This window comes from Aythya marila (assembly GCF_965140915.1).
Source record: "Aythya marila genome assembly, chromosome: 13".
In the NCBI taxonomy this organism is placed as follows: domain Eukaryota; kingdom Metazoa; phylum Chordata; class Aves; order Anseriformes; family Anatidae; genus Aythya; species Aythya marila.
The window spans coordinates 7,177,265-7,306,947 of record NC_139054.1 but is presented as its reverse complement, the minus strand read 5'-3'; the positions used below and the strand labels follow the sequence as shown (position 1 = coordinate 7,306,947).

Here is a 129,683-nt window from a genome sequence, read left to right as displayed (position 1 = left end):
CTGCCTGTCTCCATGCAGAAACACTTGGGAAGGGAGGGGTTTCAGGGAAATAAGAGCCTTCTCTGTTGCTCCTCCTTGCCTGGGAACAATGCTTTCTGTGGTTTGTAAACTGGGGAGTGCTTGAACCTAAAGTCAGGTTTATGCCCCTCTGCACACGCATTTCCCCCATCCTTCATGTACACAGCTGAAGCATGCACAGAAATTCACTTTAATCCGACTGAAAACCCAAGGGTCTTCTGGCCTGGTTCCACTTTTTATGTGTATGAAGGCAGCCACAAACAGCGGCACATCCAGTGGTTCATCCGGAGCTTCGGCAGTGCCAGGACTGCCCTTGCCTCTGACTTTGTTTACGTCAATAAGAGCAGGATTGTTGCACATCTCTGTCGGCACAACCAAAGGAAAAATTAGTGCATCTCATCGCCCTGGCTCAACTTGAGAGGTTCTGGAATTGTGTTCTGAATCTTTTTTAGCAATCTTGAAAGCAGGGACAGAAATCTGTAATTAAATCAATACATATGTAAACGAGCATCTGCCACAGAACCAGTTTAACTTCTTTGTGTTAAACGTATTTCTGTTGACGCATTATTTGTGACATATTCCTTGTATATAAGGCTGTTATTAAACTGGAATTTTGCTTGATTTAAGCAATTAAGTGAGTCAAGCCGTACAGCTTCCCTCGTCTATGCGTTTGAAGGATTTTTTAAGCTGTTGTGTTGGCTCTTGATGTGTGTTTTTGAGACTGCTCTTGGTTGACAGCTACTTTCATGATTATTTAGAAGTAGGTTTGGGTAAATTTTGCAGCTGATAATCTGTCAGTTCTAAGGTTTTCACAGTGGTTGGATATAAATCTAAGAGCCCTTCTCTCAAGGCTGCGTTTAGGTTTGGTTTGTTGCTGTAGGTCTCTACAAGCCCTTCCTCTGAAACCTCAGCCAAAGTAACAGTTTCATTAACTCCACTCTGTCTGCGGGGGCTCTAAACACAAGTAGCTCTATTTCAGTCATCTGGCATACAGTAAAAGTCCTGAGAGCAGAAAGCCATTATGGCATGAAAGAAGATGTTGTTACTCCCCATGTAGGAAGTGAGTCTGGTTGTGCATTTCCTGAGTGCTCAATGTTGCCATTTATTTCTTGGATAAATGTGATTCATTATTCTTTGTTTCTTTAAAGGGCCTGATTCAGGGCTTGGACCTGCAGTCAAAACAGCAAGGGTCACCTCTGTCTGCTTGTGTATATTATATTGCTGTTTGATATTGCCAGTGCTAACAGCAGTGCTTTGCATGCCTGAGGACATGCAGTGTGCTGCCACACACGCTGTTAGGTTTGCCACTTGTTTGTGGGTGGATTCACTGTGCTGCCAGTGACTGTGATGGATATCTGGTGCCTGGGTGAAAAATGCAAAGTTCTGATGCTGGCGTGGTAATTCCAGGAGGCTCCTTCAGGACAAGGCTCATCTGCACAGAATGAAAAGATGCTTGCTGATCCCAAAGACTTTAACATTTTTCATGGTCTGCTGCATTGAACATTACATTTGCTGAACAGACAGCAAAAGAACAAAAAAACAAAACGCAAGAATAAGGAATGGCTTGAGGTAAGGAATGCAAATCCTGTCCTCCTGCCTGATAATAAAACAAGAAGATATTTGGAAAAGCAAACTGCAAAGCCCAGTGGAAGAGAGGTTATGCAAAGCTTGTGCATGCTGCTGGTGCCTGCATGTGCCATAGTCCTCAAAAGGAGGCAACAGCAGACTGCATACCGCAAGCCAGGTCCTGGCTCCCACAGCGACCGCTGCTTCCCCAGGAGCCGCACTGCATCCCAGAGCTGCCAGCAAGTGGTGCAGCGTGGGAAGCCGACTTCCCACCAGGTTTAGCCTGATAAGTGCTACATTGCTGTATTGCATCAGCAGGACTAGTGAATTCGTGCTGTTAAGGAAATGAAAACTGGAGAGTGGCTCAGCAAGGATCAGACAGCAGGGTGCAACAAGGGGAAGGAAGTGTTTCTGCTGCAGTGTGTAAGCAAACTGTGGTGCTCCCAGCCCTGGGATGCTGGAGAGGCAGAGGTACACACAAGGCTCTCCTAAAGGCAGTGCTCTTGATGCAAACCCTAGCTTAGGTAATTGCAGACGGATTTTGGTGGGACTTTAATTTTCTTGACTATCAGCTACTGTTGGTGTTGGGCACCAAACCTTTGGTCTCAGTGTAAGGTGTCTTGTGTTCATGGTGTCCCCTGAGCTCCAGCAGGGCTGGCCTGGCTCAGTTGTTCAGGCTGCATCACAACCCAGCTCTCAACCTGTTCACAGATGCTGGCCGCAATTCATCCTCACTTCCCTGGTCTGTGGACTTCAGTGAGAGCCCAGCTGCCCCAGCCTACTACATAGGTCTCGGCCTGCCTTTTGTGAAAGCATTGCAGGTTTTCGGGATGTGGCCACACTCCTTTGGTACGTCTCCTCTGCCAGGTGTGCACAGCACACTCTACCACTCACATCTCTGAAGGAAAACATTCGCCCCTCCTGAGCCTGCACTGATGTCTCTGGAGCTTGACAAGGGGAGCTTGGCTTTTATTTCTCTTTGGATCGCATCCCCCAAGTGTCAGGGTGAAAAAGAGCCCTGTGGGACTGTGCTGTTGATCTTCATGGTTAATGGGCTGCCCTGCACAGCATGTCCTGGCAGGAGCTGCATTGTGTAAACAGCTGCTCAGCATCCACCACTGCTTTTGTGTCTGGCTTGAGGTTAATTGGCTACATGTGCTAATTCAACAAATGAGCTGATGTTCTGGGTGCTTTGATTTTACTGTGGGATTCTCATTACCTAAGTGGAAGTGGAGGTTTCACGGCAGGGAAAGCTGTGCTTGTCTTGCTGCTGGTGGAAGGGTTGTCCTGCCTCTGCCCCAAGGTCCTGGGTTGCATCTGATGGGCACGAGACCCCAGGAGACAGCAAGAGGTGCCCTGGCAAGCTTTGGCATGCTGTGATGGCAGCTCATGTCCTGCCCACATACCCCACTGGATTTCTGCCTGGAAGGAAACCCCAGTGTCCCCCCTGACAGCCATCAGCTGAGGTTTTGCTGGCAGTGGGGATTCAGGAAGCCTTGACAGGCTGTGAAGAGGCCTGAGGGTGAGGAAGGTCAGCTGGGTGGAGATGCTTCACATCTTCTCTCTTTGAGCTGAGCTACGTGAGGGAGAGTATTATAAGCCTTCCTGGGACTGTACCAGAATCAATCCAAGCACTTGCAGGATTATTTGAAGACTGGGACTCGTTCTTAGAGACCTGAATCACATGCTTCTGTCCTCAAGGACAAGCTCAGTGTTTTTTCTAGCGAGAGCAGGCCAAGAGGTCATTTCTACCACTAAACTCTTCGGAGGCCGTTTCCAGCATCAGCCAGTACTCGGAAAATGAGCCTGGTAAATATTAAAAGAAGATTGTGTAATTGCCTGGTTTTGTGGTTCGTTATAGCTTTGCATGGGTGGGCATTGTGGTGTGAACCTACTTTCAGTTCCATTGATGTTCTTGCCGTGCAAAATAAAAGAAAAAAACCTAAGCGGTCCCTTTCTGAAGGTCCTGACGGGCACTTCAGAGACCATGTGCTCAGATGTTATTTCATGCACAGAAAGAGGGAATGGGGGGAAATTTGCCCTCCTGCACCAAATGTAGGCTTCTGCTTGGAAGCTGCTGTGGCACGTGGCACTGCCAGAGACCTTGCTGGTCTTGGGGGATGGCTGGTGGGGAGGAGACGTGTGTGTGTGCAACAACACTGGGGCTCAGTATCGTGCTGCAATACCAAGCTGCTACAATATTGCTGCTGACTGCAGAGGGTTTGCCTAGTTTGTTGATAATTAGGGGGAATTCTGCACTCAGAAAACCCAAAAGCTCACTCATGCTCCTCAGCAGCTGTATCTCTTGGGATGCTGAGTGCAGCAATGGAAGCCAATTCCCCTCTGAAATCCTATTGTTCTTCGGGCAAGAGCTAGCACAGTGACTCTTTTCTAAACCCACTGTGTAGGTTTGCTTTTTTCCACCTCTGGATCTTCCCCAGCAGCAGCGATGCCCCACCTCTGGTGAAATACATCCCAGTTGACTTCTCCAGGGTATCGCGAGCATCCTGACACAGACTGCAGCAGCACAACCCAACAGGAGCCACATCCCAATGGCCCATGGCAGGCATGAAGGAGTCTGAGGGAAGGAGCTGGGATGTTTGTGGGGTTTGCTTTAATTTCTCTCAAACCACTCAGCCCCGTTTCCAGCACAGCTGCCCCAGGTTACAGTCACAGGGCTGACCACACTCAGCACTTATGTGGGTAGGTTTTCTCATGGCTCAGCAAAATGGTGTCAGTTTCTTGAGAGCAGCATGTTCCTCTTCCCCTCCCTGAACACAATCCTTTTCTCTCTCCTTATGGTTCTTGCCATTTGGGTGTTTTCCTTCAACGTGTTCTATGGGTTTTCCTTTCATGGTGTTTTGCAGCAAGAGAGGAATTTCTCAGGGTTTTTAGAAATCTGCTGGGGCAGTAGGAATATGATACTGGGATGTTAGCAGGAAAGCTGAGTCCCATGATTCTGCAGTTTGCTGTAAGGATCTGCCCCTGCACATGCACCCAGAGCTCTGTGTCCAATTTAAGGATGAGTGGGGTAAGTTTGCAGTAGCCTTTTCCAGATGCAGCTTTGCTCCTCCAGTGTGATGTGACCCTGGGGAGGCTGCATATGGCTAGCTCTCATTTCCTTTCATGTGGGTTTTTAGCCCCATCCTGCTGTCCCAAGGGACTCCAGGCACTGTCTCATTTCACCCTGCTCTTGCCAGGATGCGACCATGACCGGGGTTGGGTGCTGGGCTCCCAGCACAGCAGCGCCCTGCAGCAGCTGCCTGGGTGCGAGCCTGGCCCCTGTGGTGAACACGAGGCAAGCTGACGTCTCCCAGCCCACTGCAAGCAGCCTGCAAGCTCCGAGAAGTGTTTCACATCTGCTGGTAAGACTGACTTGTACCCAGAAACTGCAGTGAATTTGGTCCCAGTGTCAGAGGGCCCTGGGGTGAGGCTGCAGCATTTTCTGCTGTTGCGTTCCTGGAAGGACGGGAGATGCCCGGCTCCCCACCAGAGCTGTGATTCACAGGGGCTGCAGCCACTTCTTGGAAATGCCTCTTCTCTGACTTGGGGAGCTCTGGGGGAGCTCTGGCCTGCCTAAACCCTCTCTTCTCCCTCCCTTTGGCACCTTGGGGAAGGCTGATGTTGCAACAGTGACATTCACAGCGATCAGCAGCAGTACACACACAAAGCACTGGTCATGCCTGGGGACAGCTGCAGCAGATCTGCCAACCTGGACTCCCAGCCCATGGAGGGGATGCTCCAGGGCCATGGTGTGGGCTGAGTGGTGGAGAAAGAACAGGGTGTTAAAATGGTCTAAAGCCTGCCTGGGATAGGCTTCCATCAGCTACAGACTGCCTGCACTGAGCCCCTTCTGGTCACAAAACTCAGGTGATGGAGGAGATCTTGATGGCTCTGAAAATAGCTACTTCCCTTAGGAGGGAAGTTGCTGGGGACATCACAGAATCCTTGCAAAGCCACCTCCACACAGCATCCTGACCCCCAGCTCACCCAGCTGCCCTCTCTCAAGCCCAGCCAGAGACATGGGTGTGCAGCAGGGACCCACTGGCTGCCCTGGCTCAGGCTCCAACCTGCTGTCTGCAGAGCCAGTGCCAGCTCCCATCCATTGCACGGGCATTTCGGTGGGCAGAGCCAGCATCTCCAAGCTTTTCCTGGAGCCTTGTGCCTTCTAGCTGAAGGCAGACACCCGAGGAGAAGTGGAGCTGCCTGAGAGGGGTGGGCTTGGCTGGGGGTGGGAGCAGGATCTCGGCACTGCAGCTGCCTGTGCCATCAGAAGTGCAGGGGCTGGCTGAAAAGGGCAGAAAGGAGCAGTGGAGGTGGGCTACCTGCTGCCATGCCTTTGCATGGTGTTGTGTGAGGCCACGTCTGTTGACCTCATTACTCATTTTCAAGTGTGAAGCACCCTTTGCAGAAAGGATGCATAGCCCAGATAGCTCAGCAGGGTGCTCAGCTTTGCTTCTCTCACCCAAGGCCCTAAGAGAGAGCATAAGGGACCTCAGAGCCTGCAGTGGCACAGAGCTCAGGACCCAGACCCTCCAGTGCATCCAGCTGAGAGCCCATGGCCATGCCACAGCTCCTCTGTGCATTCCTCTTTAGAAAGAGAAACATCCTACACACCCTCACATCAATGCATCATCCTGCTGCCACACGGCCGTGGAAATGTCCTCGTCTGCCCCAGAGGGCTACGGGGAGAGGCTGTGCGTGGCCCCTGAGATGCAGGTCTGACATTTGTCACCATGCTGCTGACATTTTCCTCTGCAGAAGCACCCTGAGGTGACGTCCTCGTCCTCGTGGCTGGTGCCTCCCACTGATACTTTCTGCAGCAGTGGCTCCTTTGCCTTGCCGTGCTGGAAGGAGAGAGCTGACCCCGCAACTAGGGCTCAGCCCGAGAGGTGCCCTCCCATGCTGGCAGGGTGACGGGTGCATGACACCAGGCCTGAGGCCGTCAGGGCTGTTTTTCTTCTATTTCCACCTCTGCCTGTGTCATTTCCTTTTAATTTCATTAGAGAGGCAATGGTGCTCTGATCCGGCCAGACACTTCGGTTTAGCCTCAGCGTGGCTGCAGCAGGGATGGGCAGGGGAGGGAGGGGAGCCGAGGAGTCAGTAGATGGCAGAGTTGTTTTAGCATCCACTCTCTGCTGCATCTCTCGCAAGCTCACAGGGATTTTGTGTTGGATTTGTTAGCCAGATTGCGTCCCAAGGCTCGGGCCATTGCAGCGTGGCCAAGGAGCGAGCTGTGGCCAGGCCTGCTGCAAACCAGCCAAGGCTGTGGTGCTGCAGCATGGCCAGGACAGGGCATGGGCAGAGGGCTCCTGGCAGGCACAGCAGCATCCACGAGCCCAGCTCAAAGCTTCGCTGCTGCCAGCACTGAGACCGAAGCGCTGTGGGTTACCATTGTGGCGTCTGTTGCACATGACTGAAGGCAATGCTACCCTGCCTTTGTGTTGCTCTGTGAGAGATTCAGGATTGGTTTTGCTGGCTCAGGACATGTGTGCATCATGTTGCTTGGGCTCTCAGACTGAGCATCTATTAGGGAGCGTGGCAGTGTGTGGGTTTATATGCAGGTGCTGCCTTCTCCAAGGTATGGTCAGTCCCAGCCAGGGGCTAAGGCTTTTCTCCTTGTCTGCCACTCTCAAGGCTCGTCCACTCGGCAGCTCACCCTTGCCATCCTGCCTCCTGTCATTTTCAGCAGCATGACTCCCGTTCTCACCTAGGGGCTGTGCAGGATCCCAGTGACCCAAGAAGATGCATGCTGGGTGTCTCCCAAGCAGACACCACTTCTCCCACTGTCCAGCACTTCTAGGGGGACCCCTTCAAGTAGACTTGGTCACCATCTTCTCCACAGTGTCTAAATCCTATGTTAATGCAAGAGGAAACATTAATAAGCTTTAACAACCAGCCTTTTCAGCCCCTGCTGTCACCACTCAGAGTGTGGCCAATCTCACATGGAGTGATGAGACAGGAGCACAACACAACGTGCCTTTGCTTTCCAGCTTGCCTGGTGACACAAACCATGCAGCATAGGCAGACAGAAGCCCGAATGGCTCCAGCAGCAACTTGCTACCTCTGCCACCTTCCTGCACAAGTACTGCTTTGGAGGGTTGGGGTAGCGCTGGAGGAATGCTCAGAGTGGGAGAGCAAGGCAGAAATTTAAATTAAAGGCTGCCAAATCAGCTTTGGATGATTCCCCATTGTCTGATAATTTCACATCCTGAAATCTGGCCACGGGCTGTGACCCCATCCTTAGGTAGAGACCCTGACCTAGGGGCGTTTCTCACCCAGGTGGCAGGGACCCCTGTGGGGAAGTGGGAGCTGAAGGGTGGGTGGCCCTGTCCTGGTGGGCACTGCTGACCCCCACAGCAGCCGCATTCCTCCTCTCCTCCCTGAGACTTTTGTTTTGCTCACCAGTCCCACACAGATGAAGATGCCGTGGCTGTTTTGGTCCTGTCCTGGGCTGGGGAGCCGGGGGCGACGCACAGATAAAGCTGGGCCCCCCCCCACCCACCCAACGGCACCCTGCCGTGGGAGGCGGCCGCTGGGTGCAAAACCTCCCGTGTGCTTTGCTCATCCCCAGCGCGTTTCGCTTCGGCTTTGATGGCTCCGGGTCTCTGCACCCTGTGCTGGGCAGAGCTGCTCCCCGGGATGTGCGGGGTGCTCCTGCCTTCTTCCGTGGTGACTCACGCTTGTTTGGCAGGGCCAGGGCTGCAGCCTGCCCTGTGCCAAGCTCTATTTTTAGGAAGCCAGGAGAGGTAGGTGCAGCCGTCACTGCAAGAAGTTTCTAGTGCCATTTGTGGTTTCACGGCTGCAGTGAGGCTCTGCATCAGCAGTTTGGAGATGCGCGCTCTCAGTGGCTCAGTACGGCAGGGCTGGCATCACTGCCCAGATGTGGCGAGAGCCACGTGCCCCTCTGTGCTCTCCATCCTCCAGGGGGGCTGGCTCCTCTGCCTTACCTGGCTCTGCACCCCCCTGATCCCATTGGGAAAGACCAGCTTGGAGTGCATCCAAGGGGCTGGGGGAGAGGACAGACAGTGGGAAGGGCACAGGAGATGACAGCCCTTGGAGCAGGGCTGCTCAGAGGGAGAGCAGCACCTGGTGCTGTCCCCTGCAGCCTTTCCCTGTTGCTCTTTGCTGCTCTGCAAGGTGGCAGAGATGGGGCAGATGTCCCCTCACCTGTCTGGGCATTGGCCCCTGGCTCCTTAGCCCGGGCGCTCCCCAGCAGCCAGGCTGTGTCACAGCCCAGGATGGCTTGTGTTCACACCTGCTGGAGCCTCACAAGGTTGCTGACCTCCACATGGGACTCCATGGGTGAAGGACACCACGAACAACCAGGCTGCAGCCTGCCATTACCGCAGTAGTGGCTACAGCCAACATCTGCTGTTCTCTTCCGCAGGGAGATGTGACCATCACGAGTATTGACCTCTCCTCCTATCCTTGAGCCTGCCTCTTGCTGCTCTTCACTCTGGAGCATTCTCTAATTCATACAGTTAAAGAAATGAACGGAAACTGCAATGTAACCTTTCTTTCTCCGGATGCTGGTGATGTTTTCTGTGACGTTCTGGCTCCGTCTGTCCCGTCTCTCTGGTGACAGGCGTAATCCTGAAGACTTGGGAGATATGGCAGAAGGAAAATCTAAAGAAATGGCAAAACAAATCATGGACAAGCTCAAATTTCCCTTCTAACCATAGCCCCGCACTGAAGGGACAAATTCAGGTTTCTCTTACAGGTTCCCTTTTGCATCCCTCCCACGACATTGCAAGCAAACTCCTTTTGTGACTCAGAATAAAATCCTCTTTCTGAATCTATTGTTCTTAGTACTTCACAGCACCTGGCTTTTGTTAATTGTAAAGAGTATGTGGGGTGAGCAGCACAATTTATAGAGCTAGTTATACGAAACCACAGCAGGCACCCAAAAAAAATCACTCTCTTTTCGTTAGCTTTCACCTTACTGCATTCAGAACTGCTCCCAGCCTTTGACAGATCACTGTGGCAGGCAACCGGATATTTTCTCGGTAAACAAAGCCGAGTGCCGAGTGCAGTGGAGACAATTTGCTGATCAGCGGAAATACCGCAACTAGGTCAATAGGAATGCAAGCGATGGATCACATTTTCCCATCGTCTCACACAGGCGTTATCTGGCTGGAGGAACCGTGCCCATTTGGGTGCGCAAGCAGATGGTTATGGTTATGTTCGGAGAGTTTGGGGTGAAAGAAAACCCTTTTGGTTGCTCAGTGCCGGGCTTGACCTGCCCTGGGGAAGTCTCATGTAGGCAGGCTCTTCCCTCAGGCACTGGGTCCTCCTCTGTTGCCTATCAGCCCTTTGGACCATGACCCTCTCTTACCTCTCTGCAACACTCCCCCAAGCTCCTACAGCAGCCAAGTGGCCAAGGATGTGCAGCCACGACACAACCTGACCCTGGCAAGAGATGACATGAGCTTTGAGGATTCGGAGCCTCGTGCCCCATCCCTACCATCTGTGTGAAACAGTGACAGAGCACCTACCAGGCTTCCTGGCTTTGCCCAGCAGAGGTAAGGGCATGGCTCGATGGGGCTTTGCCTTGCCCAGAGCTCAGCCAACACCTCCTCATCGATTTGGGCTCCTGCCCACAGCAGAAGCCACCACAGGACCTGGTGATGGGGGCTGGAGGAGATGGCCAGGACTGGGTTGCCAACACAAAGCAATGTTTTCCTGAAGAAGAGCTGCCAGCCTGCCCTCCCAGCGAGGCGTGCTGACGAATCTCTGCCAGGATCCCCCCTGTCATAATTTCCACCCTGTCTTTTTTGTCAGGGTGCTGGTGACTACTGAGTACGGGTTTCCTGGTTTTCAGAGCAAGCTGGCCAGCCCTCTGTCGATGTTTCATGTTGGGGATGCTGAAGGGGAGCCGTTCCTCATCCTCACCGAACTTCTGCCTCCCCAGCCAGGTGTGTGCAACGCGGCCAGAGCTGTGCTGGGTTTTTCCGTCATTACCTGCAGCTTCTTCTCATTTCAGTGAAATGGTGATGGGTGACTATCCAGAAACGTCTTTGAAAAAGTTTCGTCTGATGGGGACGGCCAGGGCTCAGGAATAGTTGTGCAAAACCTCACTTGCTCTCTGCATCACTCACTGCTGTGGTTTCACACGTTATCGGCTGCCTCTGAGTCCTGACACTCAGGATTCGGGGAAAGTATTAAGTAATGACTTCTCATGTCGTTTTGTTTCTCATATGAAGACTTCCTCCAAACATAACTCTTCAGTTCAGAGGAAACTCTGAAGAGCCTTGGAAAATGTCGGTGATTGCCATCTGGTCAATGGATGGGACAAGGACTTTGGGGAACAGGCACTGGTGCTTGCCATGGCCCCAAACCCTATACAGCAGCACAGCTGTGGCCCTCAGTGCCATGGGGTGTCCTTGGAGATGTCCACCACAAAACATCTTCTTGCTGGTGAAGGTGGCAAACTCTCCATGGCAGACAGTGCCTGGGAGCTTGGTGTTAGCTCAGACCCCTGCCAGGGGGGCAGGGCTGGCATTTCTAAAATTAACACCAAATTTAAGATAGAAAAGAAGGAAAGGACTGGTTGGCAGTGTCCTCAGGCTGTGTGTGTGTGTGGGGGGGTGTGCTACAGACCCATCCCAAAGCTCCTCTTGGTGCAGGGAGGTGGCAGCCCCAGCAAGTCAAGGGAATGAATGGCCCCAGAGCACCATCAGGGCATCAGCCTCAGGCTGCCCTTTGCCTGGTCACTGAATTGCTGCCAGCAAAGACCCTGGCGCTGTCACACATTTGTGATTTGGGTGCTATATTTAGGCACATGGTAACCTGCCAAGGTCACAAGCTGACTGAGTTGCAGAGATGTTTGTGCTTTGTTACCAGAGCTTGCATTTGCAGCTAAGAGCACCCTAACCACACAGGACAGGATGCGAGAGATTGGGTAGATAGAAAAAGCGAATGCTGGACCTCATCCTGCCATGCTGAGCAACCCCACGGTGCTGAGTGCCATCCTCTGCTGTGGCTGCCAGGCAAGCAGCACCCTGCTCAGTGCCCTTCTGCTGCTGGCAGGATCCGGCCCTTTATTTGCTGCATGCACATCTGATAAGACCGTTGCCTTCAGGCTGTTACTTTCAAAACAACTTTGCATGATGGTTTGATCGCTGCCTTTAAACCAGCGCCCCAGCCCCCGTGCAGGCAGCCTGGCAGCCCAGCTTCATCCTCTTTGCTCAAGCATGGAGCAAAGGAGGCCTGTCCCTTCTTGAAAGCAGGACCCCTCTGCATTTACCATGAAGTTTTGTATGGGTCTTGCATGGCTGCGTAGTGTCAGATGCCTGAAGAGCTGCAAACATGGGCAGGGGATACTCAGGGGCAGGACCACACCTCTGCTGCTGGGCCAAGGGACGTGGGGAGGACACCTGAAGTTGCATGGAGATGGTGCTGGGATGTCAGTGGCTGTCAGGAGTGGCAGTATCGTCAGTAGCCATTTTTATGCCCCGAAAATAAATATAATATGTGTAAATGGGAGTATGATCTGAGGATCCTTGTGCCCATGGATTCAGGACAAGAACCTCACTGTGGTGTTGGGAAAATGGCTCAAAACCTTTCTCTCCAAACTGCTGGCCAAGTACTGAGACCCAAAGTCCTGCTGGCTGTCTATCAAAGAGCACAACACCCACATTGAGGTCCTAGTGCCTGAAGAGATGTCCCTTTCCCCAGGAGCATCCATCTTAGTTGGGCAGACTTCACCTACAGGGAGCATGAGGGAAGGCCAGGAGCCAGCACAACCCACCTGCCTCAGCCACACAATTGTCCTTCTCATGAAGAAAACAGAGAGCAGAAAGCCCTTCCTCTCCTTTTGAGAAACAGCTGGCTTCCCAAGTGCTTCCTAACCCCTGGCAGCTTGCACCACCATTCAGCAGTGCTGCCCATGGATTCGCAGTCTTCATTGCTCTGAGACTGACTAGTCATGAAGCTTTCATCCACAACAGGAAAAAAACACCGGGGCAGAGTCAGGAGCGTTTCGAAGGCAAAAATGAATATACGGAATAAGAATCGATATCTGCTTCTGGTAGGATGGTAGGAAAAAGCATGGAAGTGAACCAGAGAAGAAAGTCTAAGTAACCTTTTTTTTGTTGTGGGAGATGGTAGTGAACAAACGTACCCACTACGAAGGTTTTTTTCCAGGAAGTGTAGGTTGCTGCAAACTGTATCCCTTGAGCAGCGGGTGCTCACACAACAGTTCTCATGCTACTTGCAAGCAGATCATTTGAAGGCGCCCCAGCGACGTGCCCGGAGGATGAATGAAGTCTACGGCTCTGCTGCACCCCGATCCATGAGCAGCACCTCTCCCAGCACCATGAAAATGTTCATGTGCTTCCTCGCTGTATTTATGGTAGTACAAACGATCGGGACTGTACTCTTCTGTTTGTATCTTCACATGAAGATGGATAAGGTAAGTGTAAAATAAGGGTGTCTCTGACGGATTGCTAACACAATTTGCCTTCGGTGTGGACAGCCCTGATCGCTCTCAGGATGAATATGGTGCAAGATGATGATGGCCACTGGACTGATGCAGGAGTGGTGTTTATACACCCATGTGCTTATTTCTGCTTTAATTTGCAACTAAGTGAAGATGTACACAGAGGAAGAGACCTGTTCCCTTCATTAACAAAGAGAGAACGGGTCAGTAAAGAGGAGCTGCTAAGAGCAAACCTGGCAGACAGTGGCCGGTCTGGGAGAGGAGAGGGGGCATAAACACGAAGGACTGTTTCAGGCTTTTCGGGTTACCTGGTGGTCTTTCTGATGCCATGGCACCGGGCAGCACTGGGGCGCTCATGAAGAGGAGGAGGGAGTCCAGAAATTAATTTTTATTCTGCGTTTGCATGTATTAATTTTAACAGTATCGCACTTTAGATACTGTCTTTCTGCTTTGGGAAGGAAACAGTGGATCTTAATATTTTGTCTTTATTTTTATGAAAGGGACACAATATCCATAATCCTGTCCCACACGTGGGACAATACATTCCAAAAATTTAAAAAACTGAAAAGCTGTTTTTGAGATTGCTATAACTGCAGCTGCACTGCATGATGCTTAAAATCACCGATCTAAAACATTTCATTCCCAAAGCAGAAAACACATAGACTACGAGTTACAGAAAACCCATCTCCTCAGCAGATGCAAAGATACGATATATATTAGTGGGTTTTAAATGTGTTGTCTTGATCCGAACTGAGATACAAGTGGGTAACTGCTGATCTTCAAGGGCGGACAGCAAATCTGAACGGGGTGGCTTGGAACAGAGGGTGGAAGGGAGACTTTGCTGCATTGAGGGCTGCAGCCTGGGGGCTGGGGGTCCCTGCTGGAGCCAAGTGTGGCAACTCCAGGCTGTGACATCTGCCCCACTGCAGCAGAGCAGATGGGGGGCAGTCATAAGGGGCAGGAGAATTACAGCTCTCTGTAGTGCTCGTGGCAGGTTTTAAACCTGACCCAATATTGCCAGAAGTCAGCCTGGACTTCTCTTTGTTGCCTAGCCAAATATTAGTTTTTCTGAAAACAGGTGTCATTTCAAAAATCAATCTTTTTATATATGTATATATATAATTATATAAATATAATTATATTATATAATATAATTATAACTATATTATATTATAATTGCATATATAATATATAATTATATATGGCATATATATTATATATATAATTACATATACAATTATATATATATCATTCTTTTTCAGCTTTCTGAAATTTTTAATCCTTTTTTTTTTAAAAAATAAATCTCAAACTCCTAGCAGAATTCAGCCACATTTCACAAGCTGTGTTGACCTTTTGGCGGCTTGTTTAACCTATAAGCTACCCAAAACCAAGGAGCTGCCGCTGGTGGGCTAGGCAGGCTTCCCAGCAGCCTGCCCAACCTGCTCACTGGCATTTCTGTGCCACTATCATAAGTGCAGTCCGATGCAGATTTGCCAGCCACCTTTTGTAAAAAGTAGAGTGGAAAATATAAATTAATTATTGACGCAGGTCCAGGAGGCTCAGAGCAGCTCTCCTCTCCACAAGCCAGCGGGTCGGTGCAGCTCCAGGTGGATGTGTGCGCACATGCCGTGCTGGCAGCTCGTGGGAGTCTACCCCTCTCCTCCCAAAGCTGAGCAACTGCCACTGAGCTTCCCAGGCTGCAATTTCTTGTGGGAAGGGATAGATACCGCCTGGCTGCGCTCCTGCTTTTCCCAGTAACAGCCCATTGACCCTCTCTTCTTTCCCCCACTGGCAGATGGAAGAGGCGTTGAGCTTAAATGAAGACTACATCTTCCTGAGGAAAGTACAGAAATGCCAAACAGCAGAAGGTCAGAAGTCGACATTATTGGACTGTGAAAAAATTTTAAAAAGCTTCAAGGACCTCCAGTGCAAGGTAGATTGATGTTGAGTGGATACAAACCATGCTGAAGGTGCAGGGGGTATCCCTGACACACACACATTACCCAAAGGTTTTTTGAAAACCAGGGGGGTCCTTAACATTGGGGCTGTAGAGTATGTGGCCTTTTTTATTATTTTCTTTTTAACACAATATTTTTAGACTGTATTGACATTACTGAAAAATCTCATCCCTTTTTTCTCAAAGTGGGCTTGAGCAGAGCGCGCCCAACTGTGGCATGCCCAAGGTGGGGTGGGATGGAGCTACCACCTCTATGCTCCATCGTGGCCTGAAAAATATTGATTTTCTGCTGTCTGGCACCTTGTTGCATCCTGCACCTGGTGGGCATGAGGATACTTGTGGCCACTTGATGGTGGGAGCACCTTTATGTTCTCTTTGCCTTGACATTGATGATGGTCCAGAGCTTGGGCCAGGCAGCACAGTTCCTGCAAGGAGGAGGAAGACGTTGTGCAAATGCCTCCCCATGGCTCAGGGACACCACCTCCTGCCAGTCCAGAGACTTCTCTCATTTGGGTGCAGAAGAGCCACCTTGCACAACATTTTAATTGCACAGCGTTTTAGGCACATAAAACCTAAGAACAAAAGCCTTGCAACCCCTCCCCCCCTCCACTGCAAAAAGCAGGGCAGACCATGGCCACACACAATCCTGGGGGGCTTGGTAGGTCAGGAGCCTTTTGCCGAGATCTGGCAGGGCTGTTGGTGCCAAACAGCACCAACCTAAAAAGAAAGCATCTTTTACACAGAGACTTTACCAATGTTTGATATGTACATCTTAAAATATTATATTTTAGAAATGTAAGGATATGTGTTTCAAATGTATATTTTTGCTGTTATTTCAGGATGGGGCAGCCAGCAAGGAGGGGCCAAAGTTTGAAATGCAAAGAGGTGAGTGTCCTGGTGCTGCTGGAGGGCTGGGAGATGAGCGGCTGCAGGGGACAGGGTCAGGTCCTTTGGTGCCCGTGGTGGGGTCAGCTGGGAGTAGCAGGGCGTCCCCATGGGGTAGGACTGCACGACGCTAAGCTGACAGAGACTGGGTGCCAGGCACGGCTATCTCACCAGTCAGCTGCACTGCACAAAGTCAATGAAAATGAACCCAAAATTAAAACTGCGGCCTTTTCTCCTTGCAGGCCATGAGCACCCCCACTTGAAGAGCAGGAATGAGACATCTGTGGCAGGTAAGGAGCGGACATGTCCAAGTCCTGTCATTGCCTCACTCAGGGGCTGCTTTGGAGACCGTGTCTCTGAGCTGGATTTGGCCCCTGGGGGAACCCCAAGGCTGGGAGGTGCTGTGGTCCTGGTGGAAAGCCATGCTGCGGGGGGAGAGAGGGTGCTCGGCCTTCAATAACATTGACCTTTCCCAATTTCAGCTGAGAAGAGGCAGCCGATTGCAGCCCACATGGCAGGACTGAAGAGCAACAAGGCGGTGCCAGGTAAGGCAGACCCCTCGGTGCCACCCAGCAGGGCTGGGCATGGTGGTGGGTATCCAGCAGGGATGGGGACCCTGCACCTCCAGCACAGAAACATGCCCCATGGCACAGCAAGCCTCCCACCTGCAGGAGCAAGGCTTTCCGAGGTGAATAAGAGTTTGCAAGGTCAGCCTCTCAATCTGGGAAGGATTTCTCAACCTGAGCATGTTTGATTTAATTCTGGAGTAACTGCCAGTAATCAGCAACTGCTCTTTCCATCTCTGACGCAGCAATTCACCCAGAGCTCAGTCTACCTGTGGAAAGCTCTGTGTTAGATAAGATCAAAGAAGCGAGATGCTTGCTGCATTTTAAAACTCCCCGCTCGAGCACTTGCGATTACAAAGCAGGCTGACGCTGCGCCGCACTCAGCAGGCTGCCCAGAGCTGGTTCTGCAGCTCGGTGGTGGGGAGCAGGGGTGTCCCCATGGGATGCACAGGCACAGGCCACAGGCTGCGTGGGGTTCCCCTTGGAGCAGGGTTTGGAGCTGGTTTGCTCACCCTCACTGCTCGCATGATGGTCTCTGTAGGAAGGAGGTGCAGAACCCTTCCCAGAGCCATAGCCCGGCTCAACACCCATGGCTGTGGTTTCCTGGTTTCTGTCCCTCAGCTCTCTGTGCTGGCTCCAGTCAGAATTAATGTCCATGAGCTGCTCCAAGGACACCAGTAGTGCCCCAAAAGTTATGGCAGCAGCAGGTCTGTGAGGTGGACAGAGCTCTGGGAGGTGGGAGCAGCATGTACCATGCAAACCCTTGGAGCTCTGCACCCTGCCAGGGATCCAGTGCACCAAAACTGAGGGATGGTCATTTTTGTCCTTCCCTGGAGAAGTCTTATCTTCTCCAGGAGCTAGTGGAGGCCAAGTGGAGAAAGGACTTTGGAAGAAATGCAGTTTTTCCAGCTTGGAAAAACTGTGTGGCTTGGGATGGGTGCCTCTGAATATAGGAACTGAAGGGTGTTCTGGAAGTGCTCAGAGCGTTTGGAGGCTGGGCCACCAAAAGCCATGGAGATACCAGGGAACTTGGCCTGTAGTGGCAACTGTCTGCAGTCCTCCATCCCAAGTATTTCCATTTGGCTAGACAAAGAAAGCAAAGTGCTCTTCCACTCATATCATCAACACAAGGCTTGTGGAAGGCCAGCAACCAGAAACAGGGGTTAAGCATGCCCCAGCCTCAGAGACAGGGACCCATGTCCCATGGGCTGAAGAAGGTGTCCTGAGATGGACAGCACCTCCCTGCCTGCCCCATAGGAGATGGAGGCTGTGATGCCCAATGTCCCTGGGGCTATCCCCTAAAAATCAGCCTCCCATGCTGGATCTGTCCCAGCTCAACAGCCATGCTTTCTCCTCACAGTGCTAGAGTGGAAGACGACGAGCTACGCCCCAATGAACAGCTTGATATCCTACCACGAAGGGAAGCTGAAGGTGGAGAAGGCAGGGCTCTACTACATCTATGCACAAGTCAGCTTCTGCACCAAGGCAGCGGCTTCGGCACCGTTTACCCTCTATATTTATTTGTACCTCCCCATGGAAGAGGACCGGCTCTTGCTGAAGGGACTCAACACGCACAGCACCTCCACAGCTGTCTGTGACTTCCAGTCCATCCGGGAGGGAGGCGTCTTTGAGCTCCGGGAGGGCGACATGATCTTTGTCAACGTGACAGACTCAACGATAGTGAACTACGGCCATGGCAGCACCTACTTTGGCATCTTCAAGCTGTAGGAGGGGGCCACCCCAAGCCGCCCCCCCCTCCCCAGGAGGCCCAGCCCAACTTTGTTGAGCCAAGTGGCTCTCCCTGTTTCCCGTATTTATGTTCCTCTGCCTCTTTATTGCCCTTGTTTGTTAATTTGTATATTTTGTTATTTATTAATGAGGGCCAAGGGGCCCTATGAACAGAAATGGAACAAAGTTTGAAGCTGTCGTTGTCTGCACTTTGCTGTTTTCTTTCATTCCTGACCATTTGGGAGGTGCTGGGGCTGTGCACCACTGTGCCCCGCTGGTGGCTCAGTTGTACCACATAAGCTTTATTTAGCAGGCTCTACCAGCAGCCTTTCTTTCCTAACACCATAGGATGGCTCAGGGTACTCCCTCCACGCTAGGTTCATGCTTATCTCCTGTACCAATCTGCTTACAAAACATCAATGGAAAAAACATTAAAAGGCTTAGAAACGTCTCCTCTAAAGGAATCAATCAGCCATGCACTGTCCTTACGTGGTGACTGCTGGTGATGCATCGTTGCCACCCTAACTGCCTGTGTTATCTTGAGAACTCCCTTTTTTTTTCCACCCATAGCTATCTACAGAGCTCAACAAGCCTTCTTGCTCAGAGCGGCATTGTCTCGGCCAGGTTTGCCCTGGGCAAAATTCGCCCCACACCAGAGGGGTTATTGGTGGCCAAGGGGTGGCTGCTGATTTCAGTCCAGAGCTCCGGTAAGGCTCTGGTGGTGCTCTTGGTGAGCTGAATGTGCTTGTGAGGCTGTCCTCCTCCCAGGCTGAGGGCCCTCTGCCTGTGGGTTATTTCAGACTCTGTGGAAGGGGCATTGGCCACCATGGTCAGATTTGGACCAGCTTTCTCCCCTGAGACATGTCTTCCCCTGGGAGGAGGACCAGGAAAGCACAGGGGTGGCAGGAACAGCTTCTTCCCAAGTCCTCCAAGAAGCATGTGTAGAGCATCTCCTGGCTGTCCTCATGAGGACGGATGTGTCCACGGTGGCACATTGTCTGGTGCTCCAGGAGAGCAGGACAATGCAGACGGGCAGGACATGCCCTCAGGCAGGGGCACCCAGGTGACACAGCTCACCAGGGCATCCCCTCACCCTCTTCCTCCAGCTTGGCACACAGGGAGGGTGAGCTGAGCCACAGAAGGACACAAGGCTGCTGGTACAGTGATTTTAGGTATCCAAGTCATGCTTATCTGAGCACAAAGACTGGCAGTACTCTTACAAGTCAGCAGGTCTGCAAGTGGAAGAGATTTCCGATTTGAGCACTCGTTAGGGTTTGCTTGGCTTGAGGCTGCGGACCTGCTCCTACTGTGGTGCTCAACTGCAGGCAGTGGCAGGACGGATGGGGCAGTCGTTGCACCACGTTACCAGTGGTGAGTGCCTGCCACTGTCCCCTCCCAAAGGCAGGAGAGGATTGCTCGGAGGCTGCCCGCCTGGTATCACTGTAATTTAATTTGCAGTTGGGTAGCTGTTCTTCAAAGCTGCATAACTTTGCCAGAGAACGGACTGTTCTTGTCCAGTGCTATGTATAAAAGTGTTTATTTAACTAGAGCTAAAACTGCCTGGTATTTGTGGACAGAAAAGGGAGACTAACACAAAGTGCATGGGAAACTGCGTAGCGTGATGAGGTGAATGTGGCCATGGTTGTTTTGCAGTTTATTTCAACATTTCGGGTCCCCCTGTCTGAGCACATCCAAAGCACCGTGCAGGCTGCATAGCTCGGTACCCCACAACATGTGCTAGTGTAGGGTTTTGCACACCATCATGCTACAGCTAACACCAGTTATGAATTAAGACATCTGTGGCTGGGCACTTTGCTTCGGATGTCACTGCCCCTTCTCACCTGGGGCTGAGGCTTGCTTGGGGCATGCTGAAGCTTCCTGGGGCCCTGCTCGGGGTTTGGGGACCATGAGAGCAGCAGGACAGTGCAGGGGCACGGTGGGGACAGCCAGTCCCAAACACATCCTGGGGCAGCCTCTGCACCCTTCTTGGGGCATGGTGGGGATTTGGGGCTGGGCAGCACTAGATGCATTTTGGCCAGGCTGGGCTGGAGCAGGGGGCAGGAGGGCAGTGATGAGGCATGAGGTACAGCTGTAGGGGCTCATTTAGGGGGATTTACAGCACCTGGCTAGAAGAGAAGATTCCCACACTCACCTAAGCCCTGCAGGGCTGTCTGCTTTGGATGCTGCATCAGGTCAGATACTTCACCTATTGTATATGGGGTGGCAGGGACTACTGGTCAGCTCCTACAGTGGCACAGGTTCAACTGCATCCCTGCTGCTGCCAAAACCCAGGCAGCCCCTGCAGGATGGGCTGGTGGGGGCAGTGGGGGGTGGCAGGGACAGCGTGGGGTTGGGGATGTGCGTGTGCGTGGCCACTGTGGGGATAGGGTCTTGAATACTTCATGAGGGAGCAAAAAGCTATCGAAGCTGTGTGCTCTGAGAAAGGAGAAAAAGTAGGATGGGTGCGAGTGGGTGGGGAGGGAAGTGCTTGCTCTCAGGCGCAGGAAACCTTCAGGAGCAGAAACGCTGTTGGGCTGAAAAACCACTAAATGAAATTGTGCAACAACAGCTGCTGCCTCCACTGCAAGTGGGGCTCCTTGCCTCGTGCCACTGTCTTTCCTGGGGCTTTTGTTTCTTGCCTCTGTTTCTTCGCTTGCCAAAAATAGCCTGTGGGATGCAGATGAGAGGTAATGCGTGGGAGGGGAGGAGATGTGTGTGCTGCCATCCAGCTGTGCATTTCAGACCGTGGCCTTCTCCTGAGCGGCTTTGTTCTCCTCCCCGGTGCCGTGGCGGACAGTTTTCCTCTCCCCGTGGAAAGTTTGAAGGTCGTCAATACATTGATTTTTCCCTCACTGTGGGGCCTCTCAGTCACTTCTTGGGCTGTGGAATTTATAGTTTGTGAGCTGATTTTTCTTTGTTCTGAGTGAAGTGAAAAGGGGTTGAGGGGGAGGTGAATACACTGGGCACATTGACAGGACCGGCACAGAGGGACATCGATGAGCCGTGGCACAACAGCATGGTCATCTGCTGGGGATGGTGCTCGCGTGGCTTTGTAAGTGTTGATCCCACTGGGAAATGTATTGGGTTTTAGGTTTGTGTAAGAAATGAGGCTTTTGGTTTTGTTAGTTTTCCTCAAACAAAAGTCATGATACCAGTTTCCAAGTAGGGTCCCCCCAGCTTGTGCCACCAAGCCTAGGGCTGCATGGCGGTGATGTGGCTGCTGATCTGACGAGCCTGCCCTAGCATCCCTTCCTGAATCATTCGGGCTGGAGAAGACCTCTATTGTCAAGTCCAACTACTAGCCTAGCAAATGATCTTTTCCTGTCCCTAGAAAGACCAGCCCTGCTCGCCTGCTTCCCCTTGTGTTGCGGTTGCTGACCCCACACTGGGTGGCGAGATGCAGTAGGATGCAGCAGGCGGTGTTCTGAGCACCACGCAGCCCCGTGGGCGATGGGAGCCTTCACTTCCCACATCCTTTTGGCTCAGGCTCAGGGGCTTTGTGGCAGTGCCATGTGCCAGGGAGGCTACTGTGAATTGGCACCTCCGGGGTTTCCCCGGCCACACCAGCGGTTTGGGCTGCACAGATGAAACTGGTTTTTGGTGTTTTCTTTCCTGGTCTGATTTCACACTGATGGTGGTTTGATGCCAAACCCTGCTGCTTGGAGGATGCTGGTGCTGCCTCCATTATATTGCTTGTGCAAAGGGGACATTTGGGACCTGGCATAACAGAAGGGGACAAGGCCTGGATTTGGCTTCATGTTGGCACAAGAGGGGAAATGTTCCTTCCAAAAGGTTCAGGGTTACCTGGGTCTGAATGTGGTCCTGTTCTGGCTCCACAGTAACTCCCTGAAGCACCAATTAGGCTCAAATGTGCTCCCTTGCAGACCTCAGTGTTTTCCACCCACGGTCAGTGTGCCTTGCTTGTTTTTCTGCTTTCCTGATCTGACTGATGTGCTTGGAGAGGAAGAGCAGGGCTGGGCACTCCTGCATGCTGAGAACAGCCATCCTCAGCCATTCTCCTGTGCCGCTGGTCTGCTGGCTCTGAGCAGCAGCCGCGGTCAAGCCCCAGACTCACTTCAGGCACAGGTTGAGAATGTGGCATCCTCACCAAAGAGTTAAAAATACCAGCATGCAGGAGGTCTTGTCCAAGTGGTAGACCAAAGGAAATCCTGTCACCACACCTAATCCCCAGAAGAAAAAAAAAAAGTCTCAGGCAGGAAATGACTTATCTACAGCAACCAACTGGTGCAATGGAGAAGAGCAATTTCTCCATAAAGCATCCCTGTTAGCAGAGTCCATGTGGGACTTGAGGGATGGAAATGCATCACCCTGCCCCAGGACCACCTCCCTCCCTGCTGTGGGACCATGCAATGGTGGGAGTGACAGTCCAACTGCCAGCGTGACCATTCACACAAGCACCCCCCGGTGCCCCGGGGGTGAGTGGGTGATGAAGCTGTGGCGTTTTGATATCTTTTCTCAAATCAGGAATGCCCAGAGCAAGTGTTGGCTTTGCTTTCATTCTAATGTTTGCTGAGCGCTCAGTGAGGTTTTCGTATGTACCCTCTTGCTTCCCCGGATGCAGCCCCAGAGAGAGGTGAGACAGACGCAAAGGAAGCAGCACTGAGGGCTAAGAAGCAATTTTTATCCTTCTTTATTTGTTGAAAATGTCAATTAAAAAACTGTTCAAAATAAAAACATGTTAGAAAAGTTGAACTTGCATAAGTAGTTACAGTAAATAAACCTACATGACAAAGATAAACTGGAAGGCAGCTGACACAACATCCATCTAAAGACGGACTCACTGGAACCTATTTACAAAGCACTGTAAACAAAGTAAATATGGAAACATTGCTGTCCATCTGGCATGGCTTCTTTTCCTTTTTATTTTCTTTTCTTTTTTTTGGCTTCTAGCTCTTGACAAGTGCCTGATCCAAAATGTCCCAGTGTGCCCTGCATCACATTACATCTTAGAAACATGCATATGTACACAGCATGGGTTTTAACTGAACTGTGGGCAGCAGGGAAACATTTCTACCTTCCCGTGGGAGCACAAATGGCCCTTGGTTGACTTCCTCGCACTGACTGCACATTGCTAGCCTTGTTTCCAGCCCACCCTCGAGCAGGCAGCTGGCCTGGATGATGCTGGGGCATCTGGGCACGGCATCCCAGAACAGCACTTCAGCCATGCTAACTTGTGCAGCAAAGGTCTTTATCCTAGAAAATGATTATCCAGCACAGCAGAACTCAATTGTTGACCCAATCTTTCAACTGTGTACCCAGGCAAGGATGCAGAGAGCTGCTGTCCAACTAGGATGCCCTGGAGATGGCAAATGTAGCCAGGGAAAAAATTAAAAAGCCTGTTTTGTCCTAGAAACAGCTTAAAGAGGGCTTCTTTTTACATTCCTTGTGATGATTCAGAGTCTAGTTCTCCCCAAACACCATTTGCTATGTTCTGGCTGAATTTTAATTGCAATGAGGGAGTTGTTATTATTGCCTCTATTATATCCTTCATGAACAATGTAACGGTATGACTAAGGAGCTGCAGTGTATCTGCACGCCCTGGGACCATGCTGCCCTGTGATATACATAAGACTTATTATTAACTTTAACAGAAGGTTACTTGTATAATGCTGCTAAGGAAGGAAAACATCAGTTATAAACTAGGATGTAACACCAAATAAGATGAAGATAGCCGATACATATGCATGTTGTCTGTGTGCTGTGTTCGAGGAGCTGTGCATGGATCGGGAAGGTACTGCATGTCCTTGCCCCAGGAGCATTACAGCTCTTGTCAAAGCCTAAATATAAATACCTTTCCTATACCAAAAGTTCCTTTTTCCTACAGCAAAGCCCCTTTGGGGCAATGGGGGAGAAGTGACTGTTGGCTGCACGTTCCTAGCCTTTGGGAAGGAGAGCCTAACGTGGGCAGAAGGGAGCAGGGGACAAGCATATTCGGGTGTTGTTTTTGCTGTCAAGCAGTGTTTGCATTTCATACAGAGAAAAGCATGTCCTGCAAGGGGAAGCACAGCAAAACTATAAATTCATACAATACCTGGACACTCAAAGTGAAAAGAAGGCAGGGTGTAGGAGTTTCAGGTCATGCTTAACAAAAGGGGCTGGGGACAGAACAGCAGTTACCCGTTGTGCTAATCACGAGCTGTTAGGAGGCAGTACTGTGCAACATACCTTCCCGTGCGCTCTGACAGGTGCTCCACATCTGACTTCCCCAAGGAGTTAAAATGTCTTCATGTTAATTGCACATTTTAATCAGTATCAAGGCCACACGGGAACCACAGTATTGCTGGGCTCTAGTTCGCTACAGTCAACTAATGGGGAAAAAAGAAGGTGGATGGGAAAAGCTTCCCCAGTTGTGATTATCTGAAAAAAAGGAGCAAGGTGCTTTTTGGTTTCTGCTCAATGCCAACTCAGTAATGTTTTCATTCAATAAATAGGTACCGGTGCTTTTGAAAAGAATGAAAGCATTAAAAAGTGCTTAAGCTTCCTCTAGGAAACTGCTGCCATACCCTTTGTGAGCGGCAATCGCTAGCAGAGATTGTGTTTGCTCCCAGTAGTAGGTACGATGAGGTATTAGTTGCTGCAGATGAATTGTGAATCACGGACCGCTTGCTGACTGTTTTAGTTGTGATCGATTGTTTCTGTTTGCTTTATTTCCTTATTGGATGGAAGAAAAACTATTTTTTTTCTCTCTGACATTTTTTTGGTAACAAAATCCCCCAAACCAACAAAATAAGGAGCAAGAAGAGGCAAAGGATCCAGTTCTGCTTCCCAAAAAACACCTGAGGTCACACACCACTGCCAGCAGCTTCTCCCCAAATTCAGGCAATCAGAGACGACTTGCGCCCCGTGTCCTCCCTGGCACACTCATCTGTCTGCTTCAGCAGCCTTCTGACCAGCTTCTCCAAGTCCTTCCTGGATTTGAGCTCTTCCTCCAAACACTGTTTCATCCTTTTGTTCTCCTACAAGGTGAAAAATAAAGGAACAAAGATGCAGTTAATGCTCATGCACTTGATGCAATGAAGTACTTCTGTGCACCTGGCTGTATATGGCTCAGAGGCAAGATACCAGGGACATTTGGCAGGTCAATGCTCATTTGAGAGGATGAACACTCATTACATGTGGTCTGAGCTGTTCAAGCAGACCCTCACCACCTTACGGACACGCAAAGAAGTTCCAGGACTAAGCAGGCAGAAGCATCCTCCTGGAAACCTAATTCCAAGCCTGGATGGAGGACCCTGTCACGGCACCATCCAGCTGCATGCGCAGAGCAGCTTCAGGATGGGACCAGCAATCGGTGAGACTTTTCCTGGGCATGGACCAGTCGACTCACAGCACAAACAAAACCACTCCAATTACCTGCTTCAGTTCCTTGACTTCATCTTTCAGTGCATAAACTGTGTCAACTAGGCTCCTGCAAAAAAAAAAAATATGCAAAAACTCAAAAACCAAACTAAAACAGAACGAGCTGAAGTGCAGTAAAACAGCAACAACGTGGGAGCTTTTGTGACTGAAGCACTTATGGGGAAGGTGCTCCCGGCTCCCTTTTCTCCACTGCCAATTGCAGGCATTGGGCTGCCACTGGCACTGTTACCTATGAAGTCACTCTGGAAACAGAGCCCAGGAGCATTTATGGACTACCAGCCAAAAATTCAGGGCTCTTTTCTCAACACTGAAGGAAAAAAAAAAAAAAAAAAGCAAACCAAGCAACCTTGTTCTGCTCTCTTTAAGTTAACAACAAAGGTCTGTGGCTTTGGCTTCCTTGTTTATGCTACTGCAAAAAAAAAAAAAAGGGTTTTAAAATTGAAGTGCCTGCATATCTTTTGTTAAATGGCCCTGATTCCTTGAGGCTGTGCTGGAGAGGAAAAAAAAAAAAAAAGGAATGCACTGCCTGGGTTAGAAAAGGAGGGGACCAACATAATAACCCAGATGCTGAAGCGTTAAGCGCTATGGAGCAGACTGGGAGCACTCACAGGCAGCATCACACAGCCTCACGAGGGGTAGCAGCAGCCTGCTATGTCTGTAGCTTAAAAAAAAAACAACAAAAAAACACTTGTTTGGTTCTGTCCTCCCTGACCCAGTTCAGTACATCCGGAGAAGCTCTGGGACGCAATAAATGCTCTCAAGACCCAGGCACAGGCTCCCAGGAGGCTGCAGCCATGTCAGAGCAGCTGGGAATGTGACTCTGTTCTCAAAAAGGGACAAAATAGCAACTGGAATAGCCCGGCATTTCTGGCACAGCCAGGATAAGGCTCCTGACCACTTCTGTGGGCGGAGGACGGAGAGGGCACTGGTTTTTAACCATCCTTCCAAAAAGTGCCAGGGGAATCTGCAGCCTTGCTTACTTTTCCTCCGTGACAGTCTGGCCATTGCTTCTTGTTTCCTCGATGATGATTTTCTCTTCCTCAGGAAGAAGGACTTGGGGGATGGAGTCTTTACGGGAGCCTGTGTGCAAGAATTACTCATCAGGAAGAAAAAGGGAGACTTTCCCTGGCGCCCACGCCGTGCCGGAGGCAGCACAGCAAATGCAGCCGTCACTCGCCCTGGGAGCGGGAGGCTCGGCAGGGTTAAATGCGGGCTGGGGTGTGCGGCTGAGCCAGAGCCAGGCCACGAAGGGAAAGTTTCCAAGAGCGCTCAGGGCACCTAAAGCTACATCATTATTTATAAATTAAATCACTCAGTTCAGGTCAAGAGCTCTCAGAAGAAATATGGTCTCCCTTCTATAAATATGCCATTATTTGATAGTTCAGTGATTTAATTTGACATCTTACCAGCAATGATAAATAGTTATATTTCCAGAGTTTAAGATGTTAGATAGGTTCTTATGAAGTAGCTTGTTCTTAACATGCAGCTGATTGAGAGATAATATTCATGCTTCCTTTCTAAAGCTATATGCAACCTGAGATTACTATCAGATTTTCAGTGCTGACAGCCACAGGCACTGACTAGGTTCGTTTAATTCCTAACAAGTGCTGCAAGTGCTGGTGAAGTAGCTGTGTCTCATCTACCCTCCTACCTCCTCATTCTCTGTGTTTAGAAGAAAAACAATGGCAACTAAACCACTAGGTAGATGAAGCTCCCTTATCTTGAAGATTGAACACCACACAGTTTCCTAGCATGAGTCTCATTGCTGTCTGATGCAACCATCTGTTTTTTTCCCAGACAGGTTATCAGCGTTACAGGCAGAATGAACATTAAATAATCTGTTTGTGCCCACCTGAACTGAGAGCTTGCTGGAAGCCTGCCCCGGTACAGTATGCCTCGATCACCTTCAAGATCTGAGCATCTTCTTCCAATGCAGCAGTACCTGTAAAACATTGCAGACAACAGCTGCCACAAAAAGCCAAGTGCTCTGGATTCTTCTCTCCCAGCCTTCCTGTTCAGGGACTTCAGAGCAAGACAGCATTGTTTCCTTGACTGACAGTCTTGGGGACTTTCCCTAATCCCTTTTTGAATTCCCTCACATTTTCTGGCCTTTGCAACATCCTGTGACATCAAGCACTATGACTAAATGGTATGAAAAAGCCCTTCTAGGGCTCACCTTAGCAAAATTTGGGGGATGATGCCTGACTTTGGGTGCCAGCAACACAGGGAGATGGGCAGGCAGAACAGCCTTCCTGGGAGGGCTTCCCAGAGGAGGACAGTGCCCTGGGGATGGCTGGTACAGCCACAACACAATAGGACTCTGAAAGGTGAAGTCTTCATTCCTAACCCTAGTTCAGTGCTAACTTCAAATAACCTCAGGGTCATACTGCAGCAGCGTACCACTGGCCTTTCACCCCTCCCTCTCCCGAGGAATACCCCAGACTGGCTTCAGGTAGCAGTCAGGACATCTTTCTTTGCAGGTGAACATCTCTGCAAGAACAGGGGATCTGTAAGTGCCTGGGAAAGGCTGCACGTGCAGGAGCCTCCCATGCTCAGCAGCACGTAGGCTTGCTCACGTGCCACATTCAGCGCCATAAGAAAGGTTGCTCTCAAAGCCCCGTGGAGATTACTGAGCACAAAGAAACCACAGAAAAGAAGAGAAAAATTCAACACTTACTTTTCCTAATAACAAACTCTTCATCTGATGCTTTTCTCTCAGTTTTCCTTTTTGGAAGAAACTTCTTCATGGTTTTTGGACTTTTGCTGGAGTCCTATAGAGAAACAGACTCTTGTACTTGACCAGAACCAAAGGCAGCTCAAACGATGGAGCAGCTCAGGTTGAATGTGGCTATCTGTGTTATGCACAACACATTAGAGAACTACAAAGCAGACAATGGCAAAGCTGGAGGACATTATGCTTTTTGCCTTTCCCATGCACTAGTCCTTTAGCCACTGCTCCCTCTAACAGCGGTGGGAATTGCACCTGCAGGTCCAGGGCAGGACACACTCCTTTAGCAAATATCCCTCAGCTAATATCCTTTGGCCAAAGAATTCCAACATATTCACAGCACTTTGGGTCTGTTTATCAACTCCGTGGTCTTTGTTAGAAAACCTTAAATACTGTTTATTTCCTTGACTCAATTTGATTTCTAATTAAAAAGAAGTGGGCAAATGACATCATTTCTCAATGTATACAATTTGTTTGAGAGTATACATACCCCCCAACATACACGGAAAACAAACAAATACACACAAAGTTAGTGTTTGCTTTGACTCCACAAGTAAGAAACACAAGCTTTTAGCTTTTATCTCCTTCACTGAGTTACAAGTCATGCTGATTTGGAGAGAATTAGTATATTAATAGGTTACATGCAATACAAACTTTAAGGAATGACAAGTGGCAGGAGAGGCATGCGAGGAAGTTTAGTACCACAATCCTAAATCCTTCATGAATGATCTCTCAAAATACATTTACCAGTCACCACTGACTCTCATGTTAACTTACTGATACAGCCAGGCAAAATTAGAGTCATGCAAGCACAAGAAGCATGAACAGCAATAAGCAGTCTTTGCCACGATAAGCCAAAGAGATGTATCTACCCTTACCTTTAAGATATAAGACATCCTCTACAATGAATATGCAAAGAAAGAGAAGATGAGTGTGAGAGACTGATGATTTTACTGACCAAGTCCATTAAATCAACATTTCTAAACCACATTTAAATGTTAGTGTTGTGATTAATTTGGCACACCCTCTGTACTGGTTTTGCTATCAACATGCAAAGAACGGTGTTATGCAAAACTGAAAAAGTTACATGTGAAACGCATGGTAAGTGGGCATTAATGCACTCTGAACACGTCAAAATAGAGAACATGCCTCCTGTGTTAGTAGTAGACTTCTGTACCTATTGGTTGCTTAAGAGAAAAGTGCTTAAAATAGGCTAGCACCTACATAGCTGGTGCCAGTGCTGCAGCCACCCAGCACGCCTGGCTCCGTCGAGCCCCGGGGAGGAAGGGATGTGCTGCTCTGCCCAATCTGGTGACAATCCTCCAGGACCTTGTCTTCTCAAAGGGGACCCTCCTGGAGGGCACCTGCCATGCTCACTGGAAACCTGATAGTATCAGGCATCAGTGCAGTAGGATTTCCCTCCACACCTTGCAAAGGGTCCCATCCGAGGGATGCCCGGCACAGGGAGCCTCACTGCTCTCCTGCCAGTCTAGCCAACAAAAGCTAGAAATCCCGATGTTAAAAACCCCTTCACCTAATGCAAAGCAGGCCGCTTAAAAATAGAAAAGGAAAAAAAAAAAGTGGAAATCATCTGTAAATCTTTTTCGCTTTGCTAACCTGAATCCGGACACACTGCTTTACCCACAGCACCTGCTCTGTCATTTCAAATGATTACTGGAAACAGAACAGGAAAAATGACCCAATTTCAATGGAAATAACAACAGTGCTGTGCGGTATGTGAGCAGGTTCTGGGGTTTCCTGAACACAACTAGGTATGAGGAAATGCACAAGACTATGCCATCCCATCCTACGTTACTAGTAGCCAATTAAAGTAACACTGGATGTCTGAAAATCTCTAATCTTTTAAACCAAACTCCCCTACTCCCTTCCCTGCAAATAACATTTGATATTTGTATTCATTCATTATCTCTTCGTTATAGAAAGGTGATGTGCTGAGCTGTTAGCATAGTTCACTTTGTGCCCTACTTTAATTTTGGGCCAACAACTGAACTTATTTCGTGTTTGTCGTCACAAGCTTGTGTCCGTGGGCTGCATGCCCACGCCCAATGCAAGGACACGGATTTTCTCTATCTGGGGACTTAGAACCCTCTGCAGTGCCTTTACCTGAAGGCTCATTAGAGTTGGGAGAGATGCCTGTGTCCACGTTTTTGGTCCTTCCACGCCCTGCATGCTGCCATCCAGCTTGCAGCCCCATCCTGCCCCTGGAGCTCCCTGCCAGCACAGCCTCTCTTGAAAAACCTCTCGGCTCCTTTCTATGCAGATGGTTTAACTTCTGCTGTGTGCAGCCGAGAATAACTGAGAATTTGCAGAGAGCTGTGGTATTAATGATATCACTCAATTTGTGGTTTTGCCCTGCATTATAAATAAATACCATCCTTGCACTTTCACACAGAAAAATTTCTCCTCTAATTAAAGCCTTTCCTTATATTTTAATGCACCATGCAAGCACAAGACTGTTTAGTCTACATCAGGGATTTGGAACATGCAAAGATTAAGGGTGGTTTCCAGCCTGCTTGTTTGGTTTTGGAACAATTTAATTCCCAAAGTGAAACACACTGCTTAATGAATTTTAAGAAGTAAACCTAACAAAACACTGTGAAGCTACCCAGAATCTGCCTGGAGCAGAGGACCCACAGCCCCGCCGGCTGCTGGGCATTCCAGTCCTTGGATGCTGAGGGACTGAGCCAGACACGAGCTCCATCCCTGTCCCTGTCCCTGCTGGGAGCCTGGGCAGTGACGCTCCCAGGCTGCTGTACCAAGAAAGGCTGGTGACTCAGAACCGGAGTGCTCATTCAGTAAAAGGAACGTTACAGAGTTACTGGTGAGTAATCCCAAAAGTTTACCGCAAGGTAGGGAAGGACAGCACTGCAGTTGCAACAGGGGGTGAGAATGGGAGCTGGGGTTTATTTTGGGTTTCCCCACACCACCTCCTGCCTCCCAGGCTGGGGGTTGCTGCGGGGGAAGCGACGCCCCAGCTGCTGCATCCCCGCAAGTTACGGGTATGCAAAGCACTGGGGTTGAGCACCCTACAAAAACATAGGTGGGAATCATACAGAATACCAACAGGCCTTTCCCTCCTCCTCTTGGTGCAGCATGGCTGGGGGCTCGATCCTGAGCGCTGCTGTGACACAGCTCTGGCCAAACCCAGAGGAGGAGACTGGTGACATCCGGCAGGCGGGGTAAGGACGCTGCAAGCTACAGCAACAAAATCCCCTGCACCTGTCCCAAGAGCGCTGGCTACAGCAAACACCAGGGACAGGGCTGACTCTGCAAACACGTGCTCATGCTTTGCTTGCAGCTCAAAGCCAGCTGCAGCGACAAGCATCCATCACTGGTTTGCACGGCTGGGCATAGCTTTACACAGTATTTTTTCTCAGCATCCCTATTAACTGAAGGAGCAGCAAACCTGTGCCTTCGCGATGGGTAAGAAACCTGGGCACAAGCGCTAGGGATTGCCATGAAATCAGGGTCCTCTGCACGCACGCAGGATTACCTCCTTGTAACTCAGTGCCGCTGATGGTCTGAGTGGAGGAGCAGGACGGAGGCAGCTCAAGCTCCAAGGCTTGAGGATTTTGGGGGGTTCCAGAGGGCCACGGATCTGTCCGGTTGAGCTAAATGTCTGAGAAAATAGATGAGAAGCAGTGAAGATTGTTAGCCACCAAACAAAGTAGTCAAGCAGAGGGGGATGGACAAAGGTTCACCATGAATGCCTTTTAGATACCTGAGTTGCAACAAAATTAGGGCAGGATATATGAACAATGGTACAAGCACCGCATGGTTATAAACAAAACTGCAGGATGTGAAAAGTTTTATAGCTGTATTACCTCAATATCACAGCACGCTGCTGAAAAAGAGAGATCAGCCAGGGCTGAGGAACAACAGGCAGCAAACAGGCTGGGAGGCAGCACGCTTACCGAATGAGCGCTCCAGGACTGCGTTTTGGATACGGTGTTGCATGTCCCTTTGGTCAGCCTCTGCAAGTGGTCGAGCCATTCGTGCAAGTCCTGGCTGGTGCTGCAGGACACGGTGATCCGCTCTGTCATGTTCCCTGCAGCAGAGGGTCAAACAACCATCTTTAGCAAGTGGTAGAGATGCAGGAAGAAATGCAGGAGGAGCTCAGCTCAGCAGGGCAGCAAGTGGCTCCTCTGTTTGCAAAGTTCAGTGGCCAGAGACCACAAAGATGTGGCTGCCTGTCCTGCTCTGGGCTGCCAGTGCTAGGGAGCCTTGGAGCAGCACAGAGAAGCCAAGGGAACCAGCACTGGGAGGAGATAGCCTCAACCAGGAGGGACATGCCCAGAACTCAGACAACGCATGGTAAAAGAGCAAAAAGTACAGCATAGTGGTTGTGAGGAGGAGGAGGACTGGTATCACTGGTGACAGCTGCTGTTCGGACTGGTAGGACGGCCCCAGGCAGGGGCCACACTCACCTCCAATTTCAAACATGTGCTCGTTCCCTTCGGCATCTTCCAGCTTTGTCAGCATCATTCCTGTTAAAGGCAGCTTTCCCTAGGAGAATTGAGGAGGAGTCAATGTCTGCATCTACTTCCCATGTTGTTCTGCTCCTTTCTGCTGACTCTTTGGGAACTGCCATTAAAAACTGATTAGCGAAGGCCTCAGACTGTAGGAAGAGTATCCTTTAATGTATGGATCTAGATTTCCCTGCACAATTAGGTCAACCCCCTGAGAAGAGGCTCCCATGACAACTGAGTCATCCCCAGCTCATCTGCCACCCTTTCTATTCATGAGGTGCAAACCCTTTTTACAAAGAAGTCAGGACTATCAACTTCCCCTCTTTTTTCTGAAAGCCTTCCCTTTCCCTCTGTTTTGCATGGCGCGCTGCCCGTTCACCTTACTCCCACTGGTGGGTAAAATCTAAAGACCCAGCCAAATCCTTCCCAAATCTTCACCGTCTGTCTCACCACCTTCTCATATGACACATCAGCAGCGGAGTGTCCTTTTCCTGGAGGGCATAGATTGTTTCAGGCAACTGGAGAGAAGCCAAGCTCGAAAGAGCCTGATGGCAGCCGTTCAGAATAGTAAGACACCTGAAGCGCATCATTTGGGGTGCCTCACACACAGGAGATTTGGGTTTGTTTATAGTGGGCTTTGTAATAGTGAGATATTGTACGGAGACAACACAACACTGACAACCAGCTGGCTGTCTGGGGCAAAACCCCACAGCTGGCTCACGACACTTGACACACACACTGAATTCTTGAGAAGAGCATGAAGGATAGGGATTGGTGTGTTTGATTTTTATATTTTTTCTAATTTCAAAGTATTCACACTTAACAAATGCTGCCTGATCAGTTGGCAGGACAAAGCTACTTGCAGTAAGTGTCCTGGCATGCATGGCAAAACCGAGCCTTGGTTCCCAGCCCATTTACATAAAACAGAGATTTACGGAAGGAGGGGATTTGAATTTGATCAGAGATATCTGATTTCCTTTTTCACACCTAATGCCTTGCAACTTCAAATATAGCATGCCTACCTGATAGATGAACCCACTCATCCGTGGGCTTGCAGACAGCATGAGCAAAACATTGGAAAACAACAAGAAATACCGCTCTTCTTTCTCCTGCGGGGGTAAGAATTTAGGTTAGTCCAGTTGGCAGTGTACCATGAGTACTTTCCTGCAGCAAAAGGTACCCACTGCAGCTGGAACCACAGCCTTAGAGAGACCAAACTCAAACCAATTATTTTGGCTTTTATTTCTTTACAGCATCTTATTTCTGTACCAGCTTTTCCAAGGGAGCCTACATGCATTTTTGTCTGCACCCTGCTAGTCCTAAAGATGTTACTAATTTGTCCCCAGCAGTTCACATCCCAAACAAAACTCGGGGACTAGACTCTGCAGGGTTTTGTTTTACAGGTCTTCCCTTCCCAGGGAAAAGTTATTATAGCAAGCAAGGAATTCATCGATAGTGGGCACTTTCACAGACAGCAAACACCAAACATGCGGCATACATGGGTCTAACAATATTGGCAAGCATCTGCACAGGTGTGATACTTCGGGACCAGCGATGGGTTTGGCAGGGATCCCTCCAGTTCCCTGCTAAACACAGCTCTGGAGTGGAACATCATTACAGCCATCATGCTGCGCACAGGACGTGGCAAAACGATGATGCTAATGCACACTTGAAAGTCACTCTCATTTCTCAGAGTAAGTCACAGGGGGAAAGGAGGGGAATTAGTGTACTGTATGACACTAAGACTCTTCTTTTGCTGGAAAAGTGTGTCACTGAAGGGCTGAAGCTAAGCAACCAGGTCTTGATACCTGACTCTAACAGACGTGCACAGTTCCAGTTGTGCAGTGTTTGTCCAGGTAAAATGATGTACCGGCATTATTTGTGAGCACTTTGCTGGCCTGGGGTCAGAGTACTTGTCACCTTGCACAGCTGATCCCCCAAGCAGAGGGCATTTGGTCACAATGTCTTTACCTGGAAGCTGCACTCACCTCGCTCCCCCCACTCTGCACCATAACCTGGGACATGTAGATGATGTTTCCCATCGTTTTTATGTCCTCTCCTTCCCAGCGCTGAATGGATTCAGAAAGGATCTGCAGCTCAAGTTGTTTCCTCTTCCTCAGTTCCTGACACTGAGACTGGAAATCACCACGGTATGTTTTGTTAGCAAAAGTGCAGATGAAAATGCAGACCATCCTAAGGAAGATGGTTTCACCAGCCACGCCTGCATGTGCTAACAGATTGCATCACATGCAAAATTTGACTGCAGTGCTCCAGGTTTCACTACTTTACCCCAAAAGAGACCCAGAATGATATGACAAACTTAGCAAAGGTTGACAGTATTGGCCAGAGTTACACATACAAAACGCTTGCCATCTTGTGAAAGCATCACTACTTTTCAACCAGAAAAGCCTGCTTTGGCTCTATTACACAAACCTTGTCAAAAATCACACCACAGCAATTTATGATGTAATGAATATGTTAAAATGTCAAAGAAATTGCAAACTGTACCGAGCAAACCTTTCTTTCCAAACCAGTTCTACCTCTGAGACTACAGGGTCACATTTTCCAAACCAAGATAGCCACAGAGCTAAATGTTGCTCATTTTGCTGGTGCTCAGAAAGATTCGTCCTACTTTGCTGAAACAGCAAAAAAACTTATCCTTGCAGCACTGCAAAGCCCCCACAACTCAGATAGGCAGATATTTTCTTATCAAAATCTGCAAACCCAGACGTGAGAACTTGGCACAGTATTTCAGCAATGCAGTACAGCAACACAAAAGGGAGCTTCTGAAGCTGCCACGATTTGAAAGACTGCAGCGATACTTGCAGTTGTGGACTCTTAGAGCTCCATGGAGCAGCCGGTCTTGCAGCTGCTTTCAGCAAGCAAAGGACAATGCTGACTGAGCAAAGGCAGCCCTGCAAATCCAAGCAAAACTTGTTTTAACTGACCTTTCTGCCAATGGGAAAAATTGCTGCAAGGCCAAATCTGGGCTCAGTTTTCACCCACTGCTTGGTTTTTCCAAACCCTGGTTTCTGATGGAGATTTTCCTCCTTTCAGACTCAGGAAGGAGTTGAGTTTCATGCAAATTCTTTGACTATCCAGATCTTCAGGCACGCCCAAAGGAAAGGCTGCCCTGGGTCTAGTATGAAAAGACACAATTTTGTGGGGGCTTCCTCCGGTTTTGCAACTACTGGGTGCTTCAGCAGCTCCCTGATTGTCTGAATTTGAAGTTCTCAGGATGCAAATTCATACTAAATGCACAGCAGTCCACCACGATCTGTACAGAGGCAGCAAATGGCAGAGTTCTACAATTACTGCTCTGCCTTTGCCCAGGAGCCTCTGGTCCCAGGCACCACGTGTGCGTTGCGAGGAGCATCTCTGCCCATCTAACCTCAAACCTATGCCAAACCCCTTTCGTTCTACCATAATTACACTGCATTGCTCAGTGCACTTTTCAAGTAAAAAAACTTACGAGCATTCCTACAGATGAATGACATCTTCTAATTTAACTGAATTATTCCCCTACTACCTACTAGAATTAATGGAACGGGAGCTGAGTTTCTAAGTAAATGTAACATGATCGCCCTTTCCTGTTTTCTATGAACTTTCTCCTCCGCATCTTTTATCTGCACTGCTAAGCACTGAAAGCCTGCATCTGCCATGCTAAGGAAGGAAGTTGGACCACATCTGGAGCGGTTATAGTGAAAGGTATTTAATGGCTACAAAGGGAAATGACAGCTTTTATTATAATCGAAAAAAAGCTTTGCTAGGTAAAACCTTTGTGCATGTGGATGGTTTTCACCCCTCTTTTTGATCTCATTGCACTAGGATTTTGAGGGGCAGAGGTAACACAGCGCACAGAAACAGAGCTGGTATCTTCCTCTGACTCATCAGTTTGCTGCTATTTGTCCATTCCCCACTGATGGCCATAGAACCAGGAGCCACAAATATCTGCACCATGGCCAGGGCCTCCTGATGCCCATGGTGCACATCTCAACAAAGCCCTGAGCTGTCCACACAGGGGACCCTTTGGCTGGCACCAGCATTTGAGTCAGATGCCAGTACTAACCTTTCACAGCTCACCTGCAAGAGCAAGGGGCAGTATAGTTGTATAGTTTCAAGGGGGAAATTACCAGGGTAAAAAGGCAAAAGGAGATGAAAGGGACCCAGCCACCACCACTACCCATACATGGCTTTCTGCAGCAGTGCGCAGAGCCAGCGTCTAACTGCTGAAACATGCAACCAGAGGGGCACTCTAGGCTTGAAACCTGAAATTAAGCGTCTTTATCACCCATCTTTTCCATTCCAAAAGACCTTTCTTTTCTTTTAAATGAGGAGACAAATGTCAGGCTTGACTCACTCTTCATGAAATGCAGCTCTGAAATGGAGTGCTCTATTTTAAGAATTGCCACCTACCACAAGAGATTTGAAGGATGTGATGGCTTTCAAGATGTCTTCATGATCTGCATGCGCCTCCTAGTGAAGGGAGAGAAAAAACCCTGCATCACTAACAGCAACAGCCCTGCAAAGTGCCCAACATGACTGATGGCTCCAGTGCTCCCAGGGCTTGCAAAGCCCCAAGGGGTAGGCATCAGGGACTGCAGGGGGCAGCCCAAATCCCCCAGGTACCAGTGCTGGCTTCCTCACCATCCTGCTCAACTTGGCATCTTTTAAAGCAGCTATGCAATTCAATGATATCAACCTATTTAATGAGTGTAAAGAGGACAGAGCAAGACTAGAGATGATTTTACAAAGCTTAAGGAAAATAAATTCAAACAGGCTGACCCTACAGGCAGGTAGGGTGGATTTCTAGTTTCACATTCACAACTGGAACTTCTATTAGGGTGCAAATATTCCAGTCATTGCACCATAAAGGATGCAGTTTCCATGAGCATCAGTGGGATCTCCAACTCTTGGTTTAAGGGAGGGCAAATCCCAGGCAAGGGAGGGGAAAGCAGGATGCTGCCTCTTATCTCTGGCTGCAGCTGCACACTGGTACGTTCCCTGGGCATTCAGGGCCCTACATCACAAGCTCTTCACCATCCAGACCTCATGCCAAGCAAATCATAAGGTATCTAGGCTGTGATGCAGCTACTCCCATGGCTGTTCAGAGGCCTGCCCCATCTCCAGCTGCGCAGCAGTGCAGGGAATGTTGTGCTATATACATCCACACTGCGTATACCCACACTGTATACATATATACACTTCCCAGGGCATCACAGCTTAAACCTCAACCCTCCTTACTCATGTAATAAAACCTCTACTCCCACACCCGGCTTAGAAGCTCAAAGAAACAGGTGATGTGCATGTCTCTGCATCCACTGCTGACCCTGACATGGCATTCTGCAAAGAGCACACTGGTCTCTGTATGGTCACAGTGGCTGCATCCAAGCTCAACTCTGCCCCTGCAGCTCAGCCAGGCCAGGCGAGAGGACGGGAGGCCAGGTTTGCCTAAGGTACAGGGTCTTATGACCTTTCCTATAAGAAAAACCTCTTGCTCAAACACAGAGGTTTTAGTCCTTTGGTTGGGACGTGGATTTGAATGATCACGGCTAAGTCTGCTGAGTAATTAACTGGTAGTAATTAATATCAGAAGAGGGAAAAGCAAAAACATTTAAAACCAGACTGTTACTTCTGCTTTCCTCACCTCACCACGCGAGTAGCAGAACCAAAGCAGTGAGGGACAGAGACGACAACGATCCCTGGGGGGACAAACGTCCGAGAGCAGATCTGCTGCCCGCTGAGGAAGTCTCTACCCGCTGGCTGCTCTCCCTGCTCCCAGGCACTCGCTCCTCCGCCCCCGTGTCTGCACTGGCTGCCAGATCCACGCCTGTGTGCACAGCTCTGCTTCCAGCCCCGAGCACAAGCCCTGGGCGAGGAATGGGGACATGCCTGTGTGCAGCAGGATTGAGCAGCCAGGGATAGAAATCCCATAAAACGGTTATAAAAATTCTGATTTATTAGGTGCTGGGCAAATAAATGCCAGCTGTAGCCTGACGCTGAATTCCACTTTGGGATTGGCCCATATTTGGCTCAGGCAAAGAGCAGGCGATGTCTTCCCACAGCCTCCCCCACCTCCCCCGCTTTGGGGCAGCTAATGTCCCGTGCAGATATAACAGCCCCTTCCAGCTCCTTGGAGTGGGGATTAAGGGCATTTAGCAGTGTGATGCTTCAACACTGGGGGAAGGAGCAGAGATGCCTCCTGCAGTCTGGGGACAGCTCTTGCAGCACCCAGGGGCGCAGCCTGCCTGGTGTCCCACCTACCTCCATGTGCCGCTCCAGCTCCTGCAGCAGTGTCACGTATTTATCCAGCCTCAGGAAGGGTTTGCTGAGGCTCGTGGTTAAGATGAGAATGCCTGGGTTGGCCGCACCCTGGCTCTCCATGAACTTCTCCAGCTCATCACTATAAATAGATACAACAACAAGAAGCTGGGCTCACCACCGCCGAGGGCTGTGTTTTGCTGCCTCCCATTGCTCTCCTGAGGGCCGGGGCTCTCTTCTGAGCTGCACTTGACTTACAGGCATTCCAGCCTCCCCTCCCTGTAACCATTTGCAAACACAGCAGCACAAGAGCCCGCTCCCCGGGGATGCTGCGTGGTGGTGGGTGTTTGTGCACGCAGTGTCTGGGGCACATCAGTGATGGCACAGCAGAGTGGCCCAGGGCAAGGTGTCTGGTTGATGGTGTGGGCTGGCTGACAATGCTCATGCCATGCCAGGGGACGTGCAGTGATGTGGTGGGAGCTGTGCCACCGGGACCCCTCTGGGACGCTGGTGTTAGCACACACAACTCCCGTGTCAGCACATTTGTCCAAGCTGATTCTTTAAGTAAAGGGGTCAGGCTAGTGAACCAAATAAATGAATCATTTACAGGAACCTGGATCTTTGTAAAGTTGAATAAAGCTGGATTTCAGCAGGTAAGTAAATATATTGCAAGCTTCCGTTACAGAAAGGGAAGAATTAAACAGTACAGCTGGGATCCTGGCTTTAACATCACTGTAGGGAGACAGCTAAGTTGCATTAGGGATGACACAGTGGCAGCCTTTCAGCTTAGTGTGCTCTTTAGCATGACCTTACACAAATTCAGGTGTCTGCTCAAGTGGGACACGTTGTGAAGGAAGGCGTTATTACTGTGATCTATCAAAGAGTCTGCAGAGCAACCAGACAGCTGAACAGCAGCTCAGTTATTAAACTGGGTAACTGGGTGATTTTAACAAACATCCTCCTTTTACAAGAATGTGCCCCACACCATCATGCCACGAGGGAACATCCCCCCCATCTGCAAGTGTGTGGGCACTGCAGCAGTGAGTCTGAAACAGCATCTGGGGCCTTAGCCTGTAACGAGCACAGGAGCTGCTGCTGCAAAGGGTTATTGCCTCTGCTTTACCCAAGGCAAGAGAGCTCTGCATACACAGACACGACCTGTGAGACCAGCTCAGGTCAGTGCATGGCAGAGCTGCATGAGCTGAACAAAGCAGCAGGTGATAACTGCACGCTGCAGCAGAGGCAATGCTGAAGAGCCCAAAGCCCCAGCAATTTTCCCAGCAGCAGGATCCTTGCTGTCAACATGAGGGGCAAAAGCCATGCTGGCTCACATACTAATGTCAGAAGTAACTTTTAAAGGAGGAATTTTGGTCTGGGTCTCCTCCTCCATTACTCACCTGTGCTGCGTGAGGACATTGACTGCGGACGGGTGGTTAGCACAGTAGGTCAGGTAGAGGGACCGGAACTGGGGCATCAGGTTCATAAAGCAGCCTCCCACACGTTGCTGGTTCTCGGAGAGCCTACAAGCACCAACACACCAGCACACTGTTATTAAGGCTCTTCATCTGCACCCTACAGCTACGACACACTCACCCATCTGCCCAGGAGCCACCCACTGCACGGGGACGCTCCCAGGTTACTGCAAGACTGCAGCACCCATCCAAACACCCATGCCTGTCACTCGAGAAGGAGGAAGGAGGTCCTCAGGTGAGACTGGGTTTCTGTGCTGCAGACAGCTCGGTACCAGCCCGGGACACAGGGTGACCCAGCCTGCCCTGTCTCACCAGCTGAGATGTGGATGGGATGCTGCAGCCCGCTGTGGCTGGTCCCGAAGGGAAAGGATTACCTCTGATAATTTGCTTTTTGCTCACAGACAATCCCATCTTCATGCCTACCACATCTCCCATCTTTGGGCTAGTGACACTCTGAAGTCAGCTGCTTCAGCAGACACCTGAATAGTAGAAATGTCAACGTTTCTTCTACCTCCTGCCAAAGCACTACCTGCTGCCTTTCTTCAATCCTGTTATTTTCTTCTATATTTAACAAGCCTAAGACAGCAGCCAGGAGGAACATTAATGAATGGGTCTTTCTATTATTTTTAGCTGCAGTTCAATAGCTTAACACCCTTAGTGCTGTGGCATGAACTTACTTTGCAACATCTTCCAAGGCTTGATTCAGTGTTTGCTGAAACGCACTGATTTCTTCCACATTTCCCAGCAATGATGCGATGTCCACGGCGCTGAGCCTAGAAGAGTCAAATCACCAATTAGCATCAAAAGGATGTTGGGCAGTGCCTCTGAGCACAGCTCTCAGGAGCACCCCATGGTATCTGCAAGCAGCCCTTCCAAAAAGGCCTAAGAATTTCTGTTTCCCCAGATGCACCATGGGGCGTGGGGAAACACAAAACCCATGATCTGTGAGCTACAGAACACAGCCTCCTGGAGAAGATGTCTGCTGTCAAGGATTACCTTAATTGGATTTTAATCACTTAATCACGCTAATCTTCTCAGATGTTTAGCTGTCTAATAGACACAGACAGATGGGATTTCTTCCAGGGGCAGGGAGGGAGGTGTGTGCACAGACACAGAGACAACTTTGTCTTCGTGGGCTCATGCTGTGGGTTTCCTACATGAGGAGGGTCCTGCAGTGTAGCCCCTAAGGTGGGGGTTGCTTTGTTCCCTTTGGATTTTTCCAGGTTGGATTTTTCCTAACCAAAAGTACCATGTCTGCTTCTGTCATCCTGCTTCTGTCACTCCCTTACACTCCTCGTTTCAGCCATTTGCCACCTACAAGGGAGGCAGGCTGGGAGCACGGGAAATTTTCACAGCTGGAAATATCCCAATGTGAAGATCTGGGGAAGGAAGGCAAGATGCGGAGGGACTTTAAACAGATCACTGCATAGATGGGGAGATCACTTCTTGCTCAGCAGCAGTTTGGGTTTAGCGAGAAGCAACCTAACCACAGGAATATGTGCTGTTGCTCACTACACAAAGAGATGACTAGGAGGTGCCACCCGGGGCTGAGAAGTCACAGCAAGACAAATTACGAGGGAAGAAGCCATGCAAGGCACACCGCCAGGAAACATGCATGCCAGGACAGCCACACAGGAGCTTGCAGATGGAGGTAGCAGCCAGCCTTTGGTCGGACAGAAATGCCCGTCTCTAGCAGCTGAACGCCTGCGTGATTGCTGAGGAATGGGAAAGAGCAGAAACCTGTACAAACGTGTGGGTTTTTTCTGGTTCACAGAGAAGTTGTGAGGCTTTACGAGGCAGTAACAGTCCCTAAACATTCAAAAGCAGGAAAGTAATGAACTACGGTCAATTTTACGGGGTTCTGTCCATCTCAGATGCCCTTATATCTTACTTATCATAAGACTGGAGGGGTCTTAAGTAAGTTCCCAGAAGTGACTGTAGTTCCTTCGCATAATCTCGTTCTGTTTCCAGAATATTTTGCAACACCTAGGGTGAGAGACAGAGCACTGAGTAGATCTTAGTACTAGGGACTAGTCAAAGGAACATGACATCAGCTTCCAAGTGTGGCAAACCACAGAAGTGTATTTTACGTCCATGAATGCATTTAAAATTGTTAATGCAGAACCCAGAATGCTCAGGAAAACCCTGGTGGTTCAATTTATGGATTTTACACTGCAAACCGGGGGAGGCCTGGACAGCGGGTGTTAAGGGCTGTTTCTTCTTCTCTGGCAAAGCATGAATATAATGTAAGTTCAGATCTGAGTTTAGTATTTGATTCCTGAGAGGCTCATGCCTAACCCTGCATGCAGAACTGGCTGCCAAGGTATGCAAACAAACGATTCGTGCATGCATCCTGGGACCACCGTTTGCACAAAGGCAGGCAACGATTTAAACACAGCAGTGGCCGGAATAAGGATGGCTCTTGAGATAGCTCAAGCCAGGGCACAGCTCACTGGCCACTGCAAGGAAGTGCTGAATTTGGCTTGGCCCTGCGATTCCACCTCAGCAGCCAATTTGCCTCCAGCACAGGGTACGTCAAACCCACGGCCCTCGCTCCCAGTTTCAAAATGCAGAAAAAAACAAACAAACAAACAAAAAAAAATCACTCCAGTTTCTCAATGCAGAAGAGCTTTTGAGACAGTGGAGGTGGTTCCCAGCTGTCTGGAGATATTGTTTCTGCTTTGCTTTGTTTGAAATATATTTAGACATGCTGATGAGCATGTTTCACCTCCAGCACCGAGAGGCAGGGACGTCCACACGCATGCATTTTATCTGGCTTATACTGCGGGCCTTACTCAAGCCTGGAGGAAGGTACCTGCCCCCTCTGCCAGACATCAGCACTCTGGCAGTGAGATGGCAGAACAGGCAATCTTTCTCTAACCTTTCCGCAGCCACACGTCACAGCCTGGCATACCGACCTGCTCCAAAACCAGGCCAACAAGCCAGGCTGGGAGCTGTGACCACTGCCCCTTCTCGGGGGCTGCAGCTTCTGGCGGAGGCAGAGGGCAGACAGCTCAGGTGTAACACCTCCAGCCAAACCCAAAACAAGAGATCGTGGGTCACAGCCCTAATCTGGCTCGCCTTGCACCATGATATTATCTCCCTATCTTTATCAATGGGAGATAGTAACAGACAGGAAAGGACTGGGACTGAGATATCGTGCCTTATTCTCCAACACTGATCTCAAACTATCACCTCTGCTATGCTATCTTAGTTGCCTACTTTCAGCCTCTCCTCGTGACATTTTACAGTGACTTCCACTTGCGGTTTATTGTCTTGATAGCCCTGAATCAAGGAAATGGCAACAACTGCATTTTAAATACAGAGTCTCGTCACCAATTGTTACAAATGGTTTCAATGCTTTCTAAGGTAAGGAGACAGTTCAGAAGATTAATAATGTGCTACTTATTAAAATGTATGATCAGCACTTTAAAACTTACCACAGGGTAATAATTCTTTGTCAGCTGAGTGCTTTCAAGTCCTTTTAATGCTTTGGGAGAGAGTGGTTTATCTGTACAAAAAAACACATCAATAAATTATAGTGCACAGCTCTCATTCTAGCAGGAAGAGTCACTGCTGCATCATGTCCAGCAACCATAACATCACCCCTGTAAACACACGACTTCAGTTGCAGGGTTGGTTTTTCTGCTTCAGAAAATTCAGGAGCTAATCGACAATGTACAGTCACCGGCTGCAGCCAAGCAAGCTGCAGCCGTGGCAGTGCACAGCACCTGGCAGCAACTCACGGGTTTGCTCCCAAATCCCTGGCAGCAGCCCCGTGTCTTTCACTGTTTGGAGCTACAGTGCACCTTCACCTGGCCCACAAAATTTGGGTTTTAAAAACGGTTGTCTACCAAAAATGCTGGATATAGTGTTTAGTTCCAGGCAATTTGCAAACCGACGCCAACACCAATCAGTAAATTAACCCTGACCCATCCCTGCAGTCAGCTGTGATGCAAAATCCATGTGTGAACGAAGGCAGATTTGAAGACAAAAAGCTCACACAAACCTGGCAGTCAATTCTTGTCATCCTTTTCTTATGCATTTGCTGAATCGCTGCGGACGCCACACGTGCACAGAGGCACGAACACACCCCCACACCAGTCCTTCCCTCACAAAGCGCATCCCCAGCCAGCAGACCCACCACCAAGCAGGGTGTGCTCACAGCAGAGGAAGCAGGACCTCTGCTGCATTGCTGCCAGGACATGCAGCTGGGAAACTCCCACATCTGCTGGGAGATGTTCCCATTGCAGGCTGGGTTCGGTCTCAGGACCCAGGTGAGAGACCCACGGTTGCAGCTGCGGAGCCAGCCAGTCCTCAGCCCCTCGGAGGGCTGCGCTGTGCAGGGCGGCCAGGCCGGCCTTTCTCCCTGTATGCACTCAGGGAAGGCAATTACTTTCATGCTGACAGCAGGGGAGAAGCTGAAATTGATAAATTTAGCTGCTGGGAAGTGCAGCTTGACGTATTGTCTAATTATTGCCCTTGTAAAGCTTCCTGTCACTTCCAGCCAGGAGCTCTGTGTCGCGTTTAAAGGCTCGGAGAAGCCTCTTTTTTTTCGACCCAAAGGGCACGCTTAGGACACGGTGGAACTACAGACGCTGCTGAAAAACGAGTGACTCTATTTAGAGTGACAAGTCTCGCGCTTCGGAGGCGAGGAGAGCAGCTCCCGCTGGCTTGCAGCAAGGGCTGTCCCCCGAGCAGCAGTCATGGTGGGTTAGCTGATGCTCCCTGCATCCGTCACTGAAATACAGCCATGTGCCCTCCAGCAAGAGGAGACTGCTCCTCGGCTTTGTGCCTGCACCACGGGAACAAGCCCTGCTCCCACGTGAAGTGGGAAGACCAGGGGGGAAAGCTTTGCACATAAAAAAATCTGATGGGCTCCTGCATCGGGATCAATGGGGGATTCATCCTTGGCTTCAATGAGGTGCTGCTACTTCATGCAGCTCCCATCTGACTTATCCCTTGGGACTGAATTTTGCTCTCCTTTTATAAAACGGTGCTCTTCTCCACTCACTGACTTAATTAGTGATTCCTGGGTTGTGCCAGACAAGGCTTCGATCTCTGCTGCAACGTCCTGCTCCAGCTCAGACATCATTTTCCCCGAGGGAAATAGTGGGAGATGAGATATCCTAACAAAGATCATTTCATTTAGAATTAAATAAAAACTGGCCTAATTCTGAACACTTACTCATTACTTTTGTTCTTCCTTCCTCTTCTTTTTTGATTGCTAGTGTGGGAGTAACGATGTCTAATGGGGGTTGCACGTTTTGCAGCCCACTCTTTATGTCTCACGGTGTTTGATGCCAGGGCTGATTCTGACCCACAACACTGAGCACACAACAGGTCTGCATCTATTGTAAGTCTTCATGGCACGTTAAGAAAAAACAAGTTTACTGTCACGCATCCTCAGAAGCACGATAGGGTGAACTGCTTGAATGGCTATGTAAGACTAAGGGCAGTTCGCCAGGGGCATGCTTCATGTCATCGTCACCCCACATCTGGTTAAAATCACATCGCAGAAGATGTTAAGGACACTTGAGACAATGCTCAATAAAGGCAAATGTCATCAGATGGATTGTTCCCTCACTCTTTTCTCAACACTGCCTGCAGCTTCACAGCAGAAAATGCATCTGGGGGAAAATGTACTATGTGAAATCAGCCATTGCTATGCACAAAAACAGGGGTCTTTCCCTAAGGCCATAGAGTTTTTGTTGCTTTCCTCACTCAGACTGGGAGCATCCATTCCACCACTGCCAGAAATGGCAGGATCAAAGGCAGATGCATTGCCTGACCTAGGACTCTAACAAAAAGCTAATTCTGTGTTTCGACACTGGAGCGACCTGACAGCTCCCCAGAACAGCGGGAGGCAAGCAGACCCACGGAGCAATCTCCAGCCTCGTCTGCAGCGATGTGCCGCTGTGCTGCTGGGGCTCGGCAAAGCACACTGGGGAAGAGGGCAAAGCAGCTCTCAAACAAGTCATGCGAAAGACTGGGCTTTCCCCTCCTGGCGCCATTCATACTTCCATTAGCACTGCTGCTTTAAGCACACTAACGGTCCTTAATAAATAGCAGCAATTTCCCAAAGGCATAAGGATCTACACTGCATTATACCACTGTCATTCAATCAGCCCTTGAAAGCAATTTGCTTACCGGTGGATTTGATTTCTCTGACGTAGTTGCTTGGGAACCAGCCTGTTTTTCCATTCAAGGTCCCTTCCCACCAGCCCCCTTCTTCAACCCGGGTGACATAAATAATGTCTCCTTTGTTAACGGAGAGTTCGTCCTCATTGGTCTGCTTAAAATTGAACCTGGCCTTTACCACCAGCTGATGACTGCCATTCTCGGTCATCTCCTAAGGAAAGAAACATGGAAAAACACTAGTGGATAGTCCAAAAAAGCAGAAGCCAGTAGGACAAGCCATTGTTCTTTGTTGTTACAGCTGTTTTTTTCAGTATTGCACTTCAAAACAGCACTAACATCTTGCTCTTGTGTAAGCAGTCCCGCCAGAGGATCACGAGGTCCCTCCCAAGAATTAATTCAGTCTCACGGTGCATTGGGAAGCAGATAAGCATCGCCCTCTTCATTTCCCAGAGAGCAGCACCACAGTCTGAGAAGCCACCAGACTCTCTCCAGCCAAGGCAGCAAAGCTGCGATGGAGATCAGGGCAGAACAAGCCACGCTGGCATGCAGAACCCAGGGGTAGTGATCACATCCCTCTGCCCCCACAGCCATTAAACCCTTAATAAAATTTTAAATAAAGGATACCACAGGCTTGGACTGCCTCCTTAACACCCTTGCTGACTGTGAAGCTGTGCTGTTGGAGTCAGCGTGGGCACCTCCAGCCGCAGAGCTAAGAGACGACAGATGCGAACATGGCCCTTTTGACGGCTGATCTGGTAAAGCAAAAACAACATCTGAGTTTAACCCAGCACTCCCCAATCCCTCTGCATCACACCAAGCAAAGAACAATGCCCACAAGGGAAACAAGAACATGGGACAACAGCTGGAGAAGCATCTATCAGAGCACAATACCGAAGCGACTCCCAGTCAACAGTCAGGATGGTTTAGCTGGGCTGGGTTAACTCTTCCATGAGGGAAGAAGCTGAATTACATCCCAAGACACTCCTACATTACGCCAGCCCTGTGGCCACATATCCAATTGCACTATTTGTTTGAAATCGCCCTTAAAACAGCTGAAAAATAGACTAATGCTTAGCCCGGTGCTGCCCAGCTGGGAATGTCTCTGGGATCCAAGTAAGCACCACTGAAGGTGTTTCAAAGGTTAGCTCGCAAGTGAGCGCTCTTAGGTCACCTCTGCAGCTGCAGCGTGGGCTTCTCCGCAGAGTGGGGAAGAATGCTAACAGCTGTTCAGCACATCCTTCTCTAGATAAATCCTTCTGGGTTCAGTACACAGCTGAGAGAGCCTGTGCACAATTTTGATTACTGTTCATGGACTGGTGCCACAAGCCACATGAGAGAGGGATTCGGGTTCCTCTGAGGAAGGACAGGAGCTTCACCCCCAGGAGACCGACAGTGCACAGAAACCATCCCAGCAGCTCTCGGAGCTGCTTCCTTTACTCGTTGCTTTGCATACTGTTCTCTGGGCCTGATCCTGACACCACATGCCCGATGATGGAAATAATGCTGCTCTGACACAGATCTATGTTTCACAATGAGCAATTTGCTTTTATATTGACACCGAGAAACCTGCCAGAGGGTAAAAAGTTTTGTGGTTGCAACTGCCCCGTGCTGAGAGAGAATCACCTTGAAGGGAAGCACCAGCCTCTGCAGGACCTCGCAGCACCCAGCCCTAATCCTGCTTAGATGCTGCACAGCTGTGGAAAGAGGAGTTTCAAGGCACTGCAGTTTCCAGTAGTCCTCTGCTACTGTGCCTCATGCCACACTGTGGGAAAACGATCAGATCACCCCCTCTCTATGTGCCAGCATGCAAAAATGAAGCAACAGCAGATATTATCAGTTCAGGAAATTGTGTGGAGTACTTTGAGATTTCCCTTCTAGCTTCTTTTTAGATCTAAGAAAATGTCTGTATTCCAGAGAAGTTATTCTGCAGCTGTACTGTGGAGCTTGCATGCCCACAAATCACAAAAGCCCTAAGAAGAGCAGACTGCTGTCTGCAGGTGTCACTTTGCTGGGCGTGCAGGTCCTCTGGATAACATTTGGAGGTATTCATTGAAAGTACTGCAACAGGAGGAGGTGATCAAGCGACCAAGTGTGTGCAGGACTCAGAAAACACAAAGTTAAGACTGCTGTTTCCCTGTTGTCCTCCCATCTGAATGTCAATATGGAAAAATCATTCCAAAGGGGAAGCTTGGTGGGAGTTACTGGAACTCAGCTGGGCTTTTATTCTCCCAAGAGGATTTTTGTTTCAATACAAAAACACCTCGTCCTTAGATCAGACCTGAAGCAACACAAACTGCAAGCTCTTTGGAGAGGGGACTGCCTTCTGCTTTGTCTTTCTCTACAATGCCTTGCACAATGGGACCAGGTCCCTGACTACGACTTCCAGGCGCTGCTGCCTTACAGGTCAACAGCCATACCTTAAACATGCACCAGGCTGTCCAATCCCTGCTCCAATGATGGAAAACGTTCATGCTAAATCAAGTGTGCCATCAGTGAGTCAGTTTTCTCTCTCGCCCTGCTCATTACACAATTGCCTGATGACCACACAGTGAATTCCCAGCTCCCCAGACTGCAGCAGCAATAGCAAAACCTCTTGGTATGGAAAAGGCGCTTTGCAAACACAGTTTTTTTTTTCTCTGAAGCACCCTGATATTTGAGCAGGAGTGGTTTCAGCTGCTCCCAGCAACACACAGACCAGGAGGGGTGGCCAGCTGCCAGTTTGAGATGTTCTTCCCTTGATTCCTTCTAAAAAGGGAGGGCGTAGACCGCGAGTCTAGACTTCTCTGCTTATTCAAGCAATCAGCCACAGTCCCACGGAAATGACTTGGTTGCTGCAGATTTTATGCTTCTCTCTGCCCCTCCCTATCTTCCAAAGCTTTTATAAATATCTGCAGCAACCTAGAAACAAATGTAAAACTGACTTTGACAGTTTGGCAGAGAAGTGTATCATTTATATTGCATCATGACAGCGTCCTATTTTATGCCTGGTCCAGCATGGAACACTGCTGCCATATGTTGCTTAAACTATGGTTAAAATAGCTGGGTTTTCTGCTCACATTCCTACACTATTTTGGGCAGAAGAGCCTAGCCTGATCCATCACAGCTGGTTTTCCTCCCCTGCCCTCTCCTTCAGATAAAAGCATCAAGCTCTGTGTTGCTGTTATCTGATGGACAGCTGTCGAATACTGAGTTTAACACTTCACCATGCCCCTGGTTATTTGCATAGCAAGACCCATGAAGACGTGAGGATTTGGACTTCAAGTGGATGCTCAGAAACACGTTCTCGCACCGCTTCCCTAGCTGTCATCTCCTTCTCGCCGTCTCCTACATGGGTGTCGGGTGCTCTGCAGGGAAGGGCTGTATGTGCAGCTCTGCCGGAGCCCTTGTGACAGCAGAAGCTGCAGGAGCCGGCAGCAGGCTGGTCCTGCCACCCCTTTCAGCCCTGGCGGACGGACAAACCGGGCCATCCGCAGTGGCGGCTTGTAGGATGCAGGCTCCTGTTTCTCAGGAACTTGGCCAAGCCACCAAAAAGCAAACGTTTTAGACATGTATTTATTTTACCCTGTACTTTTCCCAAGGGTGCTCTCTGCCTGAGCAGCTAATTATATCACAGGCATTGCGCTTTTTAACATTTAAACAGAGAAAGCATATGCTCAAACAGATGTTTGCCATGAAACCAAGAGGATCCCAGCTCCCCCAGAGCCCCTTGGGGAACACGTGATAGAAACTATTCCACTGCAAAGCTGTGTCCTGAGCTTCCCCCTGTGATTGCAAAAAACAACTTGGGGCTGTTAATCCGGGGACTGCTGCAACGACAGCACGGCAGCCTTGCTGTCCCATCGTCACCCAGGCATGCTCCCTGTGCTCCAGCAACATGCCAGGAGAGGCAGGAAAGCCTCTGACTCTGTGCTCTCAGAATAATGAAGCTAATGTCTATCACAATTACAGCGTTTGCAAAGGCTACTCCTTGTCTAGGTGATCTGCATTTCATATCCGCATCATATTGAACCGCGGGAATTTTCCAAATGGGGTCACTGGGTGCTGCCATTTAATGGGCCAGTGAGAGGCTGCAAGATGTGCTGAGGCTGCCTTCCCATCACGGGCAGCTGGGGAGCAGGCTGGCGGCAGGGCTGAGGGCTGGCTGCAGAGGGCCAGTCTGGCAACCTGTGGCTCTTTGGAGCAGCACTGCACACACATGCTCAGCTTACTTCTCTGTGTGTGTGTGTGTATGTATATGTATCATATACCCCTTGATGTTTACATAATATATACATTAGAGTTTATGTAATAGTTTATATAAGCACAGTATATACTACATATAAATATAAAAAGGATTTTATAAAACCTTGCATCAGAACAGAATAGGGAAATAGAAAGAAGAGTCCCAGCAATGAGGTTGTTTAACTGAGCACCCAAGCAGCTCTGTAGCACTCTACTAGCAGACAAGAATCCCAAAGCAAAAATTAAATGGAAAAAGTGAAACAACTCAAAACCAAAACAAACTAAATTTAGACAAAACACAGCAAATCAACAGAAAAACCTTCCCATGAAAGGAAAATGGCATTTTGGGTTTTGAATTTTTCTAATTTTAATCATCTAAAATGCAATTCCCACAGGGAAATTGAACTCGCATGCTGGTGTTGGATTTTGGAGGGTGTGCAGGACTCTCTGTGCAAATCCATTTTGTATGATGGGGTGATAAGTATTCTCCACCCAGATACACCTCTCCAGCTCAGTGCAGATGTGTTCCTCAGCCCCTCAGTAAGGAGACCCTGGTCCTTGTATCCCTCCCCTGAACACCACACTGGAACCCTTTCCTCTGTCAGTACGAAAGCAGGGAACCGTCTGTGAAGATACAGAAAACCTTTTTGTACCTCCCATCAAACCTCTGCTTTCAAAGCCCGAGTGACTGAATACATTGGCATATAGCAGCCCGTAGAGAACAGCCAAATACTGGGGATGGTAAAAAGAGAAGATGATTTGCTTTGCTTCAGCAGCCTGCTCCTGCACTGAGTGCGACAGGAAAAGTCATCAGCTGCAATTGTCAGCGTTTGGTTCCCAATTATGGGATCCTACTCTACAGAGCCCTGAGGAGGAACATCAATACAATTGACTGAGCATCTGGCAACGTTGTTTGTTTTGACATTCAGTAAAGATATTACACAGATGGATCTGCTTTTCTGCTCGGCTCTAAAACATACTACTTGAAATCTGACATTTGCATTTTGAGAGGTACATGCTAATTTACGTCGAGGCTCCTTTACAATGACCTACTTTGAGGTCCCTTAATGCTGTCAAAAATGAACAGAGGTTCCTTAGAGCAAAGAGATAATCTTGTTCTGCAAAGCGCATATAGCAACTCTGAAGCACCACATTTAAACCTGGAGTTGGTAGAAACATGAAGTATTGATCCTAGCGTTCAGTAGCAGGCACACAAGGCTGACAGCACAATTTGACAAGCCTCCAGAAATTATCATAAACAATGAATTCCCAAAAAACCCACCCCAGCATGCATATGAAATAGCATTTGAAAATACAACAGAAAAAAACAAAACTTTTTCTTACCTTCGGTAGCTTTATTTACAGCTGTTAATGTACTCAGGACCTTGGAGAACTGTTCTCCGGTGTACAAATCATGTGGATCAAATAGCTGCAAAAAAAGAACTTTGTCAGTTTAGCACAAAACATCTGACTCTCGCGTCTGAGCAGCCCATGTTGCTGCACGGCACCAGAGATGATGAAGTAGCCCAAATGTCTCTGCAGGGCTAGGGGCTTTACTTGGGGCTGATAGTCCAATTTCCTTCGGGGCTAGGGCATTGCTGGGGTGCTGGTGGCATGGGGGGCGGGAAGGGCAGGGGCACCCATCGGCATACGGAGTGCAGTGCTGCAGACACAGAGGGAAGCAATTGGTGCCGCCTGCAGAGAAGGGACTCCTTTGAAAATTGCTGAGAAGGTTACTGCTTGCCTTGAGGGAAGGAAAGATTTTGTTGCTATTTTTGTTATCTAAAGCTAAAGAGATTGAGGCTGTACATACACACACACACACACTTTCCACAGCAGAAGAAACAAACACAGAATTTTCTGCTGTTGCAATATGGCACGTATAATACATTTACAATTTTTCACAGGAAGCAAGAAAAGGTTATTTTATGTGCAAAAATCCCACTCTAAAGAATTTTGTGCTGCTGAGTCTCAATGGCAAGGCAGAAATACAAGGATAGCAACGGCTTATTTTCTGTGCCTGGTAAACCTGATCTTGTAAACCCAGCCCTCTACAAATCACCCCCACCACGAAGAGGGGCAACCTGAGTTTCCAAAGCACTGCAATCCCCACTAATATGGGAGAAAAGCCCTGGAGTTCAGACAGACTGTACAAACCCTTTCATTAATGAAGGGGAAATAAGCGATACAAAAAGCCCCTGGTCGTGGTACCACCAAGACACCACCTGCTAATCCATGAATACGTTGTCTTGCAGACAGAGGCTACAGATCTGCAAATCCAACAAGTACAAAAGGTGATTTTAAAGCTGTCCTGTCAGACACCATCTACGCACAAATACTTCCAATGTACTGAGGAGTTTAACTTGCTAAATAAGTACAAGAGCATTAATTATCTTTAGGGTAGTACTGCCCTCTAAAATGGCCCTCTCTTGCTTGCCACATACAGCTCCTTGGGTACGCTTGGCATATTTCAACGAGGAATGGGACTGGCCTTTTCTGCAGCCCTAGATGCTCGCGGCGTCTCTTTCCCCTACACATCCGTGCAGCAAAAGTCCAACACGGGCAGTACAAGGCCACTCTTTGTCGATTATATTTTTAAAACCTGACTCGGACACTCGATACCGAGAGAGAGGCTTTTCCCGAGAGAAAGCAATTTAATCCGTGCTCAGAGGGGAAACACACTGCTGCGGCTCACACCCGAATGTTACAAGCATTAAAATCAGCAGCTCTGGGACATCCCCACCTACCTCGGGCTGATCTGGAGCTCATCTATTGCCCGCTCTCACTCGGTTTTGCTCCTGCAGACCACGCGGACCCTGTCCCCCGTGCCAAATGGAGCGAGAACTATTTTCCTGCCTCGCAGTGGCAACCGATGCTATCTGAGCATCGCCTCCAGCCCCGAGCAGCAACGTTAGAGCCTCCGTGGAAAGGGAGACGGTAACGGAGAGCCCCAGCGCACGCTGACCCCGTTGGCAGCCACTAGCGGATGCAACGTTACAGCAACGCGTCCTCACCCGCCTGCCAAGCAGCAGCGGAAAGTAAACAGCGAGGCTGCAGTGTTTGCATGCATCCCTCTGGTGTGTCATTTTCTCAGTCAGGCCTTTTTTTCTTCCACTTCAGTAAGTCCAGAAAAACAAGTCCTGCCTTGAATGAATGCTGGCTTTTTCTTAAAGGACCAAGGTGGAGAAATACTTCCCCAGCCCTTTAATGCACGGAATAATGCTGCAAGCTCAGAGTCATCAGACCGACAAAAGTCCAGAGGAAAATGGTGGTGATGGATACGCAAATGAATCCTAGCATGAAAGCAAGCAAACTTTTAGGACTTTTCTGGATGGAGAATTTGTCTGGAACAGCTATTGTGAAACAATGGGAAAAACTCTTCCAGTTGAGCCAGCATAATTTAAATTCACTCTTCTACTTGTACCAGAATAAACTGATCTTATAGAAAAGTCCTCGTTTATGAGCTAAAAGTTGCTTTTTCCAGTGCAATCCATCCATAATGCCATTCCTAATTACAAGACAAGCTGCAAGGCTGGACGAAAAACAGAGAGGGAGGGAGAGACCTTCTGCTATTAGCTCATGGAAGAGCTGGGGGACGGTAGCAAAATCCCATTTAAATCTCCAGCTGCCTTTAGGGAATCTGGGTTAAAACGCTTCTCCTACTTCCAGCATCTCGGGCAGCGAATCGCTCCGGCTGCTCCGCAAGCTCCACACCGCGGACAGACAGACAGACAGACAGACAGACGGACAGACAGACGGACAGACAGACGGACAGACCGCACTGCTGCTGCCAGCCCTCGCTGGCGAGGAGGGGACAGCCACCGGAGGAACCCTTCCCGAGGACACCTCCCCGACCCTCCAAAAAAAAAAAGAAAAAAAAAAAAAGAAAAAAAAAAAATCCCTACATAAACCCAACCCGGCAAGACACCCGGCACCCGAAACCCCGGGAGGTGCAGCAAAAAAGTTGGGGCTGCGTTTCGAGCCCGAGCTGAGGAGCCGCGGGGAGACACCGAGGGGACACCGAGGGGACACGGAGGGGACTCACGGCGGGCGGGGGGCGGGCGGGCAGCCCCGGGGCATGGCGGCGGCGGCGGCGGGCGGTGCTGCGGGCCGGGGCCGGCCGCTGCGGCTCTGACCCGGAGCCGGATCGCGGCGAGGAGAAGGGGAAGGAAGGGGAAGGGGAAAGGGAAGGGGAAGGCGGCGCCGCCGCCCCGCTCCGCCCCGCCGCGGCTCCCTGCGGGAGGCAGCGGGAGGGAGAAGGTGGTGGTGGTGGTGGGGAAGGGGAAAGGAGGAAAGGGGGGGAAGGGGAGGCGAGGGAAAAGAAAGGAGGAAAATAAAAAATAATAAAAAGAAAAAAAAAAAGAAAAAAAAATAGAGAAAAAAGCGACAGGAAAAACGAAGGGGAAAGGAAACGAAGGGGAAAGGATAGAAGGGAAAACGCAAGCCGTGGAAATGGTATTTGGGTATTTGCAGCGCTCTTGCAACACGGAGACACACTGCAGCAGGGCTGTGCTCGAGCCGCAGCTCGGCGGAGGCAGTGACATCCTCCCAAACGCCGTGTCCTCGCACAGCCTGCGCTGCCTGTGCCCATCTGCTCGGGAACGCGCTCCTGCGGGGAGCCTGAAATTCCCCCGGCACCTCCGCACAGCAGCGGGCTGCAGCAGGGAAAGGAGATGAAGGCACTGGCAGCCCCTGCGGAGCCCAGCCAGGCCCCTACCCCATGGGGGATGCAGGGGTTTCACACACACCCCCTACACCTCTGGGCTGGAGGTCTCCAGGTGCTGGGTCGCTGTCCCAGCCATATCCATTCCCCAGTGCTTGCACTGGTCGGTGCTGGGCAGGTGCTCTCGTTTTTGACATCGCCCAGCTAGGAAAGCAGGAGCAAAGACAAAGCAGAGCAGGTTTAGGAAGCACACAGATGGGGAGCCAAGAGGTGATGATTTTTCAGCTGCCTTCCCAATGTCAAAGCCTACAAAGACTTTGATGAAACTTGCAAGCACCTCCAACTTCAGAAAGGGCTTCATTTCCACCCACAATGCCAATGACACGCTGCACGCTTCACGGTCATTCTGGACAGTCTGATTTAATCCAGATATCGATTTATCTTCAGAAACCAGTCTTAGTTGACAAATTCCATCCCCTTGCCAGAAGTTTTGTGGTCATACTAGCGATAAAATGCTGCTGCTGAATGGGAGTTATGATCTCGTGCTTCTTCAGCAGTAAGTGAAGCTGTTTAGTTGTTATATATGCAGAGGTATCAACAGCAAAAGCAACTCATTGTTCCCATTTTTTGACTTTAGAACAAGCTAGGGCTTTTTATCTGCTTCATCATTTTTCTCTTTCCTTGTGATCCTTCTCTTTGATCCCTCTGACACTAGACTCCCTTTGGCCCTTAAGACAGACCCTGTTGCCTTCCAGTCTCCCCCTTGACCCACCAGCATCCAGCTGCCACTTCCTTAGCAGTACCCTCACTGGACCAGGTCTTGGGTCATTTACACAGCTTGGAGCTGAAGCCAGTGTAAACAAAGTGCAGTGAGGTTATCTGCACTGCTCCTCAGTCCACCACAGAATCCCCTAAGGACAGTTAAGCTCCAAGTAAGCACCCACATCCTCTGTCGCAGCAGAGCTGGGCTGATAGGCATTCCTGATAGGCAAATTCTGGCATTGAAGAGCAGCAGGAAATTTTTAGATGCAGTCTCATTGTTTCACCTTATTACAGCACTTGTCTGATTAGAAGTAGGTGTTGACTCCTCTGCTTGCCTCCTTTGTTTTAGGACTAACACATCTGAAGCAGCAAATCTTTGCAGGCTTCAGTCCTGGGCTGAAGCAAAGGAAGAGGTCGGGTACTTACACGCTGCAATGGGATGCACTATTCCAGCTCACCCTACCAGCCTGTGGAGCTGCTGCAACTTTACAGAGCCACTCGAAGCAGAAAGGTCACAGTGTCCTTTTCCCTCCCTTCCACTGGGTCCAAGCCTATGTCTGGCTGTTTGGTGCTGTTTGCCTTGCTCTATCTGTCTCCCATTTCCTGAGACTGAGTTACCAGGACAACAAAGGAGGGTGGGAGGAAAGTGCACGTATGTAGCTCTGCGGGAGTAACCTCTCCACATGCCCCCACCACAAGAGAGAGCCAAGCAGCATCTACTCAGCGGAAGGTGGGACTTGAGTTTCAACCATATTCTGTCGGAAAACCTATCTTCTGTACTAACCCATGCCTTCCTAGCACACTAGCAACGCATCGTGAGGGATGTATGCAGCTCCAAGTGGCAGCTATACAAAGGTGTGTGGTGACTGAAACAAATTTAAGGCATAGTATAAAGGTAGGGATTGCTGTAGTAAAGCATGACAAAGCCATGGGATGCTAGGAGGGGATGCTGATGTCATGAATGCTTGAGATTCCCCTGGACTAGCCTTTCATACAGGTCCTTATCCAGAGGAAGTTCTGGGCTCTGCATGTCCTCAAACATCCTCTTTTGCTCACATCTGCAACAGGAACAGAATCTCTGACCTTAATGTGCACTTGTCAGTCTCAAGACAGAAGTAGCTCAGCCCTAATGCCAGGCTACTGCTTCCTAAGAGAACTAAGTGTTCTGCGGCACTTGGAGAAGGACTGAATTTGAACTTTAGTGTTTGTTTGTTTGTTTGTTTTTTTGTCAAATCCGAAGTTTGTGTAAGCAGCAGCATGGCAGTCATGGAACTGAAACCTATTATTAAACTAAAAGCTTTCCTGATGTTACCCTTTCCTCTAGCCCAGTTACTGGAGCAGAACAGATTTTCTGTCCTGTGTTCATTTTCCTCAGACCTAACACCAGATCACTACAACTTCATTGCTGATACACCCTGGAACAAGAAGGCTCCCTGCCTGTTCTGATGCTCCCGGCATGCTTTCAGAGTAATGAGCTGGGCAGAAAATCCCTCTGAAAGGCAGCAGCCCTTCCCAAGGCAAACTAAGTATCAGACATGACGGAGAGCCACCTATAGGCATGCTTTTAGAGTGCCATTGCCAAGAGGGTCCAAACAGGACAGTTTGGGAGGAACAAATGGCAGAAGGTTTTCAAGTTCCCTGTGGCTTTCCCTTTAGAGCACTCAGAAAAAAACAGGTAGTGTGGGGAGAGAAGAGCTGGAGAGAAACATAACACATGTACCATGAATTGTCCACCATGTCAGCTGTCCTGCCTTGAGCACCCCTCTTCACTTGGCATTCTAATATGGCTATTATTTTTTTTGAAAACAAATAATTAAAAAAAAAACATTTTAGCTGGAGAGATCTGAGCATGAGCTTTTATTCAGTTTTTGAGGTCTCCTTTCAGCCAAGACAAGGCTGCCAAGACAAGGCTGCCGAGGTCTCCTTTCAGCCAAGACAGCCACATGAGTATTACCAAAGCTACTGAAGGCTGAGAATATTTTAAAGATTAAGGGGGTTATAAATAAGAAACAGAAAAAGCAAACAAACAAAGTTAGAACAATTTTCTTAAGATAAAATAACGAATAAAAGGAATGGGGAAGATCAAAGCATCACCTGGAGCGAGATGTGTTGCTAGTCCATAATATCTGAAAATCATGAAATGACTGCAGTATTGCAGAAGTGGTTTAAATACTATGAGATGTTAAATAAAGCACAACAGTTGACGACTACTCCTGTCTTATCTTTTAGATGTTTAATATTTCTATTTTGTGATATTTTCCATCACAACCATTATGATAAGTTTTTAAACAGAAAAATAATCTCTGAAAATTTGAGAAAATCACATGGTCAAGTACTAGAAGACTGTCAACATTGATTTCTGATGTGACAGGCCTTTGGTGATTCTATATATATCTGCTCTTAAACTATGCTGCTGCAAAAGGCTTTAGAAATGGATTACTGGGAAACAACAGGCTAATGAAACAGTTCTGGAATAAGCAAATTTTCATGCTGGTTAGCTGAAAAGGTCTGAAGAGAAGAAAGGATCTTTGCTTGCTTAGACCTTCAAAGGAGACGTGCAGGAACAGGGTTACCATGAATTGGACTTTCTCCTCACTGTGGTGCGTGAATGTTTTGCATAATGCTCAAGGATGCTGTTCCTTGCTTCTGGCAGATTTTGTCTTTTTCACAATGTTGGTATTTTAAACAAGACATTGACAGCTCTTAATTACAGGCTTCTTTTCTACTTTAGGAATGCCAGTGTGATACAAAAGTCTTTAAAATACATTTTAAATCCATATGCATTTAGTAAAAAATGTAATGGCACATTAGCTTAAGTCTTAAGTAATTCATTTAGATTCTGATCTTGCAAATATGAATTATGCTTAGGCATAAGAATCTGCATGTATATAGGATCAGGAATAGCCACTGATAGACTCTTTGTCTTCGTTAGGATTGTTTATATGCATAAGGATCGATTTAATATTATGGCTTTGGCAGAATCTCATGCAACATTTGCAAAGGGATGAAAAACACTGCAGGATTAAGAGTATTTCATCTTTATCGTAAAACAAGGCTAAAAACTGCAAGCCCTTACCTCCAATAAACAAAACAAAACAAAACAAAACATGCACAGGTTCACCCTGCTTAGCTCTGTTTAGACAGAAGTCCTGTTATCGACACATGTATTTCTACCTGACCATTTAGATTCTTCCCAAAGATGTGGAGGAACCTGTTAAGCTCACAATCAATACACTTCAAGTTCTCCAGCAAGAATATCAAATTACGGATCCTCCTATTTATGCTATTAATACAAAAGACTAGGAATGACTACCAGTTTTGTCCGTCTAGCATTTGGCTTCCATTCAGGTTTATTAAACAAGCACAATATTACAACAAAATAATGTAAAGGATATAAGCTGACTTACCTCCACTTTAAGAAGTGCACAGCCTTTCAAGAACTCTTGGATATTACTGATGCAATCAGCTTCATTTTTAGGCTCCAGACAATACTAAAGAAACAAAATCCACTGAGATCATTGCATTACCTTCCGCATAGCCTCTAGTCAGAAGGCCTGCATGAATATTGACACGTGTGTTTTATACTGAATTAGGGAAGCTTCTTAAGGGGGCGGATGGGGGTGGCAGGCAAGCTGTCGAACCAGGAAGAAAGAGCCACTGGAGGAAGTGATGCATAAATTGAAATGGTCGGCATCTTGTTTTGAATGTCAGCATATGACAATGCCCGAAATGACAGGGGGAAATTGATGACTTTTAAGAACACACAGTCCCAAACCATCAGATAAGCAAAAGGAGCTAGCAAGTTTGTTTGTTTGTTTTTTAATAATAAATGCTCCTGTTTTATAGTGCAGATTTTTTTTTTTTTTTAATTTAACAGCTTCTCTTCTGTGTTGCCATTTCCTATCTCTCACTGGAGTCCTTCCTTTTTTTTTTCTCCTGCAGTTACATAGCACTTTTGGACTGTCTGAATATATTGAATATATGCCTTGTAAAACTGTAATATGAGGTACTCACATGATTTAAATGACTTCAGTACCAATGGATTTGCTGGACTTGGAACAGCTCAAAATTGCATAGATGTAATGTTAATTTATTCCTAATCTTGTTCTCTAGTGTACTTCCTTATTAGCAAAGTGTTTTACAGTAACAGTTCTGAAAGAGTGCATTTACACTGTTGTAATTCATGGTATTTAAATAAATGTAGACAAACTGCATATCCTATTCAACCCCACGATTTTCATCTCTGGTAGGCCCAGTGTTTCCTGTCACTGAATGAACATGCGCTAACTCAGCCAACTGCAACCGTCTGGGGTTGTTTTTCTGGATGTCAAGAGACAAAACCAAAGAAGTAAGGCTAAATCATACTCTGCTCTCAGGTGTAACTAGCAACTTGAACGTTAATCATTCATCTAATTGATGAAGAAAAGAAAATGTTCTCTCAAAATGACCGTGCAGTTATTTCAGACTAGCAAAATACATCTTACGAGAATTACCTTTTCTGCAGATCCCGGAAGAAGTCGATTGATGAGTCTACAGAGCACGGTTCCATCTTTCAGAGAAGTTTTCAGGAACTCCTCTGGATCATCTACTATTTTCTTAGGGGAATTCAGAACTCCTAGTGAAATAAGCCACGTTACAATTTGCTCTTCTGGATTCATTGCCGAGACTTCTGCCACCAGCGCAGTTCTGCGCAGAGGCTTGCACTAACCCACATCCGCGATTACATCTTCCTGCCTCTTTTGCTGGTTGCAGAGCTCAAATGTGAAACTATTTTTCTCCCTCCTTTTTGCTCAGCACCAATGCTCACCAAAGCTAAACTATCAGAAGTAATGTTACTTTAAGGTAAGAAACAACTTTTTTTACAAAATGCTTTCTAGCATGCTCTGTTAAAGAGACAGCGAAAGCAGATCTTCAGCTATTGTAAATAGAAGTATTTAATGTGGATATGTTTATTCCACAAAACCTCTTACCTACTGACTTTCTCCTTTTGCCAGACACTATCATCCTGTAATCCTGGTCTTAACTTGTGGCTATTGCCCAAAGTACTAAATGTCTTTAATACACTGAGATATTTACAGAGGTAAAATTGAAATTCCCACTAAAGATGACTGGGGGTGAATGTCACACTAACTTTAAATAACATTTCTTAACTTTTTCTGTAGTAAGCCTTGTTAGTAAAATTGCCATTTTAGTTGCCTATTTTCAAGACATTTTTAAAAAATAAATTCTGATTATCCACTTAATGTACAAAAAAAATAAATGTATTTTTTTAACTGTTTTATGTAAGAAACACATATAATCCAAAATGGTTCTTTGGATGAAATGTAATCTCTCAGAACAAATATCGTAGGTAACTCTGAAAGTTCACAACTAAGTCACCCAACGTTGCGAATGAAAATTTCCAACAATTTTACTTGTGCTATTAAAACGGCACCTTCTACCAGCTCTTCAAGATCCACTGTCTAAAGAACAAGCGTTTTCAGTTTTTCACCCTGAACTGGGAGATATTAACCATCAGTATCGGCCACATTAACTTAGAAGAGCCCAGTCATTTGCAGTCTCCATTTGCAACTGCTTTCACCAGCTCAAACAGAAAATAAAGCAATTTTCCCATCAGTTTATGATGCCTACCTAGAATATTATGGATTAAAGTAATAAAACAGGAAATCATCCCAGAGACAACTTCTCAATGACAATATTCCAAGCCAGTTCCTAACCTTGTTATTGCCAGCTCTGCTAAACTGCTTACACAGTAATTTGAAGTGTAGAGAGAAATAGAACAGTAACATGAAAGCTACATACAATGAAAATGCATGGCTTTGTCTCATCATTTTCCAGGTCTTATGCTTGGTACTTGGACCTACCTAATTATCACTTTTAATAGCCACCAATAAGATATCAACATTGCCTTTTTAGGATTATACAGACTTTTGACCTCTAACAGGATGTGGAGATGAGTTCTACACCGTGTGAAAATATAGCACATAGCAGCAGCCAGCGTGAACAGTAAAGCAGGCTGAAGCTAAATCACAAAACCCTGCCATCTGGGAATGTGCATCTATAGCTATCCATATGTGTGCAAAATGTTTCAAATTAATTACAAGACCTTTGGCGTGTTTTTGTTGTTGCTGTAGTTTGGTTGGTTTAGTTTACAGTTCTTCTGAGCACTACTCTGTAGAACTGAATACAGGCAATCTCCATGTTCACAGCTTGCTTCTTCTTTTACCATACCTACAGTAGGTAAGACAACTGGTAATATTCATTCATCTACTGGGGTCAACATGTGTATAGGAACACTGTATATATATGGAAGACATCCACTTCAGCCATCTAATCAGAACATAGCAAGTTTCTGATATATAATGCAAGAGATCATGTGTGTTGCTATTTCAGTAGATGGAGAATTACACACTCATCCACAGTTCATGTCACAAACCTGAACACAGAATATGTCACTCACTCTCTCCTACAAACTTTTTCCCCCCCCCCCCCCAGATAGGCAGTTTTAGAGGTTTATGCCTGTTTTCATGTGTTGCAGCCAGGCATGTATTGTGCTGATGGTTTAAACTACAATTAAATGAAAATACTTCCTGTATCTTGAATACTTAACAAGAGCTTGAAAGGGTGACCTCTTACATATTCAGAACCCCCCCCAAATTTAAAACATTTCAGGTAAGCCACTTAAAAGCCAACTTTTCAGAAAAGCATCAGCACCCAATTAGTAATCTTCCAGTTTGTTCACCTACCCTCACAGTAGAATTAGGTCTGTTGTGGAACCCAGAATATGAAAGTATACCACCTACCAAGCAAGGAACAATTTCTTGTCTGGTCTTTGGAAAAAGCTTCAACATTGCTTGTTAGTTAAGAGGAATGAAACAAATGAATTGTCTACCATCTCTTGCAGAGTCAACCTCCACCCCCAAGTTACCAACAAGCTTTTATTTGCAGCCTGATTTACACCAATAATGACCATATTACAGTATTAGTTTTTTTTTTGTTGTTGTTGTTTTTTTTTTTTTTAAAAGGAAGGAGGAGGTCTAGATCAAATTAACAAACAGCATATAAAATCAGTAACAGGAGCAAGTTACAACAAGTAACAAGAATCAAGAAACCATTCTAGAGTGTTTGTACGCAAGTCACTTTTATGTAACTTTTTTTTCGGCACAGATGAAAACACCCAACAATGCTTTACATTTAAACCATTCATTTTCAATGTTGAAGTCTGAAACACAGCACACGAGCTAATGAGAATACACCAATGACGTGAATTATGTAACATTTCCAGTACATATGAATCTTTTTTCATGCAGCTCATACACTGGCATTAGCTTTCAGTTAGAATCTAGTTTAGCCTGAACAGCAGTACTGAGACTGTAAGCTACTGCTGAAAAAGAAGTCTTACTATTACAGAGGATGACTATTTCTTTTCAAAGTAAGGTATGGTCTCTGAGACCACAGACCACTTCTTAACAGTATACCACCACTACAAAGTACTTGTTGGTAAACATTTCTACTATGCAAGCGTAGCTGAGTAACGTGATTTTCTTAAGAACAAATACATAATGCTTTTATTTAACTACGTATTTATTAGCCCAGGAAAATATTGCTATTATACCTATTTGCTATACACAGGCAGACTTACTGCTAGAGTCTGCAGTCTGTAACTGAAGTTTAGTGATACTCTTATACCAAAAAAAATAAGTTATAAATGCCTAGGAAAGGGCATAAATGCTTTTTCTGCCTTAGCTTCTTATTAGTAACAGAACTGTTTAAATGAGAAAAGTTTGTCTACTGTTGAAATACTATAAACTGTATTAGCCATCACTAAGTACTTCTGTCAATGTGAAATTAGTTTGACATTCCAATGCCTGAGGATTACTCTCACATACATTGGCACATCAACATATATTTAGGACAAAAATGCATCAAAACCAAGAAAATATTCTGAAGAAAACATCGTTTCTATGGAATTCTACACCTGTTAAAAGATGTGCTGCTGGGTGGAGTTCTGTAAGAACCTAGTATACGTAAAAACAGATCATTCTCGAGATTTATCACTACATCATCTCAGTACATCAACACTTTCTTACTCTACTCCAGAAGGCTTGGATAATTATAAAACTGTTAATGTAAGAATACTGTAAAACTTCTGATGGTTTCTTTGTGAGGTAGAATTTGCAGCAATTTAGTCCTTTGCAATTTAGGTGACTAAAACCTACTTTCATATAACTGGCTATTTTTCATCAGAGAGGGAAAACACTGCATGTGAATACCCTGGATTATTTTTCTGCTGCACAATCTACTGATGCATGAATATTGACACTCTTGGAAGATGTTCACTGCAAGACACAATAACTGATTTCCACCTATCTGAACATATTTTGTATCCAAGAGATTAGTAGCACTAGGCAATTCCCTGAATGGTAACACAACCCTCTAAAACAAATACTGCGTAACACCATGCTCAAAAGACAAGTTCTATCAGCTGCTTTATGTTATCCTTCAATTTTCCAAGCATATCCACTGCTGCACTGCCATCTTCTACTCTGAAAAAAAGGAAATTCAAGTTAATATACTCTCAGAAACTAAAAAACATTAAAAAAGCCAAACTAAGTTGTTTTTGCATATTCAACAAATACATTTGGATTATTTCCAAACTGTCCCAGGATCATAAAATACATCAGAAGCTAACCATAGTAATTAAAATGATCTGAAAACAATTGTTAATGATATGGAACAACAGTGTCTCTAGACTGAGTACCAAGTAATGCCCTCCTCTCCAATCCTGTCTACCTGAAAAACCCACTGTTTTTTGACCACTCAACAATCTTTTAAGTAACCGGTACACACAAAGGTACCGATTATAAATAATGTGCTACAAATTCAATAAAACGTAGGATAAAAAAGCAATCAGCTTTCTGAACTAGTACAATTAGGTTTTTTTTTAGAAAGTTACTATTACCTTTCCTGCCAGGCAGTCACTTCAGTTCTATTTAACGCTCCCTAAACTAAGATTATCATAATTCCTGTTAAAAACTTGGAAATGTTTATAAGCTGCAGAGTAGGCTGAGAAAGCGTGTTATTATTTTACTATGTTTATTAATTACAGTATGGCCCACACTAAGCACTAGCAAGTGAAAAAACACATCAAATAAAGTAAGTAGCCCTTAATTTTTAGAGAGCTTTTTTCATTTGCCTAGAGAAAATCAGGGGGGAAATTTTCTACTTCCCAACTAATACAAAGAATTTAAGCTAACATGGCATATATGTATTACAAAGTTGAAAACATTCTGACACAATCTATATGATGATTTGGCAAAACCTTTTAAAATCACTTAGGATGCTGCATATTAAAGACTGTCTGTTATCTCTGTTAGAGAATTCATGACCTGGACCAGCCTCAAACTTTAAGTTTGATAATTGACTCCTAATTTTTTGTAGGTGGGGAAGGGTGGGAAAAGAACTTAATTTAAGAAGTATTTCCCTAATCCACCTTGGTACCCTATTACTGATACCAGTAATTCAGTGAAAGAAAGGGTTGTTTTTCTTCATCCTTAAAAAGACAGTGGTAATTCAAGCTTTGTCCCCTTTCCAACAGGATATGTGATTTTAATATTTTAACAGTCACACTCAAGAGTGCCACAAAGACAAAGAAAGTAGCATTTTTTGTTCATTGAGATTTTATCAGTAACAGCAAAATATTAAGTTGGCCAGGTTAACAGCTTTTATTTAACTATGTGCATTTTCCAACTCTGAATAGAAAATATACTTGGATGCTTCTGTTTTTATCTGAAATAAAATCCAGTACTCTGAAATGAAAGAAGAATTTGTCAGGAGCATCATGTACAAAATATTACTGTAATGTTCTGACAAAAACATTCTCTATAGAATCTTAGAAAAAAACTGTAAGCAGACTGAGATTATAATACCACACAGTATGCAACAAAACCTATCAATTCAAGATGGATCTTCCCTAAAATCAATGATAACGCATTAAATGAACAACACTATCAAGTACAGCTTTTTCTTCTCACCATTTCAAAGCTGGTTCTCAAAAGCAGTACTTGAAAGTAGCATCAAAATATGTTCTTATATTTATAGCATACTTTGAATACTAATAAAAAAATAATTCTTGCATAACTTCCCTAAGTATACACACTTCTTACATCAGTACTGCCCTTGAAAAAAGGACTTGCACATATCCTTCACTCCATGCTAGTTTTTAACAGGCATTACACACTTTTTTTAAAAAATAATGTTTAGTGGACAAGTTCGCCACGGCACTATATTAGTGGGGCACCCACTACTGCTTTCTTTTTTCCTGCTAAGTATCAGAGAAACAGAACAGTGACACTTTTACATGAGGTCTAAACAGTTATTCCAACACTGACTTGTCCCTCCAGTCACAGAGAAAATTAACTTTTAATGTAGTAGGCTTTGAAATCATGAAGAACAGCTGACCTAAGAAGTTTAATGCAATCTTTGACATGAGTGTAAGCCTGGAATTTAATCCAAGGACACTTGCAGATTAACTCATTGTCGAAGACTACACTTACTGTAACTATTAAATTCTACATTCTCCATATTTAACAAGACCGATTAAAAGTCTGTACCAACATCTAGTATTTGGAGTTTTTAGTCTTATTTAGTGAAGATTGCTAGATTAAGCAAACTCTGCATCTTTATTTATGATGGACTTATATTTTATTATCTGCTGTTCTTAAAACTGCTGGTAAGATTGTCATTCTTAACTCGGCAATTAAAAAGCCCAGCAAGACCACCTCCTCTGAAATATGCTATCAGCAGATCATAAAGGATCGGTTAGCCACCAAGAGCATACAACCAAATCTATAAATACAGAATCACAAGAAATCTTCCATCCAGCTACTTCATTAGTACAATAATTACCTGTTCTATGAGTACAGGCAACACTCATGTCTGCCATCCACAGACGAACCAGCGTTACTTCATTGGCATCTTCCAGAAATTATCACCCTGCAATCAAAGTAAGATAGAACAAACTGAGAAGAGTACATTAAAAAATGCAAGTCAACCTACAGTGCTTCCCCCCATTTCAAGTCACAAGCTTGGGTTTGCAGATTAGTCTCTTGCAAGTTTTACTACTTCTCTTCTAAGTGGTGGAAGATTCACTGGCTTGGAATGGACTGGAATGACTTAGTGATAGGTTGCATGGCTTATGGATTCTCATTCCTTTTCAATGGTGCACTGCCATGTTAAATCCATAAGTTGAACGACAAAATTTACTGAGGACTAAACAGTAGCACAATGCTTTTGTTTTGTTTTTAGTTGGAGGTCTTCATGTCTATTACATTCAAGAGCATCTTTTGAACTTCGTGGCTTTACCTGAGTCATAACTTGCCACAGGTTCTGCCACATGTGCTAGATATCCCTGTAACGTAGTGTCAAACTAGTCAGGCATCCAACTAAACGTCAAGTTTGCAATGGCTTGCTTCAAACTCCCAATAGCCGAGATGGTATTTGTCAATCTAAACCAATTCCTGATTTCACAAGGCTTTTATTTTTATAATAATAGTATATGCAGCCTGTTTAAGCATCTTCACTGAAAGATACTGGGCACAAAATATCCCCTCCCAACCCTACTTCACAGTATTTTGTCTAACAGCGAGCTGCATTCTCACGTCTTTAGTTTCAAAATCAGTGCCATAAATGCTTTTATCCAAGAAGAAATGTTGAATTTGGAGAACTTCTAATGCATTGAAGTTTTTCGTTTCCTTTTTTTTTTTTTTAATCTAGACAGCACTTCCATTGCCATGACGTGCAGCTTGTCTTACTGTACTAGAGGAAGACAACTTGATTCAATTTTGACTTAGACTGAAAAACTAGTTTGCTTTGCTTACCATCTTTGCTGTTTCACAGGCATTTGATGCTTTAAATCAGCTGTGGAATGCTGAAAGTTTCACTTGTTTTTATGAAGCCATAAGCCTTTGAGAAGTGGAGAGAAAGACTTCCTTGCTTATCTTATTTTCTCCTTTGGAATCAAAGATGTTCCTTTAAAAGTGAAACACTACAGAGTTGCAAAAATTTGAAACAGTATGAGTAAGCATCGTTTTGCAGCTTCTTTGATGGAATTGGTCAAACTTTTTATTTTTTACTTTTTTTTTATACAGTATTCTGTAGCTGACTTACAAGTACATGGTTCATTTGAAGGGGACATCTTTTTAAATTCCCCATGAAACAGAAGGAAGGCAAAAAAAATAGTATTATCCACTTGCTTTTTCATTCAGGTTAATTGAATGATATCCTCTATTTTCTTTACACAAGGATCTGAAGGCATTTTGAACTGGGAACACTGACTTCAAATTCTAGACAAAACTGAACTTTGTGTGGAATATCCCCACCACCCTCCACATCACAATCAATACTTTAAGAATGAGATGCTGAATATGTAGAACAATCCAGCTCCATCCTAGATGGTTAGATGTTGTGTGGAAGATCATAAGAACTGCTTATTCCATTCATGAGGAAAGTCAGATGGGAAGTGTGGCATTTCAGGGAAACTTTACTTTGAAAATTACAACACTAGTACACAGCTCAACTTTTATACATTTAACATCTGCCTTTTGAAAGAAATGTTAACAATTTTGAAATGAAATTAAACATTGGTTTAACTTTTCTTCACAAAAGCATAAAAGTCATGGAGGGGAAAACTTAACAGGCAACAATAAAAAAAAGGTAAAAACAACTTTTCCTTTTAGTAGTCCTCTGGTAGTAAAGATAGAACAACTTCCACTTTTTTTTTTTGTTTGCGAAATTATTTTTCTTGGTCCAAAAAATTTAAGAGTGTTTTTAGTATCTGCTTCTGCCTCCACCTCTGTCAGATCTGCTTCCGCCACGGCCACCACCTCTGGGTGCTCCGCGGCTTGAACTACTGTATGAATCACGAGGCGGTGGATAGCCCCTTTCCATGGATGGGGGAAGACCCCTGTCTTGTCTTCCAACACGATCACGGCCACTTGAGTAGACATCACTTCTGCTGCTTGAGTAACTTTCTCGGCTTCCATATCCATCACGTGTGCTGCCGTAATCATCATATCGACTGCTTCCACCATAAGATGGCGGGGGCCCTCGTGCAGGTGGAGCACTACGTGAGTTACCTGCAGGGTCAATGGTCAGGTAATATGGCAACACCATAAGTTATATATAACAATTTCAATCTGAATTTACAGAACTGCTGTATTAAATGTTTACTGTTACTCTTTTGTATGTATCGAGATGCTCTTTATACAATCTGCCATGTTAAGGGTACTTAAAGTGGGAATTGAGTATCAGGCAGTGAGTGGATTTAAAGACTTTGAAGGAATGCAGACGGTGTTTATTCAGGCAGGCTCTTTACTGGGTATTCCAGAACAGCTTGTTACTTTAGAGAAGAAACTCAGACATTTTCCAGAGATAGTTGCAATTCTGAACTGTAGACTTTGCTTCTTTAGTTTATAGCTTATTTAACAAGACGATCAAATGATAACCAACAACTGCACTTTCACTGTAGGGGAAAAAAGCGTGCCACTTCCCCCTAAAACACGAGCAACCTAGTAAAGTCAGATTTTAATGACACCTGTAAAAATTACTATGTGAACCTCAAAATGAATTCTTACCATAACTCTCATATGAATCTCTGTAGGATCCTCCACTTGGATGATCTGAGTAGTCTCTGTCACGCCCGCCACCGTATCCGTCACGATCACTGTAAGAGGAAAGACTACTGAGACTTAGTATAAATCAGCTGGACCACAGCAAAAATAAAAGGACATGGACAAAAATCCAGTAGTAGATACCTATAGCCCCTCGAGGGGTATTCATCACGTGAACTGGAATGACCATAATCACGATATGCATAGTCCCGTGGAGGTGGCGCATAGTCTCTTGTATCCCTGGAACTGGGATAATCTCTACTCGAGTAACTACAAAGAACAAGAATCGAGTTGTTAACTACATGTCACATTTCGAAACAATCGGGTATCAAAACTCTTCTCAGAAGAATTTAAAATTAAGCCAAGCTAAATTAGTAAGAAAATTTACCCGTCTTTAGTGCTGTAGCCATCATCTCTTGGAGACATGTAGACATCTCTTCGTGATGGCATCGGTTCTCTGCGTGGAGGACCACCATAACTGTCTCTCCCACGTGACACAGGAGCTTAAGAGAAGCAACCCAAATTTTAGAATTTAACCAGTGCTTAACACACAGAACACTCCTCAAGGCAGTATTAGCCAAGTATTAGTAAACTGTTTACAGTGATTTAGGAACACCATCTGCAGTTTACCTTTGCAATAATTTACATTTCTGCTTGTATAGTTTTAAAGCAGCACTAACAGGAACATCTTTAGAATCACACTAAATTATACCAACAGCTACAAAGTGGTGTAAATAAGAGAACTGACAGATTAGTAAAGAGAATGCACTAGTCCACAACAGATTTAACTTAAAAAAATCAAGGATTTGCATTAGTTTCTGAAGACTAACATACTGCAAGATGGCTGACTAAACAATAATGTAGTTTATCAAGTTCTTACCTCGTCCTCCCATACTACTGCTACGCACTGGTCCTGAAGGTGCAGATCTTTTAGGTGGAGGGCCTCCACTTCGTGGAGGTGGACCTCTCTTCATGGGAAGTGGTCCTCGAGAAGACCCTAGAAGGGTAAGCCACACACCTCATTACTTCTGTAGTACTCATCTATACGCCCTTAAAAGCCTGAACTGCAATAACTGCTGTTACCACTACCATGTCATCAACAGCAAACCTCTAATATTAGGCACCTCAAAACCCCTTTTTCTTGTGTTTTGGCCACTACTAGATGCTACTGGCAGAATTGAGAGCATGCCAAATTAACTCTTTCACAGCTTAAATTCCTTTTAAGAATTGTCTTACAGAAGTGAACTGAAAGCCACAGGGTGTGATGCAAGGGAGAAAGAAAACTGGTATCTGTCATCACAGCTTAAATGCTGAACAAGTTACTGTCCTCAGAAGACAAAAAGCCACCTGGGAAGATGTACTAGAGAAGATCCTACATAAAGAGGGAACAGAGGTACTGTAGGACCTACTACACAGACTCTCCAAGAATGGAGTTCTCACTATTTCTATCTTTTCCCCCCATTACACCTCAGGTGCTGCTTTATTTTTAAATGACTATTTTGATACTGAAAAGTCTCTAAATAAAGATATACCTAAGTTAAAGAATATCCAGTATCAAGTAGCATATTACCCCCCCCCCACTTCAGAAAACTTCAACTTAAAACACTGTAACAAGTAACATTTAACTTCCCTAATTGCCATTGTGACCCAGAAGGATCAGTCATTTAAACACCTACAGTTTACTGAGTTTAGACCACTTTCTACATACAAACAGAAGGCAGTTCCCTGTCCCTGGTGGAAGAGAATCACTTTTTCAACTTGAATACCAGAAAGCTTCCTTTCTCACGTGCAGGGCAGGAGTTTTGTTTTTCTTTCATAGCCAAAAGTCAGGTAGAGTGTTAGATGTAGAAGGGAATCTTCATATTTGAAAGCCTTTTTCTTAAGGTGTACTTGCCCAATCAAAATTTGACTCAACTGCCGAGATCATTATTAAAATGATGAAATGTGAACAAGGAGTGCACTATTCAGCTCTTTGACTTTTCCAGTAGGATTATTGTCATCTTCCAATGGGATTGTCTTGTATGTTGTCCAAGTATATAATGAGATAGGTAAATACATACCCAAGTGACTCCCTCTTGAAGGTGGTCCTCTTGCGCCACTTCCGCCTCTTCCACCTCTAAGGCCCCTGGGAGGACCTCTGCTTCGTGGAGGGGGTGGCGGCCCACGCCTACCACCACTTTCAAAGGAGGGCTTGGTTGCTTGTTCCACTTTAATTGCTTTCCCATCTAATGACTAAAGAAGAAGCTGCTTTACTTATTGCTCAGTCATGTTTGTATTTCTTAATTTAAAGCCCCTCTTGCTTCACTATTATAGGGCTTCCATTTTATAAAGTTAGAGCAACTCTAGAACAGATTTCAGTCTTCAGTATTAGTCCCCATGTACTCAGCAGCATGTTGGGCCTACTTCTACAGTACTTCATTCTTGTTGTATTGATGAAAAATACATAGCAGCATCGAAAAGGATTTTCAGTCAAAACAAGTGTCCAATGACTACGGCAGCCCCATGTCATTTATACTGTAAATGAAATATGATTTATGAGTTCCAATTTACTTCCAATTGCCACGAACTTTTGTACCAAACTGACTGCACCAGTAGTTACAGGATTAAGCTGAAGGTATCTTAGCTTCAGTTGGGGTTTCTGGCAATGGGGAGGCCGTTTAAGTACATTTGCTTGATGTCCTGATTAAACGGTGATCACTGAAGTATTTAGAAGTAATTTCAGCATCTACAAAGCAGACTGAGTATGGTAATTCACCCCTCTTTTCTACTGTTTCAAACTGGGTTTTCAAAGAGGTGACTGCCACAAATTACTCTTACTTGCTTTTGCAGAGGGGACTTTTCTTTGAAGTGTATTTTCTGGAGCACAGACCTGCAGTAACAGGAACTCTGCAGCCAGCTTATTATACCTCAAATATGAGCAGGTAGTAAGACATATTGAGTAACTTAAGTTTATCAAATTTCTGTATCGCCTTTCAGACACCTCACATTTGGTCAAGAGAACAGAGTCAAAATCAAAAGCTCTGCTGAAGTTGGCTTACTGCACATCCATCCTGGCAAATATGTTTATTTGCCTTTTTTTAAAATATCTGACTCTGCTACAATACTTAATGAATTAGAAGGGAAGTGCTGTTAATTGCACTTCTTTACTGCAATAATGGTCAAAAACTGACTGCCAGCAGTATGTTACTCTTGACTGTTTTATCTTGGTAAATAATCACCAGCAATCTTCTTCACTGAGATCTCCCTTTCTGAAATCATCCACTCTAGTAGCTCATGTATTCTGCCACCAGAGTTGTACCTATTGTTTGGAAAACCTGTGTATATCCAAAGGTCTTGACATTGTGAAAAAAAATACTAGCAGAAACACACTGATCTTGTCTTTGACTTAATAGAAGTCTTTTAATTATATGAAGTTTCTCAAAAACACATCTGGCATGACAAGCTGAAACATTCCAGGAGAACGCATTAACACCACTAATCCCTGGAACTTAGTTTGTATCTCATAATTTTGCCATCACATCTCGTATCTCAGTCATCCTTCTCAAAACTGGAAAAAGTAGGCTTGAAGCCTTAAACTTTGCCATCACAACCGCTGCTGTCCTATTTCATGAGAAGTTCCCGACAGCTTGTTTGATTTTGGAAACCAAGTATCATCACTTTTCATTACCATGGGGTTTTGAGTATCTGGATGCCAAGTCAGTGTGTTTTTTTGATTCGCTTTTTTAAATGTAGGGAGCAGAGTTTCACCAATGATTTCTACTATTTCCTTATGTCTTGAACCCATGCATCTCACCAAGGCAAAACACAGATTTCTTTTCAAACTGCTTTCCAGCAGTCCTGAAATCCAAAAAGTTTTTTAACCCAGAAGGCATTTGTGAAAGCTTGTCCTATTTTAAAGGAAGGGAACATTTTCATGTTATCAGTTTTCAGGTCAAGTAGAGAGAGGTCTGATCTTAATGAACAGATAAAACTCAGACAAGCCATCTCAGAATAAGGAATTGTTTTTCCGATGGGCCCAAAGAAAAAAAACACTGTCAAAATGAACTGATTAGTTGGTGTTTATAATCTTGAATCAGTGTTACAGCAGCATTTGTAGTATGGTGCGGGCACCACTGAGTGGCATCACCTTAGTACTAGAATGTGGGGAAGTCTACTGAACAATCATCTAAGGCTAGTAGTAGATTTGAAATCATAATTAAAAACTCCCACATGTGAAATGAACAACCTGTACCATTTTGTACTGTGCCAGGGAACCTCAAGCAAACAATTAGAGAACTGTCCTGCAAATTGCTCATTTTCTGACAAAGAAGTTAAATGTAGTGTATTTTGAAAACTTCAATGGCCATAATTTAAGAGCTCCAAAGATACTTGCATGAAACAGCAGCCTAGCATCACATAGGGTTTTCCTCTCAAATGGAAGATTTCATTATTGATGCTGCAGTGACTCCACCATGTTCTTTGACATCACATCATGAAGGCTTCCTTTTGCCAAATACATTCAAGAACTGAAGATAATTTCCTATCAGGCTGAGCTGCTGCTTATTTTATCAATTCTTCACCAGAAGAATGGGAAATAAGTTTCTGATGATTAGAGGAAGACAATCTTCTCTAGTGCTGAGTACAGTTTAGACCGTCATTTGGGTTGTCGTATTTGCTTCCAGTATCTCAACACACTCCAGCTGGCTTGGCAGCTCTTCAGTTGGAAGAATGGAATGCTTCAAATGGAATTTTATCTCTGGCTTGTCCTGTATGTTTCTCTAAGGTCATGTTCTCTTTAATTATAGATTTTTTTTCCCCTTAGGGCTTGAGACCAGAAGATCACAACAGCCTGCTTCACAGAATGTTCAATACATGCTTGGAGTATTCACACTTGTATTTAGATATGCAGGTCCATTTCATGACATCAGGATATTGACTTTACTGCCATGCAATTAAGGTTTTTCTGAAGAATTCACTCTAAGATTTTTACTAACATTTTTTACTAACGTTTTTACTGTGCTGCTCAGGCTAAGATTGATCCAATTCTGCAGAGAAAATAATTTTAATTGAAAAAATTGCCCTTCCCCCAAAACTGTTCTCTTCTGACCTTCAGGACTAAAATTTTCAACGAACAGGCATAAACTAGTCTCTGCTTGCTTCATTTTAAAACAAATTCTTTAATCCTTTTCTTCCCTTCCCCCCTCCAAACACAGCAACTGCAGATACACTCTTGCAGAAGTCATTGAAGTCAGCCTCTTCTACTGGCTGCAAGTTTAATTTTTCTTTGGAATGACAGAATGAGCTACACACAGGCCACGCAGAACCTTCTCCCCTGCCTAGACTGTAACTTATTCCTTACAGATTGCTTGAACTATTTATTGTCTGCACAGTACTTCTGCTGCTGTGTCTTTTGAAGTGCCTGGAATTTTCATTAGAACTCCAACCCATCACTTCCAAATGTGAAGAGAAGCTTCCATTTCAGACAGATTAGAACGATCTCTTCCCACAGCTTTCCTCAAGCATCACTCCTCTTCAGATCTAGAGTACAGTCTTTTTGAAGTACAAGCATCACTTATTGTCCAGAAGGCTTTCTCAAGACGAGGACGAGAGGCTACCTCCCAATAATCTTCCACATCTTCCATATCCATGATTAAACCATGCTAGACCACTACAGAATTGGAATAATATATAGTAATACCTACAAGGTTTATGTTAAATGGTCATTCTTGGTCAAATCCTGAGTGAGAAAGTTCTTCTCATACTTCGGTGTTCAAATTTCAAAGCTGATGGAAGCATGTTTAGGCTTGCAGCTCTGAAGACAGAATCCATTAGAATGACGACCCACAAGGCAATACCTTCTAGCAGTTCTTGAGTGATGCATGTGGTGCAGTCCGAAACAGACATCTCAGACAAGCATTAAATCTCATTTAGCTACTTTACTGAGCATTATTTGCATGAATGTTTCCAATGTGATCAAAAAGATTAGTACTAAAGATCTAGATCAGTCGGTGTTTTATTTTCAGAGGCATTAAATGAAAATGGTGCACTCCACAAACAATTCCTAAGACAGTGACTAAACTCCTTTCAGTCTGACAGTTAGTTTTTGGTGCTTCAAGTTACCATATGTGAGGGTTCAGTGGAATGATTAATTCAGAGGAAATCAGGGTTTCAAAACTGCAGGTAAACAGGTCTTCAGAACTGTGGCAAACTACACAATGGGAGGTACATTTAGTAACAGGCACACCTTTAAGGATGTTTAGACCAGCAACAGAAAGGACCTTATCTGACTTGTCACTCTCCACCTTGAGAAAAATGACTAACTTGTTTAAAGAGGAAGCAAGCCTCTGAAGAAAGCAACACTAACCATCATGAGACCGTCCTCAAGCACACAGGAACTAAGAAACACACACAGCAGACACAAACCAAGGAATAACTACATTTTACTATATGCATTCTCAGTGAACACTAGAAAAAGATTTTTTTATTGCTAGAAGCACAAATACTTATATGCATTACCTATGGACTGCAACAGGTATTTTTCTTTCAATTCAGTATCTTGCACCAACAGCTATTAAAAACCCAAGTATTATTCAATCATTGTTAAGTAGAGGCTTTAACCTTACAAGAAAGCACCACCAGAAGCACTGCTTACAGAAAGGCCGATTCAGCATGACCTTAACACCTGACCTGTTCAGATTATGCATTAAAGACCAGAGACTGAAAATCAAGTTAACTGAGATGACAGCTTGCACTGTCTAAAAAGACAGCATCTCTTTGAAGATAGGCTGCTGTTGACTATTAAGTTACAGACTTGCATCTATGTTTTCAAACACATCCTGAAAAAGACACAGATCACAACAGCTTGTTGAAGGAATTTACGTTATCCTGATGCTAATCTCAGAAGTTTTTGCTCCAAATTTTCAAGTTTGATTTTCTTTTAAAGCCATTAAATACATATTAGTTATTTAGTATTTTCTCTAGTAAGTCGTATAGTTCTACTGTAGGGTATAAACAAGCAATTCAATTGCTAGTTAACTGCAGAACTATTTCACAGTAACTGGAAAGATGCTCCACATACATGCCAAGCGGGTTGGCGATGCAACTCACATATGTAAGGACACCTATAAATTAAGGGTGCATCAATGCACCACAGAGTAGGGAAGTCAAATTAAACCCATGTTAAGGGGAACATTCATAGTTTTCAGGTAAGTCACTTCCCCAAATTGTAATTTCTACAGCACTACATTCAAATACAATAAAAAAAAAAAAGCATTACAGAACATGATATAGTGAAGAGCTGTCTACTAGAAAATCATTTATCACCAATTGAAAAAGAAAAACTATGACTGACTGATGGTCAGGCTTCACTTTCTAGTGTCATATCCAGGATAAGGAAAACATGATTCCAACTTCATGGAAGCTCAGAAGTAATACATTTTGACAGATTTAAAGCTATGACTTTCCTCCAGGATCTTCTAGCGGATTGTCTTTCCCAGTGTTATTATTAGTTAATTTACTCCATAGATCAGTATTTCTGATTAGTAGCAACAGCAAAGTGTGATTGATCTTAATTCCTACCTTTCCATTCATGTCTCTGGCAGCATCTTTTGCATCTGCTGGACTCTCGAACGTTACAAATGCAAACCCTCTGGACTTGTTGGTTTCACGATCTTTCATCAAGAGGACTGTGGAAATAAAGCTTTGTTATTCTTTTTCTGTAATTAGGATACAACACAGCCTTTATTTAACCTTCAAGCTCAGAACTTCTTAGAGGACGTGAAGGTATCATCATCTCAGATGATCAACACCAAAGAGTCATCACAGCTAAGGTTTTTTTAATCTTACAGGTTTTTTTTGTAATTGTTTTTACCTTCCACAATGCGTCCATATTTGCCAAATACAGCCTCAAGGGCTTTTTCATTTGTCTCTGTGTTCAGGCCCCCGATGAACAGTTTTCCGGGACGATCTGCTTCAACCATTTTGATGCTACGAATGACCTATTAAAAGCATACAGCTGTCATTAACAAAACATTAAACTAAATGAGACTTCCAGACAACCCCACGGAATATTCAACTTTCCTCAAACATTCAAGGAAATTTTCCTTGAATGGGATGTCAAGTAAGAGATTTGATGTATAATGGACAAAAAAAGAGTAATAGGCTATTACTAAACAGTAGTAATAGGCTATTAAAAGAGTAATAGCAAATAGCTATTTCAAGTAGAGTAAGTCAACTTTGAGAGGTGAAGCAAAGCACTGATGAGACCACTTTTAACATCAAATAATATTGGTGAACATGGAAAAGCAGGTTTACTGCCTTTTTGCCCTTGATAATAACCCTAGGGCTTGCTCTTGAGCCCTGCCACAGGTTTTCCAATAAATATACCTTTTACATCAAGATAAAACCAAAGTACTTAATTTAAAGCCAGGTGGGCCAATCCTCCAAATTAAGCACCACCATTTACATTATTTTAAGAACATCGAGGCTACGTCAGTCAGTCTTGGCCAAGAGAACACAGCAGCCTGAATGGATGCCACTCCATCACTGCAATCCTGCACAAGGAGGCCACGGCTGAGGGGAGCGGGGAGAGAGCAGAACAAAGACAAAGCAAAGCAAAGCCTGGCAAAGCGCCTGGCGCCTGTGGCCGAGCGTTACCCGCTCGCCTGCAGGCGGGAAAGCCCGCAGCGGGGCGCCGAGACAAAGCAGCCCCCTGAGGCGGGGGCTGCCAGGGGCCGGGCCGGGGCCGCCTCAGCCTCACGGGCGGCGGCACAAGCCGCGGGGGCCGCCCCCTCCGTGCCCCGCGGAGCCGGGGAGGGGAAAAGGAGGAGGAGGACAAGGAGGGGGGGCGGCAGACCCTCGGCGCTCTCCACACACCTCCACAAAATGGCGGCCACCTCCGGCGGGGACTCGGCTCCCCGCCGGCCCCACACGACGACCGCCTGGGCGCTGACCCGAACGCGCGGCCCGACCCCGTATCCCCCATCCCTCCGCCCCGGCCTTCTCGTATCCTCCCCGGGGAGGCGGCGAGCCCGCGGCGGGACCCCGCGCGGAACCCCCCGCACCTAAAATGGCGGCCGCAGCGCGCCCCGCGCGCCTGGGACCCCGCCGCGGCCCGCTGCGACCGCGCTGCTCCCTCAGCTCGGCGCTGCGCGGGGCGGGCGGGCGGCCAGGCCCGGCTCCACCGCACTTCAGACCCGATGCTGCGGCCTCGGGGAAACCCCGGCTGCCTCACCTACGCACCGCGCCGCCGCCCTCCGCGGCCGGCCCACAGGCGGCGGCGGCGGGACCCCGTTATCCCCGCTGCCCGGAGCCCTCCGGAGCCGCCCGGCGCCACTCACCCCCGCTCCCGCCGTGCCGCAACTGCGCAATGAGGGCGAACAAAGGCGCTGCGGGCCTTTATAGCGCTGACGTCACCGGCCGGCCGGGGCCCCGGATGCACGCGGCGCCGGTGAGGAGGTGGGGGGGGGGGGCCGGGGTCTCCCTGGGGCCTCCTCAGGCTCCGCGCACCGGGGGCACCGCGCTCGGGGTGCGGTAGGAGCGGGGCGGCCTCGCTGCTTTGGAAATAAGTCCCTGTGAGGGTCAAACTCGGTGGAAGTGTCTGTGTGGGAGTTCAACACTTGGAGCGGTCTCAAGGCTCTGTTAATTAATACATGTGTATGTCATATGGCAGGCGTATGGCAAAGCCCCTTCCTCAGAGACTTAGGGTGACCTGAAACAAGCCTGGTTTAAAATGAAATATATTATTCACAACACGGATTTTCCCACTATTTCAACTACCTCCATTTTTAATTATACCTGAAGTTGAATGGTGGCTATTTTGCCAAGTAAATTTGATAGCTGAAAAGTTGGGAAGAAGTCTGTGCATACAGAAATTCGCTAGGTTTCCATAGCTTGCATTTGTGTTTCATCTAAACTGTCAGCGAGGCCTGTTTTCGTAGAGTCACCACAGTATAAATATCATTCAGTCTTTTAACTTAAAAGCAAAAATGGATTTTTCTGTTACCTTCTTAAAAAAAAAAAAAAAGGTGACAAAACCAAAAGGGAAGTTGCCTGATTGTTTATTCTGTGAGGTTGTAAACCGGATAGCTGTTTTGTAAGTGCTTTCTCAATTTGTTATCTTTTACAAAAATTCAAAAAGCGTAGCTGGTTGCCAGGATTACTAATGTCATTCCTACTCTTTGCAGATCCCTTAAATTGATTCCTACAAGATGCAAAAAATAGGGAATTGTAGTTTAATGTTTTAGGGGGTTCATATAATTCCTAACTCATCCTTGTACATTGAGGGAATGGTGACAAGATGTATCACAGTAAATTAATACACCTGGTTCCTATACTGAAATCCTACTAGTTAAAAACCAGGGAGCTCAGAACCTCACATGAAGCTCCCTCATCTCAGGTTTGAGTAATAAATGGGGTGCCAGTGGCCAGTCCCTGTGCATTCCTAGGCATGGATTTGCTGTGCTGCGGGATGTTAACTGTGAGGAGCCAGTTTCCAGAGCCACTCCATGTTCTGGTACTGCGTCGGCATCAGTGGCATCAGGTCCCCAATGGCTTTTCCTAGGGCTTCTCAAAGTAATCGGAAGGGGTGGTATAGTTTTCCAGGCCGTGTTGTCTTGTGGCAGTCAAAGGAGACAAAGAATAAGGGTCCAGCTGCACATTCTCATCCATTTTCTTAGCACTTGCCCAAGCCCTCTGTGTCTTGTATTCACTAATGTGGCATTCTTCAGACTGTTCTTCCTCAGAGGTGCTGCAGAGTCCACAGACTCTTTTCATTCTGCCCAGTGCACTTACAGTCACATGGCTACATAATTGTCACATCCTGATAAGAGAACACCAGACCCTATTCTTATCTTCAATTTTTCAGTCCCTTCTGTTCAGTTACTGACATTCAACTGCCCTATGTGTTAGTGAGAGCAGAAAGCAACATTGCTTCAGACTACCTCATAGATCTGCTGAGAATACAAAAGAAGGTAGCGCTCAAACACTCTGGACTGCAGTATGTACTTAAAAGATAACTTTTCAGCATAGATGCTACAAGTTTCTGGATGATGTTACTGTCTATAGGAAAAGGGAAAGATGACCTTCTGTAACTCATGCAGAAGGGCAGTACTTTGGATCCTCCTTTGGATCCTGCATTTTTTCATCAAAAATATTGGCCTTTCACCAAGTTCATCATACTTTGGGCTTAATCCAGATAAAGGGATCAGGAGAGCTGGGGATGAGGAGTACATAAATAATCTGATCACATAAGACTTGTTTTGGGGCTTTTGTTTGTTTGGCTTCATTTTTAGAAAACCAAGCTAACAAGCATATATAATCACAGAAACAGATCTGCACATATAACATCTAATCGAATAAGCCTGAAACAAAATATAGAGAACAAACTGCGTATCTTCCAAATGTCTGAGCAGAGAAAGAATTAAAAGTATGTTCGAAAATGTAATCAGAATGAATAAAAAAGGAACATAATTCCCTCCAGATATACAGTCCAAAACTAATAACTGAAAAGATCAGATTAATACTTCCATGACAAAGAACAATTTTCTGGGCAGCTGTCACTTGATAGGTATTTATAGAAAATCAGTATTTTTGCTCTGTGAAAATCAGGATAGAGTGGATCAAAGCAGCACAAACCAATTGTTTCTAGGATTAACTTTTGTCAACTTTCTCTAAACCACAACTCCATTATGTGTTTCTCCCGAATAACCTATTTGGGATCTAGTTGTGCTCCCTTTCAGTTTAGCAATACAAGATGGATCACAATTCCCTGATCTATAATTGGAGCTTCCTGAAATGACATCTCAGTTTCTCCAGATTCAACAGAAAAGACACGTGAGATAAGTAATCATTACCCTTCCTTTATTCTTTCTCCTTTTGCCCATTGCAAAATGGTAAAGGCAACACACCACTGACTTATGAGTTGGATAAAATTGTTGTGCATAGAAGTTTTGCATGGGAAATGCACGTGTAACTTCACAGATAGATTGGAAACCAGAGTGGCAACAGCTTGCCTAAGCAGGAATTACAGAAAGGAAGATGGAGACGTTACCTACCCTCTATCAGCAGCAATACTTTTAGCTTAATGTCTCAGCAGTGAGTTTACATCTTGCCATAGTGGCATGGAGCTTGGATTGCAGCCAGTGCTTTCACATGCCCTGCTTCTCAGACAGGCTTTGCAGCTGCCCCTGAACACTGCTCCTGCCTTTGCAACCTGAGCAAGTGGTCCTGGAGCCTGACACCACGCTCGTGGCACCGCTGTAGCTGCATCATAGGGGGGAAGGAGCAATACCAAGAGTTGGTGTGCATCCCACTGTTACTGGCCGTAAACATCACAAGCTGCTGAACCAGATATACAAACAAACAACAAAAATAAAACACTAAACCAAAAAACAACCAGCAGACAACCCTCCCTGCTCTCCCTACAAACCCCACCACATTTAATTCTTGAAAGCGATGGTTGCAACCCAAGGTTGCAATATCTGGGATTTCTGCCCTAATTTCTGAGCTGGTAAAGATCTAATTTAAGTTTTTCTCTGCTATGCAGGGGGCTAGAACCTGGAAAGAGGTTCTGGTACTAATCACCCATAGGAGGCTTTAGGAAAAAGAGCGCCTTTCTATTTATCATGAAACTGGAAATAAATAGGGAGCACCGCAGAAGGTGCAGCTACGTGGAACCCAGCGCCAGCAGAGGAGTAAGAGAAGAGCAAGGACTAAAGTGAGCGTGGAAGGCGAGGAAGAAGAGAAATCGCTTCCCCCAAAACGCCCCGGAGCCAGCCCCAAGCTCCGTGAGGAGCGGAGCAGCCGCGCCTCGCAGCGCCCTACCTCAAGATGGCGCCCGGCGCCTCACCCGGCAGCACGCAGGCGCCGCGGCCCCAGCGCTGTGGTGACGCCGCCGCTGCCGGCCTCCGCCTGGGCTGGGGCTGCCTCCGCAAGGCGCTGCCGGGGGGGTGGGAGTCGGGGCTGCCGCCTCGCCTCATGCTGCCTTCGCCCCCTGAGGCTGGAAGATGAGGCTGCTGGCGGCCGGCATCTTGCTGCTGGCCCATCTCTGCACCGCCTTCTACCTGCCCGGCCTGGCGCCCGTCAGCTTCTGCGACGACGACAAGGAGAGCGAGGGCTGCAAGGTGAGAGAGCCCTGGCGGGAGGCCCGGCGGGGCTCCCCCATGGCCGTGCAGGCACCGAGGGGGCTTGACGGGGTTTCTGCGACCGAGGAACCCTCCAGGCGTGAGCCCCGGCCGGTCCCTCTCGGGACGGACCTTTGCTCCGGGGAGTGACACCCGCCGCCTTCTCCCAGGCACACCTGGCGTTTCCCCCGGGAGGGCGGAATTCTCCCTTTCCCGCCCAATTTTTCAGTCATGACTGGAAAAAAAGCAAATTTCCCTTCATTGCTGCAGCCTCCTGTGGCGGCGGGGCTGCTGGGGGATGGCTGTGGCGTGGCCCGGCGCTGCGGTCGGGGCCTGTCAGAAGAGTGCAGGAACTGTGGCATGCTGCAACTTTGGTTAGCTCCCGACAGTTGCTGATGCACCTCGTGTTGGCCGTGCCTCTGATTTTGCAGATTTGTATTTTCATACTTCTCTTCTCCGTTTCAGTCGCTAATTGAGCTCTTTGTGAACAGACTGGACTCGGTTGAATCGGTCCTGCCATATGAGTATGATGCGTAAGTACACCACGACAGGCTTCCAGAAGCATTTGGAAAGTTTGTTTTCTGTTCTTAGTGCAGTGATACAACCCATAACACAAGTGCTCTTATTTCCTGTAAGCCTTGTTTTGGGTGTACAGAAAGGATTGTTTTGGATGTACAGATAGCAGAGCAAATCCAGTGCTCATCAGCAGGACTAAAATGCAACAGTGGAAAGGATGAAGGCCAACCCTGTGCCTCCTGACCACCTTCTGTTACTGTTAAAGATGAGGCTGTTGAGTTTCTACGGGTTCTTTGCATTTGAGCTCAGTTTTAGACTTAGCACAGACTGTTTGACACATTTGAAACTCCTTCCTATTTGTCAAATCCAAATCTTTGTGTTTTTTGTTTCTGGCAACTAAAGTAATTGAAAGGAAAGTCACTGTTATTTTTCTTTTACTGCCAAAGCTCTGTATCTAATTTTTGGGTTTTATTTTCACTTTGATTGTTGTTGATGTATACTATATCTACAAAAGCACTGCTAGTAAGCAGTTATATGCAATCAATAAAATCGTCTTGCTGTTTAACATAGGAAAGAAAAACTAGCTGTTAATGTAGCTCTAACACTGTGTAATGCAACAGTAGCAACAAGGCCACAGGCTAGCTCAAAAAGTCAACAATATCTCTATTTGCACTAAACTTTATGAAAGCCAATGAATTTAGGCCCACACATTGAGGAAAAGTACTTATTCAGCAAAGATAAGTGAATCTCTTTTTCTTAACCTACTGCTGCCCATGTTTAAATAATAAAGACACAGAATGGTTATATTTTCGCTCCAATCTTCAGCTGTTTCAGACTATATTGAGTCAAAAAGAGTTGGTGAATGGTATTTGGCAGTGTGGAATATTAATATTGGAAGTACTTCTTTGGAACGTGTTTCATATTAAAGAGTCTTTGTAAAAGCCCCTTTAAGAACGGGGGGTGATTTTTATTATTTTTTTTTTTTCCAAGAGAATGGACAGACTTTTTTTTTTTTAATGCAAAACGTGATATTGTTTGTTTAAACTGTTACTTGAAAAGACTGTTTGGACTAAAAGCCATGTGTTTTGTTAAATATACTTTACCTTTGAAATACCTTGGTTGAAACTGACATCAAATAGGAATATTTCTATTTAATATATACAGAAGCACTTATACTTCTATTAACAGCTGCAGGCCTACTGAAAGAAACATGAAAACTGCAATGCTAAGGACAAAACTTAAGAAATTGTTTTAGGCTATTATTTACAATTATATGGTAATTAAAAATTAAAGGTTATCTTTTCTACTGTTTTTTTTTGTTTGTTTGTTTGTTTGTTTGTTTGTTTTTTCTTTTTTTTCCAGTTTTGACTTCTGTCAAGATAAGGAAGAGAAAAGACCATCAGAAAATCTTGGGCAAGTGCTGTTTGGAGAGAGAATAGCATCATCTCCATATAAGGTTGTTTCATCTCTTAAATACAATCCTGTTTAAATTTGATAGCTCTCTTTTTAATGGCTGTAGTCTGTTGATATAGCTGAAGACATGGCTGAAGAATTTGTGAGTTTTTTGGTTTTGTTATTCATTTAAACTTTGTACAGTTTATGCAATAAAAATGAACAAAAAAATCCTTCCAGTCCCAAAAGCATTGAAGGGTGACTAATAAAAGTTAGGAAGCTGTGAGCCAGTAATCACTCTTCCCTCCTGTTTCTCTATGATAGAGGAATCAAGAAACTAAGTAGTTCTTGAACAGCTGGGTATATAGCCTAGAGTGTTAGGTGATCTGAAATCATTTTTTGAGCTGTAATATAGGAGGCCATAAAGTGCTGGTTCAGGAACTGTTTCACATACATCTTAGTTGTGCTATCAGGCAACTTCCAGAGTGGGAAGAGAAGCCAAGCTGGGGCTTATTTCCTGCTCTCCTAGAGGTCTCTTTCTCCTTTATTCTCTGAGCTAATGTAGTCGTATGATTGCTAACCACAAGAAGCTTTTAAATACAAAGCATGATGTGTCATTTGGGCTTGATACCTGTAATTTAAGAACTGTAACAGTTATGTCTTTGAAATGGCTATATAGTACAGTAATTAAAAATGCCCTGTTATTGGTTATCGCTTAAGCCTTAATAATATTAGAATTTTCAGTCATGGTCTTAGTTATGTTAGCTCAGTAACAGGTAAATCCTAACTGGGTTAGAATACCAGTTTGATAGACAAATGTGAGCATGTTAGCATTAGGTGGTGTCTGCCCTTGAAGCATAGACATTGTGCAACATGTTACATTTTTGGCAGCATTGTCTGATAACTTAAATCATGAGGGAAACACAGCTAAAATTAAAGCAGAACATTAAAAAAAGATTTAGTTAAAATCTGGTGTAACAGATGACGAAACTGTCAAAATAAACTGTTAAAAATAAGAAAGCAGTACCTTTTCTGCTCATTTTCAAATGTTGATCATCTGAAGGTAATTTATCTGGGCTGTTGTAGACTTTTAGCAACATGAAAGGGGAATACAGTTTCCAGATATACAAAACTCTTGAAATTTAGTCAAAGCAATTTATTTTATGGGGAATTCTGCCTCAAACTTTCATGTCAGGGATGTACGTCAAATAAGTTAGCTTTACAAGAGAAGTCTGGACAGATTATTGAAGCAAAACTTAAATTACTCTCTTTGTGTACTTTCATACCAGTTCACTTTTAAGAAGCAGGAAACATGCAAGAAAGTTTGTACAAGGTCTTATGACCCAGAAAACAGTGCTGATAGGAGCAAGCTGGCTTTCTTGAAGAAAGGAATGCAGTTGAACTATCAACATCACTGGTAAGCTGAAATGTGTGCTTGAGCTTTTTTCAAGTTCCTTTTTTAGCATCACGTTATTTTTCTTCTAAGTGGTTGCTTTCTTCCTTCTTCTATCAGATTGTTGTCCTCTACTGTGCATCTTGTGGGTGCTACTGAAAACTGCATTACATGGATGTTAAATGTCAGTATGAAATAAGGTGCATATCTCCTGAGGACTTGTTCTTTGATGATTTCTTTATAGGATTATTGATAACATGCCTGTAACATGGTGCTATGATGTGGAAGATGGACAAAAGTACTGTAATCCAGGATTCCCAATAGGATGTTTTGTTACTCCAGATGGTAGAGTTAAAGATGCTTGTGTTATAAATGTAAGTGGTGGAACTTTTTTCTTTAGTATAGTAGATGTAATTTATTTCAGAGTTTTATTTTTAAGCTTTGTTTTCCTGAAAAAGAATAGGTAACCTTGTAAGTATAGTTAATATTCAGAATGTGGGCACTGAAAAAACAGAATGGCTTCTTTTGTATGCAGTGTCTTTCTGATAGAAGTGTCCAAAAAGACACTTCGTTTGTTTGTTTGTCTACATGATGCTATAAAGTAACTGTTTTGATGTCTGAAAGCCTTAGAAAACTCAGAGTTTTTGTTCTGAAATGTCATATGTATCCATCTCCATACCTATTAATTCTGTGTCCACACAACTTGAATTGTGTCTGTGTGCAAGACCTTTTATGGATTTCACATACAAGCTGTCTAGTGAAGATCCAGAAATGAGCAGCGCTCTAGTTGCAAAAGCTATGTCTAGCACAGTTTACAACCTAAATATCTCAGGATTTTTCCCAGATGGCTGGAAGATAACACAGCTGTGATAGAGGAAAGAATTATATTCACAACAGTTTGAAATGTGTCACTCATCCTGGGAGTTCTATGTTGAACTACTGCTGTTACATATATTAGTGATGCAGTTCTTCTGAGGTGGAGGACCACCCTCTTGAGAGAGCAGTTTGCTGTGGCTGTGCTCTGCCACATAACTTACTGCTTGTATGTAGTGCAGTCAATTCATTTATATTAACATGTGATGCATTTATTGTGCATGTTCACTTAACTCTGAAAATGGTCGGTGATTTGAATAACCTGCTGTAGTTAGGTGTTAATCTGTATTACTTTGTGATGTTATACTGTAGGGTTATTGAGAAGATTGATTTTATGTTACATTGATACTGCTGTCTTGGAAGCTTTGTGGTACATGGAAAATGTTTGTGGCAAAGTCAGTAACTTAAACAATTTTATTTTTTTTATAGGATGAGCTTCATATGTAAGTGGCAATAGTTGAATTTCCTAGTGAGTGCTCAGGGAGATTGTATGGTATATCCATGAAATGCTGCACACATTGGGTGTGCTAGCTGTGGTGTGGGTGCTTTGCTAGTGTAGCTGCAGTACTCAGCTTCAGTTTTAGTCTGTAGCATCTCGTTGCAAAGCACAGCAGTAGAAGAAAGGATTGCTACCTTGGCAAATAAGAACGTAGCACAGTGAATATGACTGATTTCTGGGCTGAGTTGGGCAATATCATTCTTCTCAAGAAGTATACCTAAATAACTATTTTGGAAGATGTAATTATCCCTTCAAAATGGGGCAGAAAAGAGGTTGTTATCATGCAGTGTCAGAACTACCGTTCATCCTCACATTTATGTAGCTAACAAATTATATTACTGCCTCAGCTGCTACTTTAAATTGTAGGGAAAAGGTACCTAAAGATAGGGTTATAGTATGATACAGGCATGATTCTAGTCTTCTTCTGGCAGTTAAAGATGAGGAATCCAGATAACTTTAGTGCAAGACACTTTAATGTTTTGCTGAGAGGGACAGGAGAGGAATATTTTATGGCAGTTGGAAAATGGCTAACATATAAAACCAAGAAAGGAACTTTAAAATTAGAAACTCAACTGGAAGTCCATTATTCTGGTCCCTTAATTCAAGTGAAAGTTATAGTTAAAGTTTTCTAAACAATGACAATTGTGGGAAGAAAGGAAAATTCAAATCAAATTGAATTGACTCAGGTATCTACTGTGATTTTTTTTTTTTGAATATGAACTTTATATAGTTCTTCAGTTCCAAGTTCTGGAAGGATATGGATGACAAAGCAGAATAGCTACTGAAAGTGAAAGGTACTCTTTTGAAGCAGAACCTATTTTGTCAGCTTCAGTAGCTGGAGTGTCTACCAGGTAGGCTGTATGTCGGGCGGGAAGCAGTGGCAAATCTGAATTACTGGCAGCTTGAATAAGATCTTTGAACTTGTTTTGGCAGCTTTGTGCAAAAATAGTGTCATACGCTTTTATATCTTAATAGAAACACGTGATGCTTTAACTATGATGTGGGTATTATTTAGATAACATGCTACAATGTACTGTTTAAGAAAATGTGTATATATTTTATACAAGCATGTAGAAAAATGTTTTTTCCTGCTCCTTTATTGGACAGTAGTCTTATTCTAAAATTCATGACTGCATTGCGCCCTCTCCTGCTGGAAGTTTCTTAAGCTCTTGATGATATTTTTTTAGTCAGAGTTTAACAAGAAGAACACTTTCTACCTCTTCAACCACGTTGACATAACAATCATGTACCACAGTGGGAAGGATGAAAACTGGCCTGGTGCAAGACTGGTGATGGCACGACTGAGACCACAAAGGTAATTCTGCATTAGAGCAGCAAATTCTGGTACTGAGGAATCTATCAGTAGTTGCAAACTTTGAAATGATGTTTGGTGTTACTAAGTTCTGAGGAACCAGTTATTTTGAACTCTGGTAAAGTTTTCAGTATACTGGTTCACAGCTGGAACTGTTTGTAAAGAGCAGTTCCATGGCTGTAAATGTCATATAACTTTGCTTTTCAGATGTTTCCCGAAGTCCATCCTGATTGGAAAAACTGCTTTTGTGAAGTCTTATAACCTGACACAAACAATAGAAGCATTCTCATGTTTATATTGATTTGCATATAGTTGTGCATATCTTTCCTTTCTAAAATATGTTTTAGATACATAAGAAGCATCCATTAATTGAGTTAAAGTTTCCCTTGTCATCTCTCTTACTTTTGCTGCACTGCACCCCAAATGTGCTCTGTACAAAGGTACAGATATACTTTATATATACATACTATATTTGTACAGATATACTTTTTCCTGCGTTAGTTTGAATACTGAGGTTCAAGTGAAATATCAAGTTAATACTGCCATTCAAAACAACATAATATCTGAGAAGACTGACTTATCTTCTTATAAGTAGCTTTTTGGTTTCTGCACTAGTAGGTTGACCAAGAAAGGAGATGCAAGAATTCAGAGGTTGGACTGAAGTGATTACTTTGGCCTATTGCCAGTTTGCTCATGCATAGTTAATACTTATATGTATTTGAGAACTGCAGTTCAGTCTTCCCCTTTTCTATAGGGATTAAGTACGTTCTTAAATTACGTGACTACAACTTCTCAAATTAAACAGATGTATACGATTTGTGTGGAGATTTGGGTGTAGTTTTTTTTTTCTTTCTGTTGCCATGGCATGGTGTAATTTTAGTGAGTTATACTTGCTATGCATGTTTATTCCTTCCATTTACCTCTGCTCCCAGATGGTGGCAAGAAGATTCTACCAACCTTCTCCATTTTTGTTTAATGCTTTATTGGTTGCATCCTGAATGGTTCAAAAGTAAGAGAACTTGATTGTAATGCAGACCACAAGGGGGCACTGTTAGGTTGCACATAACCTTGATTTTGTCATTCTCTGACCTGATGTTTTGCTTGGTGCTTTGCTTCAACCTTTAGCCTCTCCCAGTGGGGAGTATTTGAGGCTGGAGCACCCTAGACTGTTCATGAAAGTTTTATTATCTTGTAGCTTGACTCAGTTGTTGTCATGTAATAATGCATATAAGGAATAATTGTGTAGCTAAGCTGGGTAACTACATCTTGATTGAGAGGATGTGAGAGGGAAGCTATTTTCCAGTGTTAGAGAAGATTCACAGGAGAAAATTCAACCAAACTTTAAGGTTTCTTTGATTTTGTGCTTCTGTAGCTGTAGTAAGGTGCAACAGAGAAGGGTTTATGCTTTTGAACTGTAGAATGTTGTTTGGAGTTGTTCTATATTTTTCTGAGTATTAAAGACTGAAGAGAGGTGACATTGGACTGCTTGTATAGGAATGGAAAATGAAAAGCTTTACACAGTCACTTCTGTTGCCCCAGCGTTTAAAAATAAATAAAAGGCACTCACAAATCCACTAAAAATAAAATATACAACCTTCCCCTAATGACACTTGAGGGAAAATAAGAATCTGTGGGAGACTGATAAAGTCTCCATCTTCCTTGTTGACAAGCATATATTGATGTTAAGTCCCTCATCAATAACGTGGTCTTGTTTAAAATGTGGAGGAGAGGTATGATGGCAGAGAAAGGCGTATTTCATGTTAAAACTTACCTTCTTACCAGGTAAAGATCTTCAGGTTTCATAGCCCAGTTAATCAAGCAGCATATTAGTTTAGGACTAGGATGCTGTTCTGATGTGGCAAAAAAAAAAAAAAAGTGGGTTGGGCAAAACTATATCTCCCATAGTTTTGGAGATCTTAATTTCTTGTCTCTCACATACCTGGCAATCCTGAGCGTACCTGTAATGTTCTCAAGTGCCCAAAAGTCTGAACATATATTAACTGAAGATAGTGTTCCAAATCCCTGGGATGCTTTCTAGGGAGATTTTAACTCACTGCAAGTGCTGGTGAGAAATAGAGTTACAGCAGAGCTGAACACTAAAGTTGTCACAGAAATTATGAATAATGATGCCTAATTATGTACATGTATTTCTTTCATATTATCTGTAACTACAAACATAAGAGATAATAGAGGTATCTTTGAAGATCTTTGACCTTTAGTGGTAGAAGCACGGAAAAACAAGTTCTCAAGGAAGTTGAATAGCTGATTCAAAATTATATGCAGAGCTCTTCCTGTTTGTTTGTTTGTTTGTTTTTCCAATAAAAACCCATTCTGATTACCCTTAAAAAGAAATTGTGAGAATTCCTGCTGTTGATTAGGTGTAATTTTATTTTATTTAACTATTTTTTTTTCCTTAGTTACAAACATACAGATGAAAACAACTTAAGCTGTGAAGGTCCACCTATGGAGATTCCTGGAGAATTCAACAACAAACTGAATTTGATCTATACTTACTCAGTGACATTTGAAGTAAGTATTGAATCTGTTATATGTAACTCCCCAAAAGTACAAACCCAGAAAAAACGGATAATTTGCAAAGAGCCGTAACTGGGCTAAAGCAGTGTAAACTCCATAAGGATGATCTTGTGAAGCATTTTTCCCCAAAACTATGATGTTTCCATTGCTGTAGTTGCAATTGACAATTGCATTGCTGTAGTTACAAGGAACACTTGGAATATGTAGAGACCTTTTGCCTTCATCCACCCGTCATCATTACCATCATTCAGGACTCTGTGGGTCAAATATCCTCAAATTTTATTTGTAACTGCAATCTTTGCTGTCTTATTGAGAACCAGATCTCTTGGTATTAGAAAACAAACGGAAAAAATATAGACTTCAGTTTTGCCCTGTTTTATTCAATCTAATGACTTTCTGTTAGTAATAAAGAGTTCTGTTCCTTGAGTTATACTGCATTTTTCAGAGTTTTTTTGTCTGATGGTGCCATGCTTTCATTTGGTAGCACTTTTTTTTTTTTCTTTTGGGATAGTGGGCCATTTGTCTTTTAGAGTATTATGCTTTATTCAGCCTGCTACAACTTAGGAGGAAATCTGACTTTCTTGCTACTGTGTCTTTACCATAGCATGGAAAGTGAGCCTCCTGTGGGGGTGAGAATAACGTGGTTTGAACTATTGCAAACCTTTGTGCCTCACTTCCAGTCTGTCCTGAAGGCATGGTTATTCTTCTGATGTAAGACACTGATCTAAAAGGATTTGGCTTGAGACCACCGGCTTATTTTGCATAGGCAGTCAAGTCGCCATCATGTGGTAACAGCTTTTGTTGTACCAAATGGAATTTGATTTGAACCAGAGATCTTGAGGTGCAAGGCTCTATATGCTGTTACTTTTCCTTTGAGACTCTCTGATTTTACTACGTGATTGAACCTCCTGTCTATTAACATTTTTGTTTAAATTTTGATGATGAATTGCAGTGTAGACTTGCAATGTGCACTTTGTCCTGTTATAGATGCAATGTGTTAGGTGTTTGGGCTATTTACTCTCTTTTTCTTGGGAATAGAGCATTCAAGTTTTAACAGCTGTTGGTTCAGATGCTTCCAGCAGATGGCACTCAAGGCACTTCAAAATTGACTTTTCTATTTTATCCATTAGCTTTGATTTGGAATGAAAGAAAAAATAAAATATATCAGGCATTATCAATAGTTTCAAAATAAATTAAAAGGGTAGTATTCATCTGTGAAAACTATTTTAAAAGAGGAGAACATTAGTTTCAGTAATCTTGAATACATAAACAGGTAAAATGCATTTATTGCCCTTTTTGATATGAGAGCTGATTTCTGATGAGAAAACTTTGGTGTCTGTTCTAATTCATTATAAAAGGACAAGTATTCAGCTTTGTGTGTGTGAAAGGTTACAATTGTGTCTCACATGTTTAATACACAAGTGTACAGAAGTGTAAGCACACGAGCAGTTTGATACTCAAATAACAAACTTTAAAACCACCCTTCTGGAACATCTGTCCAAATTATCCTTTTGCTACTGATCAGCTACAGATTGTGCTAGTAAAGAGTAACTTGTGGCAATTTCAGCCACTTAGCTGTATTGGTGCAATTCATTGTAACTTTTTTTTTTTGATCCAGAACACCACTTGAAACTTAAATCCTAGGTCATTGCCAGTATAGTCTAAATTTTGATAATTAACTGTACAGTTTTATCATCTGGTAAAGAGGCTAAGAAATTCGTATGAACTTCACACCAGTCAGGAGACAGAGTTTAGTAGCAGGACAGCAAATGTACCTTCCATGAGACTAGCTGGTGGAGGATAAGGCTTGGAGGTCAGAAGAAATTATCGCTTGTACCACTTTAACATGAAGCATCTAGAGGAGGAGGTAGGAGAGGATGGAAGTCTCTTTTGAAGAGGAAACTTGCTGAAAGATTTGTTCTTATATCCTTCAAAGGGAAAACAGAAATCAAAGTTGTCAGTGGGTATGTTGCCAGGAGTGGAAAATAGTCTGTGTCATATACCATTATGGCAGGGAGCAAGAACGTTTGTGCTAAACACATTAAAGATGATGAGAAAGGGAAAAATCCAGGGGAAACTAGAAACATGCTCATAAGGTGTGTTGAACAAAGTTGAAGATTCATGTCATGTGCTATGCTGGGAATATCTTGTAGCAATGGCATGATTGTATTTGGGAGTTGCAGGCAGCTACATAGCAAATCATGGGAAGATGAGGCTTAGTGAAGCCCCACTTGAAGGTAGAAGGCACGAATAGGAGATTTCAATAAATGAAATATTCTTTGAAAGGCTCAGGAGATGAAAAGAATTATTAATGCACAAGGGAGGTCTAACATCCAGGTCTGATACCAAGCTTAGATATTAATGCTGAATGGAAGGTTTCTGGAAGAGATTGTGTGTGCTTATTTCTTCTCTGCAACAAACTTGTATTTGTCTCTATTAATTGCTATTTAATTTCTTTATAGGAAAAGAATAATATTAAGTGGGCTTCCAGATGGGATTACATTTTGGAGTCCATGCCACACACAAACATCCAGTGGTTTAGGTATGACTTGTATTTATGCAGTGAATAACCTTGCTGGGGAGCACAAAGGTTTCTTATTTGTGCTTCTAGAGATACATAACTTCTGCTGTGGTAAAACAAAGCCTGTTAGTCTTCAGGCAAGTAAACTTTCTTGTTTTCATATGTGGAGTGACTTATCAGTCTTGCATCTCTTGGGAGCAACCGAAGTATTGCATTTCACCAAAGGAATGCAACATTAGTGTCCAAAAGGAAGGCAACCTCTATGGTCTTACTTCATTTCCATTTTGTAAAACTTCTGAGAAGTTGCTGCTCTGCAATGTTGCTATTGTTACTGACTTTTTCCATTTGTGAAGTAAGAGGTACATATGTGCACTGCATGTTTTGTACAGAGCAGCTGCAAACAAAAAAAAAAGGGCTGCTTTTATGAGTAAAATATATCAAGTAAGTATATGATTTATGTTGAAATTATAATGTGCAATATTAAGTGTTTGAAAAGGCTGATCAGATTAAATATGTATCCAGAAAATACTAACTGGCATGATGTAGGTTTGATGGGTTCATACATGTAAAATCAGCTTTGAGAGCTGTAGCTGTTTCACTAGGAAAATACTTTTGGAGTCATATAAAAAGGAAGATGAAGAAATGCAATATGTAACTGTCTTGAGAATTAACAACATAAATAGTATTCTTGCTTCTATCTCCTAAGAAGTCATAAAGGTACACAACTTAAAAAGGTGTATCTTCTCTGTATGAGAAAGTACTAAAAGGTCTGACGGAATGTCTTGTCTAATATCTGAGTATCTGAGGCTATTCCTATTGACTTGATCTGTACATGTGGTTTTGAATTGGAGTGCATGTCCTGAAACCTGAATAAGCAGACTGAAAGCCTGACTTTTTTTTTTCTTTACCTACAGTATAATGAATTCCCTCGTAATTGTTCTCTTCTTATCTGGCATGGTGGCTATGATCATTCTGAGGACCCTTCATAAAGATATTGCAAGATACAACCAGATTGACTCTTCTGTGAGTAAGATTTACAGCTTTTGTATATGTATGCATGTTTTCTGGCAATGGGGATATCTCTCAAATAGTGTATACAATATGAAGAGATGTATAACTATCTAGAATTTGAAACATGATAATTTATCTGGCAGTTAAAAATAGCTTTATTGCTATTTCATCTCTCCTAACGGAAGGAATAAATGGGCAGATATGACAGTCATACTTCTTGGGAGTCGTTTTAATAACTTTTAATATGCAAGGACAGACTTCAGCTTTAGGAAGTATGTGGAGTGATTCACAGATTTTTTCTTTTGCTAGTGAAGAAACTCATTTTTAAAACATAAGTCCCTTTGTTCCAAAGTCTTAACAAAGGAAAGCTGGTGTTTTTATTTTATTTTTAACATAGATTTTCACAGCATACCAACAGCCACAGGATACACTGTAGACATTGAAAAGCTGAAGGAAAGTGTTCTGTCAGTGGTTCACCATCAGGAGGTATCAATTGCTCTGAGTCCTATGACTGCATTATGGAGTCAGTCAGGATGTACAGAGGGTAAACATGTCACTGATCTAAGCAGCCAGTAATGATCTTTATGGAATCTGCATCACTGGAGATACCAGTGCAATCTGGACATGGTTCTGGGTAACCTGCTCTAGGTAGCCCAACTTGAGTATGGGGGTTGGACAGGATAACTTTCAGAAATCCATTTCAACCTCAGCTAGTCCGTGAGTCTATGACTGGCAACCTGGGATTATACAGAAGATTCCTTGTTAGTGCAGCCCTGTTTGTAGTCATGTTACACAGATTTAACACAGGAGCTGTGCTGTAATTGTTGTAGGTATACGTGCAGCACAGAAACAAAGATTTTGCTATCCATTTGGCATGTTTTCTTTCTAGAAGTGTGTTTAAAAGTTAAAACAGCCAAACTTGTGAAGAGCAGATATTTTTATTGATAGCCGAGTTTTCCCCTCTTGATGACAGATCAGGCTTAAGAACTACTGCAGACAGGTATTGTGTCTATCTGAAGCTGCAATAAGAAGCTCCTTTGTTGTAACTTTTCCAGTTCCAGGGTAGTAGTAGTTTGTCAGGTAGCTTGTCCAGAAAGCAAACTCTCATAAGAAATATCATACTATGCACCTTTGTAAGGTAAGCGAAATCCTTTAAAAGTAACTGACAGTTATAGCAAAATAAATAAATAAAAATTAAACTAAGGGCTAATAATGGAGTAAAATTAATGTGATTTTATTGTATTTTCTTGCTAAATGTGACAGGAGAGATTCTGATTAATGTAGACTAATACAAATATATATTGCCTTCTGTCAGTGGCTAGAAAGTGTGATGGAATCATATACTCCCTCTCTACTGAGGAGATCACAGTATTGTATTTTGTGTGCAGCATGACTTCAGTACATTTTCAAGTAGTCTCTAGCTGTGTTAGAACTACTTGGCTTATGCAACTGTTTATTTTGCTAATACAATTATCCTTGCAATCCCTGTATCAAACTGAACCTGGTTTGTGTGACCAAAGCTTGTTGCTGACTGCCTGAATCCGTTACAAGTTCTTTTGAAATATTTACCCCTTCAGAATGGGAAAGGGGCAAGTCTCTATGGTGGCTTGCTACCCTGGAAGAGAATGTAACTGATGGTGAGGGGGAAAAAAAAAAAGACTTGACCAGTTGACTGAGAGTGAAAGACTGAATGAAAATTTACTCTTTCTAATCGGTAGAAGTGGTATTTGCAAGCCAAAGATGAGAAGTAATGTCAGATACTATAAAGGTTTGAATTTGCACTGTCGTTGCTGTCTATCTGGATAAAAAAAAAATACTTTAAATGCACAAAAATGTTTAATATTGAAACTAAAACATCTGAAAGTACTTTTATTCTTCTGTGTTTTTGATATTTAATGTCTTTTGTTAATGCAAATGCAGACAGTAATTAAAGTGGAAGAATTTTTCCATGTTCTTTAACTGCTCCTTTTTATGAAGCTCCTGTTTGATCTCTCAATTAAATCATGTTCGATATCTTATACTGTGTTGTCTTTTTATTAGTTGGTCATTCTTAATGTGATAAAGAGTGAGACTTTTAAAAGTTTGATTAGTTTTTACGGATAACAGCAGGGATAGGTCCAACTTTCAAAAATCCACTTTTTTGTATTCTAGCCAGTGTAAGAGACTTAAAGATCTGTTGTAGTTCAAGGAGCTGATTTTAAAAAGGTGTGAAATAATGGTGCAAAAGAGGGTCCAGTCTGAGGAAGATGCAGTGAATGAGATTAGTAATCTCACTTAGGGAATGCTGGTGGTTCACTGGAACACTTGAAGGGAGAGAAATGTATGGGCCGTGCATTCCAAACTTGCACAACATTTTCCTCATTTTGTCAGGAACTAAAGTATTAAGTGTTTATGCTTAGTGTTCACCATTTTGAAAACAGATAAAATTTAGCTTCAGATGGTAACCTTTTACATTCTTTCATTCCTTGCAGTTACCTGAGAAAAATCTTCCTTCTGCCTTTACTTTCTTATCTTCTGAACTTCAACTAATTATGGTGACTTAAAAGAAAGTGTGGTTTTCATTCTTCTTTAACTAAACAAACCTTTACTGGAAGAGTACTGATGTGTTGGAATTATACTGAGATACCTGGTATCCCTTTCTTTATGGGCATAGTTACAATTAGTGTTATCTTGTGTTTAAGAAACATTTCTCAGTTTTTAATATACCAGACTTCTGAGAGTAATTTCTAGCTAACAAATGCAGGCAGAAGTATCAGCATAAGGAAGACAAAGATAAGATGCTTTGTGTCATTCACCGGTTTGGTCTGTATTCTTTGTTGCACCGTTTCTTGTGTGCCGTGATTTTGGTGTTTAAACACTCCAGTGAACTATATGCAATTCGCTTGGGTTGAATGAAACCTGGAGCTTTTAACTGTATGAGGGAGAGAGTAGTCTTCTTGAGTGGTTGTTTGCTTGCAGTTGTGTGTTTAGGTTTTGTTTTCTGTGAGGGGGAGGTATTTGTTTTTAGCAACTTCATTGAAAAGCTGTATTCTTCAGCAGTGGTTCCTTAGTACCAATGGACTAAGGATTCCTCCCTCCCCCCATGCCATCCATCCATTCACTTCTGTCAGTGGGACAAAGAATGTTTGTACTTGCCCCTAGTGAGTCTAGGGAGCAGACTTTCTTCTGGAGTACAGGGAACAGACCACTTAATCCTTTTCAGTATTGTCATTGAGACTGATATGCTTTGGAAGAGGAAAAAAAAGAAAAAAAGCTTAGCTTGAACTACATTGAAATGCTATAATCCAAGTTAAATTAAATGAAATGTTTTGGTTTGGTTTAAATTTACAATGATGTTACATGGTTTGGCTAATTGCACTTTGTTTTTTCTTGCTCTGAGATGAGGATTTTCTTGATAAATCCTGCCTTTTTCTTTCACTGAACCATTAGGGGGTTATAAAAATCAATGAGTGATGAATCAGATGCAATTAGTCTGTCTCTAGAACTAAGCTGGAGGTTAATCAAACTCTAAATATGTATTTCACTTCTTGTTTCTGTTAATTCACTACTGTGTTATGTATTTTTGCTAAAGACATTGTTGATTTTGTACAGGAAGATGCCCAAGAGGAATTTGGCTGGAAGCTGGTTCATGGAGATGTGTTTAGACCTCCAAGGAAGGGAATGTTACTGTCTGTCTTCTTGGGCCAAGGAACACAGATTTTCATTATGACATTTATTACTTTATGTAAGTAACTTTTTAGTTTACTAAGGTGATGTGTTTGTAGTGCAATAGTGTAAGAAAGATACAATGTTTTTACACAAATATTAGAAGCCTTCTTTTGGAAGTGAAGTCCTTCCTTTAATAAAATAAAATATCACTGCTGTTTCATAACAGTAATTTAGATAGCTTCAGTAATGTTATTGGAAATGATCCTGTTTAAAATGTTGTGGTACCTGAACCAGTTCAGATTCTTCATGATTGCAGTATTGAATCTTCCCTGTTACAAGCTTCCTTAAAAACAAAACAACAACAACAAAAAAAACACAGTTTGTCATGGTGTAAATTATCTAAGGATCCAGTTATGCAAGTTCAAAGACGTATAATCAAAGCTTTAATGTTCTCAGAACACTTTCTATCTAATACGTTTGACACAACAGCCTGCAGCCATGCAGAAATAAGAGCTAGAATGCATGCCGATGAAATAATACTGACATAACATTGAGATAATGACAGTCTGCAATAAATAACTAGACATGTACTTGACTTTGGTACCTGTCACAAGTCAGTGTTTTATTATGTTATCTATAAAGCATATTACCATTCTTTTTTCTTTCATTTTTTTTTGGATTTTTCTAGACATCATGGTCTTTCAGTGCTACCACAGAACAGCTCTTCTTTTTTCTATTCATTAAATGATGCTGTAAGATTAATATAAACTTCACATTATTTTCTTTGTGGGTTTGTTCTTCATTATTGATTATAGCTCTTTTTAACTTACTTAACCGCGGTAGTTTTCTGCCCAACCAGAGTGCATAGAAAGAAATTTTTCTTTCTGCTACAAACAAAACTTTCTGCCTGAGATCACTAAAACTCCTTTTTTGAGTATCTCGCTGTGCAGGCCTCTATAATTACTTTGGACTCAGACAACTTTTTTTGTTTGTTTGTTTTTATAGACAGGCCTATTTTCAAGGTAATGCGTTCTTGAGATAAGTGTTGTCCATCGTGGTGGCTGAGTGCTTTCATGGTATTTCAAGCAACTGACTTAGTCTTTCATCTCCATGTTTATTTCTATCTTAAAAGGCAAACAAACCACAACCCTTAGCTCTGTCCAATTTTTCGGCATGTTCAGACCTACTGTTCTCACATCTGCTTTATGGTGCATACCAAACTTCTCTAATTACTTACCACGTGTGAGTAGTGGCCATACGTGTTTACAGCAGAAACGTAGGATGTTGGAAACAGGCTTCTTCAAGCTGCATTGTGGTTCAAGTTCATTGCTTGTCTCTGGGGAGGGGTGTTGCTTTTTAGTCTGCTGGCTATGAGACTCTTCCTGTAAAGGTTGACCTGGAAATAATGCTTTGTTATGAAGGAAACATTGATGGTAGAGGTACTGTCATATGTACTCTCATACTGTATAAGAGAACTTATACATGTAGTCTCCATCTGAATACCTGGTGGTGGAAGGGGGTAAGCCTGTACTCTGATATGTGTTACAGGAGAATCTGATGTTTCAACGAATATCTAAATCTCTTTGTATCTTTAGTCCTAGCTTGCCTTGGTTTTCTTTCTCCTGCCAACCGTGGTGCTTTGATGACCTGTGCAGTTGTACTGTGGGTCTTACTAGGAACTCCGGCTGGTTATGTGTCTGCTAGAATGTACAAGAGTAAGTAGAAGCATTTGTTTAATGTGGCACAGCAGGTTAAACTCAGAATTGCTGAGCTTAATACTTCCAACTGGAGCTCATGTCTCAGACAATAAACCTGCTTTGTGCTGCCCTGCTGTAAAACAGTTGGAAAAAGTCTACACCTTGAAATTGTTTTTCCTTCTTCCCTTCAGCATTTAGAGGCGAGAAGTGGAAGACAAACGTTTTGCTTACAGCTCTGCTTTGTCCTGGGTAAGTGCTTCCCCTTGGTCTTAAAATTCCTCTTACCTTAGAATTCTTTTGAGTGACCAGTTGAAAAATGTTGCTTAGGAAGTTAACTTCGGCAGTGTAACTCTGTTTTAATAAGCAGTTGATCTTAATCCAAAACAGATCTAAGAATTTGGAGAAGTTTAATATGCTTCCAGGTGAGAATAATGCAGAGATTCTCTAACGTTGTAAGCCTTTATATAAATGTAGGTAATGTCCAGTTTCTGAGATTGCTGTGGTTGTGTATAACACTATGGCCAATGCTGTTGTGCTTGGGAAGAGTGACAGTTCTCCTACCTTTCCTTTTCTCGTAGCTCTCAAGACCTTTTGTGAGAATTAGGTCAGTGAAGAAAGGGAATAGAAACTAATTTCTTCTGCAAGTCTTCTGTATTTCGTGGTTTCAACTTTGGCTACATGAAGTTATCCTTTGACAAATGCCCTTGGCAAAGGTTAAGGAAAAGGTTATAAATTTTTTAAGGTATTTCTGCCAAAAAAAAAAAAAAGGATAAGTTGATTTCAACTAACATAGACCTTCATCAAATGAAATGTAATGTGTTCGATAACAACTGAGTGTAGTATTTCTATGAGATCTTATTTCTAAACAAAATGTGCTTCAGTCTCCCTGCTGTCATTTAGATATTATCTTGAGAGAGAAGAAACTATTTATCGGTGGAAGAAATATTGTTGTGATCATTTAAACTCCCAAATAAATTAAGTTTCACAGAGGAAGTAAAATGATTGGGGATGGTAAAATAGGAACAGATGTCTTGATTATGCTATGCTAGTTCAGTGAATTTGCATAACATCATAAACAACCTAAGGCACTTAGAGTCTCAGTAGACTGATGGGTTTTCATATATGCAGGTTGTTGGTTTTTTTTCTAACTTTGGAGGGGGTAAGTGGGGTCTGCATGAAAAGCGTGGGCAGATTATAAAATGGATTTATTTTTTATTCAACAAGATGCATACACCGTAGGTAACTTTGAATGTGCTTATTTAATATGTCTATTCCCCCAAACGGTTTTGGCAAGTGTAAGGCTTCTTCTGCCTGCCTATTAATCTAGTCACACCCTCCTTCCCCTTTGTTTCTTAATTAAATAGAGTGGAGTGTGTATGCTTGCTTAAGGGTAGTATAAATTCTGCCTTGGGAACCCTTTGTTAACAAAACACAGAGGATGATGCATTTTGCTGTGGCCCTTTCTGAGGCTGAATCTTCGTGAATTCAGAAGATTCAGAACACAGGACAGTGGGAATTCAGTCAGGCTTTTAAATGGGTTTCCCTTGTAGAACGTTAGAATGTTTTGTATTACTTTCAGAATGGGATGTTTGAAATCTTCATCATTCATCTTGGAATTGTTTTTCTAAGTTGTTTAGAAAATGAGGTGTATGCACTCTGTGTGGGAGGAAAGAATAGGTCTGTAGATATGCCATAACTGATGACATATTTATTTAACTTCTCCCAAAGTGTGAGCTACTGAACTGTGTAACTTCATAAGGTGTTAATAAAACAGCTCTTGAGAGATCTTCCCCATAACATTCCATCCTTCTGCAATGTTGTAGTGTGGTGTATGTTTGTTGTGAGACTGCCGTGGCCTCCTAATTACGAGATTTTTCTATCACTGAGTATGTTTTTTTTTTTTTTTTTTCAGAGAGAATTTACTGATTAGAAAGGACCTGTGTAAAGGAGTTAAAGACTGGCAATATTAGGAAAGTTGATTCGGATTTGAGATTTTTTTATTTTTATTTTTTAACTAGTCTTTTAGCATAGATTTTATAATGGAATCTTTCTGTTACTTTGTTGTTTTATGTGTACTATCTTTAGTTAGTGGCTTTACCATAGATACCTGCACTAGAGGCATTGGATGTTACAAGCATTTTTATATCAACTGCACTATTGCTGAAAGTAAATAGGACTGTTAGAGAATGAAAGACTGCAAGAAGCAACATTTTTCTTATGCAGGCCTTTAGCTGGCTTGGTTTTAATACTAACTGATATTTATTATTTCCTGAGTGTTTTTTTTATATTATCTGTTGTTTTTGTTTTCAGAATTGTCTTTGCTGATTTCTTCATTATGAATCTCATCCTGTGGGTAAAAGGATCCTCCGCTGCCATCCCTTTTGGTACTTTGGTTGCTATCCTAGCCATGTGGTTTGGAATTTCAGTCCCACTAACCTTTATTGGTGCATATTTTGGCTTCAAGGAGAAGGTAGGGCTCTTTGAATACATTTTTGAAATACACTCGTCTTCTGCAGCTGAGCCATTGAATCCCTAATACAAGAACTGGTTTGACTGAAATACAGCCCTGTGACTGAAATGATGTTTCAGTTTCTCATGATTTGAAACTGTATATGTGCTCATAAGAAAGCTGCACCAAACTTCTTTTCTGACTACTGGAATCAGAATTTGATAGTGCTCTTGTAGAGGTCTTAAGCACTTGTTTCTTCTACTTTAGTAGCACTTCACCCTTTTCAGTTTTGAAGTAACTTCAATTTGTATTTCAGTAGTTTGAGATAATGCCAGGCAACTAAGTTTTATTTTCTTTTATTTTCAATTAAAGACAGCAGAGTTCTTTCCTCTGTGTTCTAACTTGCTTAATGACCAATAGCTAGAGTGTTTAAAGTGTGTGTATTTTTCCTAATGATAGATACCAGGTTTGTAGTTTGTTTTTTTTTTTTTCAGTTTGGTAACTTGTGATAGCTTATGGATGAAAAGAATTGAAAGTTAAGTTTATAAAATCTTTAGATACTTAATACTAGGGAAAAGTAATCTTATTTATGATGTAACAATTTATCTTTTAATCATGTTAATTTCATTCAAAGCCTATTGAACACCCAGTTCGTACAAACCAGATTCCTCGCCAAATTCCGGAACAGTCCTTTTTCACAAAACCATTGCCTGGTATCATAATGGGTGGCATCTTGCCCTTTGGCTGTATTTTCATTCAACTCTTTTTCATTCTGAATAGCATTTGGTGAGTATTGCTTTGTTGTTATTACTGCTCTAGTTACACTGGTTTGATAGCGAGAATTGGGTTTGAACATTCTAAGCCAGTTAGTATGAGGAATAACAAATTTGTCATGCAGACTTTTTTGGAATTTCCAGAATCTGCATATTTTTTTCCTATGCTTAGAAATTATATATTAAAAAAATAGTTCTTATTGACACCCATGAAGCATAAAATTAGAGTCCCAGTTGTCTTGTTTTATCTTTTCAGCTCTGAACAGCACATACAGTTTCTTGCTGCAGTGCTTAGGCAGAGCTTAAGCTATTGTATAACTATAATGTAATCTATGAAACTAATATTATCTAGCAGTTTTAGCTCTTAAATCAGATCAATATCTTGGGATTCCATCTTCTGTAAAACAAGGACTCCACCCCTTCTGAAATTTTTTTCCTGTCTGTATGGGTGTGATGATTTTTTATCTGTTTTTATTAGCTTATTATATGGCCATGTAACACTGTAAGTTAACTCAGAACTTCAGCTGAAAATGATGCTCCTATTTATTTATTTATTTATTTATTTATTTATTTTAGGTCTCATCAAATGTACTACATGTTTGGTTTCCTGTTCCTAGTCTTTATAATTCTTCTAATTACGTGTTCTGAGGCTACAGTTTTGCTGTGCTACTTCCATCTCTGTGCAGAGGTAAAAAGTACAGTTCTGATGTAGATATCATTTTTAGCTAGAATACGTTAGAAGTAGAATTGAGGTGTTCACATATACCGTGGTGTGCTGGACATTGTAAATGGCTTGTATTGTCAGCCCTTGACGTGCCTATCCTGGCCACTTCTCTGAAATGCACCTCCTGCTTCAAAAACTTATTGTAGTTTTTCCAGTGGTACTACAACTACCATTATAAACTGCCTGCCTCCTTTAATGGTGCAGGTGTTTCTGAAAGTACATGGACATCAGCACTAACCTTCTGGTCATACTGTTTCTGTTCATAAGTAGGCTGAGGAGGAAGACTGCTATGCGAACTTGTCATACAAGACTTCAGGCTTTATTTGATGGTGGTTTTATCTTAGTGGTAGAAAGCAATGGGTGTGCAAAGGGGAGAAAATTTTCAAGTTGACTTATGAGATTTGCATGTACTTCAGGTTTTATTAGACTTTTTTTCAGCAATGAAATTTATATAATTAAAAGGTATCTTTCCGTTAATGTTTGGGAGAAGGCAAAACCTAAGGTTTGTCCTGTCAAGCACTGCATAATGCCATTATGATACAGTTTCAGCATCCAGTTGGTTAAAGGTTTTGTGTGCTGACCAGGGCAGACTTACAAAAACTCTCAGCATCCATAACATTTGTATGCATTGTAAGTAGGGAGAACTTCGGTCTTTAATATCTGTTCCTCGCAGTTAGTGTCTATTGTGCTTGCAATTAAACTGCATACTAGAGCACCTGTGCTACTTTTTTTTTTAATGGTGATATGTTACTATTTGTAAAGTTGCCAATCTGAGAATGAGCACTAACAACTTTAAGATTAATCCATTGGAGCAAAAAGTCCCTTTGCATACATGTAGCTGATAAGTAATATTGGTACAGATATGGCAGGAAAACCTACATTTACTTAAGACAGTGTAGACTGGACCTTTATTTTCTGCACCCATCTGCAGTAGATAAGCACAAATAAACAGCCTTGATCCTAGAATAATTTAATGTTAATGGTGGAAACAGTACAGCAGACTTTGAGGGAAAAAAAACTAGTTATGTACTATGTTGGTTTTTTTTTTGGAGATACCTTTGATTCTTCAAAACTTGTTTCATGAAACAATGCTATCTTTTAAAAAACAGATTATTTTTTGTTTTCTATGTGATTTATCCAACTTAATGGTTTGTTTCTTTCAGGATTATCACTGGTGGTGGCGATCGTTTTTGACAAGCAGCTTTACAGCTGTTTATCTCTTTATCTATGCAGTTCATTACTTCTTCTCTAAACTCCAAATAACAGGAACTGCTAGCACCATTTTATACTTTGGTTACACAATGATCATGGTCTTGATTTTTTTCCTTTTCACGGGTGAGTATAGCGTTCAATGTAAAATGAATGCAGGGGTTTCATTATTTGTCTAAATTTCACCTAACATTTCTTGTTCCAGTCTGAAACATTAAATACAATTTATGACTCCTTGGTCAGTATTACTTTTATGGTTTGTGAAACCACAATGAGATATTCTCAGAGGCTTTTTGTTTAACTTGAAATTACTTTTATAGTGCAATTTTCTTTTTATTGCATATTATATTAGCAGCGAGTTCAAACCATTGTATTTTCAAAGAGCCTTTCTTGTTCACTTTGATATCAGGGGTATTTAACTTAATTTTGGATTTCATAATTGGTTCTATTTCTGTAGTTAAAGATTGTACTCAGTATATGGAGGATAAAAGGTATTTTCATCTTTCACTATTAGTAGATGAAGCAGAATGGTACTGGACAACAATAGTGAGCTCTAGTACTGTTAGCAGTAGGTGAATTGTGTACCTGTTGAATTGTGGCACCCCTTCTTAATGGCATGAAAACACCTTAACTGGAGGAACCTCTTTGAAATACAGCTTTCCATTTTAGTAATCTAGTTTCTGTTCCTGATGGTACTCATGCAGACTAAGTGCCTTTTACATAATTATTCCAATATTCATAGTCATGTGGCTCAAAATATAGTTTTGTGGTTGATTTGATGGGAAAGCCATGCCAGTTTTACCATGTGAAATTAGAAGCTCTTTGAAGCTTCTAATAGCCAGGAGTGTTCTATATTGGTGTTCTTTGCTGCTGCTGTTCTGTATGTAGTTTTAACACATCAAGTTATGTATTACTCTACTTGACTTGGGAAAGTGCTGCAGTGATAAAACTAGAAGAAATGCTAGTTCATGTATAATGATAATGAGTTGTTTATAAAACCAGCCTTATGTTCATTCCTGAAATTTGTTCCAAAAGAAAAGGATCTCGTTGTGGATGGTACAATGGTTCACATTGTTACTTCTTAACATCTACCTGATTATCAAAGCCTGCCATAAATACTTTCTGTTTTCTTCATGGAATGTGTCACTTAACTCCCTTGATGCAATTTAGAAAAGAATGGCTAAAATAAGTAATGAAAGAAGCCTTAGCATCATACTTTGTAAGTTCAGCAGTGAGAAGGACCTCCTTCATCTTTCTGTCTCTAACACTAGTTGAGTATGTACAAAAAAGATAGCACTATTCATATTAAAATGCTGAAGAAAACAAATACTCTCTAGAAATTAAATTTAATAATAATAACTGTTACCTATTCCTAGATCTTTATTGTTGCTTGTTATTTAGAACTATCTTCTAAGGAAAGTCAAAAGAAGCTTTAAAAACAAAAAAAAAAAGGAAAACAAGGAGGACTTAATTCTTCTAATTCTTTATTATTAGGAGGCAAACACAGAAGTTGGCATATTGCCAGTTAAAACCCTGCTTAAATCCTGGCAAAACAGACAAGCTCCAGATGTCCTCTATAATATATATATAATATATTTATTAAAAAGAAATTAAAAAAACCCACCCTGTAGTCTGAAATGTTTTAATTACTTTTAAACTAAGGCAATATGTTAATGTGTCTGGGTTTTAGCATAGGTTAGCTGCTGTTCTGCCAATTTCAATTTCACTTACAAGATGCAAATTGGTAGAATTAAAAATATCCCTTTCATATATAAAATGATAATTGAAACTGTCATGGCAGCTGCTGAAATGGCATTAAAAGCTTCAGATGTGCTGATCCTGGAGTTCTTGATGTGGAGACCAGTGAGGCCCCAAAAGTACAATAATAAATAATAAACTGTGCTGCCGTTACTGCCGTGATGCTGTCACTTATATTTATTTACTTATTTTTAAATATGTTGGTGGCTGTGCTATATTTGTAGTTCATGAGGAAAGCTTTCATGTGGTCACTTAAAAAAAAAGTTGTTGTAGAATAGCTAGTCACTAGAAAGGTGAAAGGTGTATAGAGTGTGTAATAAATCTTTGCTAATTTAAAACGCAGTAATAATTTGTTGTCCAGTATTTAGTTTGATAGTTGATGTTTGGGCTGAAATTTAAGCTACTGCTGATAAATGATTCAAAGTTAAATGTTTTCAGCTTTATTTTGTAGAATATTCCTTAATAACACTTGCTTTGGAAAGTAAGGGTCCTTCACAAGTTTATGGAGGTTAAATGGTTTACTAACATAACTTGGCACACTGTTTGTAGTAACAGCATTCTTCCTGTACGTATGTTCCCAAAATGGGACGTCGGCCTGTTCCACTTAAGTTAGCAGTAGGCATTCTGGTTTTCTGTGTTGCATACTAGGTCTCAGCAGCTGTGACAGAAATATGAAGGGCAGTGTTAATACCTCCTACATAGCAGTGTGTTATGTTACCGTGAATGTTACAGAAAAGATTGTAGTGAGTAACTATATAGGAACTGAATACTTGTATGGCAACAATGACAATAATATAATCTGGTGAAGACTAAGCATGCACACCCAAACAAGACAATTCTATTTCAACGTGCAGCTAACATTTCAAGAAGGAATAAGTATGGTTAAATGTGGATAGCTACATGATTACATGCATTTTATGCTAGGAGACAAAAATGCTGATCGTAGTCAAAGCATGTTGCTTTAGTGACCTCTATTTTTGAACATCATTTTCACTTGTGGGTTAATGCCATTTTCAAAATTGAGTTTTGATCTTCTGGGTAGATTGTATTTAGAATCTGAGATTCTGAAGCACCCACCACTGTGCAATGATTGAAACCAGTATGATACAGAGAGCTTTTAAGGTACATAAGAAGTATCAGCCAAGTGCAGAGTGCTTTTCTATTTGCTTTCTTACAAATTGTTCGTGCTTTGAATTCTTTTTTCTTCATTAAACAATAAAGCTAGGAGAGATGAATAGAGCAGAAAAGTCTGCTTAATGTATTTTGGCATTATTCTGTGGAATAATCCTTGTTTTTAACATTGAATCTAAACTAGTTTACTAATAACCTTCCTTTAACCAGTTAGTTGCTAGCTTTTGATCTTCTTTCTCATATGAGAAAACTGTTGCTGAGAGATAGTGTATATTACAGGCCAGAGTATTCAACACTGTAGGAACTGGAGGCCAAAAACTCAAAAAAAACAACCTGAGATGTCAGTGTCTCCCTAGTAAGTATAAACAGGTGCATTGGACATATTTTGCTTCCTGGATGGAGAAACTACTCAAGGCATCTTTACAATTAGGTACTTGAATTTAACTGTCTCCCACAAAAATGAACTTTTAGCTGTGCCTCCCTAGGAAGAGCAGTCATGTGCAGTGGGCTGCAGTGCACTAGGATGGCATCAGCCTCCTAGACTAGTAGGGGTTATTTAGAGAGGCAGAATCTTAAGATATGAAGGTCACCAACTTAGGGAAAAATAAAGGCTTATTCTGCGAAAGTGAGTTCTTAAATGTATGTTTTCAAATGCCTTTTCATATAATTGAAGCTTCTGAGTACTTGTGATTGGTTTAAGGTAGACATTACCCACAAAATTAATTGATCATGTTAAATTAAAACAAACAGACTTTACAGGCTCAGTGGAGGAATTGGTGTCAGGCTTGGTATCTTTGTGCTGTGACATTTAATAGATTTGCATATTAAAGCTATGAAAACCTTACAATGGAAAGGAGTTTAGACCAATCATAGAATAACTTTAGAGGTTACTTCTTTGAACTAATGATGGTTTTTTTTTGTGTTGTTTTGTTTTTGAAAGTACTTACTGCTAGAATGTAACAGCTTTAAGGGAAAAAAGACTTTATGTCTTTATGTATCTGTTTTCGGTTTTGTTGCGTTCATTGATGTGTGTCAGTGAAGCAGCAAGCTGAAGAGGTATGCTCTTTGTTGATAGTGCCTCAAGACTTTGATTTCAGTTTGAATGTGTTTGAAAGAAACATATGTAAGCAAGATGCTCGGGTGATTACAGCTTATCTAGGTAGTCCTGGTATTCTAATGAGAGAAGCATAATTTGATAATTTGAGAGGGATGATTTTTATTTAGGAACAGGATGTGCTTACAAAAATGCTCAAGATTGAAGAGCTGAGTGCTTTTCAAGAAAATACACTTCAAGTCATGCTACTTTGGATGGCTAAGTTGTACTGTAAGTAGCGCAACCAGTAATGACAACTTTACTGGGTAGAGCGACAGGTGTAGGAAACTGGTTGTATGCTTATCTGTATTAAAATTAACTTTAGTTAAAGCAAAAGAGGAATCTGAGAATCTGCTACCCAAGTCATCACTGTCCTAAAGGTCCAGTATGTTGAAGCTTTTGTATAAAGTGCTAAAATTTGTAACAAATGGCAGATTTGTGAAACTGTCTAAAATGTAGGAAACATTCTGGCTAGAGGGTTTTTTTTGTTTGTTTGTTTGTTTTTTTTAATAAAACCAAACTAGGTCAGAGTTGTTTTTCCCCAGTCATTACTCATTTGAATATCCCTTTCTAATTTGGATATGTACTGCTCTATAGAAAATTGGAAACCTTCTGACAAAATTTGTGGACCTCTTTAGAAGTTCATGGAATCACCGGCACCTGTAGGTCTGAGGTGGGCGGAAAAAAAAATGAATATCAGTGGAAGCAGACACTGTACTGCTTACATTCTTTAATAAATAAATAAGCTTTTCATTGCACTAACATAAGCTATGCTTTAGGTAAAGTAGCTATACAAGGAAACCTTATAAATAACGTTTCCTTATGTCAGTTTCTATCCATTAATACTGATGGTGTAATATCAACACACCCATGCACTGACCTTTATGGTCTGTAGAGCAATCCACACCTGAAATTTGTAGGATACATTTGTGTCTCTGGGGAAGAAGAAATTGCTGTTCTGGTAAGCCCTAATTATAGATGTAGGACTAAAGCACTGTGGAAGTAATAACAGAAGGAAACTCCGCTGACAAAGAAGGTAATGAGTACATAAGGCTCTATTTTAGGTGATGAGTCTAGCCTTTCTCTCTTGAGCTTGTAAGTTCATGCGTCAAATCTGGTGTCTGACAAACATTACCACTTACTGCTTGTGTTACAAAACACTGACTTACTCTAATTCCAATACATTGGCAAAATTTCTGATAAAGTTTTTAAAAAAATGAAGTGGGGGGAACTTGGTCTTTGATTAGCTAAACAGGCCTCTTTAAGAAGGAAGTTGAAAATCAGTGTTACTGAAACCTGTGAAAATCTGTTTATAGATAAAATGCTTGTTCACAGTGTGAAGTCTGCTGATTCTGCTATAAATGAAGCCATGTGTTTTAGAAAGCTGGTGTATCATAAAAATTCAGAACGACAGGGATTGGAGGAAAATGCTGTGCATTTAGAGTATGTTCCCATATTAAATTATGACACGTTCAGAAAACTGGTAAATCTCATTCTTGTGTTAAAGTTCTACCATTTTCTTGTGATATTACAATTCTGTTGTAGAACAGCAGATAGATATTAAGGTATGTCATCTGTTAAACATTTGGAAGAAACATTGCTTTCAAAGCCATAGAAGGCTCAAAGTGGGCTATATTATAAATACAACTAGAAAGCAGATGCTGACCACCATTATTAGGAAAAGAAAACATGAGAGTAAGGCTTAGAGTAACAATGCTGATATTGGAGTATTGGGCACAGTAGGAAGGAATGAGAATTGACCATAAACTGCAAAGACTTCGCGATGTCAGGCCTACAAAGGAATTAAATTCCTTCTGTGGTTAGTGTCTGATCTCCTATCAAGAGCAGTAAATCTGCTGTCTCCTACTGTTTCAGAGGATGATAACTGCAAACTCAGAGGGAAAGGGTAATCTGTGGCACGTAATAGTAGGCTGTCAAAAAGCCTTTAACTGCAAATATACGTGGTAGCACGAAGGACACAAGAATTGGCATATAGATAATAAGCATCCAAAGACAGATTCCTCACTTACCAAATGCATAGATGGAATCTGAAAGGTAGGAAGTGTAATGAATGCAGAAGAGACAAATACCTAATAATGAACCTCCTAGTTAGTACACCAGTCTCAATGAAATAGTGAAAAAGGTTGGAGCTGATGTTAAACGTGGGCAGTAGAAATAGAAAATGAGGAATATAAAATTGGTGGAGCTGAATGCATCATCTTGAAAGTGACGGTAGTGTAGCTATTAAGTGTTGTCACACGGATGGTGTGTAGTTGTGTCTTTGAGAAATGAGTTCAGCTGAAACAGACTTTTTTTTTTAACTGGCAAATATTAGTATCTGCATAGCAATTTACACATAGGTAAAAGCATGAGAAACAATGCGTCACTTCCCAAAGTAGCTTAAGACTTAATTGTATGGGAGTCAATGTCTCCTTATATAGGAAGTTTTTAAAGGAATTCATAAATAAATGTGCTGGACAATGTCTTTGCGGTTGTCCCATAATAGTTACTGTGGGATGAAAAACACAGTCTTGTTCTTCAGGTTAAAAACAGAAAACTGGTATAGCCAATCTCATTCAGTGTTGTCATATCTCTTCGTCATCTTACTCTGTGGCACATGTCAAGTCCTATGGCTTGAGTTACCAAAGTACAAAGTGCCTGCAGAGTGTTGTTTTTTGTTTTTGTTTTTTTTTTTTTTCTCCTGTTGGGTTGGATGGCTAAAGAAATGGATTGGTAAGAAATCGAGGAAGGTTATAGCCAAGAACCTTAACAGCAGTACTCCAAGGGAGGGGTGTGAGAACAGAGCAAGCATGTTAGTGACACTTTCTCTCAGCCTTCCATCACCTGTGGCTCAAAGGCATTTTTAGCACTTGAAATGGTGTCTCTGTAATTAATAGCCTTTGGATTTCTTTGTTCATTAATTTGTTCAGTTGACTGAAACATCTATGTTTTTATTACCCGTAGTGACTTGTGGCAAGCAAATCCACAGCTTGAATATACTTTACATAAAAATTGTTCATTTTGGTTTGAGCTTGCTACTGCTAGTTTGTTTGATTCTTGCTCCCAACTGCTGTAGTGCTCCGAGCGTTGTTTTAGCAAAAGGAAGTAACGGGATATACAGAGTTAGATCATTGCTGTTGAGTGTCAGGAGAGCACAATGAACAGAAAACCAGGCCAGGTGACTTTTCTGAAGCTCATGTTTTCTAGCATAAGTCATAGATGACCATGAGATACTGTAGCCCTTAAAAATAAAATAATTTGAATGATTTAGGTAAATGTTGACTTTGCTTGTATCTAAAAATCATTTTCTTAAATGGCACTTGTGTGCCCGGTAGTAGTGATAGTAGCACCACCTTCAGTGCATTAAATGTCCATCCAGTAGCCTGGTCCTAAAAGTCATCTTTGATCTAAATAAATAACTTAGCCTGGGGATGAGTGCGTGTGTTGTTAAATTTAACAAGTGTTATTTTGGATAGTTAGCTGGATTACAATGTTATATTCTGTCCTGCTGGGATATGCTTGTTAAATTTTTCTCAACACAGACTGGAGGATTAAACTAACCATTTTCACTTTCTCATTTTAGGAACTATTGGATTTTTTGCCTGCTTCTGGTTTGTAAGTAAGATTTACAGTGTTGTGAAAGTGGACTGAAAAGCTTCAAAGTGTCTTTTGAACATATCTCCCTTGCTGTTTGATATTTTTTTTACCATGTATTGATAAACACACTGTGTAATTCTAATTTGTAAAAGCTGAACAGCAGACTAGAGCTTAAAATACATTTTTTTAATGGAAGGAAATGGCACCATTGGAAAAAAAAAGTTTACATCAGTATGTTCATTGAACATGTTAATTCTAATCATTCTAAAACTTGTATCCAAAATTTGATTTAGAAGAAATAAAAACCCTGTGAACTAGTTTATTTGAGAGATGAATGCGTTATACCAGTCCTCCAGCTGAATTTTCTTGCATTTTTTTTTTTGTAATTTTTTTTTGGTTTCCAATTATATACCATCAAAGCACAGGACTGTCAAGTAAATCTATGTAAAATGTGAATTTTTAACTTAACTATGATTGTACATATTATCCTATACCTTCTGTACAACTAGATATCTTCTTACAACTGTACATGCTCTTAGTGTAACGTAGACTTTATTAAAAATATCGACACTGGTTTTTGTTCAAATAAAACTGCACAACTCCACCTGACTTGTTGCCTTTTTTGTTAATTAGGCCTTCACTATTTGAACGCAGATCGCATTAGCTTAACCCATTGATAGCCGTCCAATTTATATTGCTTATAAGTAGCTTGGCTATGACATCCATGCACTATTTTTCTTCTATGGCTGGAAATTGTCTCTGCAAGCAGGACTGCTATGCTACTTGAGTCTATGTCTCTAGGATGGCCAGAGGCTTATGAAATTGCTGTGCTTCAGCTGTGCACTTTCTTTCTCTCCACAACATTTTTGCTTAGCAAATCTTTGCTTTCTATACTAGAGCAAATTCCCTTTCCCTTCTTTTAGCAGCTTGAAACATGCATCTCATTGTTCTTCATCCTAGGAAAACTCTGCAACTTGTCAGAAGGTTTAGCCGTGAATCTAGTGGGCTTGAGAACTGATGATTCTTAAAGGTGAAACCTTTTCTTCCCACTCTGCAGAGCTGTGCTTAAATGCTGGATTACATGATATGGATATTTTAATAGCTTCTTCAGTTACAAGATTGCAGGCATTCTTCTCTCAGGAATGTCAAGGCTTTAAAGAGACTCTCCAACATCTTGAATTGCACTTGAGGCTGAGCAGAAAGTCACTGCAGACATAATTCAAATGGCTGTGTTACTGGCCCTGCTGGAGATGAATAAGGGGATGTTCACTCAGATTAATGGGTGAAATACTCAAAGCTTATTAACTGGCATATGGAAACATTCATTGCTGGAAGCTGCTTTTCAAGGTCTAAGCCAGCAATTTAACAAGACCCAAAATGACTCCATATCTTTTCATAGTCATATAAATACCAGGTAATTGTAGTTAGTGTTTAATATCCTTTCAAAGCTGTAACTTTGGTATGAAGATTTCAAGTTTCACCTCTTGTAGTTCCTTCCAGGTTACTTATGTGTGGGACAGATCACCTGGCTGAGTGGATGTACCTGGCTACATCTGCAGAACAGTGCCTGTGACATTTAAAAAAGAAAAAAAAAAAATAAAAGCTTTAAAAATCCTGATGCTTGGGGAACAGGATATGAATATATAGTTCAGGTGAGAGGAAGCTTGGGTGGAGTGTGCAGCCACAGTGGAAACCTCACTGCTCAAGCAACTAGAGCATTAACCAAGGAGTGGCTGTGTCGTACTGTTGTGCTTAGGGTTGTACTAATAACTCTGTTTCAAGCTGATGCTTTTCTGCTGCTTTCAAATTATTAGAAATTTGGGAAGACTGCTGGTAGGTCCCACAGAGCACATAAGCCATATACATGTACTTTTTTTCTTTTTCCAAGGCAAGACAGGGAGCAATTTCAAATGAAAGCTTACAAAGCACATACAACAAGGATACATGTTATTGCATGTACTTTTAGGAGTTCTTCTCATAAAGCTATGACAATACAATATATTTTATTCTGTGGAATACCAGCTTTAGACAAAGTGATTAAAAAAAGATCCAAGCACTTTAAAGTTAGTGTACCAGGAGGAACTGGCAACTGTCAAGATTGTTTCAAGTGAGGTTCAGGTATGCTTTTGATCACAACTTGGCCTCCCGACTGTTTTACCACCAAAATCTCTGCTTCCACTTCTGTTTTGCCCAGAGAACTGCCATGAGAGAGATCGTCTTGCAGTTATCTGCAAGTCCAAGAACACCGTTCCCTCTATTAAAGACTTAATGCTCATATTGAAATTGATGTTGCTCTGTTTAAAAAGGTCCTTTCTATTAAATCTTATATTTAATATTTTTTATTTTACTAGATACATTAAAAAAGAAAAAAAAAATGCTGGCTGAAGCTCCTTTTCAATTTTACGTGTTCAAAGGCAAACGAATGCATGAGAGAATTTGGAGCTACAATTGGCATGAAATGCTGGCAGGAAATTTTGCCAGATTAATAAATATGTGTTTCACAAGAGACAAAATAAAATGAGTTGTAAAATTATATTCACAATGCTTTCTCTGCTTTACTGTGAATACTAGGGAGTTAAAAAGTAAAGCTGACTTAAGTAAGTTTCTGAAGCTTGCAAGTAGGCTAGAGCCATGGCTGTAAAAGTAAAGCCAGTCATTCTCATGCAGCCACTAAAAAACTTTTTTTTTTTTTTTTTTTTTTTTGTGGCAAAGACAATTTTTCTGCTGTTATGGCCTGTCATGGGCTGTATGCTTATGTATATTTAAAGTGAATTTTTAAGGTGTCTTTCTTTTTTTCTTTTTCTTTTTTTTTTTTCGTTTCTTTTAAGTATGCTACAACGGTGAGCTGGGCCAGGCTGTATCTTGACTAGTGTCTGAACCCTGGCTATTAAAATCCAGAGGGGAGGTGGCAACTGAAACCACAGTCAATGATGCATGTTTCAAGACAGTTTGTCCATTGTCGTTTTCCCACCAGCAGGCAGCAATGAGATTTGCTGTCACTACTGTGCTCCCCTTGCTGAAGAGACAATTCCCCTTCTCGTCTCTTGAAGTCCTCCACATCTGAATATTTTTGCTGGTCCCAGATTTGAGATTTGTACAGTTTGGAAAGAATCTGGACATAACCCTTGGAAAGAATTTTCTGGCATCTTTTTTGACTGAGGAAAAGTTGAAAGCTGTCTTTTGGCTTTACACCTCCCCTAGAGAAAGCCACAGGGCTGCAAGTTAAACGCAGGTTGTTAGGAGCATGTATCAATTTAAAGGTTGTGTGCTTACCTAGCCAGAAAGCAGTAGACAAATTCCTTGGTTTTAATTTTATTGGGCACAGAATAGGCTTTCCTCTATGTAGAACAATGGACTTAGTAAAGCATTCCCTATCCTGTTGCCGGTACTTGAGCCTTTCTGCACTCTATTCAAAAATAAAAATAAAAAAATTAAGCTAAGGTTTACCTTTTCTGAAATAGAATTATAGGTATCTACAACCCATTTTTGCATCCCTCCCAGTAATGGACTCAGAAAATGAAGCATTTCCCTTGTGAGACTTCTCTTGTAAGAAACACCCAAATCCAGCAAAGTTTGTAGAATGTCATGTTTGTCATAGTTTAAGTAGGACTTGACAAGTTACAAAAGAGCCTCAGAGAAGGAAGGAATTTCCGTGCTGATGTTTTACATTTCATTCTACTTGCTTGAATAGTGTTGCACAGACACAACTTCATCTTCACTCCCAGTTCAGAATGAAAATGTCAGAACAAGGCCGTGCTGATGTACAGCGAGGGTAAGTCAGGTGCCAATATGCATATGGGATTCATGCATTACCTATTTAAGCCTCTTTGAGGACTAAAAATCTGTGCTGCTCTGGGGGAGCTATGAACATCTGAGCATTACACCCTGTCCCTTTTGCCAGGGGGTTGCAACAAAGCCAGAAGGGGAAAGTGTTATGAGAAGAGATCAACCTGTTTGTTTTAGCCTCTTTGTTAAGAGCAAAATGGTGACTTGGCGCTGTATGATTCACTTGTGGAGAACAAACTTCCTGTGGCAGAGAGCAGGTAGGAAAGGATTTAACAACAGCCTAAGCTTTCCAGTGGGAGAACAACCAGCCATGCAACTTGCCCAGAGACGTGGAGTACCCTTCTTAGTACATTTACTTTACACCCAGGTGAGATGTCTCTGACTTTGATGGGATAAAAGGAGGATGGATGCCTTTCATGTTCTATTGAGATGCTGCAAGCCTGTACCCAAAACCTCAGGTCAGAGTCACTGTCGATTTTGGCATCCAAAGTAGCTACAGTTACGGTGTTCACAGTGCAGTACTTTATCTTCCCAATCTAGATGCCTCCTGGTTACAGTGCTAATTAGCATTACTCATATAAAATAGGAAGCCCTTAGACTTTCCATGAAGTTATTAGTGCCAGGATTTTATAGATAACATTAGCCTCCATGGAGTTTACCCAAGGTAATTTATGTTCTATTTGCAAGCAAAGGAAAACTCCTAGTTGTTTGACATCATAAAACAGTAAAACCAGGAGATTTATTGCAGGGACAGAGGGAACAGGGCCCTTGAGCTGCTTTGTTTATCATAAAAAGTCAGGTTAATCAGATGTGCACATGTGCCTCCCATATTTTCTGGTTCAGTTTTCCTCCCTGTGCTGCTCCTTGACAGGCTTCGCAAAATGTGAAAAGGCGTGGGAGACCTGGCAAAAAAAAAAAAAAAAAAAAAAAAAAAAAAAAAAAAAAAAAAAAAAAGTGGATTCTACAGTATGAGGATTATATTTGTAAATCTAGAGGGTATGTGTCTCCCTCCTGAGCTACCATTAGGAGAGAAAGGACATGTAACTGAGCTGTAACTTCTCTCAGCAAAGGGCAACATAGGAAATCCCTGCAGCTGTGCCTCTGCTCCTGGTGTGCTGCTGAAGGTGCAACGCCAGCACCTCAGGAATGCTCATCCCCGAGGATACAGCTCCAGGCAAAAAGAGACACAGTGAGGAAACCTGAGTGTCCAGGCTGGATTAGTTAGCTTCGTAAAAGACAATCCCTCTTCCAGAGGAGCTTTGCTCATTGTTGTCCTGAGACCATCATGGATGCAGCAGCTCTGCCTCTTCTTTAGGGGCTTTTTGAGGTCTTGATGTGAGTAATACCTGGGCATTTTGGGGGGTTGCAGGAAAAAGCTGCTGCCTTGAAGGTGCTGTGGCCAGCAGAAAGAAGGTGTTTTCCCCAAACTGTGCAGGCTAGGTCTGCATTTGGCTCAACTCAGCAGATGTTGCTGGTGCCTTTCTCTGCCCAGGTGCCTCATTGTCTGTCAGTCATGTGTTTGGGGTTAAACGAGCCAGATCCAGAGACTGGAAGAAGAAGAAACAATCCAGATAATCAGATTGGCAGGGACCAATGTGGAGCTTCTCCTCTGCCTTAGCACGGGGTATTTTTTCCAATAATGTTCAATGTGTTCAAGCAGAGTGAAATGGCTGCATGTGGTCAGGTATCCTCTGGAGTGGGGTGGATGGGGCAGCAGTGGGCAGCTCCTGGCCAGGCTGGGGGAAATGTGGTCACACAGCCAGGTGTCCTCGCTAAACGCCTCCTCTAGAGGTTGCATTGGCAGTGAAGCCTTGGTTAAAGGGGAAGAAAAAAAAAAAAAAGAAACAACTAGGTTACTGAAACTACACCAAAACAACTGCCCGTCATCCTTCATGTGTTGAAGGCAGAAGGAGTCCCATGGAAATTAGGGATACTGAGGCAGAGGAAGAAGAAAAGCAGATCAGGTGGTTTAGCATGTGTCTCCGTGGGTTGTGTGAGCAGCCCCAGCACCAAAACCAAGCAGTGAATTGGTGCTCCTTGTGCAGCTGTGGGTGGTTAAGCAGCAAAGCTCTCAGGGCCCCCTGACTGCCATAGGGAGTGCTCCCAGCTGCAGTGGGGAGAGAAGCTGGGGCAGGATGCGTGTGCTGGGGGAGCTTCTGCTGGTCCTGTGGTCCCGAGCAGCAGGCGGTAATGTGAGTTAAATGGTGTGCTTTTTGAGTTTTTCCTCTCTGAATGGGGTCCTAGGAAAGAGGAGGGTGTTTTTGGCAGTGTTTGGCATAAGGGATGCCTGGTCAGAAATGGGGAGGTGGGAGCTGGCTTCTGGGGCTCCCTGCAGGGTGGGGGTGCCGCTGGGCTGGGAGGGTGGCTGAGCTGTGGTGGGGTGTCCCCAGGCTGTAATGGCACTGCTACAGTAAGGGCCACTGGCCCTGCAGGGCCTGAAGGTGGGGAAAGGGTTGTCCTGAGCTTGACTGAGACCAAATGGCTTTGGGGTGAAGTGCCTGAACTGTGAAACTTAAACTTGAGTGTTGAACCAGGAGATGGGGGCTTACCTCGTGGTGGCAGGCCCTCAGAGGTGGCAGGGCAGGCGTGTTCCTGCCATGGGTGCTGAGGTGTTGTGGGTGACACCAGCTTTTTCTACTTGTTGCCTGCTGGGGATCTCATTAGCTGCTCCTTGGGACCCAGCCACAGGGACGGGCCCCTTTATTTCCCCCTTCTTCAGGCTCTGAATGCCTCTGGAGTTTTCTTCCTTCTCTTTCCCTTAATGAGCTGTGCTGCATGGAGCTAAGTGGGGAACATGCAGGCACGGATCTCTTGGCTGAAAGAGTCTAATTGCTAGAATAGGAATGAAATAGCCATTAGAGCGTTTGCTGCTAATTAATTATTGTTTGTGGCTGCTCAGAAGTGGAAGGGTGCAATTGTGGTGTAACAGTGCTCAAAGAACTCCTGTTTATAGCTGGGGGACCTGAATGCTGATGATTACTGGTGGTGTGCTGTGCTGATCTCCTAAGCTAAGGACCCCCCCTGTTTTTTCACGTTTTTGGCAAAGTTTTGTGTTTTGCCACTTGCTTGTTTTAACTAGTCTAAAATGGCTGGTGTCTCCTTTACCAGTCAAACTGTGCATGGTAGGAAGTATCAAAGAACTAGTTAACCTGCAAGACTGCTTAATAATATCATTATATATGTATATATGTATATAGTTACTAAATACAGGACATACCTTTTGTCTGGCTTCCTCACTTCTTAATTTAGAAAAGCTGGAAAGCTGGTGTGGAGAAGAGGAGAAATCTGCACATAGAACCAGCAGACTGATGGCTGATAACAAGTGCTTGTGATTTACAACGGGGTAATTTTCCAGCTGCCATAGTTTGTGTTAGCACAAATGAGAATTGATGGCAGCTTGAGTTAACAGTCTGTGCGGAGAGGAACTGGCACGTGGTGGCTTTGATCTCCTCTGCCACAGGAGCAGCCTCTTCTCCAGCCACCCAGAAGGAGCTGGTGAGCTCTGGCCCTGCAGCTGCGTGGACAACGTGGGAAAGGTGCACAAGTGTTGGAGCAATCCCTGGAAAGGACTGAGTGGAGCAGAGCCCAGCAAGTGCCCAGGGTGGCTGGGAGAAAACTTCCTCTTGCTTTCCCTTCATTCCTCCATGTGCTCTTTCTTTCCAGCCCCAACGCTTTGCTTCTCTGCTGTGCAGGTCACCCCAAACCCTGTCTGTGTTGTGCCATTTCCTCTGTATCGTGCCCTGCTCCACAAAGCACTGGTGGAACAGTGGAAGATGGTAAATATATTCCAAGATGTGATGTGTTGCCAAGCATCAGGGTGATGTTGAGCCTGTTGGACAAGGACCCAAATGGACTGCATGGTGGTTTGAAGCAGGATTAAAAAAAAAAAAAGTCTGTGCCCTTCTCCTTTGCTAATTGCCAGGGGATATTTGGGGGACTCCACATAGCCCTGTCTCTGTGAGGATGCAGAGGCTAGGGCAGGAGCATTGTTCTTGCGGAGCTGGAGTAAGGTGGATGCTGTGGTCATGGTGGTGCCCACCTGTGTGCATGGGGCTGCCTGGCAGCAATGGAGCAGTGATCAGTGGGGTACCAACATAGTGCATGGGGAGAGCAGCACCAAACGTGGGGCAGGCTGAGGCTGCATGTGGTTCCTAGGCTGGGCAGGAACAGTACAGTTACAAGTAAAGTACATTGTTTATAATGTAAATATCCTTTTTTTTTTTTTTTAAAGGTTTTTCCCAAAGTTCTTCAGTAGTTCTTATTAGGAAATATGACACATACCAGTCTCTGAAAAGTGGCAGTGAGAGGAGCTAGTGGAAAGAGTCTGAAGTATGTAAATATGAATTATTAAAAAAAAAAGTTCACTCTGACTGTTTCTTGCCATGGTATCTGACTAATTAGCATGTTACCAAAGGAGTGCACAAACCTGCAAGCCTTGCTGTTTGGAGTGTCTTGGTAGGTCTGCTTTTTTTTTTATTATTTTTTATGGAAATAGATACAACTTTGCTATTATCAGTCTGGTTCTCTTTTGAATTTTGAATTACTTTTTTTTTTTTTTTTTTTTTAACTAATAGTCTATTTTATGTAAACCTCTTAGAGATTAGGAGTTGATTTCAAAGATCATCCTCTATAAAGTCTCTTGATCATATTTTATGGTTCCTGTAACTCATGGGTGTAATCTCATATCCCCGGGATATTTATGACATGTTCGCCTAATTCCCCATGGTAGCTAATCTCACTTCTCTACCTTAAAAATATTAAAATATCTTTAAAGCAAGACTGGTAAAAAGGCAACTTTTACAGCCAATCTTCAGCTCCAATTGCTCCTGCTGAGGAAGTCATAATGATGAATTTGTGACATAATTTCTGCGGCAACATGCTGGGATTTCATAAATGGGGATGGTGATTATAGAGCAGGATCAGGTGAAGCAGGATTGTGATGGAAAAAGCCTTGATTCAAATGCAAATTGTTCAATAATGGCATAGGGGATACCAGAAATTACTGGCAATTTATTTTATTTGGGTTAAGCTCCTCATTCAGTCTTCTCCGGTCGGAAAGTCACTCTTTTAAGGAAACAAGCAAAAGAAATGGCTAGAAAACAAATCTCTCTCCTCTTGAGAGAATGAAATTGTTCTAATTCACTAATAATTAATCAGTTAGTGTAATTGTCATTAATGTTCAGCATTTCTATGACTCATCCTATTGAAGACTCTCCAAGTGCTTCGCAGACCCTAATTGATTCCACCTTCCCTGGAGCAGGATCCCATAATCTACCCCAATTTCTGGAGACAGCGAGAAGCACGGGCTAGGCACAGGGGCTAAATGATTTTCCCAAGGTTGGACCGGGAGCTGGAGTTCAGGTCTACACTTCATAGACCAGCCTCTACCTAGCTGGGCTTCGGCAGTCGGATGGTGAATGCTGGCACCACGAGGTGATGTGATGCTGGTTGCAGCCTTGGAGCAAATCTGGCAGCGTTCTGCTGTCTGGCACGAGGAGCGAAAGCTGGTGCAGCTGCCACCAGCCTCATGGGCACGTGTCAGCAGTGTCACCAGCAGAACTGGCTGCTAGTTGGTTATTCTTTATGACATTAGAAGCAAGCTGGCTTGTTTGGGGTGGCTTTTTTTTTTTTTTTTTCCAAAATAGCTTGGAATTTAAACTGTTTAGCTAAGGATTAAACTAATTGCTTCTGCAAAATGCTGTTCCCACACCATCTAGTGCGCATCTGTTAAGTGGGGAGGGATAACTGAACCAGTTGCCAGATGGTCCCCTGGATTTGAGTGGCCAGGAGCCAAGGAGCTGCCAGTTGGCGGTTTGTGGGGTTCTAGCAAAGAAGTCACGCTACGTGCACATTCCCCTCGGTTACTCCTTTCTGCCTTAATGAAGATACTGTCTAATGCAACAAAGCAGCCATTAGCCTCCTCCCTGCCCTCCCCTCTCCCCAAAAGCAGCCAGTTTTTAAAGTCTGATCTGATCTGACTGGAGCAGGCTTTTCCAGGAGCTTGGGTTCTCTGCACGCTATGTGTGCAAATGCACTTTCTCAAGTACACGAGGTATTCAGCCTCGTGCCCACCAGCTGCCTTTCTGCACTGTAATAGAAAGTTGCTGTCACAGTGCAACTGCTGTTTGAAAGTGCTTGCACCTCTATTGTTAGCAACTCAGAAGGACTTCATTGTTTACCCTTGATTAGTTAATGACACCTCCAAAGGACATCAGCATTTTTAAACTCCAGCCCAGGAGCTGCATGTAATGCTTTGTTCAAAAAACGCATCATATTTGCTGTGCTTGAAGGAAGACAGTCATGCACTGGTGGAAGGCAGTGTTATATCAGCATCTGAAAGGCTGCCTATAGTAGGTGAATCCCAGCACCCTTGTTTAAAATTCAGAGCATCTTTCCTGGGGCTGGACCACTGCTTGGGAACCTCAAGGGTGACAACCAGGCAATGTGTGCTGTGTGGGACTGCTGCTGGGGCCAGCCATGGCATCCATAATCTGCCCAGGACTTGAGTCTTGTTTGGTTTCTGACAATGCAGAGCTAGACCAGAATGGAGATCACATGTGGTGGGTGCTGGAGTCACTTCCAGGTGTAGGACTGCTGGCTCCCCAGGAACGCTGGTGCCTAGCTCTTGCTGCTCCCTAGGATGTGGAGTGGTGATGGCCAGCTTGAGCTGTGTTTCCACTCAGTCTTTGTGCTGGCAAGGCTTCCTCTTGTCTAGGAGTCACAGGAATCCAAAGCTGCTTGCTGGGATAGGGAGGGACAGAGCTGGGAGCAGGCGTTTTCTTTTTGGCGGAGTGTTTACTGAGAAATATAAGGTTTATGTGATTTATGTTGAAGTCCACAGTATAAATACTCTGCTGGATTCTCTGTGGTGTGATATGCTGTTACTTTCCTACCTGGGTTGAAGTTGGCGTGCAGTAATGTGCACAAATCTGCCTGGATGAAATACTTGTCAGTAAAAATAATTAATAAAAGCAGTGGGTGTATTTGGGAGGTGACTGTAATCAAATCCAACAGCTCTGGAAAACCAGAGCCTGGAATTTAAGAAGCATTTGGACAGTGCACTTAGTCACATGGTCTAAAATTTTGGGTAGACCTGTGTGGTGCCAGGAGTTGAACTCAATGATCCTTAAGGGTCCCTTCCAACTCGGGATATCCTATGATTCTGTGATCTAGAGCCTGCAGTGGTCCATAGGGAAGTTCCTACTGAAGTGGGTGGATTTTATAGGTGGGAAGTCCCTCCCTCTGGGAGGCCTGTCTCTGCTGCCCTGCAAGGGGAAGGGGCATGGGCTCTGCCCACAGCTGCCCCAATGGGTATGGGGCAGAAAGCACTCAACCGGAGGAAAGTTAGCTAAAAAGGGGCTTTGTTCTTTGAGGAGGTCTGGTGTGGTGCATTACAGAATGTTTTCCCCTCTTACACCAGTAATGTGTCACTGCCTGGCTGGGTGACCCTGCTGGAGTGGGGGCTGCAGGGCATGGGGCTGCGGAGCCCTCCTTGGGGACAGCCACGCAGAGGGAACATGCAGCAGACTGAGTTACAGGCTTTGAGGAGAATTTACAGCTTCAACATTAAAAAGCACTTTGGCAGCAGAAAGTTTGGTTTTTGGTTTGCTGTCAAGAAAGTGGTGGAAATGGACAAGTTCCAACCAAAACCACTTGCTGGTGGGGAAGTCAGCAACAGTTCCCTCTCTTTCCATCTATAAGTGAGGGAGAATCACAGCATTTCCAAAGCCTTCTCTGCCTAGGACAGACCCAACCATCTGGCTCTGTTGCTAAGCACCCCATTTAACTCCTTCATCGACTGGGAGATAAATTCCTTTTTCCTTAAAGAAGGGGTGTGTGTGTGTGCCCCCAGTGTTGGGCTCACAGCTTCCAAACCTACCCAGGGCTGCTGAGAAACTCCTGGTGTTGCAAAGGAGTGGTTGTCTCCTGATGTGGTCTGTGCTAATGGTGAGAGGTTCTTTGGGCTGAGGTCCTGCCCTGGGGAGCTGCTCTGGGCATGAGGAAGTAAAAGAGCCCCTTGCTGTGTGCCTGGGGAGGGATTTTGCCGAGTTGGACCCAGCCTTCAGGAGAGGCAATGCCTGTGTGGAGGCTCACTTGGGATGCAGCATCACTTGGAGAATATTTATGCTGCTCCTAGCACAAGCAGGGCCAGCACTGAGAGGTGTCTTGCATAGGCAAGAGAAGTAGCTCTGGCCCCTGAAAGCTTTCTTCCAGTCTCTCTAGGCTTGCCATGGAGCGCTGGGGCGTGTGGCAAGCCCTGACAGTGCCTCTCACTCAGTGGCTTCCCTGGGCAGGAGCTGCATGGGGTTGAGAATAGCACAGGGCTATATACGGAGATGTTTGTGCTGCGGTTAAAACCCACGTCCTTTTGTTCCTCCAGAGGAGGAACGGGATGTTCCCTGCCAAAGCACCGTCCTCTGGAGGAATGATGCCTGCTGGCACTGCTGCCCTCTCAGAACAGCCCCTGGAGTTGTGGGGCACCTATGCCTTTTCCCACTAAAGCCGGAGCAAAGGGGAAAGTCTTCTAGGAAAAACATGCCTGAACGTGTGGGGTTTGGGTAGGGATGTGGGCAGGAGCAGGAGAGGCAGTAGAGGTGTGCGTGGAGGATCTCTAACCACTTTTCATTCTCACCTGGGGGATGTTCCTGCTTCCTCATCTGCCCCAGCCCCACAAGTGCCATGGAGCTGGCTTATGGATGCAGCCAGTGCTGCACCGTGCTGGATGTGGCCCTGGACCTCCTGGCAGCTCAGGGCTTGTGCAGGCAATGATGCAAACTGAGGGTGAGGAAACAAATGCCGTGAAAAAGAGGCACTTGTATTGCCGGCACTGGCCGTTGGGGACATTGTGAATGCTTTGGCACCCTTTTTACCTGTACTGTCAGTGTATTTTGGTGTGGGGGGTTCCCACAGGAGGGGTAAGCAGCAGAGAGGATAGCAACAGGGGAGGGGCTGGGACCCTCCTGCAGATGGGGGTGGTTCCAGCTGAGCGTTTCAGACCTCCCAACAAAGAAGGGCGTTGTGTGGGGGAAGATGATTGTGTTATTCTTTTCCTCTGGTAGCTGTGAGTCTCTGGTGGAGGGTTGGAGCTGGCCTGTGGCAGGAGCTGCTGGACCACATCCCTTGCTGTGTGGTGGCTCTCCTGGCATCCTTCCTGCCTCACCCTACGCCACCCTCTTCTTGTGCCTGCTCAGTTTCTCCTGCTCCTGCCTGCAGCTCACACGTGTGACACTGGGGGAGGACAAAATGTGCATGTGGTGCTGGCAAAAGGAGAAAGTGAATGGAGATTTGAGCTCAGAAAGGAGTTCAGTCTGCTGTGCACTTGTAGGGATGCAGATAAGGTCTTGGCTGAACTTGCTGAGGAATATAAAGTAGAAAATAGCATGCTGACTGTCAAGAGCTCTGTGCTGCTGCTTGGATGTTCAAAGGGCAGGGCCCAGGGGGTGCCCTAGAAAGAATATTGGATATATCACCAAGTCAATGCACGTGGGCGTGCAAACTCCATTGGTGCAGTCATGCTCTGACCTGCAGGTCCCTGGGAAGGGAGCTGGTGCACCTCTGTCCTTGGGAGGCACTTCTGAGAAATACAGGATGAAAAGTGAAACATGCCTTTATGGCTGTTTTTAAGGATGAATCAAAGAGATAAAGGCAAACTGAGATACTGAGAAGGTGCACATATGGAAGAAGCTCCTTTATTGAAATTACAGGCACACAAATCCAGAAAAGCCTCATGGGTTGGGTCTAAGAAGCTTACCAAAATCAGCACCTAATCAGTGTGATCCCTCCTTGCCCGGGCTACAGGGTAACTGACCTTCAGAAACTCAGGCCTGGGATGAGCATGGCAATCCCTGGCAGCACGCAAGGGGCCCTGCTCTGCAGGGATGTGACCTGGGGCAGAAGAGTGAAGGAAATGGTCAAGGGCAAGTGCAAAGCCCAGCCCCTCAGAGTCCCAGCTTCCTGAGACAAAGCTGAGCTGTGATGCTCACAAAAGTTTCTTCAGAAATGATTGATGGTGACATGTTAGCTTTGGTGTCTGTACCCATCCATTGCCTTTTCACCAGGTACAGGGGCTAAGGTTTGCCATAGCACTTCTGCACAGAGGATCCTTGCAGAATGTGAAAGCCCCATGCAGCTTGGAAATGCCAGCCTGGCTTTTGCAAGCCATCCTGCTGTGCAGAGCTGCATCACTGTCATGCATCCAAGCCATTAACGTGCGAGGAAATTTGGGAGATCATCACTCAGAACTCCACATCTTCCACGTAATGGTCTTGATTCCTCCCAGCTCATTTGGAATCCGTTTGGGGGTCAGATGAGAAATGGAGCAGGATCAGAGTTAGCCTGGGGGAAGCTCCCACTTACGTGCGTTTCTCTCTTTCCAAAAAGAAGACTCCAGCATATGCATGCATAGCAGAAAGTGGTCTGGGCAAAGAATGCGCCCTCAAAGCAATTCCAGTTCTGTCTTGGGGATGCGCCTTGCGTTTTGCAAACACTGAACTTGGTCCAACATGCTCTGCATGTTCGAATATGGCTTCATGAGCACGTTCAAATGAGAGACTAGCATTAGTAGGCACTCTCGCTTCAATTTATGCTAAAAGCCAACAGATGGGGGAAGTAAAATGCCAGGAAACCAGGCCCCCGATCAGGTGGTGTTAGCTGTACTCATACTGTATTTAGACAATAGGCTGTATTGCGTATTTGGAGACTGATCTTGTGAAAATGAAACCCTGCTGGTGCTAACCCACAGAGGCTTTGCACGCTGGGAAAACGGCCAAATTCCTCTGGAAAATGGTGAATCTCCAGCTGGGGGAATTAATGAAAATTCACTTTTGCCAAAAAGCAGAATTTCATCTTTTTGCATGACAGAGTGGCTCTTGCTGCTGGAGATTCCCCCTCTCCTGCCACCCCATCTCATGCACACATGGCAGACAAATACCCAAAACTGCTGCAGGGAAGAAGAGTAATCTGTTCCTTGTATCTGCTAAGGCAAGGAGTCAGGGGTTTGGGCTGCAGCAGGAACGTGTGGGCTTCGTGCCTGGAAATCCTTCTGAGATGTTAGGAGTCACCAAGGACGGGATTGCCCAGGGCATTTCTGGCACTGGAGGGCTTGAGGACAGCATGTTAAATGTGTTTGTAGGGATGCAGGCTTACATGATCTTGAGGTGGGGGGAACAGACCAGGGAATCTCTCTTCTTGCTCCACTCCCTGTAATTTCTGAGATGGCTGGAGGAGATGGCTGGCTGCGTAGCTCTCCTGCTCCCAGCGCTGGCCTCATCCCTGAGTTCCTTTGTTTCTGGAGAGCTTTGTAGTGGCTTGGCTGTTTAGTGGTTGGATCTGGCTTGTTTTTGACCCTTCTGCAACCCTTTCTCTCCAGCCAATGCAAGACTAAGCTTTTGCTCTTTATACCAGCTGTGTTAAATGAGCTCCCAAAAAAACCCTGCTCCATCTTATCTGCTTGCTCAGGCTGACTTCAAGGAGACCAAATTTGCAAGGACCACATGCATGAGGCAGGATCTCTAGAGAGCAACAACTTGTCCATGGTTAAGACTTTCAGGAAACTTTGACCTAAATAACTTTCCCAGGCTAGTTTTCTCAAGTTTTCTTCTCTAATTTCCAGCATGTGGTTCCTGAAGTGGGTGTGCATTTCCGTCGCATTATGTGAGGAAAGGAGAGGAGCTGAGCTAGATTGCAGGACATTAGAATCTCTCATAGATTGCTGATGACACAGGCAAGATAGCGAAGCAACTCATACAGACACCAATCCTGACACAGTTTTGGCTTTTGAAGTGCAGTATGAACACTTGAAGGATTTAGCTCTTAGCAGAGCTTGTTTACCTCCTTCTGAGTAGAAACCTGATCAGTGTTCTTGTAAAGCCTCATGTTATCTTCAGCAGCTTGTGGTGAATGTTGTCTTGTTGATCTCTCTTAGTCAAACTGTCTGATAAACACAACTGGAATGTGAAGCCAGTTTTATCTTCAAATACAGTAGTTACATGTGGAAGGGAGAATCTAGCAATGTGCTGCTCTACCCATGTCTTGCTGCCCTGCTGAAGGAGAGCAGGCAGGAGAATGATCTGGAGGATGGGGCACAGCTGTGTTGGAGAAGAGCATTGTTCTTCCTCTTAAAATCCAACCTTTGTCTTTGGTACTGGATATATATATATATATATATATATATATATATATATATATATTTTATAGTGGGAAAAGAGGGGTAGTTCTGATTTGTATTGTGAATGGGTTGGGGGAGTTCTGGGATTACTCCTTCCATGTCTATCTTAAAGAACTTGCAATGGGTTGGACTTGGGGGAAATCTGCCTAACTAAAAAGACAATATCTGGGCCTAAAGTATCAACCTCCTTGAACTACATTGTGTGCTCCCTGATGAATAACCTGCAGAAGGGTTTCTGTCTGTAGGGGAAGGCACAAGGCAGGGCAGTTGTAGCCAGGGATGAGTGAGGGTCTTGCTTCTAGCTTGGTAGGTAGCAACAGCTCACCTGCATGCCTCCAGCAGGTGAGTTTGCCTGGTCTGGGGACTTGGGGCAGATGGAAGGGTTTGGGGAGCCTGGTGGCTGTGGCCCATAGAGGCACCAAGAGCTGTTGCAATGCTGGTGGGTGGCCAGGTGGGAATCTCCCCTTGCTTCTTCCTTCGCATGGGAGGTGTGCTCCCATGGGGACCTTTGACACCTTATACCAGGGCTTCCTTACAGGTCCCTGGCCA

The 129,683-nt window shown here is 44.1% G+C and overlaps 4 protein-coding genes across 11 annotated transcripts; 2 read left to right on the top strand and 2 right to left on the bottom strand.

Annotated features, from left to right (window-relative positions):
- The first annotated feature begins 12,818 nt into the window (after positions 1-12,818).
- CD40LG (CD40 ligand) lies at positions 12,819-18,361 on the top strand. Its single transcript, XM_082770419.1, has 6 exons — positions 12,819-13,000; positions 14,823-14,960; positions 15,824-15,869; positions 16,112-16,159; positions 16,352-16,414; positions 17,796-18,361. Exons 1-6 carry the CDS (start codon positions 12,845-12,847, stop codon positions 18,161-18,163), a joined length of 819 nt encoding a protein of 272 aa, XP_082626545.1. The 5' UTR covers positions 12,819-12,844; the 3' UTR covers positions 18,164-18,361.
- A 4,436-nt stretch (positions 18,362-22,797) lies between these two features.
- Positions 22,798-60,977, bottom strand: ARHGEF6 (Rac/Cdc42 guanine nucleotide exchange factor 6). 6 transcript variants are annotated; one of them, XM_082770574.1, is made up of 22 exons: positions 60,775-60,977; positions 59,689-59,772; positions 52,201-52,285; positions 47,260-47,387; positions 46,645-46,846; positions 43,935-44,005; positions 42,386-42,480; positions 41,172-41,267; positions 40,420-40,542; positions 39,026-39,164; positions 37,178-37,237; positions 34,750-34,896; positions 33,784-33,870; positions 32,720-32,798; positions 32,207-32,340; positions 31,786-31,911; positions 29,150-29,170; positions 28,221-28,314; positions 27,396-27,485; positions 26,524-26,623; positions 25,538-25,592; positions 22,798-25,140 (listed from the first exon to the last, which is right to left on the bottom strand). In XM_082770574.1, the coding sequence occupies exons 1-22, from the start codon at positions 60,937-60,939 to the stop codon at positions 25,000-25,002; spliced, it is 2,322 nt and encodes a 773-aa protein (XP_082626700.1). In that variant the 5' UTR covers positions 60,940-60,977; the 3' UTR covers positions 22,798-24,999. The 6 variants fall into 6 exon arrangements, with proteins under 6 accessions (XP_082626700.1, XP_082626701.1, XP_082626702.1 ...); XM_082770575.1 differs by lacking the exon at positions 29,150-29,170; XM_082770576.1 differs by lacking the exon at positions 31,786-31,911.
- Positions 60,978-63,394: 2,417 nt separating this feature from the next.
- RBMX (RNA binding motif protein X-linked) lies at positions 63,395-79,397 on the bottom strand. Of its 3 annotated transcripts, XR_014318405.1 has the most exons (10): positions 79,269-79,397; positions 77,801-77,927; positions 77,509-77,615; positions 72,012-72,183; positions 70,832-70,948; positions 70,340-70,454; positions 70,096-70,221; positions 69,916-70,004; positions 67,190-67,276; positions 63,395-64,827 (listed from the first exon to the last, which is right to left on the bottom strand). XR_014318405.1 is itself a non-coding variant. In XM_082770884.1 (9 exons), the coding sequence occupies exons 2-9, from the start codon at positions 77,907-77,909 to the stop codon at positions 69,110-69,112; spliced, it is 1,158 nt and encodes a 385-aa protein (XP_082627010.1). In that variant the 5' UTR covers positions 77,910-77,927; positions 79,269-79,397; the 3' UTR covers positions 68,803-69,109. The 3 variants fall into 3 exon arrangements, 2 of the variants coding, with proteins under 2 accessions (XP_082627010.1, XP_082627011.1); XM_082770884.1 differs by lacking the exons at positions 63,395-64,827; positions 67,190-67,276 and adding an exon at positions 68,803-69,417 and having other exon boundaries at positions 69,916-70,019; XM_082770885.1 differs by lacking the exons at positions 63,395-64,827; positions 67,190-67,276 and adding an exon at positions 68,803-69,417.
- Positions 79,398-82,803: 3,406 nt separating this feature from the next.
- On the top strand, positions 82,804-113,780 carry LOC309883112 (transmembrane 9 superfamily member 2-like). The gene is made up of 17 exons (XM_082770883.1): positions 82,804-83,051; positions 83,517-83,584; positions 84,930-85,023; positions 86,249-86,376; positions 86,597-86,726; positions 88,912-89,039; positions 91,454-91,565; positions 94,034-94,113; positions 95,007-95,115; positions 98,695-98,827; positions 100,347-100,466; positions 100,640-100,697; positions 102,759-102,918; positions 103,532-103,683; positions 104,247-104,358; positions 105,558-105,729; positions 113,169-113,780. Exons 1-17 carry the CDS (start codon positions 82,935-82,937, stop codon positions 113,234-113,236), a joined length of 1,941 nt encoding a protein of 646 aa, XP_082627009.1. The 5' UTR covers positions 82,804-82,934; the 3' UTR covers positions 113,237-113,780.
- The last annotated feature ends 15,903 nt before the right edge of the window (positions 113,781-129,683 follow it).

Excerpts from the sequence above, each read along its gene's own strand:
- CD40LG (XM_082770419.1), top strand. The coding sequence starts at position 12,845 with ATGAATGAAGTCTACGGCTCTGCTGCACCCCGATCCATGAGCAGCACC. Across the intron at positions 13,001-14,822 it reads TTCACATGAAGATGGATAAG|ATGGAAGAGGCGTTGAGCTT; the intron begins GTAAGTGTAAAA and ends CCCCACTGGCAG. Across the intron at positions 15,870-16,111 it reads AAAGTTTGAAATGCAAAGAG|GCCATGAGCACCCCCACTTG; the intron begins GTGAGTGTCCTG and ends TTCTCCTTGCAG.
- ARHGEF6 (XM_082770574.1), bottom strand. The coding sequence starts at position 60,939 with ATGAATCCAGAAGAGCAAATTGTAACGTGGCTTATTTCACTAGGAGTT. Across the intron at positions 33,871-34,749 it reads TGCAGAGTGGGGGGAGCGAG|GAGAAAGAAGAGCGGTATTT; the intron begins GTGAGTGCAGCT and ends TTACCCCCGCAG. Across the intron at positions 29,171-31,785 it reads CGGCACTGAGTTACAAGGAG|AGGATGTCTTATATCTTAAA; the intron begins GTAATCCTGCGT and ends TATTCATTGTAG.
- RBMX (XM_082770884.1), bottom strand. The coding sequence starts at position 77,909 with ATGGTTGAAGCAGATCGTCCCGGAAAACTGTTCATCGGGGGCCTGAAC. Across the intron at positions 70,222-70,339 it reads GGCTACAGCACTAAAGACGG|TTACTCGAGTAGAGATTATC; the intron begins GTAAATTTTCTT and ends TGTTCTTTGTAG. Across the intron at positions 70,020-70,095 it reads TACCCCTCGAGGGGCTATAG|TCTTTCCTCTTACAGTGATC; the intron begins GTATCTACTACT and ends AAGTCTCAGTAG.
- LOC309883112 (XM_082770883.1), top strand. The coding sequence starts at position 82,935 with ATGAGGCTGCTGGCGGCCGGCATCTTGCTGCTGGCCCATCTCTGCACC. Across the intron at positions 102,919-103,531 it reads ATTTTGGCTTCAAGGAGAAG|CCTATTGAACACCCAGTTCG; the intron begins GTAGGGCTCTTT and ends TTTCATTCAAAG. Across the intron at positions 103,684-104,246 it reads TTCATTCTGAATAGCATTTG|GTCTCATCAAATGTACTACA; the intron begins GTGAGTATTGCT and ends TATTTATTTTAG.